General features: G+C 42.7%; 9 protein-coding genes across 18 annotated transcripts; 4 read left to right on the top strand and 5 right to left on the bottom strand.

Annotated features, from left to right (window-relative positions):
• Positions 1–6,038: 6,038 nt before the first annotated feature.
• Positions 6,039–13,943, bottom strand: LOC118226783. 2 transcript variants are annotated; one of them, XM_035416675.1, is made up of 3 exons: positions 11,971–12,737; positions 9,107–9,311; positions 6,039–7,510 (listed from the first exon to the last, which is right to left on the bottom strand). In XM_035416675.1, exons 2-3 carry the CDS (start codon positions 9,306–9,308, stop codon positions 6,648–6,650), a joined length of 1,065 nt encoding a protein of 354 aa, XP_035272566.1. In that variant the 5' UTR covers positions 9,309–9,311; positions 11,971–12,737; the 3' UTR covers positions 6,039–6,647. The 2 variants fall into 2 exon arrangements, with proteins under 2 accessions (XP_035272566.1, XP_035272567.1); XM_035416676.1 differs by lacking the exons at positions 9,107–9,311; positions 11,971–12,737 and adding an exon at positions 13,803–13,943.
• A 2,244-nt stretch (positions 13,944–16,187) lies between these two features.
• Positions 16,188–20,178, bottom strand: LOC118228096 (protein YIPF5-like). Of its 2 annotated transcripts, none has more exons than XM_035419360.1 (6): positions 19,033–20,178; positions 18,679–18,789; positions 18,438–18,598; positions 17,817–17,962; positions 17,260–17,441; positions 16,188–16,921 (listed from the first exon to the last, which is right to left on the bottom strand). In XM_035419360.1, exons 2-6 carry the CDS (start codon positions 18,783–18,785, stop codon positions 16,759–16,761), a joined length of 759 nt encoding a protein of 252 aa, XP_035275251.1. In that variant the 5' UTR covers positions 18,786–18,789; positions 19,033–20,178; the 3' UTR covers positions 16,188–16,758. The 2 variants fall into 2 exon arrangements, with proteins under 2 accessions (XP_035275251.1, XP_035275252.1); XM_035419361.1 differs by having other exon boundaries at positions 18,679–18,786.
• An 82-nt stretch (positions 20,179–20,260) lies between these two features.
• On the top strand, positions 20,261–26,731 carry LOC118228095 (glucosamine-6-phosphate isomerase 2). Of its 3 annotated transcripts, XM_035419359.1 has the most exons (8): positions 20,261–20,403; positions 20,965–21,103; positions 21,361–21,462; positions 22,445–22,627; positions 22,993–23,177; positions 23,607–23,781; positions 25,011–25,057; positions 25,318–26,731. In XM_035419359.1, the coding sequence occupies exons 2-7, from the start codon at positions 20,980–20,982 to the stop codon at positions 25,049–25,051; spliced, it is 810 nt and encodes a 269-aa protein (XP_035275250.1). In that variant the 5' UTR covers positions 20,261–20,403; positions 20,965–20,979; the 3' UTR covers positions 25,052–25,057; positions 25,318–26,731. The 3 variants fall into 3 exon arrangements, with proteins under 3 accessions (XP_035275250.1, XP_035275247.1, XP_035275249.1); XM_035419356.1 differs by lacking the exon at positions 25,011–25,057 and having other exon boundaries at positions 20,262–20,403; XM_035419358.1 differs by lacking the exon at positions 25,011–25,057 and having other exon boundaries at positions 20,281–20,403; positions 20,932–21,103.
• A 2,102-nt stretch (positions 26,732–28,833) lies between these two features.
• LOC118227392 (guanylate-binding protein 1-like) lies at positions 28,834–36,836 on the top strand. 2 transcript variants are annotated; one of them, XM_035417789.1, is made up of 11 exons: positions 28,845–29,187; positions 29,628–29,853; positions 30,438–30,565; positions 30,746–30,855; positions 31,299–31,498; positions 31,985–32,227; positions 32,625–32,917; positions 33,880–34,074; positions 34,232–34,334; positions 35,055–35,143; positions 35,806–36,836. In XM_035417789.1, exons 2-11 carry the CDS (start codon positions 29,643–29,645, stop codon positions 35,839–35,841), a joined length of 1,608 nt encoding a protein of 535 aa, XP_035273680.1. In that variant the 5' UTR covers positions 28,845–29,187; positions 29,628–29,642; the 3' UTR covers positions 35,842–36,836. The 2 variants fall into 2 exon arrangements, with proteins under 2 accessions (XP_035273681.1, XP_035273680.1); XM_035417790.1 differs by lacking the exons at positions 35,055–35,143; positions 35,806–36,836 and having other exon boundaries at positions 28,834–29,187; positions 34,198–34,315.
• A 1,213-nt stretch (positions 36,837–38,049) lies between these two features.
• LOC118227389 (guanylate-binding protein 1-like) lies at positions 38,050–76,332 on the top strand. Of its 4 annotated transcripts, none has more exons than XM_035417785.1 (13): positions 38,050–38,204; positions 38,755–38,898; positions 39,560–39,749; positions 40,127–40,254; positions 40,341–40,450; positions 41,101–41,294; positions 41,753–41,995; positions 42,261–42,541; positions 43,247–43,447; positions 43,910–44,012; positions 56,320–56,513; positions 75,517–75,619; positions 76,038–76,300. In XM_035417785.1, the coding sequence occupies exons 2-13, from the start codon at positions 38,884–38,886 to the stop codon at positions 76,283–76,285; spliced, it is 2,010 nt and encodes a 669-aa protein (XP_035273676.1). In that variant the 5' UTR covers positions 38,050–38,204; positions 38,755–38,883; the 3' UTR covers positions 76,286–76,300. The 4 variants fall into 4 exon arrangements, with proteins under 4 accessions (XP_035273676.1, XP_035273679.1, XP_035273678.1 ...); XM_035417786.1 differs by lacking the exons at positions 38,050–38,204; positions 38,755–38,898; positions 39,560–39,749; ... (5 more) ...; positions 43,247–43,447; positions 43,910–44,012 and adding exons at positions 48,834–49,358; positions 49,926–50,069; positions 50,712–50,901; ... (5 more) ...; positions 54,563–54,763; positions 55,030–55,132 and having other exon boundaries at positions 76,038–76,332; XM_035417788.1 differs by lacking the exons at positions 56,320–56,513; positions 75,517–75,619; positions 76,038–76,300 and adding exons at positions 45,266–45,459; positions 46,326–46,698 and having other exon boundaries at positions 38,051–38,204.
• LOC118227394 (guanylate-binding protein 1-like) lies at positions 60,443–63,278 on the bottom strand. The gene is made up of 4 exons (XM_035417793.1): positions 62,884–63,278; positions 62,377–62,479; positions 61,692–61,870; positions 60,443–60,984 (listed from the first exon to the last, which is right to left on the bottom strand). Exons 1-4 carry the CDS (start codon positions 63,172–63,174, stop codon positions 60,886–60,888), a joined length of 672 nt encoding a protein of 223 aa, XP_035273684.1. The 5' UTR covers positions 63,175–63,278; the 3' UTR covers positions 60,443–60,885.
• Positions 68,396–71,676, top strand: LOC118227393 (guanylate-binding protein 2-like). The gene is made up of 6 exons (XM_035417791.1): positions 68,396–68,613; positions 68,991–69,103; positions 69,190–69,299; positions 70,078–70,271; positions 70,822–71,064; positions 71,327–71,676. The coding sequence occupies exons 1-6, from the start codon at positions 68,433–68,435 to the stop codon at positions 71,659–71,661; spliced, it is 1,176 nt and encodes a 391-aa protein (XP_035273682.1). The 5' UTR covers positions 68,396–68,432; the 3' UTR covers positions 71,662–71,676.
• A 5,656-nt stretch (positions 76,333–81,988) lies between the features above and the next one.
• LOC118228100 (guanylate-binding protein 1-like) lies at positions 81,989–94,947 on the bottom strand. Of its 2 annotated transcripts, none has more exons than XM_035419375.1 (11): positions 94,875–94,947; positions 92,684–92,879; positions 91,968–92,095; positions 91,462–91,571; positions 90,021–90,214; positions 89,207–89,449; positions 88,130–88,410; positions 87,014–87,223; positions 86,521–86,623; positions 85,797–85,975; positions 81,989–82,568 (listed from the first exon to the last, which is right to left on the bottom strand). In XM_035419375.1, the coding sequence occupies exons 2-11, from the start codon at positions 92,856–92,858 to the stop codon at positions 82,470–82,472; spliced, it is 1,722 nt and encodes a 573-aa protein (XP_035275266.1). In that variant the 5' UTR covers positions 92,859–92,879; positions 94,875–94,947; the 3' UTR covers positions 81,989–82,469. The 2 variants fall into 2 exon arrangements, with proteins under 2 accessions (XP_035275266.1, XP_035275268.1); XM_035419377.1 differs by lacking the exon at positions 94,875–94,947 and adding an exon at positions 93,236–93,283.
• Positions 94,948–94,982: 35 nt separating this feature from the next.
• On the bottom strand, positions 94,983–107,726 carry LOC118228099 (guanylate-binding protein 1-like). Its single transcript, XM_035419374.1, has 18 exons — positions 107,252–107,726; positions 106,918–107,121; positions 106,226–106,350; positions 105,567–105,682; positions 105,015–105,187; positions 104,402–104,620; positions 103,660–103,937; positions 102,912–103,107; positions 102,436–102,563; positions 102,047–102,156; positions 100,953–101,146; positions 99,888–100,130; positions 99,071–99,351; positions 98,250–98,453; positions 97,743–97,845; positions 96,874–97,067; positions 95,511–96,038; positions 94,983–95,473 (listed from the first exon to the last, which is right to left on the bottom strand). Exons 2-17 carry the CDS (start codon positions 107,093–107,095, stop codon positions 95,901–95,903), a joined length of 2,880 nt encoding a protein of 959 aa, XP_035275265.1. The 5' UTR covers positions 107,096–107,121; positions 107,252–107,726; the 3' UTR covers positions 94,983–95,473; positions 95,511–95,900.
• Positions 107,727–124,326: the final 16,600 nt, after the last annotated feature.

The following is a 124,326-nucleotide window of genomic DNA, read 5'->3' as shown; positions in this document are numbered from 1 at the left end:
AATATTACTGAAAATGCGCATGTATCCTGTTTATCAGTTTTTAATGACACCCTGTCGCTGGTTTTGCTATTAAAAAGAAAAAAGTCTCTGGGCTGTGTCTCAGAGCACTAGGTACGAGTGTTTCTCAGGATAAGCTTATGTTCGCAAACATTAAAGCTTGAATAGAATATGTGCGTAAGTCTGTTGACTCTTCTCACCGCCGGTGGATGTAGATAGAATCATAAAAAACACGTTTTCAACGTACAAAAATGCCAAGTTACTCACCCATACGAAGCACTGGCTATAACTAATTCCTTCAAACTGGCAAAATCTACGCCTGCCATTGAAAGTATTGGTATCAAAATGACGCCAGGTTACTGTATTACAAACAATATAGGCTATCTTACCTCACCAAAATTAAATAAGCTGTATTCCAAAGCCATGGTACCCAATGTTTCCTCAATTGTTTCAAGTCACTTGGCCCTGTGTGTATAATCATACAGTACATGGGCAGGCCAAATATATGTGTGGATGGGTTTGTAACAGTCAAGATTGATTGAATAGGCGTCAATACGTCCAAATTTGTATTTGTATGTATGTATTTAGCTGCCCAGCCTTTCTGTTGCGTGAATGATTGTATGTTTCTTGGTATAAATGTTTGTTTGTAAATGTGAATGTAACATGCTGTGAGGGAAATGTCCCCATGGGGATAAAGAATTATTCTATGTATGTATGTACAATATGTATTTTACATGTAGTATTTATTGTAAGTAGCAAATTTACAAGAACTTGTACATTTAGTAAAATTAAGTTGACAAGCAAGTATGAACATGCTGTATGTTTTCTGGAGGAATATGCTTCCTGTAGGTATTCACCAACAGTTTTTTACATTAATTTAAATGTGTTGCAAGAGGCAATTACAGGTATTTGGGATACTTTGATGTGACACAAAGTTTGAGTGACATTGTAAAATGGTAAGATTAAAAAACACAGGGCCAAGTGACTTGAAACAATTGAGGAAACATTGGGTAGCATTGCTTTGGCTCTGCAAAGGAGATACATGCCATTACTCGAGTGAGCAGAGACAGAGATGAGGATTGGGAAAGGAAATGGTTCTTTAGACACTCAGAGAGTGATCTAATAAGAGGGAAAACACTGTACGTAGGGAAAGAATTTTGTGCAATGCCTGTACAAATGACCCCGACAATCCGAGAATTTTATTGTGTAAAAGACAGCATGCCTCACGTGTCACTGTGCGAAGCCTTCGATGAAAAATGGAAGGACCCGGCACCGTGGATAAAGGAATGTTGTCTCACCACTGATTGGGTAACTAGGCCTGATGGCAGCCAATTTTCGCCATCTCTGGGCGTCTTGGCATACCCATTACAATACATTACATTATAGGCATTTAGCAGACACTCTTATCCAGAGCGACTTACACAACTTTTACAAAGCATTTTTTACATTGTATCCATTTATACAGCTGGATATATGCTGAAGCAATGCAGGTTAAGTACCTTGCTCAAGGGTACAACGGCCGTGTCCTTACCCGGGAATCGAACCCGCGACCTTTCGGTTACAAGTCTAGTTCCTTACCCACTGTGCCACACTCCGTCCTATACCCCTACTCCCTCGAACAACGAGCGGATAGAGGAATGTACACGCAGAACAGCGTTCAACTTTCGTCGGCCTATCGGCGGCAGACGAAAGGCTCACCTCAGTACCTGCCCATTTGTGGGCAACATCCAAATATGATGTCGCAAGATCTGTAGCAAGATTTCGGGGTAACCACTAATGGAGTGGTTACCCCGAAATCTTGCTACAGGCCTTGTAAAAATCAATACCCATTGCGCCTAGAAGCTGTAGAAGGCATTGCCCCGGCCTTTAAATCTCTAATAGAAAAAGGTATTGTCATACCATTGGCCTCCTGAAATATTTAGCTGAACAAGGGCACAAATGCAGTTTACATAAGGTACAATTAGTCCAACCAGAAGTTAAATATTTGGGTCACACTATCTCACACCAGGGTCGAACATTAGGAACAGAACGCGTTGAGGCAATTTGAAAGATTCCAAAACCTATTACAAAGAAACAGGTAATGTCCTTTTTAGGCATGACGGGCTACTGCAGACAGTGGATACCCAACTACGCCGAACTTCCACAACCATTGCAAAACCTAGCACATGCCCGTGGGTTAGCCGCCCATGATATGGCCCAATGGACTGAGGAAGCGCTTATCAGTTTTGAATCAATTAAGCAACAGCTGGGGATTAAGCAACATTAGGACTTGTCAAATTATTTTTTCCACTAAGAAAATGAAGTAGATTTCTGAGGAAGGTTTGCATAAGATCTCAGCTGATGTTGTTTCATCAGGTTGGTTTGGTTTCTGCAGATATGATAACATGCACTTCCCTCTCCTGACTTCTAAATTGTTGGTAAACATTCTACAAGTCATTTGTACACCCACCTAAAGCATGGTGTGAAATTTCTTGTGTCGTTCAGATATTGCAGAAAGCTGTGCTAATGGCTAATATTACACTACTCTTCCATGCTGCATCTATAAACCTGTGTTGATTAAAACAACATATTCACACAATGGATATGTAAGACTGGGAACTTTATTGAAGTATGCTGCGTTGGGAACATTGAATCCAATTATACGTGTGGATATGTACTGAAGCAATGCAGATTAAGTACCTTGCTCAAGGGTCCAACGGCAGTGTCCTAGCAGGGAATTGAACCTTTAAAACTTTAGGTTACAAGTCCAACTCCTTACCCATTATACTACACTGCCACCACTTGGGTTCAGAGTCTGGAGGCAGGATCGCAGCTGGCTGTAGTACGAAGTTGTCAACCTCCCAGACATCAATTATGGGAAAAAGGAGACAAGTGTAAAAAAATAAAAACAAAAAACAGAAATGATTTCACTGTGTAAATATTTCCTTTTAATGATTGCACCTGGCCTGGCACACATGTAGCATGGAAGAGCAGTTAATCTACACTACACCATTAGCACACCCTTCTGCAATATCTGACTGACATGTACACTGCAGACATACAATCCATATACAGTGGCACATCCCATCACTTGACCTCTCCTCATCACTTTTTAAGGATGCAAAGCCTATGTCCCTCAATGATGTGCTTGATGTTGCATCCACACGAAATCACTTCACTACGAATCTGCACAACTACTCGTACTTTTATAAGGATCGACAAGAATCAATTTAATATTTGACGCTAAGGTACTTTTACGATGAGTCTGCTTTATTCACAAGGCAGGCGTATTCGGCAGTTGGTACTGAGGCCCAGTCTCTTCTGTAGCTTGTGGCTGGGTGTTCCTTTTTTGGCTGTAGGCCTGGTAGGGTGATGCAGCTCTGACAGAGCGTCAGTCTTTTAGGGAAGCGAAATTATGCAGCCTCACTCAAAGACGTTGCACAAGCTAGTTGTGTGGGACAGTTCAGAAAAGGTACTGTATGCATGTACGTATTGGGACAGGTCCAGAGGGGTGGTGTACTTTGAAAACAAATTCACTACGCAAACATGTAGTCCAGACGCATAAGTTCAGATTTCAGCCGTAAGCAGATCCTCGTCCGAAAACAAAAATAAGTTCAGTAGACAAATCAGTTAGTCCTCTAAATCACGTCAAGTAAAAAAAAAAAAAAAAAAAAAACTCGATTCTCGATTCACCACTGTTTTAAGACTCTCCACATTCACCCTCCACACTTCTCTCACAAGGATACTTCACCCCAGCTGAAGGGGATGGGAAGCTCAAATGCTGTTTTTAACAACTCATGTCATGTGGGCGCTTAAATCTGAGCTCTATTAAAGCCGTTGACTTTCGGGGAACGGAGCCATCTATAACAAATATAACGCCCTTCCAACCAGCATTCCTGTGGCCCTGTTACTCTCTGTGCGTGTCATGGTTCTGTGTTTCCGTCTGTTTTTCCTTGTTGGGCCGCCAGATGGCGGCACTTCTGTTTTGTGTCCTGCTCGTTCCCCTGTTAATTATTATTATTGCTTTCAATTATTGTATTATTGTTTCTGATTGTGTCTCGTTGTTCCCACCCTGTCCTGGTTTGATTGTTAATTGTGCCCTCCTATGTCTTGTTGGTTACCAGTCTATTTAAGTTCTTTGTCCCCTTGACTCGACTTCTTGCGTTTCTTTTATGTGTTTGCCTGTGTGTTCCACATGCCTGTACTCTGCCTGCCTGTGTTCTGTTCTGTGTTTTTTTTTTGAGTTTGTTGTTTTGCCCTTCGTGGCCTTATCTGTTCCCTGTTTGTGTTTGCCTTTCTTATTGTAGTAAAGTCCTCATTTGTATCCATCCTTTTGAGTTTCGTTTTTTTTTTTCACTCTGCACTCTCCCAGGAGGGCAAAGGGCAAAGAGAGTTCCCAGAATCCCCCTGGGTTAAACAGACAAGCCAGAAAATAAGAATGGAGGGAGAGGGAGAAGAATTTTGAGGATGAGAGGTGAGAGAGGGAGTGAAATGAAAGACGGGGAGTGAGAGAGGGAGCAGAATTGAGGGTCAGAGGTGAGAGAGGGAGTGGAATGAAGGACAAGGGGTGAGAGAGGGAGTGGAATGAAGGACGGGGAGCGAGAGAGGGAGCAGAATTGAGGGTCAGAGGTGAGAGAGGGAGTGGAATGAAGGATGGGGAGTGAGAGAGGGAGTGGAATGAAGGACGGGGAGTGAGAGAGGGAGTGAAATGAAGGATGGGGAGTGAAAGATGGAGCAGAATTGAGGGTCAAAGGTGAGAGAGGGAGTGGAATGAAGGATGGGGAGTGAGAGAGGGAGCAGAATTGAGGGTCAAAGGTGAGAGAGGGAGTGGAATGAAGAACATCACTTTGAGGGGAAAGGAGACAAATTAAAAAACAGAATAAAGCATGAAATGAGGGTGGAGAGCATCCAAGAGGTACAGAAGTGGGCACCATCTATACCTATGCAGAAAACCGGTTTAGCAAGTTCAAGGTAACAGCCTGAGGGATTGGCTGCATATTTCCGTCCTGAATATAAGTTTTTTCTTTTCTGACCATGAAAGTGTATCATCAGCAGTAGTAACACACACATAAAAACTGATTTTCCGTTTCTGCTGTAAATAAGGTGTGGTACGGTGATGCAGCTCTGACCTTCTGTAGCTGTATTCTTTTAGGGAAGGGAAATCATGCTGTCTTATGTGGGATAGCCATCACTTTTCAACAAAATGTATCCGGGTTTCCATTTGAATGCCTGTACAGCGTTTCACCGACTTTCCACCACAAAAATGTTCACTGGGTTAATGCATGAGCATTTCTAGCCAATGTGAGTGCATGACTGTGCAGTGCGTATCAAGCATGGAAATTACACAGATTATTTAATAATGACTATTTCACATTATACTGAAAGTCAGTGTGCAGAAAGCTGCATGAAGCTGAGCCTCATTTTATCATATGGACAATATTGATACAGTATATTCAGTGAGTAAATTCAAAGGACAAATATTTAGAGAAATAAGAGCCACCATCTTTGAGGAGGCAAATGTTAACTTTAGTAAATCTCAATGTGAATAATGCTGCCACCTAGTGGTCAACCTGACAAACAGTTGACCACAGAGACACAAGACATTCTACACCAGTGGTGTCAAACTGGTTCCATCGGGGGCAAAACGTTTTTGTATTTTACTAAAGACTGCGGCGGGGTGATTTCACTATATAGTGTATAATTAACAAGCAAAGGGAGAGCTAATAAGGGAAATGAGCTGGTGTAGAGCTTGGTTGAAATGAAAACCTGCATGTTCTCGGGCCTCGATGGAACACGGTTTGACACCTGTGTTCTACACGTTCGACTCTTTGACCCACTAAAAGATGAACACGCTCAGGACGTGTTAGCCATTTTCCTAAAGCTGTAGCATTAAGAACTTCCTTTACTGGAAGTGAGCGGCCTAGCCAAAACCATGAAAAATATCCCCATACCAAGGGGTGGCCAGATACTTCTGGTCATATAGTGTACATAGTAATCAGGAAATATTCAAAACCTTTTACAAATCTGATACCCTTTTATCTAATGGGAGACCATGGACACAATCGTTTGCAAACAATTTATTTTACCAAGCTCTTCAAAACATCACCAACACCCAAACAATTACATCATTTTGTCCAGCAGTAGCTGCAACACATTCTGACATCTTGTAGAAAAACATATACTGACAAATGAAAGCATGGTTACACTTTAAAGAATTACTAGATCACACAGAAGTTGATTTATTAGAGAGCATACAATTAGAAACATATGCGGTGGTTACAAATTTTCTCTAATATACATTTAAATAACTAATTTGGAAATAAAACTTCCTGAACTGATTTTTGGTAATTTCCAGAATTATTATTATTATTATTATTATTATTATTATTATTATTATTCAGCCAATGCCAATGTACCCAGAGTAAACGTATTCCCACAACCGAAAGTTGAAAGCAAAGCAACATATCTACTGAGCTTCAAGAGTTTGAAATAAACAACTTGAATTTATATTGATGATAAAAATCACTTATGAAAGAAACTCATTTTGTAACAACATAATTAGCTGTTCTGACATGAAGCATTTCAAAATTCTAACACTAAGGCAGAAAGGAGGCTTCTATTCTGAACTGGTCCACTTGCAACTGCAATTGATGGCGGACTCCTAACATCCATTAACGAAAAGTTGCACCTGCATTTGTCAGGTCATTCACAAAGTCACGTAACGGGCTTGACCTCTGGGGATCCAGGTGCCTCAACATTAGTTGTACTCCAGTTTCAGTTGTGTGAAACTGAGGAATAAGATTTGGGTTTTCAGAAAACCATCTTTCAGCCGCCAGTGGGTCCAGATAAACGCGATGCGTATTTATCCATTCTATCTTCCAACGGAGAATATCCAACACGTGTTGGGTATACACATTATTTTTCTTCAGACGAAACAAATTCATGTAGTCAACAGCACTGTCCCTGATGGTTTTTGTCATGTATGCAAACAGGATATTGTTGATTGGCACATATGCCACATCGTAAGGAATGTGTACCACCCAGGTGCTAATGTTTCGTCTCTGAGCAGCGGTCAGGTTGATGTGATCACCGTCTGGGGCGTGCCCTTGAAAGGCATCACTAACTCGGCTGTTCGGAATACGGCCAACCAGCGTCACTCTGTCATCGCCTGTGACGTGACTTTTAATGAACTCATCGATTATGGACCCATATAGCCCCAGCAGGGCGTTGTTGAAAACATGTTCTCCCCGGTTAGACCTTTGCTCCTGCTTCACATCTCTGGCCAGGTCTATACCACGTTCTCTCAGTTTATCCCTTAGTGCCTCGAAAGACGCGGTAAGGTTTTCGCGTAAATCGGCACCTGACTTGGCTGCATTAGTTACTTTGATGGCGGCACTCGCCCCTGGTTTTTGTACTGCCTGTATAATGAAGTCGTTTATGTCTCTGGATACTTTGGCGCTGCACCCGATTACTGTCTGGCCTTCGTGGTTCTGAAGGATGGACCCTGGCTTCAGTTGATGGATTCCAGCTAACTCTGGATAGAAACAGAGACATTTCATGATATTCTTAACCTGTAGCCCAACAAAATGCATGCATTTTGCTATCCTTTTACTATAGCTTTAGAAGCAATGGTTGTTTTATTAGTAGTAGCAGCAATATAGTCATGTTGGCAGTAGTGCCTAATAGTAGTAGCAACAGCAGCAGTGGCAGTAGTACTGGCATCAGTGCAGATGTAGCAATAGCAATAGTAATAGTAATAGTAGTACCTCAATGATGCCCGAAGCCTTTTGCTCTGATAAATATGTGATACCAGCTGATTAGAAGGAGTCAATTGTGACATTAACCTTGGTACATGTTGAGCAATTGTTAGCTATGGTCAAATTGATTAGGCTAGTATTTGTGTAAGATTCGCAAGCTAGCATCTTGCCCTGAAACAATCATAGCCTAACTATTACACTGAGGAAGTAAGCAGCTTGGAGTTACATAAACGAAGAACATGTAGTTTGTTTTGACGCTTACTTCCAAGCATTACAGAATCGTTTAAAGGGTCTCTGGCATGACTCTGGCCTACACTGCAGCCAACAGAACAGCCCCTTCCTACCTACAGGATATAATTCAGCCCTACACGCCAGCTCGACCACTCTGCTCTGCTGCAGCTGGGCGCCTTGCACTTCTGCCATCCGGGTGAACGTTTTTTGTCTGTCCCAATCACTGAGCTTCTCCATCCTAGCTCCCCAAGGATGGAACAAACTCCCCATTCTTCTACGAACCACACAGTCACTGCCCATTTGTCACCATGGTCTGAAGACCCATCTCTTCTGACTGTACCCTGAATAACTCTTAACACTACTCCTCTGCAGGGTAACTCCCAAACTAGTATCACTCTTACCTTACTCTTAGTATCACTTGTACCTTGATCTTTTAGCACCTTTATATTGCACTTGTATCTTCACCCAGAACTTTTGTTGCACTTGTATCATCATCTTTATGTCAAAGCTCTTCATCATATCTCTCATAATCATGCCTCGGTTCTAGTTTGACTTGCCATAACTTTACTGACTTATGCTTACATGTATGATTCAGCCTATACTTCATATATGAACTAGACTTAATGTTCATGCTTATGAATAACTGAAACTTAAGAATATTCTCTAGTTATTCCAGTGACTTTTGGTATGCACTTATTGTACGTCCCTTTGGATAAAAGCATCTCCCAAATAAAATGTAATGTAACTATACACTTCTGCTAACCACTAGTGCCCTTTTGAACAGTCTGTAACACCCTTGTTTTTCTGCTTCCTCAATTTAGGGGGATTTTTTCCATTTACGCACAAGTGCTACATAAGGAGTTTGTATTCGCCTCCTCCCCCAACGTTATTTTGCATGGGTAAGTGTAAAGCATCTCTCCATGCTACATGTAATAAAAAAAGCCTTACAGCCCAAAACATTTTCCATAACAGTAGCAGTAGTAGTAATACCAGATATAGTAGCAGTATGGGAGAAAGGGTGTTATATGCAGTAACTGATTTGAACCAATCACTGTGAACTGCAATGGAGAGCAAAATCTTTTGATTGGTTCAAACAATTGAGTAACAAATCAAAGAAATCGACCATCTCACCCATTACGTACCTAGAAAGTCCTTATAGCCCTTGGCCTCTGCAGTCTTTAGGTCTCCCAGGAGCAGAGCAATGAAGCCGTCCACCATGTCGGCGGAAGTGCCCACCAAGGGCACGTCGTTCACGAATCCCACCCACAGTTCAATCGGAGGGTTGGTTCCCATCAACGGTTCTTTCGGTGGGTGGGGTGACATCTCGACCCCAGAGTCAGCCATGTCCTAATGAGATATAAAAGGGATTTTTTAATCACAGTTGCAGCATCTAAAAAGATGGTAATTAATGATACCACTTCTAACATCTTGTTCCTGGTTTGTGACCTACCTTAAGGTATAGAACCCAGTTCCTTTTAGGTATTAAAGACATCCAAGAGAGTAATCGTAATCATCATTATCATCATCATAATGATTTGATAAATTGGCACAAGAGGTAATTATTTGTGTTTTTTGTTTTGTTACTTCTACTGGACCAGTTATAAACACAATACATGTGTAGCCACACCAGTTCAGCTGTTTGTTTGATTTAATGTGATCTTGCCTAAGGTTCCCTCTACTTGAGTTATGTGCATCATTCTGCCTTTCTGAAACTGCATATTCATAAATATGGACATATTGTAATTCCATACGGTTTTTAAACTTGTTACTTTTTATTTCTGAAATGATAAGCAGAGGATTTCTTACCTGTAATGTGCAAATGTTACAGGGGATATACAATAAAGGTTTATAACCCCTGTATGTCATATCCCCCCACCCCCACGATGCAGATGTTCAAGTTTTCTAAAAAATGTATCCTAAATGATTTCTTACCTTCTGCAAATGTTACGGTGAAATAGGTTATTCAGATGAAAAATGCTGTAATGCTGCTGGAAACTTCTTTGAACAATATTTAAATCTAAACAGTTGCTGTCTTGGAGCTTTGAAATAGTACTCTTCTCCGACAATATATATATACAAACTTCACAGTTCACTCGCAAATCACAAAATCCTTTTTCTGATAAAATATTAGTCTGTCACAATCGCAAAAGTGATTGTTGGAGAGAGGAGGGGAAAAGCCTTCTATTGTAATTTTACAGCTTTCAATTGACAATCAAATGTCAAAATAATTTTTTTGTCTAAGTCAAGGTTCAAAATTAAAATAATGTTGGTAAACTATTCTTCACAAATGAAAATGTCCAAGTTTCTTGCCTGCTGCATTGAGTTCGTTGAGCAACTGAGATCTTTTGGGAACTTTAACTACCTTGTGCTGCTCTTATATTTTTTACCGAGAAAATAAGGAAGTAGATTTCTGAATGCTGTCTCATGAGGCGATGATGATTTGCATGAGATCGCAGCTGATTGCCATTTTTTCAGAGTGATTTGGTTTCTGCAGAAATTATGAGTCAGTCTGATAATATAAATTTCCCTCTCTTGACTTGTAGAATGTTTCCCACTGAGCAAAGATACGTCCAAAGTACGCCTTTGTCGCACGTTGACGTCCACAGGACCTCTCTACAAGGTCGAAATTTTTTTAAATTTCCTCGTTATACCAATTCCCCGTGTGTATTTTCTCGTTATACCAATTAGCCGGTGTGTATTACCGTCTTGGTCGATGCGCTATTCTCCGTTGGTCTGGGGAGAGTACCGCCGCTGGGGATTGAACCCGTGTCACTGCGGCAGTAGGTGAGCGCGTATACCGCTGCACTACGTCTATTAGATTTCTGTAGACCTTTCTGTAGACATTTAGCTAGTTTAGATAGGATTTATTGTGCGGAAGGCATTTACCTTCTACCAAAGGAGTTACATGCTTTACAGTGTAAGCTATTTAAATGCTGTTATTACACTCACTCTCTCGCGCGCGCTCTCTCTCTATCTCTCCAGTAATAATATGTTGTTAATAAATTATACATATTATTTATTTGTTTATTCACAAATAAAAAAAATTTCATTAATCACGTGTCGATTTCCGGAACCTGTCTTGCACGTCCACAGACGTCCAAAATATCTCCTAGCCAGACGTTCAAATATTGAACTGCATGTCTACAGAGGGGTCATATTCAGACGTCCAGATATTGAACCTGATTTGCACATCGAGCAGACATACAGATGTGGTCCTGGACCGACCGACGCAAAATAGGCATGATCTGCACGTCTGGCAGAAGTCTCATGTTTGCTGGGTGCCAGCAATTTAGATGTCATTTGTACACCCACCTAAAGTATGGTGTAAAATTTCTTCGTCGCTCCTACGAGCTGGAAGCGGGCCAGAGCAAATAACTTCCCGACACATATTTTTAGCCACTGCACACACCGATACAACATTATTTTTGGTGACCTCTGATTGCCTCAATCGGATGTCGTTTGTGCCGAAGTGGATAACAATCCTAGAGTATTTACGTTTACTTTTAGCCAGCACTTTTAAATATGCCTCAATGTCGGTGGCTCTGGCACCAGGAATACACTGTACTATGGTCCCTGGTGTGTCTAATCTCACGTTTCTCAAAATACTATCCCCTATGATCAGGGCTTTCTCAGTAGGTGTGTTACCGAGTGGGGAATATCGGTTGGAAACGCGAGTTGGGTGGTGCTCGGCGGCCCTGGGGCGGCAACTATGTTTCTTTGGTACCGTGATAAAATCGTCCTGCAGCGAGGACACTGGCGGCGGAGAAACACTCGCATCTAAACTAGCATCCGGCTCGGGTAAAAGGGAGTCTAAGAAAGTCTCACTCTCCTGAATCTGATATAAAGTCCGGATGCGCGTCTCTAACTCAGCTATTTTCTGTGCCGATTCTAAATTAAGCTGAGTACAAGCTTAGTACAAGTACCATTACTTGTAAAATTGGCAGCAGAGCTAAGACTAAACATGCAACAAACTGTGCAGGGAATGGAAGCCATGATGCGCTCTTACCGTATTTTCTTTAGTTGTTCGCTTCGTTCGATTTACAATTTACTTTGGCGAGTAATCCGGGGAAAGTAGTATATGATGCTTACTTAGGTTTTGGTTAAACACAAAAGCCCAAGATAGTCGATACACACTTGAAAGCACGATATTAGCCTGTAACTAAGTTTTTCGAACTCCTCGCTGTTTCAACCACAAACAGGAAGCAGCAAAGCCAAACAGCCCAAATATGTGATACCAGCTGATTGGAAGGAGTCAATGTTGACATTAACCTTGGTGTGTGTGGAGCAATTGTTAGCTACGGTAAAAGTGCTTATGAAGCTAGAATTTGTATGAGATTCGCAAGCTAGCATCTTGCCCTGAAACAATCATAGCCTAGTTATTACACTGAGGAAGTAAGCAGCTTGGAGTTACATTAACGAAGAACATGTAGTTTGTTTTGACGCGTACTTCCTAGCATTACAGAATCGTTCAAAAGTTCAAATTCCTGACTCTGACCTACACTGCAGCCAACAGAACAGCCCCTTCCCACCTACAGGACATAATTCAGCCCTACACGCCAGCTCGACCACTCTGCTCAGCTGCAGCGGGGACACTTGCACTTCTGCCATCCGGGTGAACGGTTTATGTCCATACCGATCACTGAGCTTCTCCATCCTAGCTCGCCAAGGATGGAATAAATGCCCCATTCTTCTACGAACCACACAGTCACTGCCCATTTTCTACCATGGTTTGAAGACCCATCTCTTCTGACTGTACCTTGAGTAACTGTTAACACGACTCCTCTGCAGGTTTACTCCCAACCTATTATCACTCTTACATCACTTGTACCTTGATCATCTAGCACAGTGGTGTCAAACTCGTGCCATGGAGGGCCGTGTGTATGCAGGTTTTCATTCCAACCAATGAATGCTGCCTCAATTACTCATTCAGCCATATGCGTTTAACTGCATTGAAGCACAGAATATAAGAAATTTTTTATTTAGACAATGCGGGTCACCATAGACGTCGGGTCACCATTGTGCACAAACCTGCATCCCTAATTCAGCAAATAATTTAACTAATTATATAATCAAGATCTGAGGCTGGAATGAAAACCTACATACACACGGCCCTCCATGGCACAAGTTTGACACCACTGATCTAGCACCTTCATATTGCACTTGCATCTTCACCCAGCACTTTTGTTGCACTTGTATGGTCTTTTTTATGTTGTAGCTCTTCATCATATGTCTCGTAATCATTCATCACTTCTGGTTTGACTTGCCATAACTTCACTGACTTAAGCTTACTTTTATGATTCCACCAACGCTTTATATGTGAACTAAATTTATGTTCATGCCTATGGATAACTGACACTCAATAGGAATTTTAATGACCTTCGGAATGCACTTACTGTACGTCCCTTTGGATAAAAGCGTCTGCCAAATAAAATGTAATGTAACTATCCACTTCTGCTAACCGCTAGTGCCCTTTGGACTGCCTAAAACACCCTTGTTTTTCTGCTTCCTCAATTTAGAGGGATTTTTTCATTTATGCACAGGTGCTACATAAGGAGTTTGTATTTGCCTCCTCCCCCAACGTTGTTTTGCATGGCTAAGTGTAGAGCATCTCTCCGTGCTGCATGTAATAAAAAATCCTTACAGCCCAAAACATTTTCCATAACAGTAGCAGTAGTAGTAGTAGTACCAGATATAGTAGCAGTATAGACAAAAGGCTGTCATATGCAGTAACTGATCTGAACCAATCACTGTGAATTGCAATGGAGAGCAAAATATTTTGATTGGTTCAGACAATTGAGTAACAAATCAAAGAAATCATCCATCTCACCCATTACGTACCTAGAAAGCCCTTATAGCCCTTGGCCTCCGCGGCCCTTCGGACTCCCTGGAGCAGAGCAATGAAGCCGTCCACCATGTTGGCGGAAGTGCCCACCAAGGGCACGTGGTTCACGAATCCCACCCACAGTTCTATCGGAGGGTGGGTTCTCCTCAACAGTTCTGTCAATGACATTACTTCTAACATCTGGTTACTGGTTTGTGTCCTACCTTAAGGTTTAGAACCCAGTTCCTTTTAGGTATTAAAGACATCCAAGAGAATAATCATCATCATGTTTTGATAAATTGGCAAAACAGGTAATTATTCATGTTTTATGTTATTTCCTCCGGAGCAATTATAATTCATACATAGCCACACCAGTTCACCTGTTTGTTTGATTCAACGTGAGCCTTCTATCCTAATTGTACAGCTTTCAATTGACAGTCCTGCATTGTCAAATGTCAAAATAAATCTTTTAGTCGAAGCCAAGGTTCAAGACAAAAACATTTGTAAACTATTCTTCACAAATAAAATTGTCCAAGTTTCGTGCCTGCTGCATAAATTTGTTGAGCAACTGAGATCTTTTCGGAACTTTAATTTCCTTGTGTTCTACTTATATTTTTTCCACTAAGAAAATGAGTAAGTAGATTTCTGAGAATGGTTTGCATAAGATCTCAGCTGATTGTTGTTTTATCAGATTGGTTTGGTTTCTGCAGAAATGATAACATGCACTTCCCTCTCCTGACTTGTAGAATGTTTACCAACAATTCAGAAGTCATTTGTACACCCACCTAAAGCATGGTGTGAAATTTCTTGTGTCGTTCAGATATTGCAGAAAGTTGTGCTAACAGCTCATGTTACACTACTCTTCCATGCTGCATCTATAAACCTGTGTTGATTAAAACGACATATTCACACAATGGATATGTAAGACTGGGAACTTTATTGAAGTATGCTGCGTTGGGAACATTGAATCCAATTATACGTGTGGATATGTACTGAAGCAATGCAGATTAAGTACCTTGCTCAAGGGTTCAACGGCAGTGTCCTAGCAGGGAATTGAACCTTTAAAATTTTAGGTTACAAGTCCAACTCCTTACCCATTATACTACACTGCCACCACTTGGGTTCAGAGTCTGGAGGCAGGATCACAGCTGGCTGTAGTACGAAGTTGTCAACCTCCCAGACATCAATTATAGGAAAAAGGAGACAAGTGTAAAAAAATAAAAACAAAAAACAGAAATGATTTCACTGTGTAAATATTTCCTTTTAATGAATGCAGGTTGTGAATGGCACACATGTAGCATGGAAGAGCAGTTAATCTACACTACACCATTAGCACACCCTTCTGCAATATGACTGACATGTACACTGCAGACATACAATCCATATACAGCGGCACGTCCCATCACTTGACCTCTCCTCATCACTTTTTAAGGATGCAAAGCCTATGTCCCTCAAGGATGCTTGATGTTGCATCCACATGAAATCACTTCACTACGAATCTGCACAACTACTACTACTTTTATAAGGATCGACAAGAATCAATTTTATATTTGACGCTAAGGTACTTTTACGATGAGTCTGCTTTATTCACAAGACAGGCGTATTCGGCAGTTGGGACTGAGGCCCTGTATCTTCTGTAGCTTGTGGCTGGGTGTTCCTGTTTTGGCTGTAGGCCTGGTAGGGTGATGCAGCTCTGACAGAGCGTCATTCTTTTAGGGAAGCGAAATTATGCAGCCTCACTCAAAGACGTCACACAAGCTAGTTGTATGGGACGGTTCAGAAAAGGTACTGTATGCATGTACATATAGGGACAGGTCCAGAGTGGTGGTGCAGTTTGAAAACAAATTCATTACTCAAACATGTAGTCCAGACACACAAGTTCAGATTTCAGCCGTAAGCAGATCGTCATCCGAAAATAAGTCAGTAGACAAATCAGTTAGTCCTCTAAAACAGTTAAAAAAAAAAAAAATAAATAAAAAACTCGATTCACCACTGTTTTAAGACTCTCCACACTCACCCTCCACACTTCTCTCATGAGGATACTTCACACCAGCTGAAGGGGATGGGAAGCTCAAATGCTGTTTTTAACAACTCATGTCATGTGGGTGCTTAAATCTGAGCTATATTAAAGCTGTTGACTTTCAGGGAGCGGATCCATCTATAACTTTGTTGTCCCACATGTCCAGCCAATGAATACATTCATACAGTACCAGCCCTCCAATTAACATTTCCAAACAGTATCTGCCAGGAATTACACCGGACACTCCCTACTCCTGCTGAGAACAAACCGTTTGTTTCACAGCAGTGTGGTAACTCAGACATGACCCGGTCGCCGGGCCAACCCTACATTTGTGGCAAGTTTCTCAATCAACTGAGTCATTCAGAAACCACCAAAAGTGAAATACATTTAGACATATTTTTTTAATAAATAAAGTATGCAACATATCCCTAAACACGTGAATGATAGTTTAAATGATGACAATGATTTCATTTTGGCAACTGTGTAAAGACAGGTCATCTGTCTAGTGGCACTTTTGTTACAACACAAATTTCTGTTTGTGAAGTTAACATCGTTAATTTTAAATGGGCCTTCTCACACCATCTTGGCGATATCGCACTTTGTGTTGCCGTGACGAACACTGATGTTTTCCAGTTCCGTACGCCACTCCGGATCAGAGCGTTGGCAGCATGAGCGTCACTGGGGCGGCAGTGTAGTATAATGGGGAAGGAGCCGGTCTTGCACCGTAAAGGTCACAGGGTCGATTCCCGGGTAGAGCACTGCTGTTGCACCCTTGAGCAAGGTGCTTAACCTGCATTGCTTCAGTATACACCAGCTGTATAAATTGATGCAATATAAATGCTATGTAACAAGTTGTGTAAATCGGCTCTGGATGAGAGCGTCTGCTAAATGCCTGTAATGTAATGTTATGATGCAAACTGCAGGCCACAGAGTTGAAGGCAATGGAGGGAGTCTCAGAAGACGGTGAGCAGGGCGAAGACTCCGTACAGCAGCGCGCAGGGGTACGCCACCAGGAGCTGCTGTCCTTCCATTGCCAGTGTGGAGATGAAGATCTTGGATGCCGACAGGCTGCACCAGCCAATAACCAGGAGGGCAAAGAGAGTTCCCAGAATCCCCCTGGGTTAAACAGACAAGCCAGAAAAGAAGAATGGAAGGAGAGCGAGAAGAAGTTTGAGGATGAGAGATGAGAGAGGGAGTGAAATGAAAGACGGGGAGTGAGAGAGGGAGCAGAATTGAAGGTCAGAGGTGAGAGAGGGAGTGGAATGAAGGATGGGGAGTGAGAGAGGAAGTGGAATGAAGGATGGGGAGTGAGAGAGGGAGCAGAATTGAGGGTCAGAGGTGAGAGAGGGAGTGGAATGAAGGATGGGAAGTGAGAGAGGGAGTGGAATGAAGGGTCAGAGGTGAGAGAGGGAGCGGAATGAAGGACGGGGAGTGAGAGAGGCTGACGGACTCACTGAAGGGAGAAGAAGATGGCGAAGGTGGAGAGGCCCACCATGGGGAGGAGGCAATACCCGAGGACGCTGGCCACACAGCCGTAAGACACGGCCACCAGGCTCATCAAGTTCAGCAGCGTGTACATGCCCAGGCAGCCCATGGCACTGATACCGTACACATAGCCGAAATGGATCTTCCCAGCCTGGAACACAAGCATAAGCACGCACACACACAGACATACATATATCATACACACACACACACACACACACACAGATATCACACACGCACACACACACAGACACACACACAGACACACACACACAAAACACAGATATCATACACACACACGCACACACACACACACAGATATCATACATACAAAGAGAGAAATTATACGCATAGCCAAAATGGATCTTCCCAGTTCAGAACACATGCATACATGCCCGCACAAGCATACACACATAAACACCCACACAACACCCACACGCACACACACACACACACGCACACACACACAAATAGTTGCAAAGGGTTCATAGGTGGTGGTTTATGTCACAGTATGACGCACACATACCATCAGTAGTGTTGCACCTAGAGCAACGCAAAACAGAATTGGTCCGGTCAAATCTGTTTCGTGCATGATGCTGCCATCTGCTTGTTTCAAGGGGTTTAACACTGTCAGAGTCTTCTGCCAGATATGATCGAAGTTAATGCCCAATTCTGTAAAATTCCAAACCGAGTAATGTTAAAGAAATATAATATTTCCCGCTAATATATTATTCAGGAAAAAGCAAATGGACTTAATTTAAAATAAATTAGCCAATAATACTTATTTTATAGACACAACTATTACCCAAAGGTTTTGATGGCCACCACTTCAGTAGAGAGGAAACATAAAGACGTGGGCCATTGCTCAAACTATGGCAGCAATTGACAGTTAACGACAGCAAATCTACTACCATTAATACTGCATCCAGACAGTTCCTGTACACAAAACTGAGATAATTACCATCATAGTAATGATCATAGTAATAATTATAGGCACAGACACTTGTCTTTCACAGGGAATGTGTAATTTAACTTGTTTGTGACATCTTGTCTGTATATGGTCCCATACAGTAGAGCTTGATTGATTGATTGATTGATTAACTGATTGATATTACATTATGGACATAAGCATGACCCTCAGCAGTACCTTCCAGCAATGGAGGCTCATCCTCAAAAGTGTCTGCCCCTGTATAGGCAGCTGTCCCAGTATCCTTTGCAGGTTGGAACATTTGGCCTGTGTAGAGTGGATCGGGAGAGCCCAGACCCATGGAGGGGGCGAAGACACCGGGCGGGGGCACATCATAATCACTAAAAAATCAGACAAAAAGCGAAAAACTATAGCAGCACATGTAGAGCAACACATGTAACTCTAGTACTATGTTGCTTACACGTCTTGGTGGGCAGCGTCCTCATAAACGTAGGCCGGCTGCTCCTGGTCATTGATGTAATATCCCGACTGGTAAAAATCTGGCTCAAACTGCTGAAAGTCCCCCATTCTACTGGGAAAAGTGCACGACGCAAAGTCATCAATAACACTCAGATGCTATTCAGACGCAATGTACTGTGCAAATGCACAGATTGCACTGCAGTTCATAAACTGCCACAAAAAAGGGCAAGGAAATCTCTGAAATTTTGATTATAGTTCAGGCACAAGTGATTGCATCACAGTTTCCAGAGAAAACCAAATGTCAATACAGATCTCCAGTTTTTAAAGCAGAAAAGTAGAGCACAAGAGTACTTACTTGCTGAATTCTCGGCTGTTCTCGGACAGTTGATTATCCTGCGTATTTGGTATCTATCTATATTCAATATATAGACTCGTCTTCAAAATATTAACAAGAGTTGGTCATTTACTGGACAGTTTTCTTAACATTTCCGACAGAAAATTAAGAACAGAGAGACCATGTTTTGTGCTGTAAGGGGAAAGGGGGACCAGTGACCACAGTTGTCGAGACGTTGCACTATAAATAGCTTGCTATATTTGCAAACTATTTATAGGATTAAAGGGTTCATGTAGCAATGGGGGGCTCGTGGTGAAAGCAGAACACTACTAAGACACTAGCTTTTTATTGTATAATTGGGACTCCATCAAAGTATGTTATTCAGATCAGTAGTATCTAAGGCCTTCTATTTTTTTTTTTTTTTTAATGAACTGATACTGAATGATTTCAATCAATGGTTCCCATTTTTTTTATCCATTGCAAACGAACAAAAAAATAAGTAAATAGAAATCAAGGAATAAGCAACAGATGCATCATAATTAAACTTTGTGCACATGAAACACATTAGATGTAACACATTATATGAAATGTATGCATATATGTATGTACGTATATTATTATTATTATTATTATTATTATTTCAAATCATAGTTATTGAAACGCTCGTAATTGACTGTAGTGAGCCAGGATGATAGTTGTGTGTCCTGTCGTATGCAGGAAATGCATTCGTGACAATGTCCAAGGGCCGGCTCCTGGCCAGGCAGTGCTTACTGCAGAAACATCTTGTGGATCACCGGAGGAGGACCAAGAATCGAATTTCCTAGAATCACCGAGGTCGTGGACTGTGACCAAACTGCATTTCAGATGATTCGTAGAAAAGGATGAGCAAAAAAAAAAAAACATATTACATCGTGATATTTAAAAAAAATGGGTTAGAGTTTTAAAATATAATTAATTATTTTTGTGTGTAGGCTACCATGCCACAAGCCATAGCGGTATCACCGACTGTGCAGCTTACAGCTAGAGTAGCACTAAAATAAATAAATAAATAAATAAATAAACATTTTAGATAACATATAAATCTGGATCTTTACATGTGCACTGCCAGTATCTTCTTTCGATACGTTTAATTAAACACTATCCAAGCCAATCCACATGGGGTTTAACCAGCTGACATGCGCAGATGCGACGCATTTCGCTCTGAAGACGATCGCAGCCCCGGTCTGCCCTGTGCCTACGGTGCAGACATTGCAGTAGTCAGGTGATTGCGTAGGCCACATGACCGGAGATCAGTCAAGTCACATGAGCACTGTTTACTTTAGCTTGCAAATTCTGCAGTTCGTGAGACAGCAGTCCGGCGAGTTGCAAAAGAAGGGATTTGGTCCTCCAACTGTGAGTAATTATAACATCTTTTTCACAAGTGAATCGCTTACCCATATACTTCGCTTGATTTCATACTTTATGAATAGTTATTTCGAACGAATCGAGTATTGGTACATTTGAGTGGACAATATTGCTGACTACATATTTAATTTACAAGATGGTCAGCAAATTTGCACTGTAATTAGCTAGCTGGCTGATCTATAGCTTGCTAATTCTGCCGATCTGAACGTGTACGTTCCAGGCAGCTACGAAGTGTTACTGTGTAATTTTAATTCTTAACTGGCACAAGCCACAAAGCTGAAACTGTAAAGTGGAAGTGTTGGCATATGTACCATATAGGCACTAACTAAAACAGGATATGTTTTTGTCAATGAAGTGCTGTCTGTGTACATTCACTTAAAACAGGCGATGGTTGTGAAAAGTGTGTAAAAAGCTATGGCCGTCAGAAATCCAAGAGTTGCGCGATATCATCCCGTTAAAACGTGCCTATCCATTTTGCATATGTATGTGCCTCTCATGGGGTATACATTGTATTAGGTCCCTCTTTTCGTGACAATTTAAATCCACCAGAGACGTTGAGGAAAAATGAGGCTTGTGATCTTGGAGGACTATGACCAGGCGAGTGAATGGGCTGCCAAGTACATTCGGAACCGAATCGTCCAATTCAGGCCGACCGCTGACAAATACTTTACTTTGGGATTACCCACAGGTACGTTTTCACCAATATCAGAAGTCAACCTTTTGTAGGCCAACTGATTAAGTATCACATTTCGTTCATGTATTTTATGCAGTTTCGTTTACATTATTTGTAATTATTTTCCCACACAGTTGTATTTTCCTTTGTTTGAAAGTGGTTTGAGTATCCAGACCTGTCCATGGCATGAAAAGTGAGAACTCTGTTCCCATTTGTGATAATCAAAGCTGACTGATTCCTACCATTTTGTCGACTCATTAACTCTCTTCTAGGAGGCACTCCTCTTGGCTGTTACAAAAAGCTAATCGAATATCACAAAAGTGGAGACCTGTCATTCAAGTATGTCAAAACATTCAACATGGATGAGTACGTGGGTGAGTATTGTCTGTCTGTTCAGGAAAGAAACGCCACTGTCAGCACACAAGTGTGAAGTCCGGAAGTCATGATCTTGGCAGTTTTGTTTAGCTGGCATGTTTTAGCAGGGCATTCTTGTGCTTCAAAGGGTTAAACCTGAACTGAGGTTTTCTGAGTCATTTCTGTTTGCATCCCACCACTGTTTTTTGTTCCTCTGCTGTGGTGGCTTGTTTCTCAGTGCTATTCTGCTTACAGTCACTGACAGTAAAACTGAGATACAGTGAAATAAATACAGGAAGAGCAAACATTTATTGGAATGAGGGATGCATGTAATTATATGTAATCACACCTGTATTTAACACTGCAGTGATTAACTGGTTAGTGTGTGCTTATGTCAGATGCAGTTGTGGTAGATGTGAGTCTGTTCTTTTGGGGGGAAGTTTGACAAAGGCAAAAGGCATTGGGAATAACAGCTACTCTGAAGTGAGATATTTATTGGGGTCTTTCTGCAGGATGTTTAATGACCTTTCACCTCTCACCTTTCACCCTCTATCCTGTTCTATATTAGTACCGTAAGTCACCATTAAGAAATGGCACAGAGTGAAAAAACAGTGGCTTAATACTAAACTGAGGTATCTGGTTTAAGATTTAATTCAATTTTACAATATAAAAGAAACTACATGTGAAATTTTCTTTCAATCAGACTTTTATCTCAGTTAGAAAGTCACACATTAAGATACAAAATAAAGCGAAGAATTGACACATGTTTTTACGTGATGTATTGTTTTAAGCATTGTACATCAAGTGTCCGTTATTAAGGAATTTTTATTTTTATTGTGTTTAAAAACAAAAAAAACAGTGTGCCGCATATGGTCTGTGCCCCATATAGTCTGTGCCCCTGGTCTCACCAACATGGCTTTTCTCTTAATCTCCTAAATTGAGTCTGCTGAGTGGCAAATGCACTTCCCCCCCCCCCCCCCCCCCACTTCCCCCTCTCCTCAGGGCTTCCGCGGAATCACCCGGAAAGCTACCACTCCTACATGTGGAACAACTTCTTCAAGCACATCGACATCGACCCCGCCAACGCCCACGTCCTGGACGGCAACGCGGACGACCTGCAGGCGGAGTGCCAAGACTTTGAGCGCAAAATCGCGGAGGCTGGCGGGATTGACCTCTTCGTTGGCGGTCAGTTTCTTCACCCCCCCCCCCCCCCGCCCCCCCCCGACCCCACCCCATCCCACCCACCCTTCATGGTTTCATTGCTTGTTGGACTCTAATGAAAGATCTAACCAGTGCTACACAGATACTACCATTACTGAAGCTGCTGGTTTTGGAAATCGTCCTGGTAAATAACACTGAAAAAGTGTTACTTGTTTAGAAAAATATTATAAGTGCCTAGGTTTTTGTTAATTCCCTAACTAAAATTAAATTAAATTAAATAAATAAACTAATTCCCTCAGTTGATTAAGGTCATATTGAACTGTTAGTAGTGGTGATGATGGAGCATTTAGCCACATGCTAACAAACTGAAAAGGGGCTCTCCCTCTCAGGCATTGGGCCCGATGGACACATTGCCTTCAACGAGCCCGGCTCCAGCCTGGTCTCCCGGACCCGAGTGAAGACCCTGGCCCAGGACACCATACTAGCCAACGCCAGGTTTTTCGGGAACGACTTGTCAAAGGTCCCCACCATGGCTCTGACGGTCGGCGTTGGCACGGTGATGGATGCCCGAGAGGTAAGGGCGGGAAATTTAGGCCACAGGTCCTCCATCCAAGGGCCATAATCAAAAAATTAACATGTTTAAAAATATTTTACCTAAGTAGATGCTGGTAAATATTTGAAAAAAACTTGGTGATTCCTGAGAATTTGCAACAAAGCATCATTTTTTATTTATTTTATTGATTTTTTTTTTTTTTTTTTGCCAAAGTGTAAAGTCATATGAAAGGATGTGTTGAGGATATTAGAGAAAGTAGATGTTTCTCATTAAAATGGTCAGGAATCTGCAGGAATTTCCACTGGTGTCGAAGGGTGTTCAGACGCCATTCAGACGCAACAGACATCGCCTGTGCGATCTCTGGCCCAGCGGAGGCCTGCTTGCGCCTGCTGAAAATGGCCGCCGCTGTGGCAGGCGTGTGAACAAAACGGGCGCTTCCGTGCGTTTCAGGTGATGATTTTAATAACGGGGGCCCACAAGGCCTTCGCCCTGTACAAAGCCATCGAGGAGGGCGTGAACCACATGTGGACCGTGTCGGCCTTTCAGCAGCACCCCCGCACCATATTCGTGTGTGACGAGGACGCCACCCTGGAGCTGAGGGTCAAAACGGTCAAGTACTTCAAAGGTGAGTCCTTCCCCCGGAGCTTAGGAAGGCATTTATCAATTTAAAATGACGACAACGACAGCCCCGCGATAGATTGGCGGCCTGTCCGGGGTGAATTCCCACCTCTCGCCCAATGCACGCTGGGATAGGCTCCAGCACCCAGAAATTTGGGTTTGAAATACAATTTTTGTGTTTGTTTGTCTTTGGCTGTAACATGAAAGTTACTCTGCATGCAAAGACCAAGATCCATCATCATCTTGAATTGGGTTGTTACAGTTAGTCATTTTTATGTTTATTTCCACCTGAAAATCCACTAAAGTCCTTCGCTGACATTTTTGCAGGTTTGATTTTATTTTAATTTGTTGCTTTTGTAAAAAAAAAAAAATGTATTTTAACATTCATCATGTCTTTACATTGCACAGTAAGAGACAGCACGTGACCATTTCTATGTAAATAAATATTTTTTTGGCCATTCGACCCCACAAAATCATTTCAGCAGGTCATCAACAATGACTCAAATGTGCATTCCTATAGTACACCGTGTAACTTCAAAGAAGCTAGCACCAAATGTACATTCCTATAGTACACAGTGTAACTCAGAAGCAGCTAGCACCAAATGTACATTCCTATAGTACACAGTGTAACTCAGAAGCAGCTAGCATCAGATGTACATTCCTATAGTACACAGTGTAACTCAGAAGCAGCTAGCATCAGATGTACATTCCTATAGTACACAGTGTAACTCAGAAGCAGCTAGCATCAGATGTACATTCCTATAGTACACAGTGTAACTCAGAAGCAGCTAGCATCAGATGTACATTCCTATAGTACACAGTGTAACTCAGAAGCAGCTAGCATCAGATGTACATTCCTATAGTACACAGTGTAACTCAGAAGCAGCTAGCATCAGATGTACATTCCTATAGTACACAGTGTAACTCAGAAGCAGCTAGCATCAGATGTACATTCCTATAGTACACAGTGTAACTCAGAAGCAGCTAGCATCAGATGTACATTCCTATAGTACACCGTGTAACTCAGAAGCAGCTAGTCTCGAAAGTACATTCTTCCAGTACACAGTTGAAGCCACGCAGTGGCCGTACGGATATCAATTCCCAAATTTTATTCCGTTTTTCTTGTCTTGGCTCCTGATTTCTTCTGATTCACATTATCGGTGAGCTTCTGATGAGTAAGGTCATGTGTTTATGTGCTGTTTTATTTTTGTTTCTTAATGTCGTTTGCATGTCTAGCGCCCAGCGGGAGAGCAGAAACTGATGAATTGGCACGGTAGTGAAAGGTCAATAAAAATTAACAACTTTAAAATGGCCGCTAACAATACTCACCTGCCTTTCCTCACTCAATTATTTGTCAATGGTCAAGAAAATATTTATTACATTTGTTTAGATGTGGCTTTTTCATGCTCCGCAACTTTTCTAACAAGACATTAATTTCATCATTTCATCCAAGACCATATTGAAATTTGGGTGCTGTAACTTTTTTGTGATTCGTGAATTGACTGAATTGACGTGATTCTTGTCTGGTTTTGTGCTTCCAAAGGGCTGATGCATGTACACAACAAGCTTGTGGACCCTGTGAGCACCGTGAAGGACTACAAGAACTGAGAGAACGTTTCATTTAATCGATGTAACTGGCGCCTAACGCTGGGGTGATGGTAGAGAAAATCGATGAGGTCAAGGCCTTAATTCTTTTGTACTGTAAAGTGGAAAACTTTGGAGGGTGCGCATTTAGGTCACTATGGAGGGTGGGAACCTTAGGATTCGCATTTCAGTGTGCCCACTGTCCAGTCAAATTCTTCATCCGTTCATTTCAAAGTGAATTTTTCATAACACATTTCAGTGGGTCACCTTAAGGGATGCCAAAAAAAAACAAACAAAAAAAAAAACACCCCCCACATTTCAAAGCCTTTACTGTCGTGTAAGAAACGGCTGGTTCTGTGGAGGCCAGGAAAGACCTTTTGTTAGACCAGGGGTAACCAACCCTGTTCCTGGAAATCGACTGTCCAACCCTAACAAAGCGCTCTCCTTTCATCAGCTGGACATCTGCTGATAGGTGGAGTCAGGTGTGCCAAATTAGGATTGAAATGAAACCCTACAGGATGGTGAATCTCCAGGAACAGGGTTGGCAACCCTTGGGTGAACCAATCAAGCATTCATCAGTCAGCACAGTGATGGCAGCCTGCCGAATGTAAGCTTGATGCAACAACCTAAGCACTTTATTCGTCTAAGGATAGTATAATTTCCCCTAAGAACTCAGAATGGGATCCATTTATTGGCTGTTGAAAAGTAAGGACAAACCTGGGTGCCAATTAAATGGTGTTGAATCTCTGAAGTGTATCTGAAGGTGTGGTATGGGCAAGGCCAGAATTTCTGCACATTCCTTACAGTCCATTCCCTTGCCCAGTTCCTCGTCCACCCCCCTCCCCCTTCCCCCTTCCCCCTTCCCCCCTGCTCTCTCTCTCTCTCTCCCTCCATCCATTTTCCTTAATCTGAACGCAATACAGCAGTAGCAGCAGCAGCACTTGCCGGCTGATATGCAACATTCTGTCAACGTTGTCACCACCCTGGAGAGGTTCTGAGAGCGTTGCGTTTCCATGGTGCTGGGTGTAATCAGTGCTGTTGTGTGTTGTCATGGTATTGCATTCGTACGGAACTGTTACACATTAAAAATCTCACTGTGGAGTGTTCTCGCTATGGGTATGCTAAGTTTTTTTTTTGTTGTTTGTTTGTTGTTTTTTAAACCTTTTCGAAACGTTTTATATCAGAGTCGGTATGGTATATTCCTTTATGCCCTGTTGCTCTTGGCAAACCATTGCCTATCCTTCAAATAGCCTTAAAACTTATTGGATTTCCTTTCACATGCATGCTACCATACCCACAAAAAAAAAAGTTTTGTACTGTAAGAATGTCTTTCAGTTGCAAGCGTTTAATAAAGAAATGGCTTGCTAACCACATTTTCTTCATTCATTTAATGACATTGTTCATTTACTAGTTTTTTATTGTTGATAAATGATTATAGTCACTTGGAAGGGGGAGGGGACAGGTGGAGTGGTGTTGGCAGGATAATTTAAAACAAAATCCACAGGGTGCCATGATAACTGATTCATTTTTTATGCAGTAAAGTACATTGCCTTTTACACCCACAGGGTGGCTCCACAAGCTCTAAAGCTCATCTGTGCCCCCAGTTTAAAATTCCTTGGGTCCAGCTTCATCTGCCGATTTTCATATGCTCATTTCACATCTGTTTTTAACCATGTGTTATTTAGTCGCTGGTATTAGTTTTTGACAAGGATTTCCAAAACTGCAGTGCCCATGGATTTCATTTTGTTTATGTAAACACCTGTGCAGGTAACAAAAGCGTGAGCTAAGGTATAAAATGCACGCTGCGTGTCAGGCAACTAGCAACACCATGTTCTACATGTCGCTCGCTAGCAGGGTTCTCCTGATACAACCAGAACCCGAAGGAACCCGGATTGACTGCCAGGAACCCTGTCCCTGTGAGAACTCCACCGTCATCTTCTCCCTGCCTCTGTCTCCCAGAGGCAACTTGAAATCGCATTTCTCCACGCTCACACCTGCCGAAGTGAAGGCCTAATGGGATCAGACATGGACCATCACTGGCAAGTTTGGTAAAGCGCAGAATACCCTCGCTCGTAATCGCCGGGATTTTACACAGTGCGGGCATTTGGACACCTGTGTCAGTTTCAGCGATCGGAGGGGAAAACGCCGTCAGCCGTGATTTCGCGGTGCAGACGTTTCACTGGCTGTGCACTTCAGACAGATCTGTATCAACAGGATGTGGTCCCACCGGAATGAAGCAAGTCCTGTTCTCTAAACGCTGCCGCTCTAAAGACAGCAATAAAACTGGAAATTCAAACTGAACTACTTCCCAGTTGACACGCACATTCACGGCACACGTATTTATAAAGTTTTTTTATAGGTCCCTTGGTACTTTGTGTAGGCTATTCCGTGATCTTAAAGACTTTCTTAAAAGGATTTTATCACATTTTACAGGCAGTGTGTTGACCCCCGGCTCACTCAGGGGGCCTCACCTCTAAAAGCTTCACAGGCCCGTCACTTGACCCCTGGCATTTTTAAATTGATTCAGTTATGGACTATTGAAATAACTGGGGTCGTAGCAGCTGAAAGTGTGGACACCTGGCCACTGAAACCAAAGCATTCGTATAAAATGTAAAGTTAAAAGACAAAGCAAATTCTTACACACGAAACCTGCATTGTGATGAATAAAGTTTCAAGAAAAGCAGAATTTAAATACACATTTTCATAAAACGTAACTGATCAAGAAATTGGTTATGACAAAAAGCATTTAACAGTTGGATCCAAGACTGAGTTCGGGAACCACTGTTCTGAACGCCGAGAGGTTAGCTGCTTCGCTAACAGCTACATTAACTCGTCAGAAAAAGAGCGAGACAGCAATAGTTTTTGCCAATAGATAGGCGCCATGTAGCCTATGCCTATTATTCCTTAACATAATTTTAATTACGTAATTTAACAAGTTAAAGAAAAACCAAAACCAGCTAAAGTGGTGGTTAAATAAAGCAAAACTGTAACCAGAGGATTCCTGGTTACCGTAGAAATTTCACTTTGTCTGACATAAATGGTAAATGGACAGCATTTATATAGCGAGTTTATCCAATGCGCTTTACAATTAATGCCTACAATCATGGCGGTTCTGATGCAGCCTACCCTTTAGTCATTCAGCCAATAGTTTTATTGTATATTTGATACTGACGTAGACCGGCAAATAAGACATTAAGCAGGATAGCACCTTCACTCCTTGTGATGTAAAACAAAAAACTAAAATAACAAAAAACAAAGCAAAAACCTAGCCGAAACCTTTCAAAAGCTCGCGGTTGATCTCAGCTGGCTAACTTTTCAGAGGGCCAGTTTCTGTATTTTGGTGCGCCGACAAAGCCAACTCAAGCTCGCTCTCTCGGTGTTTACTCCCGGCCTCGGCAGCGAACCGTGGAGAGGACACGCCGTTAAGATCCTGTGCTGATTAGCTAATGCACCGCAGGTGTGCGCGCTCTCTCCACCAGCCGGCGTTTTGAGAGCGCATCCTCTGGTGCGCCTATAGCAGTCATTGTTAAGCTGACAGATCATCAGAAATATTCAACATCTAAAAACTGTCAGAGCCAATCTAAGCAGAAACGAAAACAAAAATAATATTTCTAAGAATAAGAAATTATAAATAAAAATTTTAAAAAACACAGAAAGTTGGCTATACCTTTAAGGAAAGGGAAGTGAAAGTGAAACCTCGGCTATGTGAACATGAAAGTATTATGTTGATCTTTTCTCATCACAGACACACACTGTTATTGGAGTAAAACCTTTGGACTAAGCGGAACATTTAAAGCGAGTTTAGTGAAAGGAGATGTACGTATGAGAGGTAACGTTTTCAACTTGCTGGTGAGAATAACTGCTGTAGCATAGCCTACCTTGTGTATCACGGGACCTGCATGATTCCCGAAATCTAAAACTACACTCTGTTCTTTTTACATGCGATTAATTTAATCCCGTATTTAATCAAATATATCTTTCCTCTTTTCTCAAATGTAAAATAGACCGGAAATGTTAAAAAAAATAGAAGCTTCTAGAAAACTTCATTCAACCAAAACCAAATGCCATAAACACAGAAGTGGTTCAATTTTTGAAAAAAAAAAAAAAAAAAAAAAAAAACGCCAACATTTCCCTTCTTTCAAAATTTTCAAAATACCAGAACTACTTCTGCGTTTATGGTATGGGATTTAATTTCTGTTAGAGTTGATTGACTCACTACTTGTATTATAATTTCAATGCCAGTTTCAGTTTTATTTTCACTAATTTTAGGATATCGGTGCGCCTATGTGGGTGTTTCGGGTTACAGGCGACCCAAGTGAGATGGAGGGGCCTGTCTGTCTGATTGAGAACACCAGCGCAGGTGAACTGCAGGTGAACCAGGAAGCCCTGGACATTCTGAGTTCAATCCGGCAGCCTGTGGTGGTGGTGTCCATCGTAGGCTTGTACCGCACGGGCAAGTCTTACCTGATGAACAGGCTGGCTGGGAAGCAGACAGGTACTGTCTCCATTTATTTTCCATCCCAGGCTTTTCCTAGATTTACAGATAGATTTTTTTTTTTTTTTTCCCCCGAGGTTCTAGTAGTTGCCATGGATGTTTGGTTCACACGGGTTCCTGGCTTTCTATAACTTTCTCTATAATTTTATAGTTTAAAGGTTATAATGTTTTATTGTTATCTTTGCATTATCATTGTTCTGTGCCTGTTTTTTAAGGTGTGTGTGTGTCAGTGTTTCCTCTTCAGATTCAGGTCATAGTGTCTCAGAGCTTTTATGTCTCAAAGTACCCTATATTTCCAAGGTTCTTTGTGTTTCTTTAGGATTGTGGTATGTCAGGGTCTCACCTATAGTCATAGGGTTAAGTGTCTATACTGCCTGTGGTTTCTCTCTGAGTGATTTCATGGTTCTTGTGCCTCTGGGTTTTCTCTGTGTGTGTTCAGGGTTCTAGTGTCTCCAGATTTTATCTGAGTGTTCCCATGGTTCTAGTGTATCTGGGTTCACTCTGTGTGATTTCAGGATCCTTGTGTCTCTGGGTTCTCTCTGGGTGTTCTTGGGGTTCTAGTGTATCTCTATGTGTGTTTTCAGGGTTCTCCTTGGGTTCTACTGTCCAGTCTGAGACAAAGGGCATCTGGATGTGGTGTGTACCCCACCCCTGCAGAGATGACCAAACTCTGGTCCTGCTGGACACTGAGGGTCTAGGCGATGTGAGAAAGGTAGAACACAATTTATTTCTGTGACATTAGTGAACAGCAAACTTTTTAACTGAACATTTACAGTAACTCTGTTATATTATTGTGAAATTATTCTTGACAAAAGTGACTAAATGTTTACGAAAGCATTCAAGTATAAAATTTGGTGAGTCTATTTTGATATTAAGAATCATTTTTTAACAGGACGATCAGAAGAATGACACCTGGATCTTTGCCCTGGCCATTCTTCTGAGCAGCACCTTGGTGTACAACAGCATGAGGACCATCGATCATCAGGCGCTGAGGAGCCTGTAGTATCCTAGCAACCAACAACGGCATCCCAGCAGCCATTAAAGGCCTGAAGCTGGAAGACTGGAGAGACTACATTACATTACAGGCATTTAGCAGACGCTCTTATCCAGAGCGACTTACACCACTTTTCTTTTTTTTTTTTTACTTTTTTTTCCCACAGATCTACAGTAGCTTGAATTGTCATGCTATCCTTCATTACTATGTATGTATCTCAACTCAGTCCATAATTGAAAGATTCACGAATCATGGCAGGACACATATAAGTCTTCTCTTTGCTGGGGCGTAGCACAGGAGCTCATTAATGTGTTTGATGTTCCAGGTAGCGCCAAGCTTGGCAGGGTCTCTCTGTCTCCTAGCCGCATAGTGCTGAGCTTGAGTCACATTTGCGCTTTGATTAAATTACATTCCTCTGAGTTGAGTTTTCCTCAGTGGCTGTGTGTAACAGCTACGTGACGGAGCTTACGAACCACATCAAGGTGAAGTCCAGCACGGAGGGTGAGGGAGAGGGTGAGGCCTCCTCAGACTACGCCCAGTTCCTCCCCTCTTTCGTCTGGACCGTGAGGGACTTCACTCTGGACCTCCAGTTTGATGGCAGGACCATCACCGCAGATGAGTACCTGGAGAAATCTCTGATGATCCAATCAGGTTAGCGCAAACAAAATTTTTTGAAAGTGAATAAAATCGGATTAAATGCTCTGATACCCTGCTGAGGAAAACAGGACTTGAGCTGGGCAGTTCTGCGGAGTAGGGAGCACATTACAAGCTCTGCTGTAGCAGACAGAACGCAAGCTCCTGATGAACCAGAGCAGGTAACAGTGTGTGATGAGGCCAGATTAACCTACCAAGTGGGAACTGCCCTCAGTTTGTGAAACTACAGCCACTTCCCTGCTGTGGGGTAAGCAGGCATAAATACTCTTAAGATCCAGGACATCATTCTTCTCCCTTTTCTGCTGTAATTTCCTGCCATTCACTTTACGTTTCCTATGAAATAATCAGGCGCCCCCATCCTCTTCCCCCTGCCCCATCCTCGTTCCACTATTTATTCATAGTACTAATTTTTACTAAGTACTAAATTAATTTAGTACTTAGTGCATTTTTTTTTTATTTCCTTGCTTTGATTTTGCTCTGCAGGGAACTCGCCACAAATGGCTCTTTGCAATGACGTAAGCGACTGCATCAAAAATTTCTTCCCGACCCGGAAGTGCTTTGTGCTGGACCGACCGGTGCCCCAGAGCAAGCTGAAAATCATTGATCAACTTTGCGACTCTGATCTGGACCCTGGCTTTGTCCAACAAGTAACAGACTTTTGTAGCTACATTTACAACCATTCAAAGGAGAAAACAATCTCTGGTGGAGCCATAGTTACTGGAAGTGGTAAGTGTGAATTTATTGGAGACAAGGAAAATCAAAAGTAGGGTCCAACCTGGGAATTACACCTGGAATCAAACCTTTAGATTACATGCCTAGTTCCCTAGCCATTATACCATACACTGTATATAGTATATATATTCTATTATATACATTATTTGTACTAGTAAACATACACTGTATTTATATATACTGTAAATATATATATATATATATATATATATATATGCTTCCTTTCTCAGGAACATAGTTCACAGTTAAGTGGCGGTATGATCAACAAAGCCAGGCCTTGTTGTCGTAGCACTAAAGTTGGGACCAAAACATGTTTTTGTGCCGACCAATCACCATCAAACAGACTGGCATTTTCAAGCAAAAACTCAGGCCCTTCTTTCTTTGTTCGAAGTGCTGGGGGACCTGGCGGTGATGTACGTGGACACCATTCGGAGCGGGCACATTCCGTGTTTGGAGAACGCCGTGGCGGTGCTGTCTCAGATGAAGAACTCTGCGGCGGTGGAGGCGTCTTGCGCCCTCTACAGGCGACTGCTGGGAGAGCGAGTGGTCCTGAATCCGAAGACGGGTGCCAAAGGAGAGGAGGAGCTTACCGCCGTTCATGACGTCTGCCTGAAGGAGGCGCTGGAGCTCTTTCAGGCCAATTCCTTCAGGGACGAAGACGGGCACTATCAAAAGGATCTCATCGTACGGTTTTGGGGTTTCAAAATGGTTCACAGAGTAGATGTATGGGTGCCTGCATGCTTCAGTGTAGTCATAAGGCATTTCGAAAGAACTGAGCTTACACCCTAAGTCTTTGCTAACCTCTTAACCAGGGCTGCCTAAACCTGTTGCTGGAGATCTACTGTCCTGTAGGCTTTTGCTGAAACCCCAACAAAGCACATCTCATTCGACAGCTAGAGATCTCATTGAGCTGCTAATTAGTAGAATCAGGTGTGCAAATTAGGGTTGAAATGAAAACCTACTGGATGGTAGATCTCCAGACACAGGGTTGGCCAGTCCTGCTCTTAACTATAAATGGTACCAGTACCCACATTGTAAAACTGCTAGGAATTGATGACAGCTATTTATTGTAAATACAGAACAATGCAGAGAATTCTTCTGGAATGTGTTCTAAATTAGCTTCCTCATTAATGTGGTTTAATTTTGCCATGCTACACTAGTTCAGGTTTCACTTTAGACATCTGATAATCTCAGTAAATATCAAGCAGTCATGCTAAATAAGTTACATATCAGAACTGATCAGATGTGTGAATGTCTCAGAAGAGTATGTGTACTTAAGCTACTTTAGATACGCTGTGAGTTCAGTGCAAAAAGGTTTTCCCTGAATAAGAGAGAAATCGAGGAGAATATATAAAAACTGGTCCTGGTAAGAGTAAAAAATACTCAATACAACTGAGTAGGCTGGAAAATGCAGAGCTCCATGCCTGTCTAACTTGGCCTGTGTAGTGTACCCCTCTGAAGCAGTTCAACAGTGTTGTCATGACAAAATGACATACTGCTTTTCAAAATGGACCAGTGAACTAAACCAATATGGAGGTGGACCATTTCAAATGCTGATGCAATACAATGTTATAGTGCGTATAGTTAGGCTGTGATGCTTTGTAGTGTAGCTGTGTAACCACAGGTTGATCCCTCCGTGTGCACAGGAACGGATAACGGAGGTGTATCATGGGAAATGTAGTGAGAACGCAGAGCTCTCCCGCTGCGTCTCCCTGCTGGAGCGGCTGTCGGGTAAATTGAATCACGCTTCCTACCTGAGGCCTGGTGGATACGCAGACTACAGGGTCCAGCTGGACTCCGTCGTTCAAATCTACAGAGCGACGCCTGGAAAAGGTGCACAGGTACTGTTTACCACAGATTAGAATGCTACACATAAAGTAAAGCTTTGCGCAGGTTGCCATGTGGTTGACTTATGTAAGAACCGGGTACTTGGCGATGTCACAAAGTTGTTTCTTGTTAAATAGCTCACGTCCCATCTTGTGTTTGCCTGCGCCGCAGGCTGACCAAGTCCTGGAGGCCTTCTTGAAGGACAGAGAGGAGAACATAAGAGACGTTCGGATGACCGACAAAGTTCTGACACAGCGAGAGAACCTTCTGAGGGGTGAGCGAAGCTAAGGTGGCGCTAACTGCTGAGACTCTTATTGGTCGTAAATGATGATCTGAGCTCCGGTAAAAACGTTCCTTCCCCATAGCGGGTACATTTTAGAAGCAGGGCCTGTCTGTGTAGGGCGGCAGTGTAGTATAATGGGTAACAAACTGGTCTTGTAACCTAAAGTTTCGATTCCTGGGTAGGACACTGCCGTTGTACCGTTGCGCAAGGTACTTTACCTGCATTGCTTCAGTCTGCATCCAGCTGAATGAATGGATACAACGTATATGGCTATGTAAAAGTTGCGTAAGTCGCTCTGGATAAGAGCGTCTGCTAAATTCCTGTAATGTTATGTAATGAGAGCCTGCAGGGAAAACCTGTAGAGTTGTGAAACCATGCTTTTCTTGCTATCTCACTACTCGTTTTACTCATGAGTGTCACATGATTTATTTATTTTATTTATTTATTTTTTTGTCGCTGATATTTCTTTGAGTGCTTCGTTGTGGTTCTGGTTCCCCTTGTCCCCTTGTAGGGCGACATAGCTCAGGAGGTAAGACCGATTGTCTGGCAGTCGGAGGGTTGCTGGTTCAAACCCCGCCCTGGGCGTGTCGAGGTGTCCTTGAGCAAGACACCTAACCCCTAACCCCTAACCTCTAACTGCTCTGGCGAATGAGAGGCATCAATTGTAAAGCGCTATATAAATGCAGTCCATTTACCATTTACCATTGTCAGAGGACAGACTCTGCGCCGAGAGGAAGAGGTATCAAGCGGAAGCAGAGGCGGCTCAGAGGGCCACGAGGAACATTGAGCGGAGGCTGGAAGTGAGTGTGACAACGCGCAGGCCACTCGGTCTCTGAATCCCCGGGGCTCCAATCTGGTCATCACATCACATTACATTACAGGCATTTAGCAGACGTTCTTACCCAGAGTGACTTACACAGCCCGGTCCTCTTGGTTTTCCATGTGTTTGAGCACCAGTGATTCAGTTAAATAATCCATACGCCTTGTTCTCAGGGCTTTGATTGATCACCACAAAAAAAAAAAAAAAAAACATAACCTGTAGCCCTACTGGCCAGGAATTTCACACCCCTGCCATAATACTCTTAGGCTAAGGCTTTTTACCCAAACACAAAATTTTAGTTTTTCCTCCACTAACCCACAATATATACGTGATTATATATATGTGATTAAAACAATTAGATACATCTTATGAAGGAAAGCGTTACAGAAATTTGCCTTGCGTTATGTATTTAAATTGCACATGCGTTTGAATTTGATGTACATTTTAATTAGGGGTGGCAATTGCATTCCTATACACCAGGATGCTTGGTCCACATGAAAAAAATCAAATGTACTGTTTCTGGAAATGTGCAAAATTTTCTCAGCCATCCAGCTGTGACTGCAGCATCATGCAGAGATATAACAGCTTGTTTGAGCTCAATCACACATTTATTAATCTCTGTTTCTGATTCTGTCCATCCAGGAGCTGAGAGCACTAGGTGTTCAGACAGATCATTAGGAGAGGGGAGGGGGCACCAGAATCAACACCCAAGAGTTACACTCAGCACCAAGATTCAACACCCAAGAGTTACACTTAGCGCCAAGAATCAACACCCAAGAGTTACACTCAGCACTAAGAATCAACACCCAAGAGTTACACTCAGCACTAAGAATCAACACCCAAGAGTTACACTCAGCTCTGAGAATCAACACCCAAGAGTTACACTCAGCACTGAGAATCAACACCCAAGAATTACACTCAGCACTAAGAATCAAGCCCCAAGAGTTACACTCAGCACTGAGAATCAACACCCAAGAGTTACACTCAGCACTGAGAATCAACACCCAAGAGTTACACTCAATCAACACAGTTACACTCATTGTTAAGAGGTGTAATGGACACAGAGGGAGAAGCTTTCTCGGGTGTTTGTATGTGTGAAACTGTGTCTTTCTTACCATTGCCTTCATGAAGGCTGATAGTCAGAACACAAAGGCTTTTGAAAATTTTGAATTAAATGAATAAAGATGATTTTACTTTTATTCCTCTTGACGACTGCCTGAAATTTCATTTCAGGTCACAGAGTAGTGGCATAATATTATTTATTCTATTTTTGTTTTCATACCCTAAAGATTGTATCATATCTTACACACAAAGAAACACCTGGTACCAACTGGAAAAGGTCATTTCATTCACCCGTTTGTTCTTGTCTGAAATATTTCACAAGCTGAAGTTCAAACATGTGACTTTCAGTAAACACTCTGACAGTCTATACAGGAAACAGGACTGTGAATTTGGACATTCACTAACAAGTGAATTGTGAAACGGAATTTGGACTTCTTCATTTTTAAATGCCGTTTTAAGATCCCTCTGAGAAAATTATAAGGCAGCATAAACACCTATGCTTGGAATGTGTTTTATTGCCTTTTGAAAACATTAAAATGGTCTGTTCTGGGATTTGTTTTTTTGTCATTGCTGTACCAATAAAGTTCTGCCTGACGGCTTTGGAAACTGCACCAGTTTGTTCTATCATTTATTAGAATATCTTGCATATGGAGACCTAACCTGTGAGTGTTCATAGTGCCAAACTGATACATGGCTGAGGTCCCCCTCCTCAGGTTAAATAAGGGGAGGCGTAATGTGTGTAACAGCGGCCCCTAGTGGCAGGTGCCACGCTTCGTATTAATCTGCAGCATCTAAAATAGAGTTACTGAAATAAATTTCGTTTTTGCAGTAAGCGAAAATGCGAGCCAACTTTGACCATAAAGGGATTATAATACACATTTGATCTCTGGATGAATCCATCACATCACAAGACATAAGTTAAATTTTACCATAGGAGTACCGTGAGTGTTTTAGTGGCACATATAACTGCAACGTGTTTGCATTGAAATAGTTTTGTACTGATTACTGCTTATTCATATTGCCTTTTATCAAAATAATTTGTAGATTGCACATTAATAACATGATTGTAGTTTGACTGTCTTATTATAAAATCTGTAATATGAAAAGGTTTCCTATATTGAACTTCAATTGTATTGATCTGTAACCAAAAATATGGAAGAATTAGACGATGGGCTTTTGGCCAAAAATGACCTTTGCAGGGTGCCTACGGGAAGTTATCGTGTCACAACAGGTTGATCTAATGGATTAATGCTGGAGTTTGTAGTGTGTTTAAATAGTAAGGTCAGTTCAATAGGATTTGAAAGTGAAACCGTTCACTGGGAGTTTCCCAGTTATTTGTTTCACCTCACTAAACATAGCAACAAAATCCCCCCCCCCCCCCCCCCCCCCCCATTTATTATTATTATTATTATTATTATTATTATTATTATTATTATTATTATTTGTTCTCCCCATTAAAAATCCTTGAATACCAGACTACAATAGCAGTGTTGATCGCCGGAGCTTAGAATTTGTAATACACAGAACCTTGACTCTTGAAAGTTGAGCAAACTCGAAGGTGCTATTGCGATCCGGAATATTTCATTGGGAAAACCAATTTTTATTATTTTTATAAATTTTATTTATTTATTTATTTACTTTACAGTGCTTGAAATTCGTCATCCATACATGTACCCGGTGGAAATATTGAAGTATTGAATGAGCACAATTATATTGAAGACCCATTCATTTAATCATCTTCAAAAATGTGTATTAGTTTATAGTTCTTCCTTGGTGCAGGGGGCGTGGTCAGGTTTTCCCAACTTGGTCTGGTTTCACTTTCACTTCTCAGAGAAAACCCCAGTTCTGGTAAATCAAGCTCACGCTGTCCATGTTTTGAGCACTACTTCCTTTTTAACATTAGCTCAACGGTCTCTCTCTGAAAGTGGACACAGTTCGACTGTCTGGGCCGCCTGTTACATAGAGTCTAGCAGTTAGAGGTGAATATATTAATATCCGTTTCCTTGTGCTTGCATTCAAGGTTAAAGACTTAGTGTCTGAGTTTGATGTTTTTTCTTTTCTTTTTTCTTTTTGTAATATGTAAATAATCTTATGTATGTAAAACTGAAGGTAATATTTTTCAATTGTATTTGGTTAATTCGTTTTATGCATGTTTATAATTCATTCAACATTTTAAAATGTGAGACGTCAAACTAAACATTCTTGGCGTCGAAAGCATTACTATGCATGTTACTGCGCTATTAAGATACAGGGCACGTATGCGATAAGTACACTTATGGAGGACTATGTCCTTTGGTTAATTATGGGGGATGAAATAAATGTTTTTTCCTACATTTTCATAAGCCATAGTTTCTTCATTACATGTTTGTCTCCAGGTTTAAGCGTTACAGAAATGTGGCCAAGAACCTTTTATTGGAGACAGCGGTCAGTGTGTTGTTGCAGAGGGAGCAGCGAACCTGTTTTACCGATAATTCTATTCGTCAGATCCCTCAAGCTTCTGTCACTTACGGTTCTCCTTCTTTGTTTAAGCACATGCTAAACGCAGGGACTCATCTGCAGTGAAGAAACATTGACCTCTTCAGGTGGACAAAGGAACTGCAGACATTGTAGTCGGGCTTTTTGGAACACTCATCACCCCCAGCTAAAAACACTGACATCATGGCGGAGGCCCAGGTAACAAGACCACTGTCAGAGATAGAGAGCCGAGAGAGAGAGATAGAGAGCCAGGAGAGAGCTGAGAGAGTGAGAAAGAGAGAGAGACAAAGAGACAGAATCATGTGGCTAATTTTATGGTTCTGTGTAAGCAGTTGATCTATGTAACACTTTATATCTAATACTCAGCATCACAGGTTTGAATTTTATGTCATTTCAAGAATTCCTCACATAATTGCACACTCCAGCATAATATATTTCCCTTTTGGAACATGCCACTTAACTCCATAATGCCACTGACTTCAAGTTCCAGTTTTTCATCAGGTTCCACTGTTTACAATCTGCTACAAAGAGATTTCTATTACATTTGGACTATTACAGTGAGCTTTGTGTGTGGATATTGTGAGCTGAGGCATCTTTAAAACTGACTTCTTTGAAAAATCATGATACCAGACCCTGTTTGGACACAGTGCTTTAGATGTCAAAATTGGAGAGACATTAAATGTGAGTTAATGTTTGGCAAAGGCATGATACTGGGTTAGTCCTTAACATTGCACTTCTCTGCAATGAAATACACAATATATCACAATTCACTGCTCGCAATTTTGCCAAATGGACTTTAGAATTAGTGTGGCTGCGAGCGTCGTCAACGTGTTTGTGTGTGCGTTTGCTTCTGTTACAGGGACGGTTTCTGGCAATGCAGAAGCCAATCTGTCTCATTTCGAGTTCCAGCGCAGGTGAAATACAGGTGGATCGGGAAGCCCTGGACGTTCTGAACTCCATCAGGCAACATGTGGTGGTGGTGTCCATCGTAGGCATGTACCGCACGGGCAAGTCTTACCTGATGAACAGACTGGCTGGGAAGCATACAGGTATGTTTATATCTCCATCTCTGGGTTTTTCTGGGTTTCTGGGTTCTTTGAAAAATATCTAAACTCTTTTATCTGGGGATTCCATCTGTGTCGATTTCTTTGCATGTAACATCTGGGTTCTATTGTCTCTGGGTTCTCTATGTGTATTTTCAGGGTTCTAGCGTATCTTGAGTTTTTTGTGTGTGTTTTCAGGGTTCTAGTGTATTTCATTCTTCATGTGTTCACAGGGTTCTCGTGTCTCTGGGTTCTATGTGTGTGTTTTCAGGGTTCTAGTGTATCTGTATTCTGTATGTGTTCTCAGGGTTCTAGTGTCTCCGGGTTCTCTCTGTATGTTCTGAGGGTTATAGTTTATCTGAGTTCTCTGTGTGTGTTTTCAGGGTTCCCCTTGGGCTCCACTGTCCAGTCTGAGACAAAAGGCATCTGGATGTGGTGTGTGCCACACCCTCACAAAGATGACCAAACTCTGGTCCTGCTGGACACCGAGGGTTTGGGGGATGTGGCAAAGGTAAGACACCCTTTTAATGCTAACTTCACCAAACAATCCCTGCGCTCTATATTGCATTGAAACTCCAATTTCTTTTTCCCCAACAGGGAGACCAGGCTCATGACACCTGGATCTTTTCCCTGGCGGTCCTCCTGAGCAGCACGTTTGCCTACAACAGCATGGGCACCATCAACAACGAAGCTGTGATGAGCCTGCAGTATCCTAACAACCATATAAACTTAGCGCATGTGTAGAGATGAGCCTGCAGTACCCTAGCAACCATATAAGAGTAGTGCATGTGTTGAGATGAGCATGCAGTACCCTAGCAGCCACATAAGTTTAGCGCATGTGTTGAGATGAGCATGCAGTACCCTAGCAACCACGTAAGAGTAGTGCATGTGTGGAGCAGCAGTAAAATGACCCAATCGGGCATTACAGGTTTTACACCATCCTTAGGTTTGATGTCAGTGTTAAATGTCTGTCAATACTTAACAGCAATGAAAGGGTAGGCCAGTTCTGGTCAGCTGGTCCAAGGTCCATAGCAGGTCTGCAGGAACTCAAGGAACCTCTTCTTTGAAGTCGGGGTTGCAACGGGTTCCAGTCGAGACGACTTGGATGTGCACACATTCATACTTCCTGTTTAACTTTCCTCTTTTGCTAATCTTGCCATAGAAATCTTTTTAGTCTTGATTAGTCAGGCATTTACGCCATTAGCCATGTGACTGGGCGAGCATTTCAAGCGACAGTTCAGATGTTGCTGTTAGAGTAGGCGTTTTAGTTTTCTCAAGTGAATTCCGTTTGCGACCATTAAAGTTTACCTTGGTCCTGTCACACACCTCCAGCAGTCCTTCCTTAAAGATTCCGCAGCTATGTGACAGAGCTGACCGAGCACATCAAGGTGAAGTCCAGCAAGGAGAAAGAGGACGTCACAGCTGAGAAATTCATCCACTTCTTCCCCACCTTCGTCTGGGCTGTGAGGGACTTCACTCTGGAGCTGAGGATTGACGGAGAGGCAGTCACTGCGGACGAGTACCTGGAGAACTCCCTGAAGCTGGTGAAGGGTAGGGTGTGCGGGGTCAAAATTATTTGTGGAAGCTGGGTGCCATTCAGTCAAGCGAGGCGTTATTGATGTATCGTGTCGAGTGGTTGCGTATGACTGTGAATGCATAACAAGTCATGGACGGCTGAGAGAAACCCTCCCACTTGGGGCAGCACAACTTGATTGCCATACTGCAGGGCTTCCGGCCACATAGAGTTCCTCTTGGAACTGGCAGCTGGGCTTGTAACCTGAAGGTCACAGGTTCAGTATATATCCAGCTGTAAAAATGGATGCAATGTAAATGCTATGTAAAAAAGTTATGTAAGTTGCTCTGGATAAGAGCTGCTAAAAAAAAAAAAAGCCTGGCAAAACATCAGATTTCACACTAAACCGTGGAGTTCGTTCACACTGGCTGACCCTGGCCAGGATGAGCCGCCGTTCAGCCCGCTGAAAAGGCTGTTCTGCGTTTGTGTTGTCAAGGCAACTCCAAACACGCGGCGTACAGCAACGGGCCCCGGGAGTGCATCCGGAACTACTTCCCGACCCGGAAGTGCTTCGTGTTTGACCAGCCCGCCTCCAAGGAGAAGCTGAGGGTCATCGAGGAGCTGACTGATGCCGACCTGGAGCCGGCCTTCGTGCGGCAAACGCTCGAGTTCTGCAGCTACATTTTCAAGCACTCCAAAGAGAAGACGATGACCGGAGGGTATAAGGTCACCGGACAGAGTAAGCGTGTAAAACATCTCATCACCAAACGACTGTCATGGGATTATTTTTGGGGAAAATACACTATTGACAACAAGCAGAGAGATGATTTAAAGGACAGGATGAAACACACAATATGAAATTATTAGAGAAGGGTATGCCAGGAAAAGTCCACAGTGTCTTGAGATTTCCAAAAGGTGTTGCTGATACTGAAGCAAATTTTTTTTTAATTAAAAAAATATATATTTTCTCTTTCGTCTGCTCCTGTCTGCCTGTGTGACTCCAGTGCTGGGGAACTTGGCGGTGACGTACGTGGACGCCATTCGTAGCGGGAGCGTCCCGTGTTTGGAGAACGCCGTGGCGGCGCTGTCTCAGATCGAGAACTCGGCGGCTGTCGAGGAGTCTTTCGCCCTCTACAGGCAGCTGCTGGGAGAGCGGGTGAAACTGCACACCGAGACTCAAGAGGAGCTCTCAAGCGCTCACGAGGGCTGCCTGAAGGAGGCGCTGCAGCTCTTCATGAATCGCTCCTTCAAGGACGAGGACCAGAGCTTCCAGAGACACCTCATGGTGGGATACATATCAGATTTAAGAAGAGTAGTCTTTTCTGAGTGTATGAAATGAAAACATTTGTATTGCACTATGATATACAAGTTCTTCCATCCATTATCTATGCATCCATTATCTATACCCGCATGGTACTGGTCAGGGTTGCGGGGGGTGCTGGAGCCTATCCCAGCGTGCACTGGGCGAAAGGCAGGAATATACCCTGGACAGGTGGCCAATCTATCTCAGTGCACACACACCATTCCCTCACCATTTACTCACACACTCATGCCTAGGGGCAATTTAGAGTCTTCAATTAGCCTACCTGCATGCCTTTGCATTGTGGGAGGAACCCGGAATACCCGGAGGAAACCTGATATATAAGTATAATACAATTTATGTATTAATTCCAATTGTTTATATAATTTTTTTTTTAACCAGACATAATTGGTTTTTTTAAACAGAAAACAGAAAACAGCCTTTTAGCTCTTTTTTTTTTGCAAATGTGGAAACTGGCTTACTTGGTTTTATCAGCAGAAAGAAACTGTAAATGTTTGCTAACTCTAACATGCAAGTTCCCTTAAAGGTGTACAATGGAAAAGAGATAGTTAGCTCAGAAGTTAACGATTAAACATATATGCCCATGTGTGCCATATGCATCCATTGGCACATAAATAAGGTGGCACGTGTCAGTTTTGATGGCGTTCTGTTCCTGCTCTGTCTCCACAGGGACGAATAAAAGATGAGTATGATGGGAAATGTAGTGAGAATGCAGTGCTCTCCCAGAGTCACTGCACTGCTCTACTACAACAGCTGTGGTCTCAGATGGACTACGAGTCATTCATGAGACCTGGCGGGTATGCGGACTACAGGGTCCAGCTGGACTCCATCGTCCAAACCTACAGAGACACACCTGGGAAAGGTGTACAGGTATCTAAACTCAAGAGCCCTCAGACATTTATTTGAACCTAGAATGAATCACCTGGAAGAACTGGGGGTCTGGATAGAGCTTGCCATGCCATGCATAAAGTCTGCCATGCATTTGTTTTGCAAGCTTTATTTTATAGTATTACCCTCTGATTGAATTTATTCCTTTATTCCTATTTATTCCTGAGTGTGTGTGTGCATGTGTGTGCATGTGTGTGTGTGTGTGTGTGTGTGCTTGCATGTGTGCGTGTGTGTGCATGTGTGTGCATGTGCATGTGCATGTGTGTGTGTGTGTGTGTGTGTGTGTGTGTGCATGTGTGTGCGTGTGTGCGTTTGCATGTGTGCGTGTGTGCATGTGTGTGCATGTGTGTGTGTGCATGTGTGTATGTGTGTGTGTGTGTGTGTGTACCTCAGATACCTTTCATATCCATACGGCTTATTGAGCGTTTTGGTTCTCACTGACAGGCAGAACAGGCTCTGGAGATCGTCATGAAGGAGAAAAATGATCTGGGTGCCTCCATCCTGAAGGCCGACAGGAACCTCACAGAACAAGACAGGAAGCTGAAGGGTAAGGCCGAATCGTCAGGGTCTATGTGCAAGCAGGCTTTCCACCAAAGTCCCATTCCGGCGTCCTGAGACAGTTCACAGATTCCCAGATAACAGAATTTGCCTGGGCTGGATCCATCTTGAGTTCACGGAAACATCCGGAACCGGATCCATAAAAAGCATGGACGTAGATCCCGGTGGTTCAGAGGGGACAGGGGAGACATCAAATGCCCCCCCCCCCTCCCCCCCCCCACCTCCCCACCCCAAAAAATAAAAAATAAATAAATAAAAATAAATAAATAAATAAGTAAATAAATACATAAATAAATAAAATTTCCTGTTTGTTGTTCCCCCGAAGTTGAAATGGGATCCACGATTCTAAAAGGCACTTGTTCCAACCCCAAAACCTGGCCAATGCTGGCAAAGATACATAGTGCCCGAACATGGGTCATATGCGGGCCAGTTCTGGTACAGATCCAAAAATGTATTTATTACCTTCAGATTGTGATGGACCCGCAAACAGACAAAATTGTTATGCGCATTTATTACTTCCTGACTGAATTGACTGCTGGCTTTGAAGTTTACTCTTAGAAATACGCCCCATCTGGGGCCGTCTGGGTAGTGTAGAGGTATTAGAGCTTGCTCACCCCCACAGAGACCCGGCAGCGGTACTTCCGGCTTGGTGAGACGTTCCTACGAACACAATTGGCAGTTTTCGCGGGTGGGAAGCCGGTGAGGGTATGAGTCCTGTTCGTTGCATTAATGACTCCTACTGGGGCACCTGTTCAGCACCTGTTCAGCGGGGAGCAGATCTGGGGGAGATAGCATGACCCTCTGCGCGCGTCATGCTCTCCCAGCGAAACTCCTCGCCGTCAGGTGAAAAGAAGTGGCTGGCGACTCCACATGTATCGGTGGAGGCATGTGGTAGTCTACACCCTCCCCAGACCGAGAGAGGATAGCGCATTGACCAGGACTGTGTGATACACACGGGGAATGACTACAATTGGGTAGAAAATTGGAGAGAGAAAAAAGAAATACGCCTTCCCTTTTTCAGGTGTTTTTATTTGGGTGAAAGACCCTCTTCCTGTCGAGCTCAAATAAAAATCACTTAGCTATTTTAAGAGCAATTATCATTAAATCAAAAATATGTTTTATTGGATTCAGTCAAACCAAACACATTGAAATCATAAGAAATCAACATCCAAGAAACAAAAAATAATAATAATTAAAGATATTACGACACATTTTGCAATGTTTTATTTTCTTTGCCGACAGAGGAGGAAGCTCACGTGGAGATGGAGAGATTTAAGGCAGAGGTGGCCAGGAGGAATCAGGAAGACGCGGTGAAGCGTTTGGAGGACGCTGAGAAAGCTCACAGAGAGAACGAACAGCAGCTGATGGACAAGTTGGAGAGGGAGCGGCGCGCCATCATCGAGGAGAACCAGAAAGTTCTCGACCAGCGCCTGAAGGTATCCCAGTTCACACGAATGTGTTTTGAGAACGCTGGGGAATTCTCTGGTTAGATTTTCCCGTGGTTGTGAGATGGCAGTATGACAAGAACAGATTTTCCAAATGCAGAAAAATGTCCCAGGTATGTTGTATGCATGTGGTGTATCTACAAAGGACCAGCTTTTGTTGTAGCCCCGCACTACGACAGCTACTCAAGGTCTTGATGTGAAGATCATAGAAAGCTGAGTAAGTGAAACAGGCCTTTTAGTTATGGGCGATAAATAAGCCAGCCCTTCTCAAATACAACTGGAGACCCCTGGTGTACACATTTACTGGAAACCTGGAAACCACCTCCTTATGTGATTAGCATTTAGATTTTTAAAAAATGCTAAAATGTACTGTGTGACTGTCTAACTACACTGTGAGTATGGCTGCACTGTGTGAGTATGTCCAACTACACTGTGAGTATGGCTGCACTGTGTGAGTATGTCTAACTACACTGTGTGAGTATGGCTGCACTGTGTGAGTGTCTAACTACACTGTGTGAGTATAGCTGCTCAGTGTGAGTATATCTAACTGAACTGTGTGAGTGTAACTGCACTGTGTCAGTATATCTAACTGCACTGTGTGAGTATATCTAATTGCACTGTGTGAGTATATCTAACTGCACTGTGTGAGTATAGCTGCTCAGTGTGAGTATATCTAACTGAACTGTGTGAGTGTAACTGCACTGTGTCAGTATATCTAACTGCACTGTGTGAGTATATCTAACTGCACTGTGTGAGTATAGCTGCATTGTGTATATATCTAACTGCACTGTGTGAGTGTATCTAACTGCACTGCAGTAGAGGCTCAAACTTACCTCTTGCTGTGCTTCCGTGTGCAGGAGCAGAGAGCGCTGATCTCCGAGGGGTTCGAGCAAAGAGCGAGGGCGATGGAGGCTCAGGTGCAGTCCTTGCAGCAGCAGTTATCATCATCCAAGAGCAGAGGTGGGGGTGGTGGCTGTGTCCTCCTCTAATTACATCTTGATGGGTGAAGGCGCCGTCCTGCTTGATGTCGTATTTGCAGGTCCACGTCAGTATTAAATATGCAATGATACTATTAGTTACTATTAGTATATGTTTCTTTAGGGAAGACTTTATTTCACCTATAGGCCTGGATCGCCCTGTTTATGCTGCATTTTGGCACAACCAATCTCTTGATCAGTTATGGTTTATGAAAACATGTATTTGAAGTTCTGCTTTTAATTAAACTTGATTTAACTCAATGCATGGTTTGGTGTGGGGTAATTTGCTTTGTCTTTGAACTTTGAACATTTTAGAGAGATCCCTTAGTTTCAGTGACCTGATGTCCACGCTTTTGGCAGTTAGGACCTCCGTTATTTCACCAGTCCGTAACTGAATTTAAAAATGTAAAAATCTCACCTCTTTCTCCTGGAGTCAGTTGTCATACAGTACATTACTGAGAATGAAAGTATTACTCTGATCTGGCTGATTCTGTGTCCGGGGATGTGAACAGGCAAGATTCATTTTTTTCATAGTTTTCAAAGCCTTTTCTGTCATAGTGTCACCTTAATATGATCAACTGCCTAATGAAGAACAATAAGCCGTTTGTTACAGTCAGATCTCTGCACGAAAAACTCCCAAAATGGTCTCTCCTACTAATTCCTTAGCTGTTTGTGTGAGTGTGTGTGTGTGTGAGAGAGAAAGAGAGAGAGTGTGTTTGTGTGTGTGTGTTCGTATGCATGCGTGTGTATGCGTGTGTGTGCGTGTGTGAGAGAGAGAGAGTGTGTGTGTGTGCGTGTATGTATATATGTGTGTGTGTGTATGTGTGTGTGTGTGTGTGATGTGAATGGGTTAAGAGATAACATGCTTTCATTTTTCATAGGTTCCAGTTTCACATAACTTTCCTTAAAGCGATACCTCACTTTCTGGGTTCTGGGCTAGTAGAATATTTTTATTCTTTCTAATGTTACTGTTTTCTTATTATTTTGTCTGTTTTGTCTGACTTTATGTCTCACTACACAATCTTGAATTTGTGATTGTTGTATGTATTTTTATGTTGGGACCCCAGGAAGATTAGCTGCACACTGTGTGCTGCTAATGGGGATCCTAAATAAATAAATGAATAAATAAATAAGTAGTAGCCTGATTTGCTCAATGAATTACGCAAATGTAAAATATTGTTAACACTTCTGCAGAGACACACACACATACATAGTGAAACACATAGACACACATACACTCATGTGTCACCTCAGCAGCAGAAGAGAAAATGTACCCTAGTTTAAGAGTGTTAAACTTACCTCAATGTATTTTGATATTTGATAATGAAATATTGGAATTGATTGTGCCTTTGTTCCATTTTTTTTAAATTATTAAACTGTGAATTTGTATTGCATTTAAAAAATGTAACAGTTACATTTATCATAGTTTTCACTCTTACATACAGTCTGTTAGGAGGTGAACAATTCAGTTTGCCTACTGTATTTTAAAATTATTTGTCATGTCAGTAACCCCTGACAAACATAACCATACTAAATAATAGTACTTTTTACTTTTGATACTTAAGTATTTTTAAAAGCAGGTACTTTTGTACTTTGACTCAAGTCGAAATTTAAATTGAAGACTTCTACCTTTAGTGGAGTAATATTTAGCAAGAGTATCTGTACTTTCACTCAAGTATAGGATTTGTGTACTTCGTCCACCACTGCAGGTGCCACACTTTGTATTAATCTCCAGCATCTCAAATACAGTTATAACAATGAATTTCGTTTTTGCAGTAAGTGAAAATGCACAGGTACGAACAAAATTTGAACATAAGAGGATTATAATACACCTTTGCTCTCTGGATAAATCCATCACATCACAAGACATTAGTTAAATTTTACCATATGAATACAGTGAGTGTTTTAGCGGCACATAACTACAACGTGTTTGCGTTTAAATAGTTTTGTGCCGATTACTGCTTATTCGTAGTATCCTTTATCAAAATAAATTGTAGACTGCACATTAATAATATGATACACAATAACATTGACGGTGTTAATAAAAAATCAGTAATATAAAAAGGTTTCCTATGTTGAACTTCTGACATAAATTGTATTGACGTATAGTCAAAAATATGGAAGAATTAGACAATGGGCTTTTGGCCAAAAATGACCTTGGCAGAATGTGGCTACAGGCAACGCCTTTATCAGTCATCGTGTCACAACAGGTTTATTTAATGGATTAATGCTGGACTTGGAGTTTGTAGTGTGTTTAAATAGTAAGGTCAGTTCAATGAGATTTGAAAGTGAAACAGTTCATTGGGAGTTTCCCAGCTATTTGTTTCGCCTCACCATTCACAGCAATAAAATTCCCTTCCCTTTTTGTTCCAAAAAATAATAATAATTGATTCTCCCAATTTAAAATCCTTGAATACCAGACTACAATAGCACTTTTGATCGCCAGAGCTTAGAATTTGTAATGCACAGGACCTTGACACTTGAAAGTTGAGCAAACTCGAAGGTGCTATTGCAATCAGTTCATTTTGAATTTTTCATTGGGAGATCCAAATATTATTTTTACTTGACAGTGATTGAAATTCAGCATCCACACATGTACCTGGTGGAAATCAGTGATGTATTGTATGAGCACAGTTTTATTGAGGATCCATTAATTTAATCATCTTCAAAAATGTGCATTAGTTTATTGTTTTCATTTAGCTCTTCCTTGGTTTAGGGGGCGTCGTCGGGTTTTCCCAAATTGGTGTGGCTTCACTTTCATTTTGAGAAACCCTGTTTTGGAAAATCAGGCTCATGCTGTCTATATATTTCGAGCACTACATCCTTTTGAACATCAGCGCAACGGTCTCTCTCTGAAAGTGGACACAGTTTGACTGTCTGGGCCACTTGTTACGTGGAGTCTAGCCATTAGAGGTAAATATATTAATATCCGTTCCTTGTGCTTGCATTCAAGGTTATAGACTTGGTATCTGAGTTTATTCTTTTTTCTATTTTTTTTTTTTTTTTTTTTTTTTTTGGTAATATGTAAATAATATTATGTATGTAAAATGTGCCAAACCGAAGGTAGGATTTTTCAGTTGTATTTCATTAATTATTTTTATGTATGTTAAAAAATCATTCAGCATTTTAAAATTTGAGACGTTAAACTAAACATTCTTGGCGTCGAAAGAATTATGCATGTTACTGCGCCATTAAGATTGAGGTCACGTATGTGATAAGTACACTTAAGGAGGACTATCTCCTTTGGTTAACTATGGGGGATGAAATAAATATTTTTTCCTACATTTTCATAAGACGTAGTTTCTTCGTTACATGTTTGTCTCCAGGTTTAAGCGTTACAGAAATGTGGCCAACAACCTTTTATTGGAGACAGCGGTCAGTGTGTTGTTGCAGAGGGAGCAGCGAACCTGTTTTACCGATAATTCTATTCGTCAGATCCCTCAAGCTTCCGTCACTTACGGTTCTCCTTCTTTGTTTAAGCACATGCTAAACGCAGGGACTCATCTGCAGTGAAGAAACATTGACCTCTTCGGGTGGACAAAGGAACTGCAGACATTGTAGTCGGGCTTTTTGGAACACTCATCACCCCCAGCCAAAAATACTGACATCATGGCGGAGGCCCAGGTAACAAGACCACTGTCAGAGATAGAGAGCCAAGAGAGAGAGAGAGATAGAGAGAGCCAGGAGAGAGCTGAGAGAGTGAGAAAGAGAGAGAGACAAAGAGACAGAATCATGTGGCTGATTTTATGGTTCTGTGTAAGCAGTTGACCTGTGTATAACACTCTATATCCAATACTCAGCATCACAGGTTTGAATTTTATGTCATTTCAAGAATTCCTCACATAATTGCACACTCCAGCATTTAACTCTATAATGCCACTGGCTTCAAGTTCCAGTTTTTCATCAGGTTCCACTGTTTCCAATCTGCTACAAAGAGATTTCTATTACATTTGGACTATTACAATGAGCTTTGTGTGTGGATATTGTGAGCTGAGGCATCTTTAAAACTGGCTTCTTTGAAAAGTCATGATACCAGACCCTGTTTGGACACAGTGCTTTAGATGTCTAAATTGGAGAGACATTAAATGTGAGTTTAATGTTTGGCAAAGGCATGATACTGGGTTAGTCCTTAACACTGCACTTCTCTGCAATGAAATACACAATATATCGCAATTCACTGCTCACAATTTTGCCAAATGGACTTTAGAATTGGTGTGGCTGCGAGCGTCGCCAACGTGTTTGTGTGTGCGTTTGCTTCTGTTACAGGGACGGTTTGTGGCAATGCAGAAGCCAATCTGTCTCATTTCGAGTTCCAGCTCAGGTGAAATACAGGTGGATCGGGAAGCCCTGGACGTTCTGAACTCCATCAGGCAGCCTGTGGTGGTGGTGTCCATCGTAGGCATGTACCGCACGGGCAAGTCTTACCTGATGAACAGACTGGCTGGGAAGCATACAGGTATGTTTATATCTCCATCTCGGGGTTTTTCTGGGTTTCTGGGTTCTTTGAAAAATATCTAAACTCTTTTATCTGGGGTTTCCATCTGTGTCGATTTCTTTGCATGTGACATCTGGGTTCTATTGTCTCTGGGTTCTCTATGTGTATTTTCAGGGTTCTAGCGTATCTTGAGTTCTCTGTGTGTGTTTTCAGGGTTCTAGTGTATTTCATTCTGCATGTGTTCACAGGGTTCTCGTGTCTCTGGGTTCTGTGTGTGTGTTTTCAGGGTTCTAGTGTATCTGTATTCTGTATGTGTGCTCAGGGTTCTAGTGTCTCCGGGTTCTCTCTGTATGTTCTGAGGGTTATAGTTTATCTGAGTTCTCTGTGTGTGTTTTCAGGGTTCCCCTTGGGCTCCACTATCCAGTCTGAGACAAAAGGCATCTGGATGTGGTGTGTGCCACACCCTCACAAAGATGACCAAACTCTGGTCCTGCTGGACACTGAGGGTTTGGGGGATGTGGCAAAGGTAGGACACCCTTTTAATGCTAACATCACCAAACAATGCCTGCGCTCTATATTGCATTGAAACTCCAATTTCTTTTTCCCCAACAGGGAGACCAGGCTCATGACACCTGGATCTTTTCCCTGGCGGTCCTCCTGAGCAGCACGTTTGTCTACAACAGCATGGGCACCATCAACAATGAAGCTGTGATGAGCCTGCAGTATCCTAGCAACCATATAAACTTTACACATGTGTAGAGATGAGCCTGCAGTATCCTAGCAACCATATAAACTTAGCGCATGTGTAGAGATGAGCATGCAGTACCCTAGCAACCATGTAAGAGTAGTGCATGTGTTGAGATGAGCATGCAGTACCCTAGCAACCACGTAAGCTTAGCGCATGTGTAGAGATGAGCATGCAGTACTCTAGCAACCATGTAAGAGTAGTGCATGTGTTGAGATGAGCATGCAGTACCCTAGCAACCATGTAAGAGTAGTGCATGTGTGGAGCAGCAGTCAAATGACCCAATCGGGTATTACAGGTTTTACACCATCCTTAGGTTTGATGTCAGTGTTAAATAAAATGTCTGTCAATACTTAACAGCAATTAAAGGGTAGGCCAGTTCTGGTCAGCTGGTCCAAGGTCCATAGCAGGTCTGCAGGAACTCGAGGAACCTCTTCTTTGAAGTCGGGGTTGCAACGGGTTCCAGTCGAGACGACTTGGATGTGCACACATTCATACTTCCTGTTTAACTTTCCTGTTTTGCTAATTTTGCCATAGAAATCTTTTTATTTTTGATTAGTCAGGCATTTACGTCATTAGCCATGTGACTGGGCGAGCATTTCAAGCGACAGTTCAGATGTTGCTGTTAGAGTAGGCATTTTAGTTTTCTCGAGTGAATTCCATTTGCTACCATTAAAGTTTACCATGGTCCTGTCACACACCTCCAGCAGTCCTTCCTTAACGATTCCACAGCCACGTGACAGAGCTGACCGAGCACATCAAGGTGAAGTCCAGCGAGGAGAAAGAGGACGTCATGGCTGAGAAATTCATCCACTTCTTCCCCACCTTCGTCTGGACTGTGAGGGACTTCACTCTGGAGCTGAGGATTGACGGAGAGGCGGTCACTGCAGACGAGTACCTGGAGCACTCCCTGAAGCTGGTGAAGGGTAGGGTGTGCGGGGTCAAAATTATTCGCGGAAGCTGGGTGCCATTCAGTTAAGCGAGGCGTTATTGATGTATCGTGGCGAGAGTGGTTGTGTGTGACTGTGAATGCATAACAAGTCATGGACGGCTGAGAGAAACCCTCCCACTCGGGGCAGCACAACTTGATCGCCATACTGCAGGGCTTCCGGCCACATAGAGTTCCTCTTGGAACTGGCAAGCTGGGCTTGTAACCTGAAGGTCACAGCTTCGATTCCTGGATGGGGCACTGCCACTGTACCCAAGGTACTTAACCTGAACAAGGTACTTAACCTGCATTGCTTCAGTATATATCCAGCTGTAAAAATGGATGCAATGTAAATGCTATGTAAAAAAGTAGTGTAAGTTGCTCTAGATAAGAGCTGCTGAAAAAAAAAAAATAAAGCCTGGCAAAGCCTGATTTCACACCGAACCGTGGAGTTCGTCCACACTGGCTGACCCTGGCCAGGATGAGCCGCCGTTCAGCCCGCTGAAAAGGCTGTTCTGCGTTTGTGTTGTCAAGGCAACTCCAAACACGTGGCTTACAGCAACGGGCCCCGGGAGTGCATCCGGAGCTACTTCCCGACCCGGAAGTGCTTCGTGTTTGACCAGCCCGCCTCCAAGGAGAAGCTGAGGATCATCGATGAGCTGACTGATGCCGACCTGGAGCCGGCCTTCGTGGAGCAAACGCTCGAGTTCTGCAGCTACATTTTCAAGCGCTCCAAAGAGAAGACGATGACCGGAGGGTATAAGGTCACCGGACAGAGTAAGCGTGTAAAACATCTCATCACCGAACGACTGTCATGGGATTATTTTTGGGGGAAAATACACTATTGACAACAAGCAGAGAGATGATTTAAAGGACAGGATGAAATTGCACAAATGTGAAATTATTAGAGAAGGGTATGCCAGGAAAAGTCCACAGTGTCTTGATATTTCCAAAAGGTGTTGCTGATACTGAAGCAAATTTTTTTTAAATTAAAAAAATATATATTTTCTCTTTCGTCTGCTCCTGTCTGCCTGTGTGACTCCAGTGCTGGGGAACCTGGCGAAGATGTACGTGGACGCCATTCGTAGCGGGAGCGTCCCGTGCTTGGAGAATGCCGTGGCGGCGCTGTCTAAGATCCAGAACTCGGCAGCAGTCGAGGAGTCTTTCGCCCTCTACAGGCGGCTGCTGGGAGAGCGGGTGAAACTGCACACCGAGACACAGGAGGAGCTCTCCAGCGCTCACGAGGGCTGCCTGAAGGAGGCGCTGCAGCTCTTCATGAAGCGCTCCTTCAAGGACGAGGACCAGAGCTTCCAGAGACACCTCATGGTGAGATAAATATCAGAGTAGTCTTTTCTGAGCGAATGAAATGAAAACATTTGTATTGCACTACATGATATACAAGTTCTTCCATCCATTATCTATCCATCCATTATCTATACCCGCATGGTACTGGTCAGGGTTGCGGGGGATGCTGGAGCCTATCCCAGCGTGCACTGGGTGAAAGGCAGGAATACACCCTGGACAGGTGGCCAATCTATCTCAGCGCACACTCACCATTCACTCACACACTCATGCCTATGGGCAATTTAGAGTCTCCAATTAGCCTACCTGCATGCCTTTGCATTATGGGAGGAAACCGGAATACCCGGAGGAAACCTGATATATAAGTGTAATACAATTTATGTATTAATTCCATTGTTTATATAATTTTTTTTAACCAGACATAATTGTTTTTTTAACCAGAAAACAGTGGTTTTGCCTTTTAACTCTTTTTCTTTTGCAAATGTGTAAACCGGCTTACTTGGTTTTATCAGCAGAAAGAAATTGTAAATGTTTGCTAACTTTAACATGCAAGTTCCCTTAAAGGTGTACAATGGAAAAGAGATAGTTAGCTCAGAATTTAACGATTAAACATATCTGCCCATGTGTGCCATATGCGTCCATTGGCACATAAATAAGGTGGCACGTGTCAGTTTTGATGGTGTTCTGTTCCTGCTTTGTCTCCACAGGGACAAATAAAAGCTGAGTATGATGGGAAATGTAGTGAGAATGCAGTGCTCTCCCAGAGTCACTGCACTGCTCTACTACAACAGCTGTGGTCTCAGATGGACTACGAGTCATTCATGAGACCTGGCGGATATGCGGACTACAGGGTCCAGCTGGACTCCATTGTCCAAACCTACAGAGACACACCTGGGAAAGGTGTACAGGTATCTAAACTCAAGAGCCCTCAGACATTTATTTGAACCTAGAATGAATCACCTGGAAGAACTGGGGGTCTGGATAGAGCTTAATAAGTCTGCCATGCATTTATTTTGCAAGCTTTATTTTATAGTATTACCCTCTGATTGAAACCTGTGATTTATTCCTGAGTGTGTGTGTGTGTGTGTGTGTGTGTGTGTGCATGTGTGTGTGTCTCCCTCAGATACCTGTCATATCCAGGTGGCTTATTGAGCATTTTGGTTCTCACTGACAGGCAGAACAGACTCTGAAGACCTTCATGAAGGAGAAAAATGCTCTGGGTGCCTCCATCCTGAAGGTTGACAGGAACCTCACAGAACAAGACAGGAAGCTGAAGGGTAAGGCCGATTCGTCAGGGTCTGTGTTCAAGCCGACTTTCCACCAAAGCCCCATTCCGGCGTCCTGAGACAGTTCACAGATTCCCAGATAACAGAATTTGCCTGGGCTGGATCCGTCTTGAGTTCACGGAAACATCCAAAACCGGATCCATAAAAAGCATGGACGTAGATCCTGGTGGTTCAGAGGGGACAGGGGAGACATCAAATGCCCCCGCCCCCCCCAAAAAAAAAAAATAAATTAATAAAATTTCCTATTTGTTGTCCTCCCGAAGTTGAAATAGGATCCACGATCCTAAAAGGGACTTGGTCCAACCCCAAAACCTGGCCAATGTCGGCAAAGATACACAGTGCCCGAACATGGGTCATATGCAGGCCAGTTCTGGTACACATCCAAAAATGTATTAATTACCTTCAGTCCAGATTGTGATGGACCCGCAAACAGACAAAATTGTTATGCGCATTTATTACTTCCTGACTGAATTGACTGCTGGCTTTGAAGTTTACTCTTAGAAATACGCCCCATCTGGGGCCGTCTGGGTAGTGTAGAGGTATAAGAGCTTGCCCACCACCACAGAGACCCGGCAGCGGTACTTCCAGCTTGGTGAGACGTTCCTACGAACACGATTGGCAGTGTTCGCGGGTGGGAAGCCGGTTAGGGTATGAGTCCTGATCGTTGCATTAGCGACTCCTACTGGTGCGCCTGTTCAGCAGGGAGGGGATCTGGGGGAGATAGCATGAACCTCCGCACGCATTATGCTCTCCCAGTGAAACTCCTCGCTGTCAGGTGAAAAGAAGCGGCTGGCGACTCCACATATATTGGAGGAGGCATGTGGTAGTCTACGCCCTCCGCAGACTGACAGAGGATAGCGCATTGACCAGGACTGTGTGATACGCACGGGGAATTGGTATAACGACTAAAATTGGGGAGAAAATTGGAGAGAGAAAAAAGAAATACGCCTTGCCTTTTTCAGGTGTTTTTATTTGGGTGAAAGACCCTCTACCTGTTGAGCTCAAATAAAAATCACTCAGCTATTTTAAGAGCAATTACCAATAAATCAAAAATATGTTTTATTGGATTCAGTCAAACCAAACACATTGAAATCATAAGAAATAAACATCCAAGAACAAAAATGAATAATAAAAATATTATGACACATTTTGCAATGTTTTATTTTCTTTGCCGACAGAGGAGGAAGCTCGTGTGAAGATGGAGAGATTTAAGGCAGAGGTGGCCAGGAGGAATCAGGAAGACGCGATGAAGCGTTTGGAGGATGCGGAGAAAGCTCACAGAAAGAATGAACAGCAGCTGATGGACAAGTTGGAGAGGGAGCGGCGCGCCATCATCGAGGAGAACCAGAGAGTTCTCGACCAGCGCCTGCAGGTATCCCAGCTCACACGAATATGTTTCAAGAACACTGGGGAATTCTCTGGTTTGATTTTCCTGTGGTGGTGAGACAGCATTATGACAAGAACAGATTTTCCAAACGCAGAAAAATGTCCCAGGTATGTTGTATGCATATGGTGTATCTACAAAGGACCAGCTTTTGTTGTAGCCCCGCACTACGACAGCTAATTCAGCTACTCGAGGTCTTGACGTGAAGATCATAGAAAGCTGAGTAAGTGAAACAGGCCTTTTAGTTATGGGCGATAAATAAGCCAGCCTCAAATACAACTGGAGACCCCTGGTGTACACATTTACTGGAAACCTGGAAACCACCTCCTTATGTGATTAGCATTTAGTGATTTTAAAAAATGCAAAAATGTACTGTGTGAGTATGTCTAACTACACTGTGTGAGTATAGCTGCACTGTGTGAGTATGTCTAACTACACTGTGTGAGTATAGCTGCACTGTGTGAGTATGTCTAACTACACTGTGCGAGAGTATCTAACTGCATTGTGTGACCACATCTAACTGCACTGTGTGAGTATATCTAACTGCACTGTGTATATATCTAATTGCACTGTGTGAGTGTAACTGCACTGTGCCAGTATATTTAACTGCACTGTGTGAGTATATCTAATTGCACTGTGTGAATATATCTAACTGCACTGTGTGAGTATAACTGCACTGTGTATATATCTAACTGCACTGTGTGAGTATAACTGCACTGTGTATATATCTAACTGCACTGTGTGAGTATAGCTGCACTGTGTATATATCTAACTGCACTGTGTGAGTATATCTAACTGCACTGCAGTAGAGGCTCAAACTTACCTCTTTCTGTGCTTCCGTGTACAGGAGCAGAGAGCGCAGATCTCCGAGGGGTTCGACCAAAGGGTGAGGATGATGGAGGTCCAGTGCTTGCACCGGGAGTTAGGGTTAGGGTTAGGGTTAGCGTCCATGAGCAGAGGTGGGGATGGAGGTCTGGTTGGTTGTGTCCTCCAATAAATACATCTTGACGGGTGAAGGCGCCATCCTGCTTGATGTCGTATTTGCAGGTCCACGTCAGTATTAAATATGCAATGATACTATTAGTTACTATTAGTATATGTTTCTTTAGGGAAGACTTTATTTCACCTATAGGCCTGGATCCCTCTGTTTATGCTGCTTTTTTGCGCAAACCAATCTCTTGATCAGTTATGGTTTATGAAAACATGTATTTGAAGTTCTGCTTTTAATTAAACTTGATTTAACTCAATGCATGGTTTGGTGTGTGGTAATTTGCTTTGTCTTTGAACTTTGAACATTTTAGAGAGATCCGTTAGTTTCAGTGACCTGATGTCCACGCTTTTGGCAGTTAGGACCTCCGTTATTTCACCAGTCCGTAACTGAATTTAAAAATGTAAAAATCTCACCTCTTTCTCCTGGAGTCAGTTGTCATACAGTACATTACTGAGAATGAAAGTATTACTCTGATCTGGCTGATGTGAACTGGGGATGTGAACAGGCAAGATTTATTTTTTTCATAGTTTTCAAAGCCGTTTCTGTCATAGTGTCACCTTAATATGATCAACTGCCTAATTAAGAACAATAAGCCGTTTGTTATAATTCTGAGGTTGCTATAGGGATTGGAGTAAATACCAGCATACACAACACAATGTCCCCAGAACTGGATTGCAAATCAGTGGTCACAATTCAGAAAGTGCCATTCTGGCACTAACTGGCAATTCAGTTCAGTTTATATGTTCAGGCAAAGACTTCACTTGGTTTTCACATTTTATTTTCACACACAATTAATCAGAGGTGGGTAACCCAGCTTCAAAGAGTAAAAAGATTGACCATGTGTTTGCTCCACCAACATGCACTAAACCAGCTGATTACAATAATTAGTTCTCCGATCATGCTGAAGAGTTATGCTAATTAGAATCAGCTGGTTTAGTGCATGGTGGTGGAGCAAATACATGGTCAGTCTTTTTACTCTTTGAAGCCAGGTTACCCACGTCTGCAATTAATTGACCTTCTGTAAAAATGAAATTGTGTACGACAATCGTCCTTTTGTAAATGGAGGTAATTTTTCTCACCATTGCTATTTAAATAATTTAACTGTTTGATTATGCTTCACCGTGGTTTGTAACTACTTAAATGATGTAACCCCTTCACACCAATAAACAGTGGTGTGAGTTGTGGCGATTTGGGTGGTGGTGTAGTGTAGTGGTTAGGAAAATTAGACTGTAGACTCAACCTTCCAGCTGGGGCACTGTCATTGTACCCTTGAACTGGGTCCATCACATTAATTATGCACTTATAAATAGATTGTATCTAAAGCATGAACGCTGTAGGAGAGTGTGCCAAATATCAAAAATTAACAGGTATTAAGATGACTGATAAAGCCAAAATGTACACCTGTAATTAAGTGTTGATTTTATTCATCAGGGATGCATTATTGATGTTTACTTTCATTGATGCGTAATTTGACTGTCCTTCTGGGTTACAGAGCCATATCTGGGATGACTGATAGCCATTTGTCCTTTATTTTTTAAAAATGAGATCTTCATACATTTATTCTTTTTCTCTCTGTTGCCAAGGCCAGTTTTCCAAGCTTGTGATTATTAGAGTGGTAATCACTGCAGGAGTCGGGATTCACATTTATGGCGGTGGTCCTGAAGGGAAAGGTCAGGGGTCAAGTGACGGGCCTGTGAAGCTTTTAGAGGTGAGGCCCCCTGAGTGAGCCGCTCTTTCCTGGGTCAACAGACCGCCTGTCAAATGTGATAAAATCCTGTCTTTGAAACCTTGGAATACACAAGGTACAGCGGGAGCTATAAAAAAATATATTATAAGATACTTAATAAACCATAAACAACTGACATTTACGCTTCCTTGTAAATGTATTGTAATTTAGGGCAGTATCGAAGGCACATGTACTAACGGGTGCATTTAAACGGAGGCCAGCAGTGGCAGATAACAATCGTAGTTGGTATGTGGCCCCCCTTAAAGCCCCACACCAGTAAAAAATTTCATCGGGCCTTAGAAGGTGACTCTTTTATCCCCGAGCCGTCTCCCATGGCGATGGGCGCAGAAAGAGGGCAGGGCGTCGGTCCTTCTCGCTGCGCTCGCCCGCACATGAAAGCAGCGGCTAAAGCGCATTGGCGGGGCACCAGGGGGCTTTTTGGAGGTTCTCCGGGTGTTGCCATTGGAGACAGCCCTGATGGGCAGCTCTTTCGCATCCCCCGGCAACAGTGGCTGGGCCCAGCCCACTGGAGGTGAGAGCATAGACTGCAGACATAATATGAAGGCTTGAGCAATGAAGTCAGATCTCTGCACGAAACACTCCCAAAATGGTCTCTCCTACTAATTCCTTAGCTGTTTGTGTGAGTGTGTGTGTGTGTGAGAGAGAAAGAGAGAGAGTGTGTGTGTGTGTGTATGTGTGTGTGTGTGTGTTCGTATGCATGTGTGTGCATGTGTGAGTGAGAGAGAGAGTGTGTGTGTGCGTGTATGTATGTATGTGTGTGTGTGTGTGTGTGTGTGTTCGTATGCATATGTGTGCATGTGTGAGAGAGAGAGTGTGTGTGTGTGTGCATGTATGTATGTATGTGTGTGTGTGTGTGTGTGTGTGTGTGATGTGACATTTTTCACATAGGTTCCAGTTTCACATAACTTTCCTTAAAGCAATACCTCACTTTCTGGGCTTTTAAAAATATTGTCTTAGTTTTAGTATATGTTTGTATTGGCCCAGACGGGCTTTATCTGCCACAAAGAATATATTGGATACATGTATATGTCTGTATGACACATACAATGATTCATAAGATTAACGCAGACAATGCAATAAAAAAAATGTAATTTCTCAGACATGACATGGCAAACCCTACAATTTAACATTCTTTTTGATAATGATGAAGTATCCACAAGATTTTTTTTTTTTTTTTCATTTTCATTGAGGGGAAAAAACCAGCATTATACAAGCATGTACCACCCTCAGCATTTACATCTGATGCCAGAAAATGATTACTCAATGGGTTAAATGATGGAAACAATTGCATATTCCGCTTTATGGAGAGTTTGTAGGTGGTAAACAAGTCTACATTTGCTAAAGCTTTACAAAACAGCATGTTTCTGTGGTCCACGTAAGTACTGCAAATGCACATAAAAACAGGAAAAATAATTCATGCAAAAGAGCACAGCTGCGCCACTGCTAATGCTAAACCCACACTTTTAATCACTTTGCAAAAGGAATGAATCCACTTCATAAAGAAGTCCAACAATTTGGCTCTATGAGACGTACAATTAGGCTGTACAGTTTGCATGATTCCTCATTTTTCCCACCTTACTTCAACACTCAGGAAAGGACATGGCCTTTGTCAGTCCCGTTCTCTATGACACTACACAAGTAGTTCTCTCCACAATGCGCTCATGTGTCTCAATACGCTCGATGATCCTAGTGGGCCTTTCTGCCAGTCGGACCAATTGCATCTGCATGAAATTAAAATGGAGGATGAGGAGAAAATTAATCTTCCTCCTGATGTCACCTATTTGACTTCAAAGACAAACTGACAGGAGTAGAAAGCATCAAATAATTTGTTACTCTACTCAAGCACATCATAATATACGTTACTTCAGCATTTTTATGTGTATCTTTTCTTTTACTCTACTACATTTTTAAGCAAAACATTCTTATCACTGGCATGGTGTACTGGAACAGCAGTGTAGCTGTGTGTATATATATTGGTACGGTAGTGTAGCTGTGTGTATATTGGCATGGTAGTGTAGCTGTGTGTATATTAGTACAACAGTGTAGCTGTGTGTACATTGGTAGGGTAGTGCAGCTGTGTGTATATTGGTATGGTAGTGTAGCTGTGTGTATATTAGTACGACAGTGTAGCTGTGTGTACATTGGTGTGGTAGTGTAACTGTGTGTATATTGGTACAGTAGTGTAGCTGTGTGTATATTGGTATGGTAGTGTAGCAGTGTGTATATTGGTACAGTAGCGTAGCTGTGTGTATGTTGGTACAGTAGTGTAGCTGTGTGAATATTGGTACGGTAGCATAGCTGTGTGTATATTGGTACAGTAGTGTGGCTGTGTGTATATTGGTATGGTAGTGTAGCAGGTGTATATTGGTATTTGTGTGGCTGTGTGTATATTGGTATGGTAGTGCACCAGACTGGGTTCATAATGTACCCTCAGTTGCTGGTTATTCCTCTGGAATTCTTCCCGGTCCATCTCCATTTTCTCCATCAGTTGCCTCTCGTTCTCCTGGCGAGCCCTTTCTATATCATTCGTTCTTATCACCAGAGCCATCTGCTGTTCTCGGGCTGCTGCTGCTCTCTGCTTCTCCTCCTCCAACTGGGCTCTCTGCTCTGTGGGACAAAGCAGCAGATCGGTGACCTACCATCCAAATCCAGCGGTTAGATGCTTCTTCACTTGTACAATGCATGTATGCCCAATTTTAATACCATTTACTTTTTTACACTGAATTAGTTTTTTGCGCATGAGTTCATTACTTACATAAGCTCAAATGATTTATACCTCTTTTTGCCATAATCATCTGCATGAAAAAACAACAAAAAAGGCATTTCCCACAATTCTATGCTGTCACACAGTGTGAGAGCACACTTCCTACGATTTGTGACCCCTAATACAGAATGAACATCACTTCAGCGGGTCTCAGTGGGGCTGTTGACTTCCTTAGAGTTTATGAGATCATGTAGTACCTGAAATACATTCCTTGAAGTTTATGAGATTATGTAGGACGAGAAATACATTCCTGTAATTTTATGAGATCGACTAGGACCTGAAATACTTTCCTTTAAGTTTATGAGATCATGTAGGACCAGAAATACATTCCTGTAAGTTCCCATCTCACCCTTAAGATGCCTCTGTTGTTCTGACATTGTCTCATCTGTTGTCAAAATGATTTTCCCCAGTCGGTTTTTCTCGCTTAGGTAGTTGTCCAAGGCTTCCTCTGCCTGTAACAGGGTAACGAGAACATTAAGGATGCTAATGTCCAGCTTATCACGGGACCATTCCATTGTGGTCCAATACACACTGCATAACAACCAGACATGTTCACCGCATATGCACCAAACTAGCATGCCACAAAGGCATTTTATTGAACTGGCTTTATCAGTTGTCATCACGGGGGTGAGCCAAACTGAACCAAACCCTGTGACTAAACTAAATACATACTGAACAATGAATGCAAAGTGTGACTGCAGCCATCTGGTTCAAAGACAGAAACAGTCTCACCCCTAACATCAAAACCAACATCACAGATGCCATTTACTGAATCAAACCTTTAAAAGGAGAATGGCGCCAGAACTGGGGGCGCTAGCGCTGCTAAAGGCCAAGAGCAAGCCAGGGAGTGAGTTACCTTCACCCCTTTGGCCGGCTTGTTTCTGTATAATTGAAGTAAGTTGTTCAGGTGCTCCTTGAACTGCTGATATCCCCCAGGCTTCATATAGGATTCCACCGGGTCCATGTCATCTTCCAGCTGGAGGAGGAGAGCTGCGCAGTGCTTTCGCGACATCTCCTCATTCTCCACACACTTCTCCTCGTACGCGTTCTTCACGCGCTCCTGCCAATGACAGACAGACACACCAGCAGGCAGGTGGACACAGACTCCCCTGACGAAGCAGAGGTCAGCTCCATATTCTTCATACATTGAGCTGGGGAACCATGTTAGCACAAATCAATCATTACAAGAGCTATGCACACCGCAAATGAGCACTATGTATCTCAATTAAGTTGTGTTGTTTGCTCCCGTAATGTAATAAACAAAATAATAATAATCCAAATAAATATAAATGGTAAAATGATCCCCCTTTTAACAGAAAATATGTTAACATGCAACAGTGTTCCACACAGTTAACTCCCTTCTCCTGTAAACATTGTGGCTTTCCACAGACAAGATTTGGCGACCCATATGCTAAAACGTGACATGCTAGCATATAATCAGATTTAAAGCAACCTTTAGACATTCTAGGGCTTGTGTAAATTCTATCTGTGAGAGAGGCACAGCTTTCTGCAGAGCTGCACAACAAGGGATTATTTGTATCAGGATAACAACTTCTGCTCTTAATTATTTAATTAGTTTAATCATATCTTGATCCGACACATTTTTTAATCATCAGCTACTACTGCAGACTGCAGTGTCCCAACTGTTTTACTGTGGTCAGTTACAGGAGTGAACAACACTACTGTAAATGGCTGGTTAGAAAAGTTAGGCAGGGAGGTTGGGATACAAATTGGAATGAAATCAAGCTGGGTACACTAGCCATCCTATAGAATGGAGGTTTGCACCTCTGGCTTTGTGAGTGAACACTCCACCCAGAGACAAAACAGGCCTACAAAACATGAGTGCTGCTTGATACTTCTGGTCCTCATCCTTGAAGGAGCGCTTCATGAAGAGCAGCAGCGCCTCCTTCAGGCAGCCCTTTTGAGAGCTGGAGAGCTCCTCCTGGGTCTCAGTGTGCAGTTCCACCAGCTGTTCCATCTCAACTTTGCAACTGGACCCCATCTGGGCATATTACTGTATATATAAGTCCTTGACCTAAGCTGGTCAAATGTGTGAAAGAGGCTCATTTATTTTTCATTCATGTTAGACAAAGGTGTGATACTGGGTTTGATTAACAAGACAGCTAGCTCCTCCTTACTAGAACACTTCACAGTCTACTATGAAACACAGAATTATTGTTGTAGCAGACTTCTTGTTGTAACAGCGGCCCCTAGTGGCAGGTGCCACACTTTGTGCATTAGTTTATTGTTTTCATTTAGTTCTTCCTTGGTACAGAGGGCGTCGTCTGTTTTTCCCAACTTGGTCTGGTTTCACTTTCAATTTGAGAAACCCAGTTCCGGTAGCTAAATCAGGCTCATGCTGTCTATATGTTTTGAGCAGTACTTCATTTTGAACATCAGCTCAGTCTCTCTCTGAAAGTGGACACAGTTTGACTGTGTGGACCACTTGTTACGTGGAGTCTAGCAGTTAGAGGTAAATATATTAATATCCGTTCCTTGTACTTGCATTCAAGGTTACAGACTTGGTGTCTGGGTTTTTTGGTTTTGTACACAATATTATGTATGTAAAATGTGCCAAACTGAAGGCAAGATTTTTCAGTTGTATTTGGTTAATTCTTTTTATATATGTTTAAAAATCATTCATTCAAATTTGAGAAGTTAAACTAATCACCATTGGCGTCAAAAGTATTACTATGCGTGTTACTGCGCTATTAAGATACAGGGCACGTATGCGACGGCGCCGGATTGTACCATGTAGTGGGGGTACACGAAGGGAAAATCACTCTAATGAAAGTTAGAAGAACTCCATGCAACATTGCGTTTCAAAAACCACAGCACTTTATTTACAGTGTATTTTGAGATTAATTGTGTGTCTACAATTTTTTTTTTTATTTGAACTGAAATGTCGTGACATTGATGCTCTCGTCTAGCTGGAAGTGCCGCCTGGCGCCTGCTTCAGACATGCAGGGCGACTGCAACAGTCAGTCGGTTTACATGATGCGTGAAACAGTCGAATTATTGCTTTAGTCCGGCTAAAACTGGACTTTTAAAAATCATGTAAACACCTTAATCCGTCTGAAATCGTACGAGTTTTTCAAAGTCGGACTAACATACCTAGATAATGCGGTTGGGGGTCGATTTACTACGGCATGTATACGCTTGAATCGGCCTGAAATTGGACTAGGCGTTCTGCGCATGTTCTGGAATTTACATAGCAACTACTGTGGTCAAGCGGAATCGACAACGTTTCAGAAAATATATAACTTTAAAAGATTTAAGTCAATCTTTTACTGTTACTTTTGCCGTTTATTGAGGGTGTGACAGAAAATTTCGGTGCCGCTGACCGAATGTTTTTTCACATTTACAGTTCGATTGAGCAAGTAGGCCACTCAAAGTAGGCTATATTTTTATTGGTTAGTGCTGTCCGATTGTGCTAGCTGCTTCACATTAACCTTGTACGGGGATCAATAAAGGCTAACAGCACAGTGGCCTACCACTTAATTATTGTCACTTTTACCCTCCCTAGTATCATGGCGGGAAAAAAAAAACATTTCTGGACGGACGAGGAGACCAACTTCATGCTGTCGCAACTAAATATCCTAAAACACATGAATGGAAGAAAAACGCGGAATGACGAACTATTCAAAAAAGTTGTGACAAAATTGGAGAAAGCAGGATTTATAAGAAGCCTTGGTCAGACACACCTCGGTCAATAATTCGATTCTTTCCGAGTCCTGTATATTGGGACAACGACAATAATCCAATTAAATCTCATCTTTGGCCAAATCGAGCTATTAATATCGCTCGATTTCGGGCGGCGATTGCACACACAGTGTGGCCACAGCAGTGATCAAACTGTTCTCCAAGAGGAGTTTTTTTCCTTTGTTTTGTCATATATCTGAGTCATTGCTGAGAATGACACTTCACAGAGATAGGTAAATCCAAAAGGTAGTAAATGACCCAAAGTAAGTTTTCCCAAGTCAGGGTACTCCTTTTGAACTAAGCACCAAAACTGTGAGAGAGTTATGCTTTCAAACCTCATCTGCAGGCCATGGTCTGAGGAAATGTCCAAAAGCTTTCCCTGAATGTTTGCAGGCAGTTTATCTCTGCTGGCCTCTGGCAAGAGGAAAGGGTTTCTCACCCAGTCCAGTCCAGCAGATCTCTCCTCAATGTCTGGGAAATATGACTGGAACTTATGCACAATCTTATCCAAATTGGCTTGATATGAGCTCTCATTGTCCTCAGTGCTAAGGTAAGCATGAAGCTGAGGAAAGCAACTGAAATCCCCACCTGTACATGCCCTTTCCCAGATTTCTGTTTTCTTCATAAAAGCATTGACTTTGTCCAGCACATGGAGAACGTTTGAGTCCTTGCCTTGTAGAGTCGGATTCAGATCATTCAATTTGCTGAACACATCAGCAAGGTAGACAAGTTGTGCTAGCCATTTGGCATCTTCAAACATTGTGGAGATTTGGGGGGGGGCGTGTATCGACCACCCTACCTGTATCGACCACCCTAACCGCTAGTGTATTTATTTCGTATTAATTGGAGAGGACTGGACATTGTTACCTAGTAAAATGTGAGTCCTGTTAAAATACACATAATAAACTGTCTAAATGTAAATAAATAAATAAAACTTCATACATATACGTTTAGTTATATTAATGCAACCTTATTTACTATATCAACTTTAAGACAATCAACACGCTCGAAATGATCTCATCGCGACCCATTAAATCCAATGGCGCAGACGTTGCTTCATAATTTCAAACTGCTTTCCTAACGGCTATTTTGCGTCCTGTGTATTTTTTACAGTCTCTGGTTACGACTGTGAATATGTACGGATTCGGATTCCCAGACGTCCTGACAGCGACCGCCAACGTTCTATTACCGTAAGACCTGGCCGTTTTCCAACGGAAAAGTTTTAGCATGGCATTCCTGAAAGTGGGGGACAAAAAATCCCCCCGCCCTTGCACGTATGCGATAAGTACACTTATGGAGGACTATCTCCTTTGGCTAATTATGGGGGATGAAATAAATGTTTTTTTCCTATATTTTCATAGGACGTAGTTTCTTCATAACATGTTTGTCTCCAGGTTTAAGCGTTACAGAAATGTGGCCCAGAGCCTTTTAGTGGAGACAGCGGTCAATGTGTTGTTGCAGAGGGAGCAGCGAACCTGTTTTACCGATCATTTTATTCATCAGAACCCACACGCGTCCGTCACTTACGGTTCTCCTTTTATTTTTAAGCACAGGCTAAATACAGGGACTCATCGGCAGTGAAGAAACATTTACCTCTTCAGGTGGACAAAGGAACTGCAGACATTGTCGTCGGGCTTTTTGTAACACTCATCACCCTCAGCTAGAAATACTGACATCATGCCGAATGCAAAGGTAACAAGACCACTGCCAGAGAGAGGGTGCCAAGAGAGAGAGAGATTTATATAGTAAATGGACTGCATTTATATAGCGCTTTTATCCAAAGCGCTTTACAATTGATGCCTCTCATTCGCCAGAGCAGTTAGGGGTTAGGTGTCTTGCTCAAGGACACTTCAACATGCCCAGGGTGGGGTTTGAACCGGCAACCCTCCGACTGCCAGACAATCGCTCTTACCTCCTGAGCTCTGTCGCCCCTATTTGTCAATATTGTTATAGACAGTCATGCCAATAAAGCATTATTGAATAGAGAGAGAGAGAAAGAGAATTATGTGGCTGATTTTAGCAGTTGACCTATGTAACACTCTGTATCCAATACTCAGCATCACAGGTTTGAATTTCATGCCATTTCAAGAATTCCTCACATAATTACACATTTTAGCATAATATATTTCGCTTTTGGAACATGCCATTTATTTCTATAATGCCACTGACTTCAAATTCCAGTTTTTCATCGGGTTCCACTTTTTCCAATCTGCTACAAAGAGATTTGTATTACATTGAGACTATTACAGTGAGCTATTGTAATTTACATTACAGTGAGATTATTGTGAGCTGAGGCATCTTTAAAACTGGCTTCTTTGAAAAATAATGATACCAGACCCTGTTTGGACTCAGTGCTTTAGATGTCTAAATTGGTCACGTATGACCGAGACATTTCATTTGAGTTAATGTTTGGCAAAGACATGATACTGGGTTGGTCCCAAGACATCTAGATCCTTAACACTGCACTTCTCCAACTGCAATGAAATACACAGTATATCGCACTTCACTGCTCACAATCTTGCCAAATGAACTTTATTATGAGTGCGGCTGCGAGTCTTGTCAACATGTTTGTGTGTGCGTTTGCATTGTTTACAGGGACGGTTTGTGGCAATGCAGAAGCCAGTCTGTCTCATTTCAAGTTCCAGTGCAGGTGAACTGGAGTGTGTGTGTGTGTGTGTGTGATTCTAGGGCGGCAGACATTCTATGGACTTCGAAAGGCCTTTTCTTTTGATTGAGAGCACGAGCAGTGGTGAACTGCAGGTGAACCAGGAAGCCCTGGACGTTCTGAACTCCATCAGGCAGCCTGTGGTGGTGGTGTCCATCGTAGGCATGTACCGCACGGGCAAGTCTTACCTGATGAACAGACTGGCTGGGAAGCAGACAGGTATGTTTATATCTCCATCTTGGGGTTTTTCTGGGTTTTTGGGTTTTTTGAAAAATACCTAAACTCTCTTATCTGGGGTTTCCATCTGTGTCGATTTCTTTGCATGTAACATCTGGGTTCTATTGTCTCTGGGTTCTCTATGTGTATTTTCAGGGTTCTAGTGTATCTTGAGTTCTCTGTGTGTGTTTTCAGTGTTCTAGTGTATTCCATTCTGCATGTGTTCACAGGGTTCTCGTGTCTCTGGGTTCTGTGTGTGTGTTTTCAGGGTTCTAGTGTATCTGTATTCTGTATGTGTTCTCAGGGTTCTAGTGTCTCCGGGTTCTCTCTGTATGTTCTGAGGGTTCTAGTTTATCTGAGTTCCCTGTGTGTGTTTTCAGGGTTCCCCGTGGGCTCCACTAAGGGTATCTGGATGTGGTGCGTGCTACACCCTCACAAAGATGACCAAACATTGGTCCTGCTGGACACTGAGGGTTTGGGGGATGTGGCAAGGGTAGGACACCCTTTTAATACTAACTTCACCAAACAATGCCTGTGCTCTATATTGCATTGAAACTCCAATTTCTTTTTCCCCAACAGGGAGACCAGGCTCATGACACCTGGATCTTTTCCCTGGCCGTCCTCCTGAGCAGCACGTTTGTCTACAACAGCATGGGCACCATCAACAACGAAGCGGTGATGAGCCTGCAGTATCCTAGCAACCATATAAACTTATTGCATGTATAGAGATGAGCTTGCCGTACCCTAGCAACCACGTAAGCTTAGCGCATGTATAGAGATGAGCTTGCCGTACCCTAGCAACCACGTAAGCTTAGCGCATGTGTAGAGATGAGCTTGCCGTACCCTAGCAACCACGTAAGCTTAGCGCATGTTTAGAGATGAGCATGCAGTACCCTAGCAACCACGTAAGCTTAGCGCATGTGTAGAGATGAGCATGCAGTACCCTAGCAACCACGTAAGAGTAGTGCATGTGTGGAGCAGCAGTAAAATGACCCAATCAGGTATTACAGGTTTTACACCATCCTAAGGTTTGATGTCAGTGTTAAATAAAATGTGTTTCAATACTTAACAGCAATAAAAGGGGAGGCCAGTCCTTAATTCCGTTAGATGCGTTAGCTGGTCAGCTGGTCCAAGGTCCATAGCAGGTCTGCAGGAACTCAAGAAATTACTTCTTTGAAGTCAGGGTTGCAACGGGTTCCAGTCGAGACGACTTGGATGTGCACACATTCATACTTCCTGTTTTACTTTCCTGTTTTGCTAATTTTGTAATAGAAATCTTTTTATTCTTGATTAGTCAGGCATTTACGCCATTAGCCATGTGACTGGGCGAGCATTTCAAGCAACAGTTCAGATGTTGCTGTTAGAGTAGGCGTTTTAGTTTTCTCAAGTGAATTCCGTTTGCGACCATTAAAGTTTACCTTGGTCCTGTCACACACCTCCAGCAGTCCTTCCTTAAAGATTCCACAGCTATGTGACAGAGCTGACCGAGCACATCAAGGTGAAGCCCAGCGAGGAGAAAGAGGACGACACGGCTGAGAAATTCATCCGCTTCTTCCCCACCTTTGTCTGGACTGTGAGGGACTTCACTCTGGAGTTGAAGTTCGACGGAGAGGCGGTCACTGCGGACGATTACCTGGAGAACTCCCTGAAGCTGGTGAAGGGTAGGTGTGCGGGGTCAAAATTATTCGCAGAAGCTGGGTGCCATTCAGTCAAGCGAGGCGTTATTGATGTATCATGGCGAGAGTGGTTGTGTGTGACTGTGAATGCATAACAAGTCATGGATGGCTGAGAGAAACCCTCCCACTTGGGGCAGCACAACTTGATTGCCATACTGCAGGGCTTCCGGCCACATAGAATTCCTCTTGGAACTGGCAGCTGGGCTTGTAACCTGAAGGTCACAGGTTAGATTCCTGGATGAAGGGGAGGGGGGTGGGGGCACTGCCATTGTACCCTTCAGCAAGGTACTTAACCTGCATTGCTTCAGTATATATCCAGCTGTATAAATGGATGCAATGCAAATGCTATGTAAAAAAAGTTGTGTAAGTTGCTCTGGATAACAGCGTCTGCTAAAAAAAGAAAAGAAAAAAAAAAGCCCGGCAAAATATCAGATTTCACACCGAACCGTGGAGTTTGTCCACACTGGCTGACCCTGGCCAGGATGAGCCGCCGTTCAACCCGCTGAAGAGGCTGTTCTGCATTTGTGTTGTCAAGGCAACTCCAAACACGCAGCGTACAGCAACGGGCCCCGGGAGTGCATCCGGAACTACTTCCCGACCCGGAAGTGCTTCGTGTTTGACCAGCCCGCCTCCAAGGAGAAGCTAAGGATCATCGAGGAGCTGACTGATGCCGACCTGGAGCCGGCCTTCGTGCGGCAAACGCTCGAGTTCTGCAGCTACATTTTCAAGCACTCCAAAGAGAAGACGATGACCGGAGGGTATAAGGTCACCGGACAGAGTAAGCATGTAAAACATCTCATCACTGAACGATTGTCATGGGATTATTTTTGGGGAAAATACACTATTGACAACAAGCAGAAAGCTGATTTAAAGGACAGGATGAAACACACAATATGAAATTATTAAAGAAAAGTATGCCAGGAAAAGTCCACAGTTTGTGTGTCTTGTGACTTCCAAAAGGTGTTGTTGATACTGAAGCATATATTTTTTTGTTTGATATTTTGTCTTTCGTCTGCTCCTGTCTGCCTGTGTGACTCCAGTGCTGGGGAACCTGGCGGTGACGTACGTGGACGCCATTCGTAGCGGGAGCGTCCCGTGTTTGGAGAACGCCGTGGCGGCGCTGTCTCTGATCGAGAACCCGGCGGCGGTCGAGGAGTCTTTCGCCCTCTACAGGCGGCTGCTGGGAGAGCGGGTGAAACTGCACACCGAGACCCAGGAGGAGCTCTCCAGCACTCACGAGGGCTGCCTGAAGGAGGCGCTGCAGCTCTTCATGAAGCGCTCCTTCAAGGACAATGACCAGAACTTCCAGAGAGACCTCATGGTGAGATACATATCAGATTTAAGAAGAGTAGTCTTTTCTGAGCGTATGAAATGAAAACATTTGTATTGCACTATGATATACAAGTTCTTCCATCCATTATCTATCCATCTATTATCTATACCCGCATGGTACTGGTCAGGGTTGCAGGGGGTGCTGGAGCCTATCCCAGCGTGCACTGGGCGAAAGGCAGGAATACACCCTGGACAGGTGGCCAATCTATCTCAGGGCACACACACAATTCACTCACCATTCACTCACACACTCATGCCTCGGGGCAATTTAGAGTCCCCAATTAGCCTAGCTGCATGCCTTTGCATTGTAGGAGGAAACCGGAATACCCGGAGGAAACCTGATATATTAGTGTAATACAATTTATGTATTAATTTCAATTGTTTATTTATTTATTTTTTTAACCAGACGTAATTGGTTTTTTTAACCAGAAAACAGTGGTTTTGCCTTTTAACTCTTTTTTTTTTTTGCAAATGTGTAAACCGGCTTACTTGGTTTTATCAGCAGAAAGAAACTGTAAATGTTTGCTAACTCTAACATGCAAGTTCCCTTAAAGGTGTGCAATGGAAAAGAGATGGTTAGCTCAGAATTTAACGATTATATATATCTGCCCATGTGTGCCATATGCGTCCATTGGCACATAAATAAGGTGGCACGTGTCAGTTTTGATGGTGTTCTGTTCCTGCTCTGTCTCCACAGGGACGAATAAAAGCTGAGTATGATGGGAAATGTAAAGAGAATGCAAGGCTCTCCCAGAGTCACTGCACTGCTCTATTACAACGGCTGTGGTCTCAGATGGACTACGAGTCATTCATGAGACCTGGCGGGTATGCGGACTACAGGGTCCAGCTGGACTCCATCGTCCAAACCTACAGAGACACACCTGGGAAAGGTGTACAGGTATCTAAACTCAAGAGCCCTCAGACATTTATTTGAACCTAGAATGAATCACCTGGAAGAACTGGGGGTTTGGATAGAGCTTAATAAGTCTGCCATGCATTTATTTTGCAAACTTTATTTTATAGTATTACCCTCTGATTGAAACCTGTGATTTATTCCTGAGTGTGTGTGAGTGCATGTATGTGTGTACATGTGAGTGCATGTGTGTACATGTGTGTACATGTGTGTGTGTGTGTGCGTGAGCATGTGTGCGTGTGCGTGCATGTGTGCATGTGTGTGTGTGTGTGCATGTGTGTGTGTGTGTGTGTGTGTGTGTGTGTGTGTGTGTGTGTGTGTGCATGTGTGTGTGTCTCCCTCAGATACCTTTCATATCCATGTGGCTTATTGAGCGTTTTGGTTCTCATTGACAGGCAGAACAGGCTCTGGAGATCTTCATGAAGGAGAAAAATGATCTGGGTGCCTCCATCCCGAAGGCCGACAGGAACCTCACAGAACAAGACAGGAAGCTGAAGGGTAAGGCCGATCCGTCAGGGTCTGTGTTCAAGCTGACTTTCCACCAAAGCCCCATTCCGGCGTCCTGAGACAGTTCACAGATTCCCAGATAACAGAATTTGCCTGGGCTGGATCCGTCTTGAGTTCACGGAAACATCCGGAACCGGATCCATAAAAAGCATGGACGTAGATCCCGGTGATTCAGAGGGGACAAGGGAGACATCAAATGCCCCCCCCCCCTCCCCCAAAAATAAATAAATAAAATTTCCTGTTTGTTGTCCCCCCGAAGTTGAAACGGGATCCACGATCCTAAAAGGGACTTGGTCCAACCACAAAACCAATGCCGGCAAAGATGCGTAGTGCCCGAACATGGGTCATATGCGGGCCAGTTCTGGTACAGATCCAAAAATGTATTTATTACCTTCAGTCCAGGTTGTGATGGACCCACAAACAGACAAAATTGTTATGCTCATTTATTACTGGGCGACATAGCTCAGGAGGTAAGAGCGGTTGTCTGGCAGTCGGAGGGTTGCCGGTTCGAACCCCGCCCTGGGTGTGTCGAAGTGTCCCTGAGCAAGACACCTAACCCCTAACTGCTCTGGTGAATGAGAGGCATCAATTGTAAAGCGCCTTGGATAAATGCGCTATATAAATGCAGTCCATTTACCATTTATTACTTCCTGACTGAATTGACTGCTGGCTTTGAAGTTTACTCTTAGAAATACGCCCCATCTGGGGCCGTCTGAGTAGTGTAGAGGTATAAGAGCTTGCTCACCACCACAGAGACCCGGCAGCGGTACTTCCGGCTTGGTGAGACGTTCCTACGAACTCAATTGGCAGTGTTCGAGGGTGGGAAGCCGGTGAGGGTATGAGTCCTGATCATTGCATTAGCGACTCCTGCTGGGGCGCCAGTTCAGCGCCTGTTCAGCAGGGAGGGGATCTGGGGGAGATAGCATGAACCTCCGCGCGCGTTACGCTCTCCCAGTGAAACTCCTCGCTGTCAGGTGAAAAGAAGCGGCTGACGACTCCACATGTATCGGAGGAGGCATGTGGTAGTCTACACCCTCCCCAGACCAACAGAGGATAACACATTGACCAGGACTGTGTGATACGCACGGGGAATTGGTATAACGACTAAAATTGGGGAGAAAATTGGAGAAAAAAAAAGAAAGAAATACGCCTTGCCTTTTTCAGGTGTTTTTATTTGGGTGAAAGACCCTCTACCTGTCGAGCTCAAATAAAAATCACTTAGCTATTTTAAGAGCAATTACCATTAAATCAAAAATATGTTTTATTGGATTCAGTCAAACCAAACACATTGAAATCATAAGAAATAAACATCCAAGACACAAAAAATAATAATAATTAAAGATATTACGACACATTTTGCAATGTTTTATTTTCTTTGCCGACAGAGGAGAAAGCTCACAGAGTGAACGAACAGCAGCTGATGGACAAGTTGGAGAGGAAGTGGCGCGCCATCTTCGAGGAGAACCAGAGAGTTCTCGACCAGCGCCTGCAGGTATCCCAGCTCACACAAATGTGTTTCGAGAACGCTGGGGAATTCTCTGGTTAGATTTTCCCATGGTCGTGAGACAGCAGTATGACAAGAACAGATTTTCCAAACGCAGACATATGTCCCAGGTATGTTGTATGCAAGTGGTGTATCTAAAAAAGAACCAGCTGTTGTTGTAGCCCCTCACTACGACAGCTAATTCAGCTACTCAAGGTCTTGACGTGAAGGTCGTAGAAAGCTGAGTAAGTGAAACAGGCCTTTTAGTTATGGGCGATAAATAAGCCAGCCCTTCTCAAATACAACTGGAGACCCCTGGTGTACACATTTACCGGAAACCTGGAAACCACCTCCTTATGTGATTAGCATTTAGTGATTTAAAAAGAAAAATGCAAAAATATACTGTGTGAGTATGTCTAACTACACTGTGTGAGTATAGCTACACTGTGTGAGTATGTCTAACTGCACTGTGTGAATATATCTAACTACACTATGTGAGTGTAACTGCACTGTGTGAATATATCTAACTGCACTGTGTGAGTGTAACTGCACTGTGTGAGTATAGCTGCACTGTGTGAGTATAGCTGCTCGGTGTGAGTATATCTAACTGCACTGTGTGAGTGTAACTGCACTGTGTCAGTATATCTAACTGCACTGTGTGAGTATATTTAATTGCACTGTGTGAATATATCTAACTGCACTGTGTGAGTATAACTGCACTGTGTATATATCTAACTGCACTGTGTGAGTATATCTAACTACACTGTGTATATATCTAACTGCACTGTGTGAGTATAGCTGCACTGTGTGAGTATATCTAACTGCATTGTGTGAGTATAGCTGCACTGTGTATATATCTAACTGCACTGTGTGAGTATAGCTGCACTGTGTATATATCTAACTGCACTGTGTGAGTATATCTGCACTGTGTGAGTGTATCTAACTGCACTGCAGTAGAGGCTCAAACTTACATTTTGCTGTGCTTCCGTGTGCAGGAGCAGAGAGCGCTGATCTCCGAGTTGTTCGAGCAAAGGGCGAGGATGATGGAGGCTCAGGTGCAGTCCTTACAGCGGGAGTTAGCAGCGTCCAAGAGCAGAGGTGGGGGTGGTGGCTGTGTCCTCCTCTAATTACATCTTGACGAGTGAAGGCGCCATCCTGCTTGATGTCGTATTTGCAGGTTCACGTCAGTATTAAATATGCAATGATACTATTAGTTACTATTAGTATATGTTTCTTTAGGGAAGACTTTATTTCACCTATAGGCCTGGATCGCCCTGTTTATGCTGCTTTTTGGCACAACCAATCTCTTGATCAGTTATGGTTTATGAAAACATGTATTTGAAGTTCTGCTTTTAATTAAACTTGATTTAACTCAATGCATGGTTTGGTGTATGGTAATTTGCTTTGTCTTTGAACTTTGAACATTTTATAGAGATCCCTTAGTTTCAGTGGCCTGTTGTCCACGCTTTTTGCAGTTACGACACATTTTGCAATGTTTTATTTTCTTTGCCGACAGAGGAGGAAGCTCGCATGGAGATGGAGAGATTTAAGGCAGAGGTGGCCAGGAGGGAACAGGAAGACGCGGTGAAGCGTTTGGAGGACGCGGAGAAAGCTCACAGAGTGAACGAACAGCAGCCGATGGACAAGTTGGAGAGGGAGCGGCGCGCCATCGCCGAGCAGAACCAGAGAGTTATCGACCAGTGCCTGAAGGTATCCCAGCTCACACAAATGTGTTTCGAGAACGCTGGGGAATTCTCTGGTTAGATTTTCACGTGGTCATGAGACAGCAGTATGACATGAACAGATTTTCCAAACACAGAAAAATGTCCCATGTATGTTATATACATATGGTGTATCTACAAAGGACCAGCTTTTGTTGTAGCCCCGCACTACGACAGCTACTCAAGGTCTTGACGTGAAGATTGTAGAAAGCTGAGTAAGTGAAACAGGCCTTTTAGTTATGGGCGATAAATAAGCCAGCCCTTCTCAAATACAACTGGAGACCCCTGGTGTACACATTTACTGGAAACCTGGAAACCACCTCCTTATATGATTAGCATTTAGTGATTTTAAAAAATGCAAAAATATACTGTGTGAGTATGTCTAACTACACTGAGTATGGGTGCACTGTGTGAGTATGTCTAACTACACTGTGTGAGTATGGCTGCACTGTGTGAGCATGTCTAACTGCACTGTGTGAGTATATCTAACTGCACTGTGTATATATCTAACTGCACTGTGTGAGTATATCTCACTGCACTGTGTGAGTGTATCTAACAGCACTGCGTGAGTGTATCTAACTGCACTGTGTGAGTATATCTGCATTGTGTGAGTGTATCTAACAGCACTGTGTGAGTATAGCTGCATTGTGTGAGTATAACAGCACTGTGTGAGTATAGCTGCATTGTGTGAGTATAACTGCACTGTGTCAGTATATCTAACTGCACTGTGTCAGTATAACTGCACTGTGTGAGTATAGCTGCACTGTGTGAATGTATGTAACTGCACTGTGTGAGTATAACTGCACTGTGTGAATGTATCTAACTGCACTGTGTGAGTATAGCTGCTCGGTGTGAGTATATCTAACTGCACTGTGTGAATATATCTAACTGCACTGTGTGAGTATAACTGCACTGTGTATATATCTAACTGCACTGTGTGAGTATAGCTGCACTGTGTGAGTATATCTAACTGCACTGTGTATATATCTATCTGCACTGTGTGAGTGTATCTAACTGCACTGCAGTAGAGGCTCATACTTACCTCTTGCTGTGCTTCCGTGTACAGGAGCAGAAAGCGCTGATGTCCGAGGCGTTTCAGCAAAGAGCGAGGGTGATGGAGGCTCAGGTGCAGTCCTTGCAGAGCAGGGGTGGGGGTGAGTGTGTCCTCCAGTAAATACATCTCGACGGGTGAAGGCGCCATCCTGCTTGATGTCGTATTTGCAGGTCCACGTCAGTATTAAATATGCAATGATACTATTAGCTGAATGAATACCAATCTGCGTGTTTCTTTAGGGAAGACTTTATTTCACCTATAGGCCTGGATCGCCCTGTTTATGCTGCTTTTTGGCACAACCAATCTCTTGATCAGTTATGGTTTATGAAAACATGTATTTGAAGTTCTGCTTTTAATTAAGCTTGATTTAACTCAATGCATGGTTTGTTGTGTGGTAATTTGCTTTGTCTTTGAACTTTGAACATTTTATAGAGATCCCTTAGTTTCAGTGGCCTGTTGTCCACGCTTTTTGCAGTTACGACACATTTTGCAATGTTTTATTTTCTTTGCCGACAGAAGAGGAAGCTCGCATGGAGATGGAGAGATTTAAGGCAGAGGTGGCCTGGAGGGAACAGGAATACATGATGAAGCGTTTGGTGGACGCGGAGAAAGCTCACAGAGTGAACGAACAGCAGCCGATGGACAGGTTGGAGAGGGAGCGGCGCGCCATCGCCGAGGAGAACCAGAGAGTTCTCGACCAGTGCCTGCAGGTATCCCAGCTCACACAAATGTGTTTCGAGAACGCTGGGGAATTCTCTGGTTAGATTTTCACGTGGTCATGAGACAGCAGTATGACATGAACAGATTTTCCAAACACAGAAAAATGTCCCATGTATGTTATATACATATGGTGTATCTACAAAACCCCAGCTTTTGTTGTAGCCCCGCACTACGACAGCTACTCAAGGTCTTGACGTGAAGATTGTAGAAAGCTGAGTAAGTGAAACAGGCCTTTTAGTTATGGGCGATAAATAAGCCAGCCCTTCTCAAATACAACTGGAGACCCCTGGTGTACACATTTACTGGAAACCTGGAAAACACCTCCTTATATGATTAGCATTTAGTGATTTTAAAAAATGCAAAAATATACTGTGTGAGTATGTCTAACTACACTGAGTATGGGTGCACTGTGTGAGTATGTCTAACTACACTGTGTGAGTATGGCTGCACTGTGTGAGCATGTCTAACTGCACTGTGTGAGTATATCTAACTGCACTGTGTATATATCTAACTGCACTGTGTGAGTATATCTCACTGCACTGTGTGAGTGTATCTAACAGCACTGCGTGAGTGTATCTAACTGCACTGTGTGAGTATATCTGCATTGTGTGAGTGTATCTAACAGCACTGTGTGAGTATAGCTGCATTGTGTGAGTATAACAGCACTGTGTGAGTATAGCTGCATTGTGTGAGTATAACTGCACTGTGTCAGTATATCTAACTGCACTGTGTCAGTATAACTGCACTGTGTGAGTATAGCTGCACTGTGTGAATGTATGTAACTGCACTGTGTGAGTATAACTGCACTGTGTGAATGTATCTAACTGCACTGTGTGAGTATAGCTGCTCGGTGTGAGTATATCTAACTGCACTGTGTGAATATATCTAACTGCACTGTGTGAGTATAACTGCACTGTGTATATATCTAACTGCACTGTGTGAGTATATCTAACTGCACTGCAGTAGAGGCTCAAACTTACCTCTTGCTGTGCTTTTGTGTACAGGAGCACAAAGCGCTGATCTCCGAGGGGTTCGACCAAAGGGCGAGGATGATGGAGGCTCAGGTGCAGTCCTTGCAGCAGGAGTTACTGTCTAGGAACAATGTGAGTATATTTAACTGCACTGTGTGAGTATAGCTGCACTGTGTGAGTATATCTAACTGCACTGCAGTAGAGGCTCAGACTTACCTCTTTCTGTGCTTCCGTGTGCAGGAGCAGAAAGCGCTGATGGCCGAGGCTCAGCGCAACCAATGTGCCCCCCAGTAAATACATCTTGACGGGTGAAGGCGCCATCCTGCTTGATGTCCTATTTGCAGGTTCACGTCAGTATCAAATAAGCAATGATACTATTAGCTGAATGTATACCAATCTGCGTGTTTCTTTAGAGAAGACTTTATTTCACCTATAGGCCTGGATCGCCCTGTTTGTGCTGCTTTTTTTGCGCAACCAATCTCTTGATCAGTTATGGTTTATGAAAACATGTATTTGAAGTTCTGCTTTTAATTAAACTTGATTTAACTCAATGCATGGTTTGGTGTGTGGTAATTTGCTTTGTCTTTGAACTTTGAACATTTTAGAGAGATCCCTTAGTTTCAGTGGTCTGATGTCCACGCCTTTGGCAGTTAGGGCCTCCGTTATTTCACCAGTCCGTAACTGAATTTAAAAATGTAAAAATCTCACCTGTTGGGGGCGACATAGCTCAGGAGGTAAGAGCGGTTGTCTGGCAGTCGGAGGGTTGGCGGTACAAACCCTGCCCTGGGCGTGTCGAAGTGTCGTTGAGCAAGACACCTAACTCCTAACTGCTCTGGCGAATGAGAGGCATCAATTGTAAAGCGCTTCGGATAAAAGCGCTATATAAATGAAGTCCATTTACCTCTTTCTCCTGGAGTCAGTTGTCATACAGTACATTACTGAGAATGAAACTATTACTCTGATCTGGCTGATTTGGTGACCGGGGATGTGAACTGGCAAGATTTATTTTTTTCATAGTTTTCAAAGCCGTTTCTATCATAGTGTCACCTTAATATTATCAACTGCCTAATTAAGAACAATAAGCCGTTTGAGGTTGCTATAGGGATTGGAGTAAGTACTAGCATACACAACGTGTCCACCAGAACTGGATTGCAAATCAGTGGTCACAATTCAGAAGGTGCCATTTTGGCACTAGCTGCCAATTCAGTTGTTTGTATGTTCAGGCAAAGACTTCACTTGGTTTTCACATTTTATTATCACACACAATTAATTGACCTTCTGTAAAAATGAAGTTGTGTACGACAATCTTCCTTTTGTAAATGGAGGTAATTTTTCTCACCATTGCTATTTAAATAATTTAACTGTTTGATTATGCTTCAGCGTGGTTTGTAACTACTGAAATGATGTAACCCCTTCACACTAATAAACAGCGGTATGAGTTGTGGCGATTTGGGTGGTGATGTAGTGTAGTGGTTAGGAAAATGAGTTCACATTTCTAAGATTGTTGACTCAACCTTCCAGGTGGGGCACTGTCATTGTACCCTTGAACTGGGTCCATCACATTAACGGTTTCATTAATTATGCACTTATAAATAGATTGTATCTAAAGCATGAACGCTGTAGGAGAGTGTGCCAAATATCTAAAATTAACAGGTATTAAGATGACTGATAGAGCCAAAATGTACACCTGCAATTAAGTGTTGATTTTATTCATCAGGGATGCATTATTGATGTTTATTTTCATTGATGCGTAATTTGACTGTCCTTCTGGGTTACAGAGTCCTATCTGGGATGACTGATAGCCATTTGTCCTTTATTTTTTAAAAAAGAGATCTTCATACATTTATTCTTTTTCTTTCTGTTGCCAAGGCCAGTTTTCCAAGCTTGTGATTATCAGAGTGGTAATCACTGCAGGACTCGGGATTCACATTTATGGCGGTGGTCCTGAAGGGAAAGGTCAGGGGTCAAGTGACGGGCCTGTGAAGCTTTTAGAGGTGAGGCCCCCTGAGTGAGCCGCTCTTTCCTGGGTCAACAGACCGCCTGTCAAATGTGATAAAATCCTGTCTTTGAAACCTTGGAATACACAAGGTACAGCGGGAGCTATAAAAAAAAATATTATAAAATACTTAATAAACCATAAACAACTGACGTTTACGCTTCCTTGTAAATGTATTGTTGTAATTTAGGGCAGTATCGAAGGCACATGTACTAAAGTGCATTTAAACGGAGGCCAGCAGTGGCAGATAACATTCGTAGTTGGTATGTGGCCCCCCTTAAAGCCCCACACCAGTAAAAATTTCATCGGGCCTTAGAAGGTGACTCTTTCATCCCCGAGCCGTCTCCCATGGCGATGGGCGCAGAAAGAGGGCGGGGCGTCGGTCCTTCTCGCTGCGCTCGCCCGCACATGAAAGCAGCGGCTAAAGCGCATTGGCGGGGCACCAGGGGGCTTTTTGGAGGTTCTCTGGGTGTTGCCATTGGAGACAGCCCTGATGGGCAGCTCTTTCGCATCCCCCGGTAACAGTGGCTGGGCCCAGCCCACTGGAGGTGAGAGCATAGAGTGCAGACATAATATGAAGGCTTGAGCAATGAAGTCAGATCTCTGCACGAAACACTCCCAAAATGGTCTCTCCTACTAATTCCTTAGCTGTTTGTGTGAGTGTGTGTGTGTGTGTGAGAGAAAGAGAGAGAGTGTGTGTGTGTGTGTGTGTGTGTGTGTTCGTATGCATGTGTGTGCATGTGTGAGAGAGAGAGTGTGTGTGTGTGTGCGTGTATGTATGTATGTGTGTGTGTGTGTGTGATGTGACATTTTTCACATAGGTTCCAGTTTCACATAACTTTCCTTTAAGCAATACCTCACTTTCTGGGCTTTTAAAAATATTGTCTCAGTTTTAGTATATGTTTGTATTGGCCCAGACAGGCTTTATCTGCCACAAAGAATATATTGGATACATGTATATGTCTGTATGACACATACAATGATTCATAAGATTAACGCAGACAATGCAATAAAAAAAATGTAATTTCTCAGACATGACATGGCAAACCCTACAATTTAACATTCTCTTTTTGACAATAATGAAGAATCCACAAGATTTTTAAAAAAATTCATTGAGGGGAAAAAAACAGCATTATACAAGCATTTACCACCCTCAGAATTTACATTTGATGCCAGAAAATGATATTTCAATGAGTTAAATGATGGAAACAATTGCATATTCCACTTTATGGAGAGTTTGTAGGTGGTAAACAAGTCTACATTTGCTGAAGCTTTACAAAACAGCATGTTTCTGTGGTCCACTTAAGTACTGCAAATGTGCATAAAAACAGGAAAATAAAAAGGAATGAATCCACTTCATAGATAAAGAAGTCCAACAATTTGGCTCTGAGGCGTACAATTAGGCTGTACAGTTTGCATGATTCCTCATTTTTCCCACCTTACTTCAACACTCAGGAAAGGACACGGCCTTTTTCAGTCCCGTTCTCTATGACAATACACAAGTATTTCTCTCCACAATGCGCTCATGTGTCTCAATACGCTCGATGATCCTAGCGGGCCTTTCTGCCAGTTGGACACATAGCATCTGCATGAAATTAAAATGGAGGATGAGGAGAAAATCAATCTTCCTCCTGATGTCACCTATTTGACTTCAAAGACAAACTGACAGGAGTGGAAAGCATCAAATAATGTTACTCTACTCAAGCACATCATAATATACGTTACTTCAGCATTTTTATCTGTGTACCTTTTCTTTTACTCTACTACATTTTTAAGGAAAACCTTATCACTGTCATGGTGTACTGGAACAGCAGTGTAGCTGTGTGTATATTGGTACGGTAGTGTAGCTGTGTGTATATTGGTACGCAGAGGTGGGTAGTAACGTGTTATATTTACTCCGTTACATTTACTTAAGTAACTTTTTGAATAAATTGTACTTGTAAGAGTAGTTTTAATGCAACATACTTTTCACTTTTACTCGAGTATATTTGCGAAGAAAAAATGTTACTTTTACTCCGTTATATTCGGCTACATTCCGCTCGTTACTTTTATTTTTTACACATTTTTTATTCAACGCACGTTCTGTTTGTTTCTTTCTCTCAGAAAGACTTCAGCCAAAGAGGCTGACTGGTCTTTGCTTTGGCGCTGTCATAGCCCCACATGACTCCGTTTCACCAATCAAACGTAGCCAGTTACGGCACACAGAAGGATGAGTGGGCGACAACAATGGCTGAAACAACGGCGGGTGATTCGTAGGAGGCAGAACACCCCTGGCCTCACGTTCAAACTATGTTTTACTTACAGACTACCAAAAACAGTAGTTACATTATGCGCTGCCTTCTTTGTCTGCCTAGAAATGTGGACATTTCAGCCTACAAGAACTCAACTTCGAACATGAGAAAATATGTGGCGGTAAGTTGTAGGTTAGTTTTGGCTGTGGATGGCTAACTATTTGACTGAGTGGTCATTTATTGTCTTGAACAATCCGTTTGTGAAATATAAGCGCATTCGTTACGCCTGGGTATCTTCCAAAATAGCTGCGCGTAATACCACACCTGTTGTTTACGTCGTTGTCGCCCTTTTTTAGTACAGTCTGGCTTGATTGACAATTCATTTATTCAGTAGGTGAGAGTATAAGCTTTCTAACGATGTATAACATGTCTAATTTTGCTTTTGGAATAGCGTTTTTTAGGTCTATATATATATTTCCCGGCACAGAAAAAAATCGCGAAAGTACTGAAAAAATTACCTCCGGAGGATAACAAGGACGTTTTTTTCTACATAACTAGGTACAGGTTGTTACTTATATTTCGCCTATTTTATATAGACTACAGTTGAAAATCTGATGTTTTTCTGTCTACCGAACGAACCCGGTCGATAGATACTCACACTAAAGTAGTAGTAGGCTACTGAAATATTATGATCTAGACTAACCAGTAGGCTAATATCAGCAACTTTTTTCGAGCTAGCCACTTCAATTGAATTCTCCTTTTTGCTCTCAGAAGAGCAGTGGAAGGCAACAAAAGCTTGGAAAATATTAATTGCAGTTTGGATAGCTTTCAGTGTACTGTCCCCCATAACCCCATAACAAAGTTGCCATTTCATTGTAAACAGTCTGTTTTTTCATCATTTTCGCGCTGTATACTTTCGCGCTGGGTACTCAGGAAACATTTATGGAGCCAATCATGTTTGTGGTGGCTACTCCATAGGCAAGGGGTGTATTTCAAATTAAATGAAAAGATGGGCAGTGTCGAGAATAAAACGGCAGTTTATAATTCAAAACGGGACCCGACGATTAGCATATAGGTGTATATTGGTAGTTGTGTGGCCGTATGTATATTGGTACAGTAGTATAGCAGGTGTATATTGGTAGTTGTGCAGCTGTATGTATATTGGTACAGTAGTGTAGCTGTGTGTATATTGGTACAGTAGTGTAGCAGGTGTATATTGGTAGTTGTGTGGCTGTATGTATATTGGTATGGTAGTATAGAAGGTGTATATTGGTACAGTAGTGTAGCTGTGTGTATATTGGTACAGCAGTGTAGCAGGTGTATATTGGTAGTTGTGTGGCTGTGTGTATATTGGTATGGTAGTATAGCCGGTGTATATTGGTACAGTAGTGTAGCTGTGTGTATATTGGTACGGTAGTGTAGCTGTGTGTATATTGGTAGTTGTGTGGCTGTGTGTATATTGGTATGGTAGTATAGCAGGTGTAAATGGTAAATGGACTGCATTTATATAGCGCTTTTATCCAAAGCGCTTTACAGTTGATGCCTCGCATTCACCAGAGCAGTTAGGGGTTAAGTGTCTTGCTCAGGGACACTTCGACACGCCCAGGGCGGGGATCGAACCGGCAACCCTCCGACTGCCAGACAACCGCTCTTACCTCCTGAGCTATGTCGCCCCGGTGTATATTGGTAGTTGTGTGGCTGTATGTATATTGGTACAGTAGTGTAGCAGGTATATATTGGTAGTTGTGTGGCTGTGTGTATATTGGTACAGTAGTATAGCAGGTGTATATTGGTAGTTGTGTGGCTGTGTGTATATTGGTATGGTAGTATAGCAGGTGTATATTGGTACAGTAGTGTAGCTGTGTGTATATTGGTACAGCAGTGTAGCAGGTGTATATTGGTAGTTGTGTGGCTGTGTGTATATTGGTACAGTAGTATAGCAGGTGTATATTGGTAGTTGTGTGGCTGTGTGTATATTGGTATGGTAGTGTAGCAGGTATATATTGGTAGTTGTGTGGCTGTGTGTATATTGGTACAGTAGTATAGCAGGTGTATATTGGTAGTTGTGTGGCTGTGTGTATATTGGTATGGTAGTATAGCAGGTGTATATTGGTACAGTAGTGTAGCTGTGTGTATATTGGTACAGCAGTGTAGCAGGTGTATATTGGTAGTTGTGTGGCTGTGTGTATATTGGTACAGTAGTATAGCAGGTGTATATTGGTAGTTGTGTGGCTGTGTGTATATTGGTATGGTAGTGTAGCAGTGTGTATATTGGTATGGTAGTGTAGCAGGTGTACATTGGTAGTTGTGTGGCTGTATGTATATTGGTATGGTAGTGTAGCTGTGTGTATATTGTTACAGTAGTGTAGCTGTGTGTATATTGGTATGGTAGTGTAGCAGTGTGTATATTGTTACAGTAGTGTAGCTGTGTGTATATTGGTATGGTAGTATAGCAGGTGTATATTGGTACAGTAGTGTAGCTGTGTGTATATTGGTACAGCAGTGTAGCAGGTGTATATTGGTAGTTGTGTGGCTGTGTGTATATTGGTATGGTAGTGCACCAGACTGGGTTCATACTGTACCCTCAGTTCCCGGTTTTGCTTCAGGAGTTCTTCCCGGTCCCTCTCCATTCTCTCCATCAGTTGCCTCTCGTTCTCCTGGCGAGCCCTTTCTATATCATTCGTTCTTATCACCAGAGCCATCTGCTGTTCTCGGGCTGCTGCTGCTCTCTGCTTCTCCTCCTCCAACTGGGCTCTCTGCTCTGTGGGACAAAGCAGCAGATCGGTGACCTACTATCCGAATCCAGCGTTTAGATGCTTCTTCACTTGTACAATGCACGTATGCCCAATTTTAATACTTTTTTTACACTTAGGCTAATTAGTTTTTTGCGCATGAGTTCATTACTTACATAAGCTCAAATGATTTATACCTCTTTCTGCCATAATCATCTGTATGAAAAAACAACAAAAAAGCCATTTCCCACAATTCTATGCTGTCACACAGTGTGAGAGCACACTTCCTACGATTTGTGACCCCTAATACAGAATGAACATCACTTCAGCTGGTCTCAGTGGGGCTGTTGACTTCCTTCGAGTTTATGAGATCATGTAGTACCTGAAATACATTCCTTGAAGTTTATGAGATTATGTTGGACATCAAATGCATTCTTTTAATTTTATGAGTTCACATAGGACCTGAAATACATTCCTGTAATTTTATGAGATCGACTAGGACCTGAAATACATTCCTTTAAGTTTATGAGATCATGGAGGACCTGAAATACATTCCTGTAAGTTCCCATCTCACCCTTAAGATGCTTCTGTTGTTCTGACATTTTCTCATCTGTTGTCAAAATGATTTTCCCCAGTCGGTTTTTCTCGCTTAGGTAGTTGGCCAAGGCTTCCTCTGCCTGTAACAGGGTAACGAGAACATTAAGGATGCTAATGTCCAGCTTATCACAGGGGCCGGTCTACTGTGGTCCGATACACACTGCATAACAACCATACATGTTCACCGCATATGCACCAAACTAGCATGCCACAAAGGCATTTTATTGAACTGGCTTTATCAGTTGTCATCACGGGGGTGAGCCAAACTGAACCAAACCCTGTGACTAAACTAAATACATTCTGAACAATGAATGCAAAGTGTGACTGCGGCCAGAAACAGTCTCACCCCTAACAACAAAACAAACATCACAGATGCGATGTACTGAATCAAACCTTTAAAAGGGGAAAGGCACCAGAACTGGGGGTGCTAGCGCTGCTAAAGGCTAAGAGCAAGCCTGGGAGTGTGTTACCTTCACCCCTTTGGCCGGCTTGCGTCTGTATAATTTAACTAATTTGTTCAGTTGACCCTTGAACCCCTGATATCCCCCAGGCTTCATGTAGGCTTCCACTGGATCCATGTCCATGCCTTGCTCCAGCTGGAGGAGGAGAGCTGCGCAGTGATTCCGCGACATCTCCTCGTTCTCCGCACACTTCTCCTCGTACGCGTTCTTCACGCGTTCCTGCCAATGACAGACAGACACACCTGCAGGCGGGTGGACACAGACTCCCCTGACAGAGCAGAGGTCAGCTCCATATTCTTCATATATGCAGCTGAGGAACCATGTTAGCACAACTCAATAATTGCGAGAGCAATTTAACATGATGTACTGTGCCTGAATTAAGTTACGTTATCTGCTCCAGTAATGTTTTTCATGAAACATAAACTCGAAATACAGCACAACTGGAGTAGAAACGGTACATGTTCCCCCTTTGACGGGCAAGCCTGCTGAATAGTTTGATGACCAAAAGTGTTCCACACAGGTAACTCTCCTCACCTGCAAGCCCTGTACACCTTGTGGCTCTCCAGGGACCTTCATTGTATAATGTGACATGCTAGCACTTTATCCAATTTGAAGAAACATTTAGACAAGTGGTTCCCAAAATTCTTTTTGGGTACACCCAGCCAGACCCAGGTATTTGTGTTCCATCTCAAGCACACCTGATGCAACAAATCAGGGGCTTCATTAGTTGTATCAGGTGTGCTTGAGAAGAAACACAAATACCTGGATCTGGCTGGGCGTATCCAAGGTGTGGTTTGGCAACCGCTGCTTTAGAAATTCTTGTGCCCGTGTAAATGCAGTCTGCTAGCTAACTGCAGGGTTGCACAACAAGGGCTAATCCATTTCAGGATTTCATGCTCTCAATTATTTAGGGCCATAATACCTTGACTTGACAACTTCTTTTGTCATCAGCTACTACTGCAGACTGCAATGTCCTAATAGTTTACTGTGGTTAGTTACAGGAGCAAACTAGCACTGTCGTATACAGCTGGTTAGAAGACTAAGGCTGGGAAATTAGTATAAAAAGTGGAATAGAATGGCTTTGTGAATGAACACTCCACCCAGAGACAAAACAGGCCTACAAACCATGAGTGCTGCTTGATACTTCTGGTCCTCGTCCTTGAAGGAGCGCTTCATGAAGAGCTGCAGCGCCTCCTTCAGGCAGCCGTCGTGAGCGCTGGAGAGCTCCTTCTGAGTCTTGGTGTGCAGTTTCACCCGCTCTCCCAGCAGCTGCCTGTAGAGGGCGAAAGACTCCTCGACCGCCACCGAGTTCTCGATCTGAGACAGCGCCGCCACGGCGTTCTCCAAACACGGGACGTTCCCGCTACGAATGGCGTCCACGTACGTCACCGCCAGGTTCCCCAGTACTGCAGCGGTCACAGGAAATGACAAAAGATCAGTAAGGAGTCCAGGAAATTCTTATTTTATCATTTATAAAATTTATAAAAGTAATAAGAATAATAATAATAATTATTAAATTATTAAAGGGAAATTAGGCCTATTTCTTTGATGTGTGACATCATAGGGGGAACACAAATAGCTCTGCTATTATACCTTTATGGTTGAAAAGATGACAGAAATGGACATCATTTGGTTGAAAAGATGACAGAAATGGACAGCATTGAAATATTTGATTCTGAATCAAAGGACAGAATCAGTGATTCAGATTACTACTGACTGATGAGTCTGTAGAAGACATGATCGCTGATCCTGATGCTGCAATACAGCCATTCAGGTTTGAGCATGAGGTGCAGAGATCGGAGTCAGTGGATTCTTCCAAACACCAACAACCAGAGCACAAAATTTGCTTTTTTGGTGTCTTGCCTAGAGTCGTACGAGAAGGCTGATACCAATTGTGTGCGTCCCTGAAACATGCAAGTGGAAGTGCCTCCTTTCACACCGCAGTGTGCAAGTCAGGCTTGCACAGACGTGAGTCACAGGGAGACACTTCATCTGCAGTTCAACAGACAGACTTGCAGGTGCCCGATAGACCAGTGGGGGCGCTGTGGCACTGTGAGGCAAAACCCTCCCATCCCTGGGCGACACAAAAGCCAAACACATATTGCCTGGCAGGGCTGCTGGTCGCAGTTGCCACTCGAACCCCATACCACACCATGGAAATGTTTATCTTTTTTTACCCCATCCCAATTCCATCAAACTTACAGCTCCCGGTGGCTGTGATCCCGCTTTTAACGGTCTTCACTTTGGAACAGCTGAAAATGTAGCTGCAGAAATCAGAGGTTTGCTTCATAAATTGCGGGTCCAGTTCAGAATCTGCCAGTTGATCCAGAAGCTTCAGCTTCTCCTTGGAGCCGGGCTGGTCGAACACAAAGCACTTCCGCTCCGGGAAGTAGTTCCGGATGCACTCCCGGGCATCGTTACTCAGGGCAACCGCTCTAGAGGAACCTTGAGGAAAGGAGCATGGTCAGAACAAGCCGTATGGCTTACATAACCAAAATAAAGATTCCCTCGTGAAAGACGTTTCAACAATTTTATTTCTAAAAAACTAGAAATATGCGGATTAGGCTACCAGCAAAACATGCATGTCAGTCAAAATTGCAGTTGAGGTAGGCTGAGAAGAGTTTTCAAGATAGCCTTGATTTTGAAACTTAATCAATTGGTTTTTCTACAAGGTCACAGTGAATCTATCAACAGCCTAACAGTGAGATTCTGTACAGGCTACACAAGCACTATAGGCCACCGTTTTTGCCATGAGATATTCCATCATGATTTATCAGTCAATCGCCTTAACAGAACCGTCAATTGCATGACTTCATTTCAAAATGATATTCAGACAAAAAAAAAAAACTGGACTGTAAATGTTACTTGGCGGTGGCAGTCTAGCATCAGGGCAGGGAAACTAGGCTTGCAACTCCCAGGTAGTAGGTTTGAATCCCTTATATAGCATCCAGAATATGCCACACATTGGCTAAGAGAATTTAGCTACTGACAGGTAAATCCAGGTGCCCCGTTTTACCATTTTTTGGCTTCAGGGAGTTCTCCAGGTACTCGTCCGCAGTGACTGCTTCTCCGTTGATCTCCAGTTCCAGAGTGAAGTCCCTCACAGCCCAGATGAAGGTGGGGAAGAAGCGGACGTAGTCGGAAGACGTCTCTTCCGTCTCCTCCTCGGTGGACTTCACCTTGATGTGCTCGGTCAGCTCTGTCACATAGCTGTAGAGTTATTAAGGAAGAGCCACTGGAGCTGTGTGCTGCAACTGAAAAACTGTTTCATGAAACTGCCCGTATTATAAAAAAGGGAAAAAGTTATATGTGACAATTCAAAGGGATCAGTATACATTTTTCATGGGTGCTGTATTGATCATAGCAAATGTGACAGACTCATTTCTGATTTGAGCAATTCGCAGTTTTGATCCAAGCCTCAGGTCTTTCTAAAAACACACACAGACAAGGAAACATACCCAACACACTCACTAGCTTGACCATTAGCTACACCGCACATCATACCAACAAGCACGAAAATAAACATAATTGGAGCATGATTCTTTTTGTGGCATGCATGAAGAAGCATGAATATCTCTAAATCTACAATGCCAGTGCTCTCCCTAGCCCATGGAATGTGGCGCCTTTGGAACTCAGGACATTACAAAGTCTGTAGTTTATACTAAATGTCCAAAGGTGGAAAAAAACGAAAATCCTGTTTTTTTGGCTATACTGGCACGTTTGATGGCAGTGGTGACTCTCAGCCCCCATTTAATCAATGTTATTTGGTCAACAAAGCTAACAGCAAACACAGAGCGAGCTGTACATACACGAGTTAGGAGAGCTTGAGCCCCCCAATTTATCACATAATTTGTGGCTAGAAGCTCAGTGGACCTGGGTCTAAAAATGTGAATTATCCCTTTAAGAAACGTATGTGGATTACGCTTATTCGAAATGTTGTGCAGCCTGATGCTGCTCTTCAGGTTGTTCTTCATTAATTTAAATTTAAAAGTCATTCATTCATTTCAACAGTGCTCGGCTATAGCAACTGTGACAGGTAATGTCATAACAACCTCTCCGAAGGTTACAAGATGCTGTTCCAGAATAAGAATTTTAGTTGGAAGACAGGTGTGTGGTTGACGATCTGCTTTAAAACGTGTCCTGAATGACAGCAGGGAAGGTTGTTGATATATCCATGCTCACAGGCTTTCTGACATGGTTGAGTTGCGGGTTTGACGAGTGCTTTTTTTTAAAAGCCATCCAACTCTGGCAACTTGGCTACCTTTCTCTCCTGGTCTGTTTTCCCTTTTCTCTTCTGAGATGCACTTTATTGTTGATAAGGCATTTTGATACACTTAATTGTAGTTAGGAGTCCTCTTTGCTCTCTTACTCAGCTAGCTAGCTGCCCTTAATGTAGAAAGTGGATACTGCAGACTAATCTCTACACATGCGCTAAACTTATGTGGTTGCTAGGATACTGCAGGCTCATCACAGTTTCATTGTTGATGGTGCCCATGCTGTTGTAGACCAATGTGCTGCTCAGGAGGACAGCCAGGGAAAAGATCCAGGTGTCATTGTTCTGATCCCCCTGTTAGAAATAAAACACTTTTTGGGATTAGGAAAAACTTGATTGGCTTTTCACACAAACAAAAACTGTTCATAAAAATTTATTGCAGCGCTTTTTTAACTGCATGATTCAGTTCAAATCAGTTTAATTCCATTCAGGGGCAATTCCAAAACAAGCACAAAACACAAAAAATACACAGAGTACAAGGCAATATCTTTTCTAAACGTATTTCCATTTTTACGACATTTGCACCCAAATATGTCACTTTCATCTACATGGGGAACTTAAAGTAACTAATAATGTGTCTATTGTCCAAGGAATATTTGATAGACAGGTGCAGGAGTTTAGCTGAGGAAGGTAACATTAAAACATTCTGGAACAAGGCACAGTGGAGGGAATGATGTCATAACACCCTACCTTTTCCACATCCCCTAGACCCTCAGTGTCCAGCAGGACCAGAGTTTGGTCATCTCTGTGAGGGTGTGGCACACACCACATCCAAATGCCCTTTGTCTCAGACTGGACAGTGGAGCCCAAGGGGAACCCTGAAAACACAGAGAGAACTCAAGATACGCTAGAACCCTGAAAACACACAGAGAACTCAAGCTACACTAGAACCCTGATACAGTAACACCCAGAGAGAACCCAGTAAAATTATAACCCTGAAAACACACATAGAGAACTCAGAGAAACTAGAACTCTGTGAACACCCAGAGAGAACCTGGAGACACTAAAATCCTGAAAAGGCAGTGTTAGGATAAGGTCATCTATAGGTCTAGTTTTCAGGTTGTAGCTTGGTGTCAGGCCAAGTGGAACCCAGAGACACTAGAAACCAAAAAATATGCGGAGAGCACCCAGAGACACTATCAAACCCTGAAAACACACAGAGAGACCACAGAGACTCTGAAACCCTGAAAACACATGTAGGGAACCCTGAGACACTTGAAACCTAAGAACAGAGAGAGAACCCAGACCAGGGACACTAGAACCCTGAAATTTAAAGACTCAGCAGGGTTAGAATAAACAGAAACCCCAGAGAGAAGACTGAAACCATAATTATAATACCTCTGGCACCAGAACTGTGAAAAAGACCCCAGAAACCAAGTCTCCCTGAGATGGAGATATAAACATACCTGTGGTCTTCCCAGCCAGCCTGTTCATCAGGTAAGACTTGCCCGTGCGGTACAAGCCTACGATGGACACCACCACCACAGGCTGCCTGATTGACCTCAGAATGTCCAGGGATTCCTGGTTCACCTGCAGTTCACCAGCGCTTGTGTTCTCAATCAGACAGACAGGCCTGTCCATGTCCACAAGATGTCTGCTGACCTGGAATCACACACACGCACACAAACGCACACAAACACACTCCAGTTCACCTGCTAAGTAATATAGTCCTCCATAAGTGTACTTATCACATACGTGCCCTGTATCTTAATAGCGCAGTAACATGCATAGTAATTCTTTTGACGCCAAATTTTAAAATGCTGAATGATTTTTAAACATACATAAAAAGAATTAACCAAATATAATAGAAAAATCTTACATTCAGTTAGGCACATTTTACATACATAATATTATTTACATATTACAAAAAGAAACAAAAAAAAAGAAGAAAAAAAAACTCAGACACCAAGTCTATAACCTTGAATGCAGGCACAAGGAATGGATATTAATATATTTACCTCTAACTGCTAGACTCCACGTAACTGTCGACTTTCAGAGAGAGACCGTTGAGCGTTTGATGTTCAAAAGGAAGTAGTGCTCAAAACATATAGACAGCATGAGCCTGATTTACCGGAATTGGGTTTCTCAAATTCAAAGTGAAACCAGACCACCTCGACTCACACAACATTTTTTTTTTTTTTTTTTACATAGCATTTACATTGCATCCATTGATGCAGCTGGATATACACTGAATATACAATGTCCTATCTGGGAATTGAACTTGTTACAAGACCAACTGATCACCAGTTTCAAAGACACTTCATTTCACAACATTCACTTATGAAGATGACCCCCAAATCCCATAAAGGAATGTCACAAAAATCTATTTGCAGGAGACAGGAAAGGTTGAATTTGATGCGAAACTGGAATTTAAAGTCAGTTGCATTATAGAAACAAATGGCAAGTTTCAAATGGGAAATTCACTACACAAAAAAATGATTAATTGTGTGAGGAATGCTTGAAATGGCACATGGATTGTATAAACCTCAAATGTGTAATGCTGAGTATTGGATATAGTGTATTACATAGGTCATACTGCTAACTCAGTACCATACAATCAGCTAACATCCACATGACTCTCTGTGGCAGTCGACTAGCTACCTGTGACACCTCCATGACATCAGTGATGTTAGCTGGGGGTGATGAGTGTTTGAAAATGCCTGGCTATAATGTCTGCAGTTCCTTTGTCCACCTGAATGTTTCTTCACTGCAGACGGGTCCCTGTGTTTGAAAAGAAACTGGTGAGCCATTTGTGACAGACGCATGCGTGTTCTGATAATCATCGGGAGATGACAGAAACAGGTCCGCTATTCCCAATCCCAAGAACACACTGACCACTGTCCCAAAATAAAATAAAGCACATCACTTTTTTCAAATTTTTCCTGTTTTTTTTATGCCATTGCTGCAGAGATTTTTACTAAATTATTAATTTTTCTCAGATTTAACAGACATGCAAAATAAATTTTTTAGTTCACTGGTCTACAGAGATCTGGAAAAACTGATGTGGTCAGATGAGTCATCCTTCACCACATTCTCGACATTTGCGAGCGCATGTGTGGCATACAACAACAGAACAGAACAGGCCCTAAAAGCTTTTTAAGTAAAAATGATCTTTTTGTGTTATTGTACTGCAGGTAGAAACTGAAAAACAATGTTCGTACTTCGGTTTGTTATTCAATAGATGTGCATATATTAACTGAATTCTTCTCTACCTGATCTTCTCTTTAAACTACAAGTGGCCAAATACTTTTGGCCTGTAATGTACATGTTGGCTCTATATTGATTGGCATATCAGTCTTCCTGTTCTCTAAGATATTGGAACTGTTAGTGACCTTGAAAAATTAGTCGACTGCTAGAAATAATTTTATGAGACTAATAATTACTTAAATTTTACTGTTACCACCAAAAGAATGAAGAAAACAAAATATCAAACTCTTACCTTCAGTCTGGCACTGTTTACATATATACCATTATATACCGTATTACACACACAAAAAATAAATCACACACACAAACACACACGCACACACACATTTAAACCAAGCCAGATCTATCAACTTGAATGCAAGCACAAGGAACAGATCAGAATATATTTACCTCTCACCGCTATACTCAATGCAGCAAGTGGTCCAGAGTCAAACTGAGTCCACTTTCAGAGAGAAACCTCTGAGCCGTACTCAAAATGAAGCAGTGCTCAAAAATGTGGACTTGTGAACTTACTTGCTTTATTGAAAGAGGGTTTCTCAATCTGAAAGTGAAACCAGACCATACAAGATGTATCTAGGTTAAACCAATCACAAAGAAACAGCATAATTAAAATTTAACTTGAGTCTCATGGTGGATCATATGTGATGGACAAAGTTAAAAAAAATAAAGATTATTATCATTATAACACTATTTGACATGACGGAAATTAAATCTATGTGATCTTTGAAACTGTAGCTGTCAGAGGCTCTTCAAGGAAATACAAATCTGGTTCATAAACAATACAATGGGGCAGACGTAGCAATGATATCACGGCTGTGGCCAAGCCCATCTTCAAGGGCAGAGGGGACCACGTGAAAAAGCCTGCACTCTTTCAGGAAGGGTCAGGCTAGGCACTGAATGTCCCTCAGCAACCACCGTACCTATACCCATCAGAAACACATACAATGATTTATGAGATTAACGCACACAATGCAATCAAAAAATGTGACCTCAGACTGACGTGATGCGTAAACCTTACAATTCAACATCCTCTTTTTGACAGTCATGAAGCATCCACACCTTTTCCCCCACAAGTTTTAACAAGTTTTATTTTACTTTTATATTAGAACAAAAAAAAAATCAACATTTACACATGCACGTACCTCCCTCAGCATTTGAATTCTACATCAGAAAATTGCCTAATATAATTAAATGTTTAAATAGGTAAAGTTTTGTATAATTATAATGAAATAATTGCACATTTCTCTTTGTGGAGCGGGCACAGATGGCATACGATTGCAACATAAAGCAACATAAACATCATGAAACGACGCGGTTTTCCGAGGTCCTCTTGTTCAGCGCCAGTGCGAATGAACCCAGAAAAGAAAAGAATGAACAGGTGGCAGCACACGCATTTTGCCCATTTGGCTCCAGTCCTTAGGAAATGACACAGCCTCCTCCTCCTCCTCCTCTGTTTCTCCTCTGCGAGGCGAGCTCCTCCCGCAGTTGCCGAATCTCCCCGTCCCACCGTTCCGCCTTGCTGTTGTACCCTTCTTCCAACAGGGCACGTTGCTCCTGCGTGAAAACGAAGGTGGAGGATGAGGAGAAAGTGCATTTATTCCTGATGTCCGCTATTTGACTAGGAAGACAAAGTTACACCAGAGGAAAGCATCGAACGCTTTGTCACCGCACCCAAGCACATTTTTTTTCAGGCATTGGCACTGTACCTGATCATTTTCATCCCTGAAGGCCTGCTATTTCTTTTAACCCATTACATTTTAAAGAAAATATTTAATGACCCAGAATGTAACTATGACACACACGTTTTCCACGAGACCACTGATTCAAATGCTATTCATTATGATGGTAAATATGTGAGCTGGTGGGGCCAGAGGTTCGTTTCCATTATACGTACAGCTACAGTAGCGTAGCTGGGTGTATAACGCTACAGCAGTGTGGCTATGTGTATATTAGTACAGTAGCTGTGTGCAGTATTGTAGCTGTGTGTAAATTTGTACAGTAGTGCAGCTGTGTGTATATTGGTACAGTGTAGCTGTGTGTATATTAGTACCGCAGTGTAGCTGTGTGTATATTGGTACAGTAGTGCAGCTGTGTGTATATTGGTATAGTAGGTAGCTGTGTGTATATTTGTACAATAGTGTAGCTGTGTGTATTTTGGTACAGCGGTGTAGCTGTGTGTATACTGGTAGAGTAGTTTAGCTGTGTGTATATTGGTATGGTAGTGTAGCTGTGTGTATATTGGTATGGTAGTTTAGCTGTGTGTAAATTGGTACAGCAGTGTAGCTGTGTGTATATTTGTACGATAGTGTAGCTGTGTGTAAATTGGTACAGCAGTGTAGCTGTGTGTATATTTGTACGATAGTGTATCTGGGCTGGGTTGATACTGTACCCGCAGTCTCTGGTCCATAACCTGCTGGTTTTCCGCCAGTAACGCTCTCCGGTCCCTCTCCATTTTCTCCATCAGTTGCCTCTCGTTCTCCCGACGAGCCCTTTCTACATCATTCATTCTTCTCTCCAGAGCCTCCTGCTGTTCTCGGGCTGCTGCTGCTCTCTGCTTTGCTCTCTCTGTCTGGGCTCTCTGCTCTGTGGGACAGAGCAGTACATCGGTGACCCACCATCTCCAAATCCAGACCTTTCTTCACTTGTACAATGCATTTATGTCCAATCTACATACTCTTCACTTTATTACACCAAATTTGTTTTATGCACATGAGTTCATTACTTACACAAACTCAAATAATTCACACACTTTTCTGGCCTAATAATCAGTGTGGAACAATTACAAAAAAAATCCAATTTCCCACAATTCTCTGTTATCACAGCACAGAACATTGACTTGCTAACATTACTGACCCCCACGACAGAATAAAATTTCTTCAGCGGGTGTCAGTGTGTTCATTTCCTTTGAGTTTATGTTATCATGTAGGACCTAAAATGGACTCCTGTATGTGATCGTATAGGACCTAAAACGGCTTCCTTTATGAGATCGTGTAGGACCTAAAATTGCCTCCTTTATGAGATTATGTAGGACCTAAAATGGCTTCCCTTTATGAGATCGTGTAGGACCTAAAATGGCTTCCTTTATGAGATCGTGTAGGACCTAAAATGGATTCCTTTCTGTGATCATGTAGGACCTAAAATGGATTCCTTTATGAGATCATGTATGAGCTAAAATGGATTCCTTTATGTTATCACGTAGGAGCTAAAATGGATTCCTTTATGAGATCATGTAGGACCTAAAATAAGTTCTCCTCTTACCCTCAAGATGCCTCTGTTGTTCTGACAGATTTCTATCTGCTGTTAGAATCATTTTCTCCAGTTGGTTTTTCTCAGACAGGTAGTCCTCCAAGGCTTCCTCTGCCTGTATCAAGATAATTCAAACATTAAGTATGCTAATAATCAACTCATTACAGGGGTTAGTCTGCCGTGGCCCCATACACATTGCATAACAACCAGACATTCACTGCACGTGCACTAAACTAGCACGCCTCAAAAGGCATTTTAAAGAATTGGTTTCATCAGTCGTCATTATAGGGGCGGGCCAAACCAAACACTGCGACTAAACTAAATACATTTTAAACAGCAAAACCAAAGTGTGATTCAGGTCATTTGGCTCAAGGACAGAAACAGCCTCAACTATAAATGTAAAAAAAACCAATGTTACAGATGCGATGTACTGAATCAAACCTTTAAAAGGGGAAAGGAGCAAGAACTGGGGGGCGCTAGTGCTGCTAAAGGCCAGGAGGAAGCCTGGGAGTGAGTTACCTTCACCCCTTTGCCCAGGGCACTTTTGTACAGTTCAACCAATTTGTCCAGGTGGGCCTTAAAGCGCTGATATCCCCCCGGCTTCATGTAGGATTCCTCCGGTTCCATGTCGTCTGCCAGCTGGAGGAGGAGAGCTATGCAGTGGTTCCGCGACATCTCCTCGTTCTCCGTGCACTTGTCCTCGTACGCCTTCCTCACCCGCTCCTGCCAACGACACGCAGGCTGAAACAAATTCCGTCAATGGTCCGCTCATCAAATACTTGGATCTGAATTTGGGTAACCGAGGCTGATCCGTTTCAGAATTTCATGCCAACTTCTGCTCTTAATTATTTAATTAGTTCAATCATATCTTGATCCGACAACTTTTTCAATCATCAGCTACTGCTGCAGACTGCAGTGTCCCAACTGTTTTACTGTGGTCAGTCACAGAAGTGACCAACAATAGCATAAATGGCTGGTTAGAAAAGTAAGGGAGACAAGCTGGGTACACCATTACATTACAGGCATTTAGCAGATGCTCTTATCCAGAGTGACTCACACAACGTAATACAATGTAAATGCTATGTAAAAGTTGTTTAAATCGCTCTGGATAAGAGCGTCTGCTAAATGCCTGTAATGTAATGTATACAGCTGGATATATACTGAAGCAATGCAGGTTAAGTACCTGGGAATGTAACCAGCCACCTTTAGGTTAGAAGACCAGCTCTTTACCCATTATGCTACACTGCCACCCCAAGCACTAGCCCACCAATAGAATTGAGTTTTGCACCTCTGGCTTTGTGAATGAACACTCCACCCAGAGACAAAACAGGCCTACAAACCATGAGTGCTTCTTGATACTTCTGGTCCTCGTCCTTGAAGGAGCGATTCATGAAGAGCTGCAGCGCCTCCTTCAGGCAGCCCTCGTGAGTGCTGGAGAGCTCCTCTCGAGTCTCGGTGTGCAGTTCCACCCGCTCTCCCAGCAGCCGCCTGTAGAGGGCGAAAGACTCCTCGATCGCCGTCGAGTTTTCGATTTGAGACAGCACCTCCACGGCGTTCTCCAAACACGGGACGTTCCCGCTACGAATGGCGTCCACGTACGTCACCGCCAGGTTCCCCAGCACTGCAGCGGTCACAGGAAATGACAAAAGATCAGTAAGGAGTCCTGGAAATTATAATATTTTGGCATGCACTGGAAAATATACTTGGAATGCATCCACATATTTTATATGTCTTATTCAATACCATGCGGTATATTTTTCAATACATGGCAAAATAGTTTTAGTGTGCAAATGTAGCAGTCTGTGATATATTTAGTTAACGTCAGTTCCCGCCCTCCTGCCACACTCTTATCAAATGCCTTGCAATAAACATCAGACTGGACTGACAGTTTTTTAGAGAGCGATTTATTAAATATTCTTTTCCGTGGTCCAGGTTCATTCAAAGAACAATTTCCTCTGGCACCCAATCAACCAGCAGGGGGCGCCAGTGCAATCTGAGACTAAAACACCCCGTCCCTGGGCAAAGCCAGAGCCAATCACGCATCGCCCTACAGGGCTGCCGGGCGCCATCCACAGTGAGGCGCCCCCCCAGAACCACACATTACCACATCAAGGAAATGTTTCTCTTTTTCCGCAAACCCGATTCCATCAAACTTACAGCTCCCGGTGACTGTGATCCCCCCTTTAACGGTCTTCTCTTTGGAGCAGCCGAAAACGTAGCCGCAGAAATCAGAGGTCTGCTTCACAAATTGAGGGTCCAGCTCAGAATCTGCCAGTCGATCCAGACGCTTCAGCTTCTCCTTGGAGCCGGGCTGGTCGAACACAAAGCACTTCCGCTCTGGGAAGTAGTTCCGGATGCACTCCCGGGCATCGTTACTCAGGCCAACCGCTCTAGAGGAACCTTGAGGAAAGGAGCGTGGTCAAAATATGCCGTATGGTTTACATAACCAAAATAAAGATTCCCTCGTGAAAGACGTTTCAACAATTTCATTTTAAAATGGTAAATGGACTGCATTTATACAGCGCGTTTATCCAAAGCGCTTTACAACTGATGCCTCTCATTCACCCATTTACACGCACACTCACACAGCAACGGTGAAAGGCTGCCATGCAAAGTACCAATCAGCTCGTTGGGAGCAATTAGGGGTTAGGTGTCTTGCTCAGGGACACTTCGACATGCCCAGGGCGGGGGATCGAACCGGCAGCACCTCTGACTGCCAGACAACCGCTCTTATCTCCTGAGCTATGTCGCCACAAAAAAGGTAGAAATATGCGGATTAGGCTACCAGAAAAACATATTGCATCAAAACTGCAGTTGAGATAGGCTGTGAAGAGTTTTCAAGCCTGGATTTTGCAACTTAATCAATCGGTTTGTCTACAAGGTCACAGTGAACCTATCAACAGCCTAACAGTGAGATTCTGTGCAGGCTACACAAGCACTATAAGCCACCGTTTTTGCCGTGAGATTTTCCATCATGATTTATCAGTCAATCACCTTAACAGAACCGTCAATTGCATGACTTTATTCCAAAATGATATTCAAACAAAAAAAACTGGACTGTAAATGTTACTTGGCGGTGGCAGTGTAGCATCAGGGCAGGGAAACTAGGCCTGCAACTGCCAGGTTGCAGTTTTGAATCCCTTATATAGCATCCAGAATATGCCACACGTCTGGCTAAGAGAATGTAGCTACTGACAGGTAAATCCAGGTGCCCCGTTTTACCATTTTTTAGCTTCAGGGAGTTCTCCAGGTACTGGTCTGCGGTGGCGGTCTTTCCGTCGATCTCCAGCTCCAGAGTGAAGTCCCTCACAGCCCAGACGAAGGTGGGGAAGAAGCGGACGTAATCGGAAGACGTCTCTTCCATCCCCTCCCTTGTGGACTTCACCTTGATGTGCTCGGTCAGCTCTGTCACATAGCTATAGAGTTGTTAAGGTAGAGCCAATGAGCCACTGGAGCTGTGTGTGCTTGTTCATGGACATCAACAATAACAAAAAACTACCAACAAAAAAAAAACCAGCAGCTCCCTGTGCAGTTTAACCAAACCAAAAAATTGATGCGTTTTGGGACACAAGCTCCAAATCAAATTCCCAGCATAGAGGGGGAGGGAAGCCCCCTCTCATCCACCGCCCCCCCCCCCACCCCCCACCCACCCAAAACTCCTACCATTTCTATTAAGCAAGATTATGCCATTTTTATGGCTTTACGTTTCTGGTGTGTGTTTTGCAATAAATCCTGCATATTCAGTAAATGGATATTCCTAATTGATGTTGCCTCCTAGATAGCGTATGATATGTATACTCTGTTCATCTAGTAATGAGGTGTTCATATTTAGAGCACTCTTCCCTATTTGTCCAACCTGTGTGTAAGCCCATGATTGGCCAAAATTTCTGCACTCATCAGACACTCTTATTTAAAACAAAGTGTATGCAGAAACATTCGGCAAAGGTCAGAGACAATACCTAGTTATTAATGTTAGTTGCCAGTAGTAACCATTACATCAACCAATAACATCACTTTACATGCTATAGTTGCCACAATAGGGAGAATAAGGACACGGTGCTTAATGTAGCAAATGAATACTGCACATGTACTAAGCATACGTGGTTGTTAGGACACTGCAGGCTCATCTCTACACCTGCGCTAAGCATACGTGGTTGCTAGGGTACTGCATGCTCATCTCTACACATGCGCTAATCTTACGTGGTTGCTAGGGTACTGCAGGCTCATCTCAACACATGCACTAATCTTACGTGGTTGCTAGGGTACTGCAGGCTCATCTCTACACATGTGCTAAGTTTATATGGTTGCTAGGATACTGCAGGCTCATCACAGCTTCGTTGTTGATGGTGCCCATGCTGTTGTAGACAAGCGTGCTGCTCAGGAGGACGGCCAGGGAAAAGATCCAGGTGTCATTCTTCTGATCCCCCTGTAAGGAATAAAACTCCTTTTGGGATTCGGAAGAACCTGACTGACTTTTGACAAAAAAATAATAATAATACTTTACTCATGAAAAAGTTGTGGAAGCGCTGTCTTAACTGTGCGATTCGATTCAATTCATTTTGAGTCCATAAGATCTACAGTAATTCCTCTAGGTTAATATAACAAGCAGTGGGTCTAATTTAGGCTGAAGATGGTTACATGAGAACATTCTGCAACATGGAAAACACAGGGAGGTTATGACATCATAAAGGGGAGAACACCCTACCTTTTCCACATCCCCTAGACCCTCAGTGTCCAGCAGGACAAGAGTTTGGTCATCTTTGTGGGGGTGGGGCACACACCACATCCAGATGCCCTTTGTCTCAGACTGGACAGTGGAACCCAAGGAGAACCCTGAAAACACACATGGAGATACACTAGAACCCTGAGAACACTCAGAGACAGGTGAGCCCTGACAATATGTCCCTGAGAACACATGAAGATATCAGAGACAAAAAAAACCCAGAAAACACCCAGAGACAGCTGAGCCCTGAAAGAGAACTCAGATACATGAGAACCATGAGAACACAGAGAGAACCCAGAGACACTAGAACCCTGACACTTCAAGGCTCAGCAAAAGAGATCTATATAAACACAGACCTCAGAGAGAAGATTGCAACCATAAACATTAACCTCTTGCACCAGAACAATGAAAAAGACCCCAGAAACTCAAGACACCCCGAGATGGAGATGTAAACATACCTGTCTGCTTCCCAGCCAGCCTGTTCATCAGGTAAGACTTGCCCGTGCGGTACAAGCCTACGATGGACACCACCACCACAGGCTGCCGGATTGACCTCAGAATGTCCAGGGATTCCTGGTTCACCTGCAGTTCACCTGCGCTCGTGTTCTCAATCAGACAAACAGGCCTGTCCATGTCCACAAAATGTCTGCCGACCTACAATCACACACACACACACACAAAGTCCCTCATTTCTGCAGTCTTTCAGTCTAGAGGACATAGGTCAGTTTTCCTTCCCTGAAGTCAACATGGTGCCTAAAATCTATCCTGCAGAGCTACATACTAGCATTTAGCAAGGCGTCCTTCTATACTCTCAAAAAATTCAAAATATTTAAATTGATACTAACATAGAAATGGCTTTAAAAGGTTATACCATTATAACTACATGCTATATAACATTATCAGTATCACACAACAGCATAACCATTAAACTACAGAGCCACTAAGGAGAAGCAAGACCAAACAATCTGCATTTAATTCACATCCTCAAATTACAATTTCAAACTTTCAACTGAGTAACTTTCAATATTTAAATCAAACCCAGTTTTCTTGCCAGTTCAAGAACTTGGTTTAATCATCTATTTTGTCTAATTAAAATGAGGGTCCTTTCTGTAATTAAAGGTGTGAAAGGTACCTTTAATGCTGGGCTGTACAACATAGTATGAAAGTACCATTATCATGTGTATACGTACACACGAACATACTCACTGTTATTCTGTCTGCCGTCCCAGTAGCAGAAGACTCTCCGTATGGACGTGCGGGTGCTTCTCTCAGTGGCATCTCTCTTTCCACCACAGGCCCTTGCACCTCTCTGGGGACCTCAGTGTACCTGGGCAACACCTCCGTTGTGGGGACCTCACAGTCCCTGGGCAAGTCTAGGTCCTGGGCATTCTCTGCCCGTGAACTCTCCCCAATTACACCGTCCAGCTGGATAAGTGAGCCTCTTGACAAGCTCTCCACAAACTGATTCAAAATGTCTCCCAGATCTAATGGAAAACTGAACAGTCACAACAGGACACAGCATCTGCACAGTTACAACAGGACACAGCATCTGCTCTAAAATTACTTTCAAACAACTACTAGCAACAGTTTTTTTTCCTTTGAGTTTCTTCAACAGCAAACTATGCTGTGCAATGGTCACACTCCAATTGTGCTGTAATTTTATCTTCTTTTTCAGTCCTTTATGTTTGCCTTCATTTTGTTTCAAAAGTAAGCAAAGGGTGAGCCAAGATGGCCTGTTCTCCTCCAAAGACGTTAATGGTCCATCGAAATGTACCTATGAATAGTGAGCCAAGATGGCCGCCATCACTGAAAACTGTGTGTGTGTTGGGGGGGTATGGGTTAGGGTTAGGGTTGGAAGGGGGGGGGGGTTAGGGTTAGGGTTAGGGTTAGGTTTGGGGGGGTCCTGGGGGGGGGGGGGGGCGGGTTCGCCGACTATCAGAATGCCCACCTGCGCCGCTCAGGGCTCGACAGTCCTGGAGGACTTTGGGGTCACTCCTGCAGATGCTCTTCTTCAGGGCTTTGGCCTGCCTGGTGAAGCGGGGCTCCAGCTCGCTGAGCGGGACCCCCTCCAGGGTCTCCGCGCCGCTCTGAGGGTGGCAGAAATCAAAGATCTCCATCCTCTCCCGGGCGAAGAGCTCACAAACAACCCTAGCGGGAGACTGCAGGCCTGGGGGCAGAAAAAGAACAAGAATAAATAAACGACAGAAAGATTTATCAGTCTATCATGCGTCTTGCGTCAAGGGAAATAGTACCAGAGTGGTTTTGACACCCATCTTGTAAAGTTTTCCATTCATTCATCAGAATCTGCTTGTTTTATTTCGGTCTACCTCTTCGAAGCAATATTTGTAATATGTAGAGCAACAACCTGATCATGAATGATACTAAGGTCAAAATAAAGGGTGACTGATTAGGTAACCATTAGTCAACCATTCTGATATTCATGGCATGTATGGAATGTACCGTTCCCTAATTTATACCTATGCCCTCCTGTTATCCTGACAGAAATTTTAAACAGTTTTGGGAATGTTGGGAATATTGGGAAAGGTGGCAGGCCACAGTACCTTTTGCGTCATTGAAGACAGAATCCAAGAAGTCTTCAGGCATCAGCTCCACGTCTCCCATTGCCACGTCCAGGTCGTAATCTCGTACACACCACACAAACTCCGGCAGGAGACTCTCACCGGCCCAGCTGATGGCAGGCAGGCTCACCTGATTGGCCAGCATAGTCACATGACTGTTCAGTGCCTTGTTAAGGATCACATTATATATTTGATTAGTTAGCAGGAGCTAGGGCTGCATTTAATGTAATATAATGAATAGGGAACGGGCATGAAATCTAGAGGTTGCAGGTTCAATTCCCAAGTGGAAACACTATCATTTTGTCCTTGAACAGAGCATTTAATGTGCTTCCAAGCCACTTCACCCCGATCAAGGGAGTAGCATCTGTAAATATCCAAATCTAATACCCAAGCAGACATTAATTGTGTAAAAAAAAAATAACCAAACAGTAAAAAAAAAAAACCTCAAAGCAGGGCAAGTTGCTCTAGATAAAGAGCGTTTGTTAAATGTGACCGCAGCCTTCATTTCCAGGTCGAACATTCGGGGGAGGATACAGGAGCTGGTCCAGGGCATCCGTGCTCACGGGCCCCCGGGTGTTGTACAGGAAGACAGAGCTAAGCAGCAGGGACAGAGTGAAGATGGGACAGGTAAAAGCTGCAGCTTCAATCCCCTGTGAATTAAGCAAAAAAAAACACACCTGTCAGTCACCTGTAAATTAGGCAAAAACACACATATAATCACCTGTGAATTAAACAAAAAAACACACCTTTCATCTACTGGGAATTGACCAAAAACACACCTTCAATCATCAGTAAATTAGAAAAATTATGCACCTATAATCACCTGTGAATTATACAAAAAACACATCTTTCATCTACTGTGAATTAAGCAAAAAAAAACAGCTTAAATCACCTGTGAATTAGACAAAAAAAAACACCTTTCATGATCTGTGAGTTAGGAGTGTTTTTTTTCAATTTAAATTTTGAAAGATTATTTAAAAACTACAACCCAAACAACTGAAGCACCGAGCTATTTACACGTGAGCTATTTACACGTATCCAAAGGTCTATAACATGGGGTGTCCAATGCTGTTCTCGCCCAGCAATAAGACACCTGGAATCACTGGCATCATGGACGCTGGTGCGAGGCCAATTATTGACCGATAAAAATAGCTGAACCGACAGCTCATACAGACTGGGTTTCGGGGACTCACCAGGTCTTCCTCGAAGCCCTCCGTATCCAGGAGGACCAGAGTGTGGCCCGGGTCCTCCGTGTCCGGGAGAGTCCACATGTTGATACGCAGGTCGTCGGGAGAATCCCCCTTGGAGGCGGCGAACCCTTACGGGTCAAAGTGACATCATCATCCATTATTTGACTACTCAAAGCTTATTCCACCACCCGAAAGGCCTGAAGGCAAAAAACCTACACAATGCACCTTTTTTTTCCGTGCAGGTCTTCATTAAGAGGCCTCCAATAGAACAGCTGCATTTGTGGTGCGTTAGTGCACCCGGCAACCATGACACTGAAAACCTCTGTCCATGCGTAACCATGGAACGTTCAGACATGTTGATTTTTTATTTATTTTATTTTATTTATTTTTTTAATGCAGTGGAAAGCGTGGCCTCTTTATTTTCCTCAGAGCAAAAATACCTCCTTAACATGTATTCCTTGCAGATCGCTGTGAAATGCAGGAAAACTTTGGGGTTTTTTTGTGATTTTTAAGCATGGCTTTAAAACGTATTCTAGCACATATACAGTATACGATCAAACTGGATTAATAAATTAAGAATAATAAATAAATAAAAAACTAGTTGCCAGTAAGTTACTGTAATTTTCAGAGGAACTTTTTAACAGTGCACGGGACCCTGTCTAAACCGTTCGGGGAGACGGTATTGCTCTTGTCACCTGTGCTTCCCGCCAGGACATCAAGCAGGTAGGACTTTCCAGACTGGCGAGGTCCGAAGATGCTAACCACCCGAAGGGGTGGTGGGAGGCGGGATAGGATACCGACGGCCTCGGGGTTCACCCTAATGTTGCCGTGCCAGGAGCATTCGACCAGCCAGATAGGACCCCCTGATGCCATCGCTGTTTAGCTGTGCTCCGCCAATCCTTGTCAGACAGATAAAGATCCATTATTCGGTATCCATTTTCGCGGTAGCGGTCACTACAAAGCTCACGAGAAACCCAAACACCATGAAAAAATCCTCCAGTAAACATTTAAGATACAGACACGACCTACCTTCGCCGTTCAGTGGTAGTCTAGTTTTGCGTTCCGCAGCTGCTCGGCTCATTAACCGTGCGTACAAATTACCGTTACTTCTTAAAGTCCACCAGGTTACGTTGAAACACTGCTGGCAACGAAATACGCCTACATGTTACATAAAACGACTTATTTAGCTTATTTATCCACTTATTGTACTTCGCTTTGGATAAAAGCGTCTGCCAAATAAATGTAGGCTAATGCAATGAATTGCTTCTTTTGCAAAATGAAACCAAAAGTAAAAGCAGAGCACACAATGTAGAGGAAAACGCCCAGATTTATGAACTCACAGCCTATCGAATAACGTGTCAGCTCCTTTATACGTTTATTTTCAAGTTCCACTTTTACTTTATGGAATGTATTGTGCGTGCCTTTTCCCCTTGAGTTTCGAAAGTTTAGTGTCGCCAATCCCCTCCCAAGGGAATCCCCCAACCACACTTTGCAGTCTCAAATGTCAGTCGACGTCATCAGTCTAGTTCCGACAAGTACAAAAACGTCATTCGTGTCACGTGCTAAATTATAGAAGACATTAGACTATAATAATATCTATTATATTAACTTGATAGCGACCTGGTGACGCAGAGGGTTCCCCAAATATTGCATCAAATTAAATTTTAAAAGTAGCCTAATAGAATATCTTGCAAAATGCAAGATAGGAGTAGAGGAGGGCAAAGGTAGAGATTTTTGGGATAAACTGTTTTTGATTAAAAATCCTTGAGAAAAATCGGAATATGTACGTTTCAGGTTTGTTGGGTGAGGGGGGGGTGTCTAGTTAAAATGATTTCTTAAAAAAAAAGTCTTTCAACAATGTTGCAAACTAATTTCAAATGTTTGATACAACAAAATGTGTTAAATAAAGTAGTCTGTTTATGATAGGTTTATGGTGCGTCCATCACATCTTAACAACCAATCGAGTTGTCCACTGGCTCGTGTGGGGGCTCATGTGAAGACAGACCCAAGGCCTGCTTCTCTCAGCAAGGTAGCTACCCTGCAAAAAATGGTGACAGTGTGTAAAAATGACGGCATTTCACACGGTCTTCCGAGATGCCCGGGATTTATGGAGGTAACAATGTTGTATAATGGTTAGGGAACTGGGCTGCTTGAAACTCAAAATGTGTGGGTTCGCTTCCTAGCTGGTGTGCCACTCTTATCGCTGTACTCTTCATCAAAGCTGCTCGATCGGAATTGCTTTAGTTATGCACCAGTTACATTAATGGAATGGTGATAAAAGTGTGATCTGTGTAATAAGTGCATCTGCTGAATATAAAGGAACGTATGTACATATATCCATATTGGCAGGCCATTTAAGACTAGCCAGTGTTTGAGTAGTAAAAGTTTTCACGGCTCGGCAATTGACAGCAAAGGCCTAAATGACTGAAAAGAGAATACTGAGGTAAGGAGGCTGACTAGCTGATTTTTTGTCAGTTCTAGTGTGACAGATGCCCCAAACCTTTGTCAAACTCCAGTTGACGCTTTTGTAGTTTTAAAAAAATTTTTTTTACAGTATTTGAAAAGATTGTCAATTGTTGTCTGTTTCAGGTGGTAAAAGAAATAATTGCATGTCGTGTAAATCATATTCAAGCTTATCGCACAATAGCGCCCTCTTCTGGTAGACCAGGCACCTGCACCCTGCCCGTGCCTGTAAAAGGTACCGCAGTTCACCAGTGGCCCTGAGGCGCTCAGCGGTCTGACTGCACAATGCTGCGCGCATTTTGAACATTTTCGCTGAAGCCGTTGAACAGGTATTGCAGGAAACAACCGAGTGTTCGAAACTGAGAGAAAGGCAAAAGAAAAGAAAAACAAAGAAAAGTTCAGCCAATTTTACCACAAACATTTCCAGAGTTTTTAGCAGTACAAAATGCAGTTCAATTTCATCCAGAAGAAATATTTGAAATTGATTACATTGAACAGTTATTGGTACAATTTCAGGTATTGGAACATTTTATTTTTCTTAAAGAATTACAAGGGCAAAGAAATTGCCTTTTTTTTTTTTTTTTGCACAGTAAATTGTTCAGTGTTAAATCAACTCTTACAGAGGACATGTGGCCCCTATTGGATTCATATATGTGCTCTGTTAAACTTAAATTAACACTGGACATTTTGCCACACAGCATTTGTTTTGTTGAATAGCCTGTTGCAGGAAAACATATCAATAAATTTCACAGTAGAAATTACAGCAAATAAAATCACATTTCACATCTAAAAACCATGTTACCAATCTACAACCTTCAAAAATGATTTCATGTAAAGGGCATTCATTTTGTAACCCTTTTTTGTTTGTTGCATTCTGAAATCCCACGCACTAACTAGCGAGCATGAGGACTAATCACTGGTTAGTGAGTTGGCACGTAAGTTTCCTGGTTCGTTGCTTGCACAACATTTTCCAGTCAAATTTTGAAAGTGACATAATAAAATGTAAATAAGTAAAACAAAGTCAGTCTCCCACACAATGTGTTATGTAGCACATCTTGTTCACCCCTGCTAACACATTTTAACTGCATTCCTGAAATGCAAAGCTAAATTGTCCCCAATGCTTAAATTTCTTTGATTTCCTGGATAATGTATGTAGTGCACTCTGAACCACACCGTCACTTTGTCATGCACTAATACTGAACACATCTCTGAATTGTATTGTAAGGGTTTGAGGGCTCGTCAAACTATACAGCTGAGCTGAGAGCAGCAGGGGTGGTGGGTACTGAAATGATCATTTGTATTTTCATTCATTCAGTGGATAAATATGTTGTTGGGTACATGAGCTAATGTACTGTACTGCCAAATTAAAATTAGTTACGGAGCTCCCAGCACAGCCTGTTACCCTGTATACGTAACCCTAGCTACACCTAAAGCACTAGCACCTAAACAAATTCAACTGTCTGAATTTGGACTCGTGGGCCGTAGGCCACATAGGTCCTGTGGTGTTTCAAACAATCGGTGGATATATTTCACTTTGAACACTTGCTTTTAAGCATGGACTTATGCCACAAGAACAGAACAGCTCTTTGACAGGAAATACACACAACGTGAACCGTTTGAACCACACTTGTACACCAAATATCACTGTGACCACTGACATGATAGTATCTAGTCTATAATATAGGTAAGTACAAAATTAGTGTGAAATGCACCAACAGCAAACATGTAACAAATATATAAATACAAATATATAAATATATAAAGAAAGAATAGACTGACGTAACATTTTTCTGTAACTTTTTACGCTTTCAATTTGCTGCACTTCTGCACGCAGGATGTGTGGCAGAGACAATGGCGCGAGTCTCATTGTTTGTCTTCGCGTTCCCAGGGGACCGGGTCGTGTTCTTCGCCTGCGGTTGTGTTCCTCCGCTCTTGCCAGAAATGCTTCACGTCTGGTAGACAGCTGCCGTCGGGGCGAGGCGCCTCTTCATTCTCGGGTAGAGACACGGTTTTCAGGTCCTGAAGCGAGTTTATGACACTAGCCCCGACCTCGGCCCCGTTTTCTCCCGCCTTCTGGCTGCGGGTGTCTTCGGGAGGTCTGGGGGTTTTGCGAGATATGGACGTCCAAACATTGGCCAAACCCCCTCTGAAATCTTCAGACATGACCAGGAAAACTATGGGGTTGACAGAGCTGCCGATGTAGAGGATCACCTGCGCGAAGATGAGGAAGCCAGCGTGAGGCTTCAAGGCGTCGCTGTGCCTAGCCCAGACCCAGGCGCTCAACTCCGGTAGCCACACGAGCGCGTGAATGGCACTCGCGCAGATGAGCGTCAGAGTGAGGCGCGTGTTCTGCTGTCGGGCGTTTTGTGCTTTGTTCATCCTCTGTTTGGCTCGCTGGATCGCTTTTGAGTAACAGGCAACGGTGTAGACTACGGGGATCACGTAAGCAGCCACTGGATAGATCTTGCTGAAGACGTTCATGAAGTTAGACGCGTTAAATGGAACTTCAAAGACGCACAGTTCTATGGCGTTGAATTGCACAGTGGTGGTGAATATGATATGTGGGATCGTCAAGACCAGCGATCCTATCCAGATAAAGATTATGACTCCGATCATCCTCCGATTAAAAGTTACGAATGTATGTGGGTTCACACATTCGTTATATCTTGCTTGACCCATGGCTGACAGCGTGAAACTTTTAGCAACCAAACAACAGTGCTGAAACCAATCCGCCGTTTTACAAACAAAGGCTCCGAGGGTCCACCACTGTCTGGAATAGGTCACCGCCCGAACAGGAACGCACAGTGCTACAATCAACAAGTCGACAGTGCTCAGGTTAATGAGTAGCGTGTTGATGACGGATGCCTTCCCGTTTCTGAAGCTGTGGACGAGAACAACAAATATGGTGAGATTCCCAGCGCACCCTATCAGGCAAATTCCTGCCAAAATAATAGGCAACGTGACTGCACTTCCCAGTCCTCCGAAAAGTTGAATTCCACCGGCGTAATCAAACAGAGAGCTATTCATCGTCGCAAATTTCCCGGTTTATACTCCCTTCGCACTTTTTTTAAGACATTGGGAAATTTACTCTTGCTGTTCGTTATTATTCTGTATTATTATCTCGCATGTTTTCAAAAGCTATGTTCATTTGGCGGGGAAAACATTTGATGATGTCCGCGCTGGTCCTGTTTTTTTTTTGCGCTACTTCATCGGGAGCTGTTCAGAAACCCCGTGGTGCTGAAAAACGTGGCTCGAGCTTCTCCCGTATCTGGATGTGACAGGTGAGCGAGTGTGCTGGGGGTGAAATTCTTTTATATGCTGCCATTTAATGTCGTCACCGTCTCACGTCATCCCCTGATTTTAGACTGTGGGACCCCGCTGCTGACATTAATACAATACCTTGCATTGAGTCCAATTACACGTAGCCTGTGCACAGGAGAGCTTGAAGAAAGTTTGGGCTTGATTGGAAAATGAAAGTTAGTCTCATGAATATATATATATATATATATATATATATATATAGATATATATATATATATATATATATATATATATATATATATATATATATATATATATATATATATATATATATATATATATATATATATATATATATATATATATATATATATATATATATATATATATATATATATATATATATATATATATATATATATATATATATATATATACCCTTTTTATATATATATATATTTAGCTCAGGAGGTAAGAGCGGTTGTCTGGCAGTCGGAGGGTTGCCGGTTCGATCCCCGCCCTGGGCGTGTCAAAGTGTCCCTGAGTAAGTCCCTAACTGCTCTGGTGATGAGAGGCATCAATTGTAAAGTGCTTTGGATAAAAGCGCTATATAAATGCCGTCCATTTACCATTTACCTTCACTCCATGTCACCGAGCATGACAATTTTTTTTCTCTGAATGTGGCACCCAGCATGACAGCTAGCCTGTGATGGGAATGGTCTTCATGTTTCTTTGCTGGGTAGTTGGACCTTCTGAGACAAATCCCGCTTCCCAGCGCGGCCTCAAAAGGAGCGGAAAAAGCCGTCAATCGAAGCGGTCTTAAATTTCTTTTTCTTGCCTCTGTCCGTTCTATATCAGCCACGTTCGCTATGATTTTACGGGTCCAATTTGTGTGCTTGGGCAACTAGGCTAACATGTAGGATTACAGAAAAGGAGGAAGGAGGGATCATAACCCAAAAACGACGACTGAATTTTTGGCTTCTTACTCTTTGCGCCGACTGACTGGGATGAGCAGAAGATTTTCGGCTGCTCTTCAGCCCCCTTGTGGTGTTCGTTGATGAACACAAGAGCCCTGCCACTCATAACGAAACAGCAGGTTGCCATGGTTACCGTAGCTAGAAACCAAACAGACAGCCGGCTGTCAGCATATTGGCTGGGATGTGTGGACGGGAGCCAAGAAGACAAGTAGGAGAAAGGGACTAGACCGGTCAAGAATTATGGGGGACAGAGGCATGGGGGAGGGGTACTTCGGCCCCCCCTCCTCTCCCTGCCCCCCAAGCCGAAAGTTGGGTCTCTCAAATTCTGGCCGATGAAGGCCGCTGTAATGCATTTCTGTTTTTAGGCTTTCAGCCCTTCCCCCAACCCCAGAACCCCCCCCCCCCCCCCCCCCCCCCCCGCCCAAACACACCCACCCTACTTCTGCAAAGGGCCTCTGAGCCGTCGAGGGAGGAAACAGAAATCCCAACATTCAACAACAGCACTTGGGACTGCTGGACAGGCAAACCAGCAGGACCCTGATGCGGGGTTCCACCCCACCCCCTGTCCCAACTCATGAGTTGGTTCTCTTCATTTCGACAGCAGAGTGATGCTAACGAACAAGCCTGGTTTATACGGACATGAGGCCAAGCATCAACCGCTCCACACGGGCCAGGCTTACTTCTCCAGTTTCAGAAATATTCACATACCGAGAGTGACTTGCCGTGATCTTCCGCTGCGTTCTTCATGCTATTTAGAGCCAGATAACACCCACTTACCGGCCTCCTGGGCCTAACCGCGCTAATGGAGCCCCACTGCCACGTCTCCTCCTGCCTTGTGTGTGTGTGCGTTAGGACCAGTTCCAGGTACGGGCTCCGGAAAGGACACCCGTCCCACCCCGTGAAGATCAAACCGGCGGGAGTGGGTGAGGTGTGCTGGTGTGCCAAGACTCCCAGGGTGCACTGGGGCCTCGGAGTGACATTTTCTGTCATCCCACGGATGGGAGCCCTGCCGTCATCCGCCAACAAACGGCATGCCGGGCACCCCAGCTGGTGCGCAAGGTTCCCACGGCAACGGCGGCGAGGTTCTGGAGGCACTTCAAAAAGACTGGCTTTTGAACAGAGTACACTGATTCCTCTTTCCCTCCTATCGATTCCTCTGTGTGTGTGTGTGTGTGTGTGTGTGTTTGGTGGTGGTGGGGGTGTCTACAGTAATATACAAGGCGGAGTATATCAGTTTGAGTGCATAAGGGTTTTTGAGATGTCTGGGGCAAATGATTGAAAATTATCAGTCGGTGTTGTAGAACTCCATGCTTTCAATCAGCTGTAGTTATTGTTACACCGGCATTCAAATGTTCAGTTCAAGAACACCTTGATTGCGCACCGCAAAGGGTTAAATTGATCATTGTGTCTTTGACTCTTAGCATTGGCTGCAGGTGAAGCAGCTGCTGCTGTATCCCTCTACAACCGGCTGGAGAAAAGTGCTATTCCTCCGGATTTATGTTTAACAACCAAACACCCCCCCCCCCCCCCCCCCCCCCCCAACACTCCCCCACCCCCAAAGGCTTTGACTGAAGGAAACAGCACAGAACTTGCCCCAAGGACCGGTTTTTTTTTTTTTTTTTTACATATTTGAATTGCGCCCATCGGCAATCAATAAAGTGCTTTGTCGTCTCCAGGGATGGTTTCAAAAAGCAGTTGCCTGTCACTTTCAGTTCTGTCACTGGATTCCATAGAGCATGACATGCACACTGAAAGGATACAGAGGGAGACAAACATCAAAATGGGACACTGTCCTGGTCACCCAAATCACAGTAAAAACACATTTCTGTGCTAAAAACAACATACATTCCATTATTATTATTATTATTATTATTATTATTATTATTATTATTATTAGCTGAATAATTTAAAGAATTTACAAATAGGTCAGCAGAAGCCGTTTTCACAGACTAGAGCGAAAGCGACAACTGTTTAAGAAGAAGGCCTTGCCAAAGCAGCTGCCGTCCGGCATTTTGTTGACGTGAAAGATGTGCCTTAATTAATGGAGCACGGTTAATCCGTTTCGGCCCCGTGGAAACCAATTTGAGATGTCCACCCCTGAGTCAGTTGCAGGGGTGACACCTGTCACAGCTTCCGCTCGAAATCGTCCGGCGCGGCGACCACGGCTCGCTCACCGTCACGGACGCGCAAATGGAGTCGCCAACAAGCTTTGACGGCTCTGTCGAAATCATATATCCTCTTGCTCATATTGTGCGAAACGGTATCGGCACGAAAGGCACATGACTGACAGAAAACCGCTCTGCCACCGTGTTGTAGGCTACCGTCAAAAATGCGGTCACAGCTAAGAAAAGGGATTACCTGACCTCATTCGCCAAACCCCATGTATGCTGGTTTTTGTTATAAACCATTTTCTTATGAAATGAGGCTGAGGATGTTCAGAAAAACTTTGATAGGTTCTTAAAATGTTTCCCTGTATTTTCAACACAGTGTAGGTCTGTGTCATTGCGATTTTCAATATTTCCACGAATGGTTTGCGTTTCTGTGACCAGGCGCTCACAGTCACATCATTTAGGATTTCGCTGATTTTACTAGCGCGTCATTCTACTAATTTAAAAATTTAACTGCCTTCTAAAGAAATGGTCATACAAATTATACACACTTTACTGTCACTGTAGACATTCGCTGTCTGGGAACTAAGACTTCACTGATTAAATGTCCCAGGACGCTAATCTAGACGTTCATTCTTCACCTGCATGCACGTCTGGCGCAAAATGGCCGTCATTCAACAAATCTCGCCTCGGGCATTCGACTTGAATAAACAGCAAACGGTCAGAGTTCAGACTCTCAAAAGCTTACAGCATTTAGCAGACACTCGTATCCCGGACGATTTACACAGATTCCATTATTTCCCATACAGTCCACAGACAAAGCTAGACCTTTACCGAAGAAAGAAAGGTTGCTTTATAACTGTCTTTAAATCTGTCGTGCCCTAGCTGGGAGTCACACCCCTTGCCTTGAAATGAAAAGCCGAATCTTCTAACATTTATCCAACACACCTGACTTGATACTTCTATTCGACTTTTGAGAGAGCAATTTACACATTTTACTATGTCCTTTCAACAGAATTTATGTAAAGGCATATATTCATATTTTCCGCTGTTTTACTATAATAAAGCAGCATAAAATTTCATAGAAGGTTACAATCAAATGTTGGGTACAACTGGTCTGATGACGCATAGGGAAACGGGGTCAGTTGTAATATGAGTCATATTTGACACCATATTTCATGTAGTCAAGCCAGCTTCACTCTGATTGGATTACTTTGAGGTGTTAAAATCAACTCCCACTCACCAACTAATGCATCATGATTAACAGTTCAATCAAACAGCATCCATCAAGCATACCCTGCCACTCAAACCTGTTGGCTTTCCCTCAGCTGTGTGAATAATTTTCTTGATAAATTGCACTGTATTTTACCGTTTTACAGCACTGCAGTACTGTACAATGCTACAGTAAACAGCAACTGCCTGCTCACTGTGCCCACATCCTGTTACATCCTTACAAGCGAAACACTTGAGCAGCTTCTATTACTGAAGCGAATGAATATTAATTGCTTGGGTACCTATAGCTTCGGATAATATCTGCCTTCCTACCGGTTTTTAATTAAGCAATATGTATGAATAAGACTGAAATAATTTTCTCCTATTGCAATTAAACCCTATCTCTGAATCTCTGAAATGAATTTCGGTGCCTGCATAAGGTGAAGTTTGACCAGGTGTTGGTGATAAATCCACAGACTTGTGAAACACATTTTACCTCGCTTTTTTCCCAAAGGCTGATGCTCTAGAAAGTGTTGATCGTGTCCATAAACGAGGCCTACCTATTCACAAGCTGCACTTGTGTACAAAACCATTTTTTGCATCCATTCAGACAATTTTCTATCAACATTCACTCTCAGTTTGACCCATTTTCCGGCTCTGTTGTCCAACCTGAAACTGGGACATGGGTCCATTCCTGGTGGATCCAATACAAGGGTTAGACCATTTAAAAACTGAATCCTGGTCTATAAATAAAAAGTCAAATTAATAAAAATGCCATTTAGCAGATGGTCCTATCCAGAGCAACTCACACATATTACAATCTATTTATAAACAGCTAGATATTTTCACTGAAGTAATTCAGATTAAGTACATTGCACAAGGGTACAACTGCAGCTACTCAGCTTGGAATGAAACCTATGAACACCATTACAAGCCTAGTTCTCTAACCGTCACACAACGCTGCCACCCAAGTTAGTCCAGGAACACCTGCTAACTGCCTCGCTACCATGGCAATGACCGTGTCATGTGACCTGTTGAAATGAAGAGCCAGAAAAAATATCAAATTGAAAAGGAAACATTTGCTGTCACATGTCCGAGCGCATCTGTGCTGCAACAAGAGGATGTTTATGCTGCTGGAGACTGCAGATGCCTGGCCGTACTGGCGCCGCCTAGTGGTGATAATGATCTGAACGGCAGAATTATTGTCCGTCTTCAGACGCAGTCCCCCCCCCCCCCCCCCCCTCCTTTTTTCAATCTGCATTTTGGTTCGTCTCCTGTCCCCACCCCCTAACACCCCTACCTTTCATACTGGTTCAGGTAATGGCATTTCTTAGGGCTTCCTAGGGATATAATCTGTATGTATTGTGCTTTAGTCATGTTTACAAAGGCTATAGGCTCGCTGCTCTTGGAATCTTGGTAGCCAGATCTGGCACTATTACTCATGTGAAAAGCACACGTGAGTAACGTTTATTTTCAGCACTGTTATGTTCTGGACAAGAGCGTCTCCTAAAATAATACAATAATGTAATGCGTGGGAATAGACTTTTTGAACAGAGTAGTTGCGGTTCAGGGATTGGGGTGAGGTACCTGGTCCCAATTTACTTCCTGTGGGAGCTATGTGCTGTGATCAATGAACCCAGTGGCTGTGATATTAGCGAACAAATCAGATGACAAAAAGTCAACATCTCTCGATCAGAATTCAACACTGCTACCACCTGTTGCTAAAGGCTATTCCGGTATTTTTAAATCTCCCTTGTCAAAATGGACACCGCTGTGTACTCACAGGCGTAAGAAAGTAGTGTTTTTATTTAAATTACCTGCTACTGGAGCGACAACACAATCGCTATTAGTCTACTACCACTCAAAACACACACAAAAAAGGTGTTTCGAAATGGTTTTCAAAATTGATAATCGGAAGTGTCTAATGCCACCTGAGCATTCGTGACAAGCTCGCGATTCAGCGACAACTTAATGATTTATTTGCACGAGACTGAGAATCCATTCTTTTCTAAAATGCAGCCAGTTCCGCGGTAAGTTTTGTGTGACTAAGCGTTTTCTTTTTGCATGAAATCTCTCAAATATAATTGCGCGCGTCCACACTATGTTTGATTCCATTCGCCACGTGGCACAACACCGGAAATCAACATTTTAAACCACTGGTTCTCAAGCTTTTTAGAATCGGGGCCCAAATTAGAAATGCAGTACCTTTCAGGACATTTCTGTTGCACTGGCAACGTTGAGCAAATGATGATTAACTTTAGCCTTTAGCTCAGGTTAATTGGCACTCTTCCATGTAATCATTGCCTCTCTCTCTCATCAGTTCACCTCACACAAAGCACTGCATGCAGCAAACAGCACACACGATGAATACTGTAACGGAGGGAACCAGACTCGTTTGTTAAATGTCCAATTAGATGATATTTCCCGACAAACTGGGGAACTGTGTTGCATTAAGAGGCATCTGTGTTACTTGAGGGGTTTGTTTTATGTTTGACCAACGCAACTCCGAGGGATTATCGTGGTTCAAGAGTTTTAAAAAAAAGGGCACTGCACTGCTGAAATGTTTGATAGTTCAGGATAACACTGCCAAGCCATTTGAAAACTCATGGTAAATTATTATCCTTTATCATATTTAAAGCTCCAAATTACTGGCATTGGCCTACACAAATGCATGCACGCACACACACACACTTAAATGCACATCATCACCCTTACACCCTTACAATTATATGTACAACTTGGAAAGTTGTTGTTGTTGTTGTTGTGAGCTTCCCCAGAATCATTCAAGCTAAATTTGAGATGATTCACACAGGCCTTCACTAGCTCTTTGCATGATTGGATCAGTGTTAGTTGCTCAGTTTGGTTTTCTGAAAAGGAACTTCACAGCTGTGAAACTCATCCACTGTGGGTCTGGCAGCTTTTAGAGAGTCCATCATCATCCTCAGCTGGGGCTTCTGGTGGTTTTATTCCTCAGTGCTTTTCACTGAATGGGCAGACATACGTTCAAAGTGAAAAGGATAGCTCCAGGGGTCTCCTTTGAGTCAGTTCACAGGTTCTAGTATGAATAGAGGAGTGGAATTTGCAGTGACCTTTAGCTCAGATAAAACGGATTGAACGCGTGCTTGCTTTTCCAAACACTGTGAAGTCCTGTCCTCTAGTGGAGAGAAATAGAAGCGCGTTCAGTCATTTTTCATGGGATGAGATGGGGCGAGAGAGAGAGATATCGTTGCGTTTTTATTGTTGATGTGCGCACGCGTTGTTTGTTTTCTTAACGTGTTCAGTTTGGCACTGCGCTCGAGCGGGCTGAGCTAGGGACTGGCACGTGCTTGGACAGTTTCTGAAGTTCAGCTTGCTCAACATTTTTAGACACTTTTGATTTTCTCGCTATTAAATTTGTAGGCAATTAAAAGAAGGCTGTTTTTCATGATGCTATTATGATATTTCATTTTGATTTGTGAGTATTTTCCCCTCAATTAAAACTACATTTCGGTGATTTGTTTAACAAAAGCAATAAAATGCATTCAGTATCAGCGCTGTAATATAAATAACCACTAGAGGGAGACAAAGACTACATTTTGATAACTGCAGCCAAAACAAAATACGTTATGTTCTCCTATATTTTTATATCTTCAACGTAATATCCCCCCACTTTCTGTTCTCACCTTTGTGTTTGCATAAACAATTAAAACAAAAATAATAGAATAACTTGCAGGTGAACTTGGCTAACATAACTTTTGGAGCAATATTTCATTAAAAAAAATTCCCTAATGTGTACAACAGATGCATGGCATCACACTGCTTAAAAGCGGGACCTATGTGAGCCATCAGTTTCACTATGGGATTATTATTTTATTAGCCTATTTTTAACCCCTGATTTTTCATTACTCCCAATTTGAAATGCTCAGTCACATAGCTATGGTTTTACTTTTTAACTTGTATTTTTCCACAAACGGCTTGACAGTCATGACCGGATGTCCACAGTTGCAGCGATTTCTTCGATCAAAGTTAACTTATTCGATCGAAGGTCACATAACTCGTGCATTCAAAAAAATAGGAACGTGTCGCCCACAGTGACGGGCGGGATTCGGTATCGGTAAACTTGATGTTTGGCAATACTCTACTTTAGAATACTCTACTCTACTCTACTTTCGTCGGCTTCCCAACTGAAAGCGAGCCTTTTGCAGATTGATTAACTGGGAAATGTGAACTTGCAACCAGCGGTTGCCTACTGCGGTGGGATGGCGGAAACCACTGCTTAAGGAAAGGGTTTTTCCTCTTTCGATTGAAGGTGAATTATAATTCTTGCTTTTATGCATACACAGCAAAATAATCTGGTATCCTATCAGTAACCGCGCAAATGAAAAGAGCTTATCCTGATGTTGGCCCGGGGCGTGATCTTCTCTTATTTTATTTCCTTCTTTTGCCAATTTAGCTCGGTGGAATAAGGACGCCACTTAAACCATGTGACCAGTTGAAATAACCTCAGAAAGGTGGCACCGCTGTATTTGAGAACGGGGCACGCGCTAAATGAAAGAATAAAATGAAGAGTTCTATTGGGAGGCGATTAAAATAAATAGAAGCGAACCCAGATAAGACACCCACCATTTCCTCACCTATTTAACATTCATTGAATTGAATAATCCGTCCTTATTATCGTAAATAGTCTGCATATTTACCCTGAATATGCTAATTTAAATTTGCTGCCAGCGTTTCCTGACTAAATAAAAATATGTGTTTATATATGAAGAGAGAGAGGGAGAGAAAGGGGGAACAGGGGAGAGGGGGTTATACTGCTTATTGTTTTTACCGCTTTTATTTCCTTTTGCTCAGGGGCAATCCAGTTACATTTCAATCAAAAGATTCATTGAAAAGTCATTATCCCAAACTAACTGCTGATTATTGGCAGACACTTTGCATAGAAACGGCGTTTTTTGCTCAGGGCATAAATTACAGGCTCCTTTATCTGTTGCTTTTAGGGGAAAATAATGGACAATTTATCATTAATCTTCTCTAAGAAATATTAACAAGTTAAATGTCTTTCGCACGGTCCCCCTGTGTCATACGTTCTTAATCGCTCCATGTTGCTTTTGGCTACAAACCTTCGACGACTGGCCATTCTATCCAAATAAAAGTCTTTATCGACTCAATAAGGATAAAAAGTTATGAATGCATAGCCCGGTGAACCGACGAGTGCCGAGTGTTGATGGAAACCCGTGCTATAATTTGTATTTCCGTCAATTTGTGAGTTACTGTTTATTAGTCATACAACCACATGGACGTATCACATTTGTTATGGATGATTTGCAAAATTGGGCAACGTCTATTGCTGTGAAAATGCCCAAAAATCAACCAATGATATGTCTATTTTAGTTTGACTGACTGTAGTTTGCAGCACATCCAATAAAAATAAAAAAACACCAAATTGTTTCAACAGTCACTGTCTTTGGAATCGCATCTTTTTGCACACACAAAAATATGTCCACAAATTTGAGTTGGAGGGGAAATTTTTAAGACAGGGAATTTTAAACCGAATACATCGCTCACAAATGTTTTCACATATTGCATTGTCTTGAATAGAAAGAAAATGTCCCAGTGCGGTATTTTAAGTTCTAAATAATGTCATGCGTAATACATTCTAAAAAGGATATCATTAGACACCCCTGTACAAAACTGCGTGTGATAGTTTTATGTGCGTGATGTGCTGCCCCTTCAAGGACCTTACATTACAATAACTTGGCTAGGAACCTGATCCTGATCTCGAGCCAAAATTTTACGCGTGAGGGGGAAAGTGATATATGACACACAGTCGGTGGCAATATGGTGGAAGTCTGATTTAAATCCTACACAGTTGGAAGTCTGATGTAAGTCTTATACAGTTGTAGGGAGCGTGATGGAAATGTGAAGCGGTTGTTACCGAGGAACGTTCGACTGGCATATATTTACTAGGCCTACTTCATACCGTGTAAGTCTGAAATGTGTGAAAAATTCGAGATTGTGAATCCATCACATCGCTACATATGATATACACTGGTCTGTCTGAAATTAATCATTTTTACATTTTAGACTACTTATTTGCTATGAGTTTGTATAGGTTTGTGGAAGAGGTATGACGCTTAAAACAGCAGATCATATCAATATTAGCCGTTCCAGTGCATTCCGGCCCAGCACCATCCTTTTATCAAAATAAATCATAGCTGTAAAACATGCAATATATTATTGTAGCCGACCATAAAGACACTATTTCATTCTTCATTTGTAGCAATAATTTGCGCCTAATGTAAGAGAAAACTATTCTATTTATTTAACGGCGCTTCTCAAATAGTCAGTCAATAAGAAATAATTGCGGGATTAATCTTGCGAGGACGGCGTGTGTGTGTATGTGTGTTGGGAGGGTAATGCGGTGCGCCAAAGCGAAGTCATCAGCTCAACGACGTCACTTTCGATTCGCTCATCGGGATTACCCTCCTTTCCGAAGGGCGAGAGTAAATGACTCGCTTGGCATTCAAAAGCGATGGTGCCCGCCTTGGGCCTGTTTGGACAGGAATCAATCGGGCCGCAGACAGCAATCAACCAGGGGGAGACGGAGAACACGAGCGAGGCACAGATTAACGGAACACCCGCCCCTTGTGTTGACAAATACCCTCCCTAAATCCCTTCGATGAATTCTGTGCGTCTTTGGCTTTGACACTGCGGTTGACTTTCCTGGCTGTGGCAGGTGTTGCAGTTTCACAAATAGTGCAAAATGTAAATTATTTTCCATTTTCGGAATCTGCTTTTGTAATAATTTATATTCCAGCTATGCGTATTGCGATGCACGATGGCAGTCAAGATTAGACAAAACCTTAGTCGTTAGGGTGACCGTCAATGTCAAGTCAAATGTGACCGGAATTCTTGAACCAATAAAATGTTTATACAAGTCATATTTTACACTTCACATAACCACATCAGAACATTCTTAATGTTAATTATCTGTCAAATTCGTTATAGTTATCGATGATTATTTTGTAGTCTAATATATGTTGTATGCCTACAATGTTAATTGTGACAGAAAGTAAATGTAAGATGATTTGCCCAAGGGCGTACTGTGTCAAAACAAAGAAAGGAAAATAAAAGGCCGTAAAGAGAGATAAACCAACAGAGGGATTTGCTATGCAAAGGACACAATGAATGAACCACTTTAGTTATGGGAAAGAGGCTATTTACTTCTCTCTGCTCCATTCTAATTAAACGTACCCTACAGGTGTTCATTAAGTGAATGCTGTTAACATCCAATCACTCTTTTTTTGGCGTTTAACCTTTTCCGCATGTACGGGAAATTGCGTTGCGTTGGTCTACTTGTCAGTTTTGTTTTTCATTAATTTTTAAAACGGCTAATATATTTTTTTTTAAAGAAAGACTTCTAATTGTAAAGAAGAAAATGAGGCAAATCATTGCCCATTTACTTTCTGTGACGAGGAAAAGGTTGAACATATCACTTCCCTTTGACATAACCTTCCATGCCGTCGTTGCAGAACTGACAGTCTATAGGCTACAGCCTGTTGCACATATTGCACCTCTAGCCTATATATAGTAGTCAACTGAAACGTAACACGTGTTGCACTGCACTGCACTAAAATGAATCAGTCGTTAAGCGCACAGAACAATGAAATGTTATCAGCGTGTGAATTCATGACTGAATGTAGCCTACTGAAGGTATGATCAGTTGATCCTGAAGCATCCTTCCCATCGCGATGTTGCCCTGTTTAATTGCCATTGCATTATGGCGCAAGGTTTGCCAAGTAGAGGGAAATTACACCCTAAAAGGTTTGTAAAACGTACAGCACATTCGGTACATAAACTGACTGATGGCATTATGTTGACGTCTTGAAGCTACGCAGTTGCAATGTTCCACACCACGGGAACTGGATCGAGATGTAGGCCAGATATTTCGTTTTTACTGTTTTAAAAGATTGGGACGGTGGGAAGGCCATTGTAGCCACATGTTGGTTAACTAGTTTTTCGACCACAAAAAGCTCTTTCATTCCGCTTTAATAGTCTGCACGAGTAATGGAGACTTTAGTTTGTTTTGCGGTAAACAGAAGTA

Source organism: Anguilla anguilla, chromosome 5, assembly GCF_013347855.1.
Source record: "Anguilla anguilla isolate fAngAng1 chromosome 5, fAngAng1.pri, whole genome shotgun sequence".
In the NCBI taxonomy this organism is placed as follows: Eukaryota; Metazoa; Chordata; class Actinopteri; order Anguilliformes; family Anguillidae; genus Anguilla; species Anguilla anguilla.
Note: the sequence above shows the minus strand (reverse complement) of the source record. Positions and strands in the feature narration are given on the sequence as shown.

Bases quoted from the DNA above. Each gene is read 5' to 3' on its own strand.
- LOC118227394 (XM_035417793.1), bottom strand. From the start codon at position 63,174: ATGTATGAAGAATATGGAGCTGACCTCTGCTTCGTCAGGGGAGTCTGT. The intron at 61,871-62,376 runs GTGAGATGGGAA...TTTGTCCCACAG, and splicing joins ACAACAGAGGCATCTTAAGG to AGCAGAGAGCCCAGTTGGAG. The intron at 60,985-61,691 runs GTACATTATGAA...AATTTCATGCAG, and splicing joins GGAATAACCAGCAACTGAGG to ATGCAATTGGTCCGACTGGC.
- LOC118227392 (XM_035417789.1), top strand. From the start codon at position 29,643: ATGTGGGTGTTTCGGGTTACAGGCGACCCAAGTGAGATGGAGGGGCCT. The intron at 32,228-32,624 runs GTAAGTGTGAAT...CTTTGTTCGAAG, and splicing joins AGCCATAGTTACTGGAAGTG to TGCTGGGGGACCTGGCGGTG. The intron at 34,335-35,054 runs GTGAGCGAAGCT...TACCATTGTCAG, and splicing joins GCGAGAGAACCTTCTGAGGG to AGGACAGACTCTGCGCCGAG.
- LOC118228095 (XM_035419356.1), top strand. From the start codon at position 20,980: ATGAGGCTTGTGATCTTGGAGGACTATGACCAGGCGAGTGAATGGGCT. The intron at 21,104-21,360 runs GTACGTTTTCAC...ACTCTCTTCTAG, and splicing joins TACTTTGGGATTACCCACAG to GAGGCACTCCTCTTGGCTGT. The intron at 23,178-23,606 runs GTAAGGGCGGGA...CGTGCGTTTCAG, and splicing joins CGGTGATGGATGCCCGAGAG to GTGATGATTTTAATAACGGG.
- LOC118227393 (XM_035417791.1), top strand. From the start codon at position 68,433: ATGGACTTCGAAAGGCCTTTTCTTTTGATTGAGAGCACGAGCAGTGGT. The intron at 69,300-70,077 runs GTATCCTAGCAA...AAGATTCCACAG, and splicing joins GAAGCGGTGATGAGCCTGCA to CTATGTGACAGAGCTGACCG. The intron at 71,065-71,326 runs GTAAGCATGTAA...GTGTGACTCCAG, and splicing joins GTATAAGGTCACCGGACAGA to TGCTGGGGAACCTGGCGGTG.
- LOC118227389 (XM_035417786.1), top strand. The intron at 53,331-53,598 runs GTAAGCGTGTAA...GTGTGACTCCAG, and splicing joins GTATAAGGTCACCGGACAGA to TGCTGGGGAACCTGGCGAAG. The intron at 54,764-55,029 runs GTATCTAAACTC...TCTCACTGACAG, and splicing joins CACCTGGGAAAGGTGTACAG to GCAGAACAGACTCTGAAGAC.
- LOC118228096 (XM_035419360.1), bottom strand. From the start codon at position 18,785: ATGGGGGACTTTCAGCAGTTTGAGCCAGATTTTTACCAGTCGGGATAT. The intron at 18,599-18,678 runs GTAAGCAACATA...CTGATTTTTTAG, and splicing joins GACGCTGCCCACCAAGACGT to TGATTATGATGTGCCCCCGC. The intron at 17,963-18,437 runs GTACTGCTGAGG...GGAATTTTACAG, and splicing joins TGAGCCTCCATTGCTGGAAG to AATTGGGCATTAACTTCGAT.
- LOC118228099 (XM_035419374.1), bottom strand. From the start codon at position 107,095: ATGGCATCAGGGGGTCCTATCTGGCTGGTCGAATGCTCCTGGCACGGC. The intron at 105,683-106,225 runs GTGAGTCCCCGA...CTTAATTCACAG, and splicing joins AGGGCTTCGAGGAAGACCTG to GGGATTGAAGCTGCAGCTTT. The intron at 105,188-105,566 runs GTATCCTCCCCC...GGCACTGAACAG, and splicing joins GATGCCCTGGACCAGCTCCT to TCATGTGACTATGCTGGCCA.
- LOC118226783 (XM_035416675.1), bottom strand. From the start codon at position 9,308: ATGGCTGACTCTGGGGTCGAGATGTCACCCCACCCACCGAAAGAACCG. The intron at 7,511-9,106 runs GTACGTAATGGG...GTTTCTATCCAG, and splicing joins GGGCTATAAGGACTTTCTAG to AGTTAGCTGGAATCCATCAA.
- LOC118228100 (XM_035419375.1), bottom strand. From the start codon at position 92,858: ATGGACAGGCCTGTCTGTCTGATTGAGAACACAAGCGCTGGTGAACTG. The intron at 86,624-87,013 runs GTAACACACTCC...ACCCTGTTACAG, and splicing joins AGCCGGCCAAAGGGGTGAAG to GCAGAGGAAGCCTTGGCCAA. The intron at 82,569-85,796 runs GTACAGTATGAA...AATTTCATGCAG, and splicing joins AGCAAAACCGGGAACTGAGG to ATGCTATGTGTCCAACTGGC.